At 44.3% G+C, this 144,179-nt stretch overlaps 6 protein-coding genes across 8 annotated transcripts in view; 3 read left to right on the top strand and 3 right to left on the bottom strand.

The window, feature by feature from the left end:
• Nucleotides 1-17,889, bottom strand: part of LOC307233066 (leucine-rich repeat transmembrane neuronal protein 4) — a gene marked incomplete at both ends in the record, with an annotated part of 27,368 nt that extends 9,479 nt beyond the window's left edge. The window contains 2 exons of the mRNA XM_080004278.1: nt 13,103-14,649; nt 17,742-17,889. Of these exons, the coding sequence (XP_079860404.1) occupies nt 13,103-14,649; nt 17,742-17,889 (1,695 nt within the window). The remainder of the gene's footprint in view (nt 1-13,102; nt 14,650-17,741) is intronic.
• An 11,320-nt stretch (nt 17,890-29,209) lies between these two features.
• On the top strand, nt 29,210-31,306 carry LOC307232532 (leucine-rich repeat transmembrane neuronal protein 4-like; the record flags this gene model as incomplete). The annotated part of the gene is made up of 2 exons (XM_080003573.1): nt 29,210-29,244; nt 29,703-31,306. Exons 1-2 carry the CDS (start codon nt 29,241-29,243, stop codon nt 31,304-31,306), a joined length of 1,608 nt encoding a protein of 535 aa, XP_079859699.1. The 5' UTR covers nt 29,210-29,240.
• A 21,292-nt stretch (nt 31,307-52,598) lies between these two features.
• On the top strand, nt 52,599-54,677 carry vsig8b (V-set and immunoglobulin domain containing 8b; the record flags this gene model as incomplete). Its single annotated transcript, XM_080003574.1, has 6 exons — nt 52,599-52,754; nt 52,956-53,157; nt 53,583-53,735; nt 53,813-53,935; nt 54,182-54,320; nt 54,406-54,677. 6 exons carry the CDS (start codon nt 52,599-52,601, stop codon nt 54,647-54,649), a joined length of 1,017 nt encoding a protein of 338 aa, XP_079859700.1. The 3' UTR covers nt 54,650-54,677.
• A 5,557-nt stretch (nt 54,678-60,234) lies between these two features.
• Nucleotides 60,235-88,278, bottom strand: dock5 (dedicator of cytokinesis 5). Of its 3 annotated transcripts, none has more exons than XM_080003569.1 (51): nt 88,142-88,278; nt 82,331-82,414; nt 82,079-82,119; nt 81,919-81,974; nt 81,532-81,628; nt 81,229-81,377; nt 80,845-80,980; nt 80,611-80,768; nt 80,237-80,318; nt 76,866-76,995; nt 76,098-76,170; nt 74,461-74,603; nt 74,159-74,284; nt 73,938-74,066; nt 73,737-73,831; nt 73,368-73,440; nt 73,135-73,238; nt 72,708-72,888; nt 72,291-72,388; nt 72,085-72,174; nt 71,837-71,937; nt 71,575-71,709; nt 71,385-71,496; nt 71,107-71,177; nt 70,699-70,805; nt 70,308-70,444; nt 70,075-70,170; nt 69,744-69,842; nt 69,173-69,343; nt 68,959-69,059; nt 68,800-68,858; nt 68,403-68,557; nt 68,205-68,290; nt 67,749-67,905; nt 67,580-67,620; nt 67,399-67,489; nt 67,168-67,287; nt 66,845-66,934; nt 66,208-66,312; nt 65,814-65,955; nt 65,587-65,668; nt 65,387-65,471; nt 65,113-65,199; nt 64,774-64,950; nt 63,989-64,072; nt 63,719-63,856; nt 63,341-63,501; nt 62,975-63,116; nt 62,221-62,362; nt 61,878-61,996; nt 60,235-61,662 (listed from the first exon to the last, which is right to left on the bottom strand). In XM_080003569.1, exons 1-51 carry the CDS (start codon nt 88,182-88,184, stop codon nt 61,561-61,563), a joined length of 5,583 nt encoding a protein of 1,860 aa, XP_079859695.1. In that variant the 5' UTR covers nt 88,185-88,278; the 3' UTR covers nt 60,235-61,560. The 3 variants fall into 3 exon arrangements, 2 of the variants coding, with proteins under 2 accessions (XP_079859695.1, XP_079859696.1); XM_080003570.1 differs by having other exon boundaries at nt 74,461-74,540; XR_013844240.1 differs by lacking the exons at nt 60,235-61,662; nt 61,878-61,996; nt 62,221-62,362; ... (1 more) ...; nt 63,341-63,501; nt 63,719-63,856 and having other exon boundaries at nt 63,994-64,072; nt 65,416-65,471.
• Nucleotides 88,279-94,618: 6,340 nt separating this feature from the next.
• LOC307233064 (neurofilament light polypeptide-like) lies at nt 94,619-96,763 on the bottom strand (the record flags this gene model as incomplete). Its single annotated transcript, XM_080004276.1, has 4 exons — nt 94,619-94,833; nt 94,945-95,288; nt 95,411-95,535; nt 95,702-96,763. The coding sequence occupies 4 exons, from the start codon at nt 96,761-96,763 to the stop codon at nt 94,619-94,621; spliced, it is 1,746 nt and encodes a 581-aa protein (XP_079860402.1).
• Nucleotides 96,764-99,013: 2,250 nt separating this feature from the next.
• Nucleotides 99,014-143,933, top strand: cabin1 (calcineurin binding protein 1). The gene is made up of 39 exons (XM_080004348.1): nt 99,014-99,136; nt 99,796-99,850; nt 99,963-100,055; nt 100,147-100,260; nt 100,396-100,530; nt 100,628-100,808; nt 101,959-102,088; nt 102,185-102,334; nt 102,623-102,933; nt 103,247-103,418; nt 103,493-103,629; nt 103,741-103,958; nt 104,151-104,223; nt 104,315-104,502; nt 105,220-105,357; nt 106,423-106,611; nt 106,699-106,941; nt 107,029-107,182; nt 107,292-107,407; nt 107,718-107,879; nt 110,012-110,218; nt 111,572-111,717; nt 112,133-112,394; nt 112,654-112,824; nt 114,264-114,353; nt 114,675-114,835; nt 114,930-115,138; nt 118,322-118,387; nt 119,264-119,443; nt 119,542-119,951; nt 121,557-121,670; nt 130,297-130,460; nt 130,559-130,655; nt 130,771-131,448; nt 134,169-134,243; nt 138,439-138,697; nt 140,934-141,089; nt 142,123-142,325; nt 142,611-143,933. The coding sequence occupies exons 2-39, from the start codon at nt 99,848-99,850 to the stop codon at nt 142,809-142,811; spliced, it is 6,756 nt and encodes a 2,251-aa protein (XP_079860474.1). The 5' UTR covers nt 99,014-99,136; nt 99,796-99,847; the 3' UTR covers nt 142,812-143,933.
• The last annotated feature ends 246 nt before the right edge of the window (nt 143,934-144,179 follow it).

Raw genomic sequence — 144,179 nt, 5'->3', positions numbered from 1 at the left:
TTGGTTTTCTTTGTCCTGTCGTGTCTCGTTTGATGAAAACAGTTTTTCCCGCTCTTTTGTGGAGTTCCGTGCGAAATGAAACGGGAATTTCACCTCGATTAACGCGGCCTTGCAAAATGCGCGATTATTTATCTTGAAGCGCATTTTGTCCTCGCGACAAATCGAGGCGGCGTGCAAACACTGCATTTTTAAATTGCGTCGCACAATATCTCCAGCCCGCCACATTGCATCCCTGTGAATACAATGAGAAACGCGACTAAATGTAATATAAAAGGAAGATAAATAGGAATATATCTGCAGAGGGATTAGACGAATCGACGCCTATACAGTACGTAGTCGCATTTTCAGCGCCGGCTGCAGAGTGACATAAAACAGCAGATAAATAGGAAGGAATAATCTTCCGACAAGGGATTATGTATACAGTACGTGCAGCGCGTGTACGGGGCTGGACTGAGAGGCTAAGTAAGGAGGCGTACGGGCCTATTGCACAGCACACGACTGAAAAGTGAATTTAGGACTTCCCGGCTGCCGAGCAACACGGCAGCCGGGAAGTTGAAGTTGTAAGGTCACGGCTGCATCATGCTCCAAACGGGAGACTCTATTTACCCGTCGTCAGAGGCGGCTGGCATTGGTATTCTGACGCACGTTCCCTTTCAGGCGCCGTTCGGTGCCAGCCACTTCCACGACACATAAAATAATTGAACCCCTTGCCCGCGGATGATCTCCGGCAGCCTCCGCAGCCTCCACGAGGTGGGGGGGGACCTTGGCGCAAATAAGGGCATAGATCTCATTTTATGAGCGCAACGAGACGAGAGTGCAAGCATGTACCCCCCCTTCCGCACGTGACGCAGATTTTCTTTGGTTTATTACGAGTCGTCAGAACTGCCGGTCAAGTCTAAGATCAAGGATTTGAGACGGACAAGGGAAAGAATAGAGAGAATAAGGAGCTAAGGAAGGAGTCGTGGTGTATTTCTGAACATTATTCACATCACTCAAATGCCAAAACGCTTGACCTTTGTGGACAGGGTGGGTGAATCACAGCCGAACAACGTGCCGTACGGACAAATCTGTGTTGCTTTTCGAGCAATTAACTAGTTATTTCAGCTCATATAACAGTCTTTTCATCTTCGCTTGAACCTTTCTGACCTTGCTTTTTACCACATTTGTGCCGAGGGTTTCCTACGCCTTTAGGGAACGCGGAGAGGAGCCGCTGTGTTTATGTGCTTTGCACCCAACAAGTAGGAGACAAGAAATCAACCGGTGTATGCCGAAATAAAATAAAAATGAGAAAATACGTAGGCGTCCATCGCTGACAAAATCGTAAATAGCTGCGTCTCTCTACTCCACTCTGGCAAGACATCTTTGATCTTTCAAGGCTTTCCCGTCACAGGAGTCACATTAACCGTCGCTTCTCATCTCAGGTTTTGATCATTCGGGATGTCTGTATTACTCCATATCAATCATTTGAGAGTGACTAATGAGGTCCATAGCCTCCTCCAATGGGGACCCGTCCACCTTTTGTTGAGTTACAAGACAAAAGGATCCCGGCTGGAGCCGTCCTCAATCAAAATTAAGAATAGAGTTAAATGAGATTTTGCACTCCGTTAGATATGTTGCACTGGGTGGCAGTGTGGGGGTGGTTATATCAAGCTGGCCTGGGTTGTGTGAGTAGAAAAAAAAAAACGCATTCATTTGTTTTCCTCATTGGGTGCATTCCTATCGGGAAGGTACCCTCTGGCATTTCCAAAGCCTTATTCGACCCCGACTCTCCCGGTCGAAACACCGGCGCTGAACACACTGCGGTCCATGGACAAAGGTCAAGGGTACACTACAGGTCTATGTACACAACGTCGTTAGGCAGGGTTTCTGGGGGTCCTTAAAAAGTCAAAAATTCCAATAATCTGAATTTTAGGCCTTAAAATGTTCAGGGAGTTCAGGGATGCAAACAACTCGCTTTTTTGGCGAATGTCACTTTTTCCACGTCAGTTTGGGTGCCTTGTGTGAATCGTCCAGATCCAAAGAGTTTTTCTTTGCATCTGGACGGGAGAGCTACACCATTCGCAGTCGATTAGACTAGTGGACTATTTTCTGGTATCACGTTAGAAGACCTGGACACAGCTCTCGGGTTCGCTCTGGCGCACTCCAAGGCAGGAAGTGGCGCTCCGTTCACGGGAACTCAAAAAAACTGCAATTTGTGTATAAAACACACAGTATATTTCAGACCTGTGCGACTGCCAATTTTCTAGGTCTTAAACTGCATTCATAATGTGGCGCAGTGGCGCAGTGCATTGCACTGCTGCCTCACAGCAAGAAGCTCCTGGGTTCGATTCCCGCCTGGGGCGCTGTTGGCACCGTGCTTCGGGCGGGAAATTGGAGCCCTTCTGTGTGGAGTTCGCATCTGGTGGGGTTTCCTCCACCTAACGTCAGTATGGACCCCCACCAAAAACATGCACACATCATTATCTGACCAGCACCATTGAATGCTGCCCAGAGGAAGGACAAGCCAGGATGGGTTAAATGCAGAGGCCTCATTTCACCGGCCACCATCCAAAAGCGTGTGTTGTGTGATAATTAAAGATTCTTCTCTGATAATGATCTTAAAAGGCTCTTAAAAAGTGTGAAATTTAACTTGTTGAAACCCCGGCGGAGAAAAGGTGATCTGAGTTCCAAAGAAGCGTTCAATCACCGAGCTCAAAATTCTGCTTTCCGCCCAGGTGAAAAGAGAGAGAGGGGCTGAGGCTGAGCCGTGCAGAGCTCTTTCAGAAAACGACCCAATTTAGGGACTCCGCCGCGGCGCTCGCCCCTGATTGCAGCCGTCAATCTGAAGTGCACGGATTGCATTCTGCACAAGTAGTGTATTTACAGCTTTCCAAATTTAATCATGATATGTGGATAAATGCAGTCGGATTTAACCGCGATGCTAGCTGAAACGACCCTCCCCCACCAACAAAAAAAAGTAAAAATGTTTGCATACACTTCACCTGTAATCGATAGAAATTATTTTCAGTCCCCGTGCAGTCGCTCAATCCGAAGCCCGGCTCAAATTATGCAGCCGTGGCATAAAAGTCGAGTCACAAAACCAACATCGTACGGCCGCTAAATTAGGATGGCTCAAGGCCAATTTGATACTCAAGTACGTAATAAGAAAAAAAAAAAAAAAAAAAAGGATCTAGCAATTGATTCTAATATTAGATACGGGACAGGATGGCTTGAGGCAGGACGCTCCTGGCCGGTCAGCGGGAATGACAGCCCCCTTGGCAGCCCCAGCCTGCGGGCTCTGAAACACGACGGATGAAGATGATTGAGCAGATTTTAAACCCTTAAACTAAGCTCTCATAACGAGTGTTTATGTGTGCGCATGTTTTTCACGTGTGTAAAAGCGGAGCGGTGCATCGAGGCATTTCCAATCTGTCCCATGATTTAAGACTTGCGGGTCCGTCCCCATCATTGTTTTCTGCCCGTTCCGTGCATTCAGCGCAGTGAAACGAAACGTGTCAGCAGCAGCAGCTCTTTAGCGTCCTGCAGCCCAGACAGAAGCGCTCATGTTGGTTATCAATTTTGCTTGCACTGGTAGCAGCTGTTGCCTTCAATGCAGATTCCCCCGGCCTAAAGGAGAAAGCATATGGCATACAAATACACTAACACCCCGGCTGGTAAATACCAGATTTGGGTTTTCTCCAGCATACTGGCAATTACTATACTTTTTTTTTTTACAGTTATTTATTCATCCAGACTGCCCCACTGTGCAATTATTTCTATCCCAGATTTCTCGGCTAAATAGCCTTACTCCACTTTCACTTGGGTTAACCGGGTGTCAGCCCTAAAACTCGGGGCTTACTTAAAGCTGACTCATACAAACCTTGACGCACGCCGTCGTGGAGCGGTTGAACGTGTCAAACCGTTGACATGTTCCCTGTTGAAAATAGCGCTTTCACAGAACAGGAGCAGTCTACGGAATCAGATAAGATATGACAACACTTTATTAATCACTGGAGGGGAAATTCAGGTAAGGAGGAATATTGCGTCCAATGTGAGGCCCAATGAACACCGTGGGCTGCTTCACTGTCATAAACAGAATATGTTTGTTTGTTGTTTTGTATTTTTTCTTTTTGCTATTTTTAGCAGAATATCTTTGGTGGCCAAACAATTCTTGCTTTCCGAATAATAAGGCAGTGCCAAAATGGTAACAAACTGATTTTAGAGACTAAACTCCGTTTGGAAAATGCCTTTACAGGAAGGCTAAATAGTAAATAAAAAAAAATCAAAAATAATTTATTTGTTATGCTATAAAGATATGGTTCTCGCAAAAACAGCAGTTCCAACCAATCGCGGTAGAGAACAACCTCTCGGCGAGGCAGATAGCAAGTTATTGCTCAAGGGTGGGTGTGGGTAAGTGTTTGTATAGTGAAGTAAAGAAGGGAAACCCTCATAGAGCCGAAGAACAAGAGGGCCTCGAGGAGGAGACGGGGATTGATTGTGGGGCCCCGGAGAGTCACCACAAACACGAAACAGGATTCGGCGATGTCAAACATGTATGAGCCGGGCGATCAATAGCGAGTCCTGATCGCCGATCGGCAAAACAACTCGCGCGCTCGCTCGGCCTCCTGAGGGACTATCTCGCCCCGGTGATTTATCGGCGTCGATGGCGCTTTGCAAAACGTGCCGAATCGACCACGTTCCACCTCCACCCGGTTTCCGTCCGCTGCACTTTCCTGCCGATCTCCATCTCGCACGTCACGAGACGTTTGGAGAGTGTTTGGGGGGGATTACAGAGGAAGATTCAATTCAGTTGGCGGCGCTAAAATACTTTAAACTGGGATTCCCTTTCCAGCAAACGAACTCCATGCACGCACGGCTGCAGTCCCCCGGTGCCTTCAGACCTCCCAAATACCCAGCAGACACCTTCCTTCTGAAAGTCAGGAAAACAAGGCAGCGATCCTCCGACGGATCCTACGAGGATCCCAGGGATCCCGCGAAAAAGGGTCCGATCGTCCCAAGCTCTTAGGAAACCGGGTTAATGGCGCGGCCGCTCTCGTGCCGCGATTAGAATCGACCTCCCCAAAGTGGATTCAACCGTTAAAGGGATTAAGTCGTCACTTCGTCTTGGTAACTGGGACGCCGACGGTCATGGAAAACCATTTCATTTTCGATTTGTCACATCATTTACAGCCTATAACATGTGCGTATTAGTTTAACGTCATATGCCCCTGTACTAATGACAAAATGTACTCCGGCGCCACGTCAAATGTGGTCAAGCTGAAGATGGAACTGCCAAACTGGACTGAAGTGGAGTTCTTGCTTTGAGAAATGAGCTGAGGGAGTCTGTAACTACTTGTTTGTTTAACGTAGATTTCAAAGGAAGCATTTCAAACATCCTAGAGGTAGGAAGCATTAGCGGAACCTTAACTGAGTGTTTTCCTGTGACTCAAATTAGATCAAGGGACTCAACATGGTGGTTGCCGGTCATTATCGCGGAAGGAACCCTCGGCAGTGTGATCGCTCTGAAAGGGGGGGGGGGGGGGGGGTCTCTTGCGGTAATGACCGGCCGGCCGGCTGCTTATTACACGCCTACTTCCTAAATGACTGAATAGATTGAGATGGAATATTGATCTGAAATTGCTTCACAACTACAAGTGGTGTAACAGAACAAAGATGATCCATGATCCTAACGGATCGCCCCCCACGGTTAAAATGTTACCATCATAGTGTAATACAGTTCTACCGCCACTATTACTTTTTAAAGTAATAATATCCCAAAAAAAGAAGATAGACAAGACAGATGCGTGCTGTGTTTTTACTGTGAAGCACAATGATTGGTTTACGGTACGTCGCGCTGTGTTGCTGCTACTTCACTACATGTGGTGAATGAGCTGCTGTACGTCGCTGCGATGCAGCTGCTCTTCCGCCATATTGGAGCCGTCAAGATCCGCTGGTAAACAAATACAATGTGTATTGAGAGATGCAGACTTCTCTACAAAACCGACTGTAACTGTTTCATTCTGAACTGATTTACATGAAATTTAGTTTGTTATAAACGAGAAAAATGGAACATGAAAGTGCTTTCTTATTGGAATTTAATTCAGTTACTGGAGGTGGATCGACTCATATTTTTTCATTCACTACCATGTTTAAAGGAAGAAGGTATCATGCGTGCCTCATATTGCACTTTAATGTAACAATTATGTTGTATTGATTATGAGTATTGATAATTTTATTTATCTTAAGATATTATTTAAACATTGGATACCTTCAATGTTGTTTTCATTTCAGACCATGGGAAAAAGTTCCTTACATTCAGTGTTTTACAGAATAAATGGAAAGCAAAGTTATATTTGTTTCCTTTTTTTCCTTTTTATGCTGATCTGAAAAATGATCCGATCCGTGACCCAAAACCGCGCGACAATCTGAACCGTGGGTTTTGTGATCCGTTGTGCCCCTAATAACTAGTCTGGCTAGTTTAAGAGCTTCCTGCTGAGAAAATAGTGCACAACAATGTAGCCGACACTGCAACAACCTAGCAAACTATTTGCCCTACAAAACAAACTTCTCCCTACATACGACTGACCTATTTACGGTTGTTAATGTGAAATTGGACACATCCGCACACATCTCTTCAACCCTTCCATTGTAGCCGCTATGTAGCGTCGCAAGATGTTGCCGCTAGCTAGTGTTAGCATTAGTAGTAGGCAGCATGAAATGTGGGTCATAAAACCCCACGGAAAAGAGGTTACAGACGTTATAGCGCTTAACGATTAACAGACAGCGGTGCATTACTAAATTTAGGCTACGGCAAGTACTGCGTGTCAGTTTGTTCGGTAAGAAGGAGGCATACGGGCGGCGAGGAGAAGAAAAAAGAAAAGCACGGGTGACTGCCTCCTCAGCCTCCACCTGTGCCCACTACAAGCCACAACAAATGACTTGCCAACAAGTTTACAAACGTGTCCATCTGTACAGTCCAATATTCACACCAGGCGTTGTGACAGTGACATTTCATTCCTCCAGTCAATTTGCGGCCCGCTGCGGAGGCGAGGGGCGCTCGTAGGAGTCGGGGAGCGCAGAGCGATGCGCTCGAGAAGGTGAACGCCGCGTGTTCCGGAATTGCCGTCAACCCCGTCCCACGCGCTCAGAAATTATTCCCACCAATGTAATTGTCGGCTTCTTCTCTTGAAAGTCTATTCCGGTGATATTCAACCCCATGCGGCTCTTTTATGACTGGTTGTGTCTCCTCAAAGTGTTATTTCAAATGAAATAAATAAACTCTAAAAGAGTATTTCAATACATTTTGAAGTACAACCTTTGACGGCTTGGAGAGCGGGCGTATCTATAGAGATCTGTTTCCTGGTCGTGATCAATGATCTGTTAACTGAGTGATCAATGTCTGATCACCTGATTTCCGCTGGTAATTTTATTATAAGTTAAATAATTATATTATTACCGTACATAAGTTACGGAGGCCCGGAGAGCTCAACGCACTGCAACTGAAGAAAATACATGAAAATAAACAAAACACAAACAAACCAAGAAAACGCACAAGTGTTGTCATCTCAATATGACAACACATGTGCAGCATTTAGAAAACACGCTGCAAATCCAGACGTGTCGAACGAACTGCATAGCAAAAGGCTTGCAAATCCCAAAAAAAACACAACCGCATTAATGGAGAACACAACCGCATTAATGGAAAAACGCAACCGCATTAACGGAAAACACAACCGCATTAGCAGAAAACACAACCGCATCAACGGAAAACATAACCGCATTAACGGACAACACGACCCCATTGACGGAAAACACAACCGCATTCACGGAAAACACCACCGAATTAACAGAAAACACAACCCCATTAACGGAAAACACAACCGCATTAATGGACAACACAACCGCATTAACGGAAAAACACAACCACATTACCGAAGTTAGCCACAACATTCGGTTAGCCACATCGGATCCCCGGATTTATCGGCAATAAAATACATTAAACAAAATTAATTTGTGTCTCTAATTATATTGAAGAATTTATAAGAGTTATAACCTGGAGCCACAACTAGCACAGACCCATCGCCAATCATGGTGAGACCACCATATCCAAGTCCTCCACCTGCTTCCTCCATGCAATTAATAAATAAAAATAACAACTTTCATATCAATCCACGTTTTTTATCGAAACCAGTTAACTTAATTTAAGTGCAATATTCGGGAGAACACGGCATCTACTGCTGTAGCCGCAGCAGACATGCACAGTGGAGTCAGCGCGTGGCCTTCTCCACGTAACTTCCAGTCTGCCGCTTACCGTAATCCATGTGAAGGCAGAGCAACCTGTTTTAGAGCTCCGTTTGCGGTGTGCGAGAAAATCTGTGACAGTGAGAAAACAATCTTAGCAAGAAGCTGGTCATAACAACATTTAAGTTATAATAATATGGTAACGGTCATAATAACAAATTGCAATGATTGCATACATCACGCTTTTTATTCCTTAATAAGATATTACTAACAGCCTTATTTTAAAATGCATAATTCTTTTGTAGGAGGAAAGGGACTTTTCCAGAAATGTGGCTCTCGCAAAAAAAAAAATGTTGTTAATGTGGCCCCTGAGCTGGGAAAGGTTGAGTACCACTGATCTGTTTCGTAGTTTTTTTTATTAATTTTTTTTATATAAAAGTGCAGATCTCAGGCGCCTCAGTTGCAGCCATGCCTCCCATCCTGCTCAGGGCAGGTGGAGCCGCTGAGGAGAAATGACTCACCGCTCCTTCTCATCAGATAGCAGCAGAACAGAGACTGACAAGTCAGACTCTGCGTGCTGAAGCCTAGGGGCTGGGATTACTGGGAGGCAATATCACAATGGGATTCTATGGCTAGAGCGTTATAAATCTATAAATAACACGTTCAAGCAAGTGATCTATTTTGTTTTTTCTTGTCAACTTTTACGGAAGCCTCATCATCTCTCCTACAAACTACATTGCTGCACCATTTCTTCTCGAAAATTGTTAAAATGAAAAATCTCTGCTGGTATCCACATATGCATTTCTGTGATTTCCAGTGGACAAAAAACCTCCAACACAGATTCGCAGAGATTAATTTTAGAAGAAGATAAACCTAATTATAAAGTGTTAATCTCCATGGGGGAATGACTCCTCTGCATTTAACCGACCTTGCTATTTAGGACCAGTGTGCAGCCACAGCGCCGGGACCAACTCCAGTTCCTGACCAATGCCTTGGTCAAGGGCATCTGCAGGAGTCTAACTCTGACATCTTTATGGCGGGAGGAACCCCACGTCAACACGGGGGAAAACATGCAAACTCCTAACAGAGGAGGTTTCAATCAGGCTCCAAACCCAGAACCTTCTCGCTGGGAGGCAATAGTGGTAACCACTGAGCCACCATGGCACCTGTGACACCTTTTAGATTGTTTTTTGTGAGAAATAATTGGATTTCAAGCAGGTGATTCCGCTTTAATCCGTAACTGAACTCACTTGTGGTGAGTCACAGGTGCCTGGAACGGAATAATTACTGAATCAACCGGGTTTCAAGGGAGAAACGTGCTCATTCTGCTGTATGGACAATCTCAAAGCTATAAATCCATCTCCAGAGACCTTGATGTTGCTGTGTCCGACATGCACAATGTTATCAAGAAAGGCCCAAGGCTCCGTATGTTTGTATGTACCTCCTTGGATGTGGCCCCGAATGAAGAGTGGATCAAAGAGTGATTGTTCAAATGGTGGAGAAAGAACAACTGCAAATAGATTCAAGCTGACCTTCAGACACAAGCTGCAATGGCTCAAAAGGAGCCCTGTCCCAAGAGCCGAACCTGAGGAGGTTCGGGGTTTTTTGGGTTTTTTTTTCGGGGTTGCTGCCTTGAATCTGTGAATTGCCTCATGGAATCAGGAGTATATCAAGGTATTTTGGCCAACACTGTTTTCAGGAGGCTTTGTCTCCATCGAATGACCCCTAAACACACTTCAAAAAGGCCCCCATGGATGTTTCAAAACAAATGTTGTTATCTTCACTGATCTTCACTTCACTGCACCCTTCACTGCCAGGAAGGAGTCCAGATCCAAATCTCATTGAACACCTGTGGAGAGATCTGAAAACAAGCGTTGGGAGAAAGCGCCGTTCAAATCGGGGAACTGAAGAAGTTTAGGAAGGAAGAATGGGCCAGACTGCCAGCAGCGAGGTGTAGGAATTTCATTAATGGACATCCGACCCAGATATTAAATCTAGTGTGGCAGTAATCCTGTCAATGCCGTTCTCTTAATTTTATTCTAAAAGGATTTAAAAGAAAGTCGCTTGCTTACGACCCTTAGAACTAGCTGAATAGTGGCTGAAATAAATGAACTTTGTGTACTCGGCTAGAACGCGAACTGCCAATGTGAAGCAACCCACCCGTCGGATGAGGTGGGTTCGTTTTCTTTCCTGGTGTAACCGTACGGCTGCTCCGTGGGAGGACGGCAGCCATAGCTGCTCCTATGGCCGGAGATGCAGCGCACAGGGTACAGAGTTCTTCCTATGGCATGTAGTTCCACAGTGGGTCCATGGAAACTGCACAATTCACAGTGCTCATCAAAATTGACATTCTATGGGTTTAGCTGGCAGCTTTGAACTAGTCGAGCTGAGCTGCGCCGGAGGAAATCTGGAAGATACAATTTAAGTCTGACTCTGGGTCTGGGCACGAGCCAGAGATAACAGGCTGCAGTTGCAAAGCTCATCCGCCTGATTGAAAATGAAGCTAATAGCTTAAGTGCCCACTATCTTATATACTGTAGTTAAAATAGTGTGCTGGAGGCAACGTGTCGGCTCAGTAAGCACATAATGTGTGCATGTTATGAGTAAATAAAAGTTGGGCATTTCAGTTATCGCCTCACTATATTCCCATGGTTCCTGGCAGTCTCCACTGTATACTATTCGGTGAAGGAAGAATAATTTAAGAGAGGAAAAGTGCAACGTGCACAGGACGCTTTGTGACGCCAGTAACCTTTCGGCAAATAGGTGTCGTTGTCTTTTGTAAATCAAAGTACAGTGTTTAAAAGCTACCACTACCATGGCTGCTGAAAAGATTTAGGTTATTGTGACTTTGGCCCAGCGCTCTGTTGCCATTGTCCGTCAAAATGAAAGTTTCCAAGTAAACAAATTGCGTGTTCTATGAAGAAATGCATTCTGTTCGGCGTGTGTCTTTTTTTGTTCTCTCTCTCTGGACTAAAGGATTTGCTGTGAAACTCACACACAAAAAAAACCCCGGTCCCATTTTGAAAAGCCTGAGCTGCTTCCTTCAGCCGTAGAGGGCAAGGAATAACAAAGCTGGGGAGTCTCAGCTCCTTTCCTCCGAACAGCTATTACTCATTCGGTCGAGCAGGAGGCCCCATTAGGTCCGCCATTTAATGCTCCCATGCCACATCCAAAGCTGCGAGATTGATAAACACGCCACCTCACCCCAAGCTTCCACTGCATTTGAGAAATGCTCGGCCGATGATATTTTGACAAAGCGCTGATTTAGCTGTACCTGAGAACTACATGGTGCAATACCAAACATTACCCGGAATACTCAGACTTATTTGTGAACGCCCCCTCCACTGGCCTGCAGATTCACCCACGTTACATGCATACGCATATAGGGATCACTGTGATAGAGTATGGCACTACATGGGCTGACATTGTCCGCAAACATATTCTAAAGAATGACACAAAGGACGTATCATCCCAAGTGTATTGTAAGGAATGCTCTGTGTGCCCGTATGAGAAAGAAAACAAAAAAAAAAAACACTCTCATCCCTGCCTTGACAGACCCAGTGGATGAAAAATGGGTCTGGAGGATGTACTACACAGTTTTCCGGTGTTTAGTACAACGGTACAGGGAAGACTCCGGTGACACTGCACCCTTCCCAGTATAGTGTGTCCTGTTAATCACAGTTAACCACACTGCCAAATGAAAGGGGGGGGAAAAAAAAGGAAAGAAAAGGGTTCCGACCAAGACAGAGGAAGACAGATGGATGGCATTAAGGGGGGGGGGGGTACACAGGCAAAAATAAAAAAGTGCTTAATTAAGCACGAGCGAAATTGGTTCCTTCTGTCTCAGTCCTCATGCCGTAAAGCAGCTCAGATTCGGTCGGAAAGTGCGGCTCTGCGGAGAGGACTTTCAATTTGCATACCCCGGCACGAGAAATTAAACATACATAGCTGTTGCTTTCCATCTCTGCGTTTACACTAAATGCAGTTGATCACATTGTGGCTATTACAGCTATTTATAAAAGCATTACACAAATCAAGGTCAGATGCATATTTTATGATTTTTCATCCTGGGGCTTTCTAAAACGAAATATATAAATATAAATAAATAAATAAATAAAGTCAGCATGCGCAGAGCTGCAAATTCCCTCTGTGCCGAGCAGCGGTAAAAGGCAGAGCGACATATATGATCAGCTAAGGAGGCAGTAATCATTGACACATTGATGAGACAGCATGACAAAAGGGACAAACATTTGAGGGTGATTTCTGTATTTGTCACAAACGAAGCACGCACCGCATGCTGTTGTAGCAAACACAAGGGATTGGAGGCGGTCACGGCCGCACAGGGACTTGATTGAGTAACTTTTTAACGATGCCACTTGGTAAAGCAAAGATGCTCCAATGGGCTCTTTGACTTAAAGACTAAAAGATGGTCCCACTCAATATTCATTTTTTTTTATATGAAATAAAGGTAATCACTATATGGTTGTGTTGGGAACCCAAAATGCAAAGATCTTCCAATGAGCTCTTCGATATTTTTACATGAAACGAATGTTAAGCATGGTATAGCTGTGTTTGTAACCCTAAACAATGTGCCGTCGCTGCAGATTAAGCTCATGAGAATCATATACTGTAATAATGATAATATGACAAAAACAATGTTATTTCAACCAGCAGAACCTGTGCGGTCATATGGAAGTGCACAAGCCCAACATCTAATAAAACAAGCCCCTGTGCACTGACCTTTTATTTCCTAATCCCAAAACGGGGGGGGGGGGGGGGGCAAGACCAGAGGAGAAAAGGGTATTTTTCTCCGCATATTGTTGAAACATTTACCTCTCGTGCCTCGCAGTGGAAATGGATTTTTGGAGGGCAACGGTCATACCTCACATTCCCTGGAGCCTGAGATGGTGTACGTGTAGGGTCCTGTCCCATTCACCAGCACATCCATAGTCTCTGAGTGTGCCGGCTTGTAGTCCACATAATACTCTTGCAGGGGTGAATTAAGGGAGCGCTCGGTTTCCCGGGCTTTTTTCTGACGCTTTTTAACCGTGGAGCGTTGCTGGAGCTGCTTGATACTGCTCGGGTAGCGCTTCCACGAGACGTAGATAACCAGGAGAATTATTGCCACAGATAAGAGGAGGGCCACACTGCCAGCTATAATCTTGTGGAAGGAGACATAATCAGTGTCTGGCAGAGGAATTGTGGGGGACACCTCTGTAGAAGTCGGGAAAGCTGTCCTGTTCCATCTCAGCTGGTCTTCCACCAAGGACCGCGTGGGAAGAGTTGGCAGCTTGGGTCGAGCGGGGGTTGCAGGGGTGGATTTGGTCGATGTGGCTGTAATCGGGGTGGTTGTTGCTCTGCAAGTGTTGAGAGACTCCACCACATCATCCACCTTCTCTCCTTGGGCTTCCTTAGGGCCGGCACAAATCATAATGGACTCCTTGTTGCCCTTAAAGGTCCGCAGCCAGGCCACCAGGGGACAAATGCTTGCATTGCAGTACCACAAATTACCCGCCAGACTGATGGCGGTGAGCGAGAACCATGCCTCCACTATCTGCTGTGACATGTTGCTGAGTTTGTTGGAATCCAAGTTCAGGCTCTGCAGATTGGGGAGGCACTGGAACGCGCTGGCGTCCAACGCTTGCAGTTCGTTCCCCGATAGGTCGAGCTTTTGCAAAGATGTCCACATCCACGGTAGACCCTGCGTAAGGGACTTGATACGATTCCATTGCAGGTAGAGCGCTCTCAAATTAGTCAGGCGGGGAAAGTGAGAAAAGTTTATCTTGGAGAACTGGTTGTGCTCCAAATGAAGCTCAATCAGTTTGAGGAGGCCGGCAAAGGCATTCCGTGTGAGACTCCGCAGCCTGTTGTAGCCGATATCAAGAAATTCCAGGTTGCGACAATCCAAGAAGACACGCATCGGAATAGTTTTCAAGGAATTCGACCTCAAGTGTAAGCTAAGTAGTTTCCGTAAACCCTGAAACTGACTCGGTTGGAGAACTTGCAACTTATTGTAGGAGAGATCGAGGTTGCGCAGATTTGGGACATCGTGGAAAGTGTTGTTTTTAAGCTGCGTGATCTTGTTAGAGCTGAGGATAAGCTCTTTGAGTCTCCGTATCCCATGGAAGGCTCGGCCGTCCACGGCATTAATGTAGTTGTGGTCAAGGTAGAGCCAAACCAGTTGGCTGAGGCCCGAAAACTGCAGAGCTCTGAGGTTCACCAGGCTGTTGTATCGCAGGGAGAGGCCCTGCGTTCCCACTGACACGTTGTTGGGCACGTCGCGGAAGGCATTGGACTCGCAGTATATTATTTTGCCATCACATCTACAGCTGTGGGGACAGGGACGCTCACGGATGCCGCTTGGAGCTGCGAGCAGCCAGCCGGGCACCAGGGCTGCAACAGCGAGCCATTTGAAAAGCAGGGGAAGTCCTGCAAACAAACAAGAAAGTAACAGGTGGGAAAGAGAAAAAGGGAAAAACAACTTGCATTGGCCTACAGTATGTGGACTAAGGATAGAATCGAACATAATAGAACAGAACAGAACAGAACGGAATAGAATGGATAGGAAAAAAAATGAACCAAATCAAAGCCTGTTCGGACATTAAGCCTACATTAAGCCTTTTAATTTGACCGTTTGTGCTCGGATTGAAAAACATGTTTAGATCCTTTATCACTGTCAAATGCGTATGCTCGGGCCACATCAGTGAGGAACGGTGATGGATAACCTAATGCATCACGCATGACCTAGTGAAATGCACCCCCCCCCCCCCCAGCGACTCTTTACCTGGCAATTATCAGTCATAAATCACATCTTGCATGTGGAAGCATGCGGATCTGCCTCTACAATGGATTGCATGGGATCCCCCCCCCCCTCCCCTCCCTTCCCTCCTTCTCCCCAGTGCGCAGCATTCCAATGAAGGGGAGGGGGGTGGGGTGCATGAGTTTAAATGCAGCTTGAATGTCGTGACAGGTGGATAGAAATGTGCGCAGCCTTCAGATGGTGCATGTGTGTATTACATACCCATATTTGCGCGATGCCGGCTCCTCCTCATGCTTGTGTGTTGGTGTCGCGTGCCTCCCAAGTGCGCATGGTAGACGCTCCAATGCAAACAGTGCAGAATGTTTGCAATCACCTGTTAAATGGCAACGGAGAGAGGCGCAAAACAGCCTAGACGCGCAGATCCATACGCAGCCAAACTAAGATTCATGCACGGAGCCAGTCTGCGGAAAGCTCCCGCAGCAGCATGCATCCAGTGGCTCTGCGGGACTGTTTGGTTGCAGTTTGCATATAGTTGGGATGCGCTCCCAGTCCCCAATTGTTGATTTTCACCTGTTTTCGAGAGGGGAAAATCGCCTGTTTCTGGACGGATCTGCTCCTGTTCTTTTGCTCCGTGCACCGGCTGTGCTGAAGGAAAAGCAGTTCAGCATCACCTAGACTCAATCTGTTGTCTTTTCTCAACAGGGACGACGTTGGTCCAAGATGCTGCTGCTCGTTTCAGGACCTGAGATGCCCTCTCCTGGTCACACTGCCTCAAAACCCTGCTTTCTGGAAGTCTAGTTCAACTGATGAATATGTATTCCACTTATACTTATAATAAGAATAAGATTATCATTAATTATTGTTATTATTATAATTCAAATAATAATAATAATAATAATAATAATAATAATAATAATAATAATTATTATTATTATTATTATTATTATTATTATTATTATTAATGAAACTCTCTCCCCGCTGTCTGTGTCCATCTTAAACCAGGCTCTTATGCCTCAGTGGTAGCTTAAGGAAGGCTCAGACTCATCGTGTCTGAAGGGTCACTCTGCAAAATGCCTCACATCAATCCACATTTAACTATTCTTTTTTTGTGGAGGGAAATGAATGAATGTATATCATAATTTAATGAAATGATGAAAGGAAAATATTGAGCAAATGTGACGACAGGTGAGACAGTTATTATTATTAATTATTATTATTATTATTATTATTATTATTATTATTATTATTATTATTATTATTATTATGACTATTATTATTATTATTATTATTATTATTATTATTATTATTATTATTATTATGTTGTTGTTGTTGTTGTTTTTGTTGTTGTTGTTGTTGTTGTATATTGTATGTTGTATATATATATTGTATGTTATTCACTACCATTTCAGAGGAGGATTTATGCAAATACATCTGCATTTTAATTGCCAAAATAGTTGCTTCACACATTTCTCCATCCATAAAACTGTACCTAACTTCATCAGTCAGTCACAGTCTTTACAATATACAAAACCGATCGGCCACAACGATAAAACCACTGACAGGTGAAGTGAATAACATTGATCATCTTGTTCCAATGGCACCTTTCCAGGGGTGGGATGTATTAGGCAACAAGTGAGTAGTCAGTTCTTGAAGTTGATGTGTTGGAAGCAGGAAACATGGGCAAGGGTAATGATCTGAGCGACTTTGACAAGGGCCAAATTGTGATGGCTAGACGACTGGGTCAGAGCATCTCCAAAACGACAGCTATTGTGGGGTGTTCCCGGTATGCAGTGGTTAATACCTACCAAAAGTGGTCCAAGGAAGGACAACCGGTGAACCCTCAGAAGGTTAATGGCTTCCCAAGGCTCATTGATGCGTGTGGGGAGTCTAGCCAGTCTGGTTCGATCCCACAGAAGAAGAGCAGAAGAGCTACTGTAGCACAAATTTGCTGAAAAAGTTAATAATATGATAGAAAGGTGTCATAACACACAGTGCATCACAGCTTGCTGCGTATGGGGCTGTGTAGACGCAGACCGGTCAGAGTGTCACCTTCAGAGGTCTTGTGGAGTCCATGACTCGAGGGGTCAGAGCTGTTTTGGCAGCATGAGGGGGACCTACACAATATAAGTTGTTATTAGTGATGGTTTTAGGGATACTATGATTCTCTATATGGATACTAAGATGGGATAAGAGATCACTGCCCCATTCACACCATACCTCTTCTCACCTCATCCATAAATGAAAGTGCTGTCATGGATTTAAATTATAAATTGATATTCAGTATGTGTGAATATTCTACAGAGACATATTCCCAGGAAGTTGCAGTACATGTAGAGAAATCTGATATCTCCATCTGTAATCCCAATCTTGACAATTCACACTAAGCCGCTGTTGTGTCATCATCCCATGTTAAATTTCATTTAATTCCCTGTGGTTGATGCAGGAATTCTGATTTATGACATTGAAGAAATCCATCATGACCCCTTATTTGCTGTAATAGGCAGCATATGCAGAAAATGTGGAGACACTTCACAAAGTTGTTTTTACATTTTTACAAAGAAAAAACAGTTCAGGTGCTCTTTACATTTCTAATTATGTATGTTTGTCAGTTTATCTAACTTTTATTGTATTTAGCCCGTTGTTTAAATATTACATTCCAGGTGAAATAAGGAAATGTGTGGTTAATGTTGCTTTTAATATCATGCTAATGATGAGTATAAATTACAAAAAAAATCACAATATGGTGTATCTGTTTTTGTACCGTTCTCTCCCAAGTCCATACAATTTTTCCCTAAAACAACCTCGTCACTGGGGGGCAGGCTGTGGTTGGGGGGCCGTCTGCTGTCGTCTGTTCTGTGGTCCACATGTGTGCCGGCTGGAGGCTGGTCAGGGGCCTGCTGGGAAGCCATGCATCCCCGCTGCGATGGGTTTATGCTCCTCGGGGGCCATGTGTGGGTGTTGCTCCACGGGCTCCCGGCTTCTCTGGGGGCTGGGGGGGTCTTCTGTGCCTGCATGGCATGTTGCTCGGGGGTTTCCCATGGTCGGCTGCAGGACTCAGTGGCCGTGGAGCCTTTTCACTTCTCGGAGGCACCACGATATAATTCTGACCTCATACAACAGAACTAATTGGGACTAGGGCCGTGCACTCACCGGTGGACACACACACACACACACTCATCACGGGCACGCACACACCACCAGCACCTGCTTCAAACACTCCCCCGTACACCCTCCAGATAACATCCATCTCCTTTTCTCCCTCCTTTACTGCCCTAGCTATCACAGGAAGAGGCGACGTGCAGAATTGCTGCTCCAATTTTCCTGGACTTAGTTAATTATGTTTTGTTCATCTGATGTTTGTATGTTTATGTTTTTCCAGGTACATGTTGTTTCTATGTTTGTTTATCTCACCCAAAGTGATTCTCCACCTCTTAGAGTAATAATGAGGATTTGTTGTTTAAAGACCAAAGCATGGTAAGATTCTTCTTCTCACGAGGGGTCTTGTATATCAAAATGTGTGCTCCTGTCATCCCACAGGTTGTCCACAGGACAGAACTATTGCAAGCAGTTCTTGATGATTAAAGAATGAATAGAAGAGTGGCATTGCAGGTTGTTTTGCAAGCTGAACTCCCATTGCAGATTATCTCTGTTCTAGATGTAATGGCATACAGATACTCTGTGTTGTATGCCAAACATACTGACAGCACAGGTGAAAAATAGAAATATATATATAAATAAATGTCTGTCCTCATGAATAACAATTAAAAATATCCCAAGACCGAGCTTACTGAAAAGATCTTACCAAGGGTGCCGCAAAGTTCAAAATAATGGGGGGAAAAAAAAGTATATTCAAATATAGGAACGCTGCCGATACAAGTCTAAAAGTATACAGACACTATATGCACACAACTCACTTCACAACACGCCCAGCTTCCAAATTGTAGCACATGAAACTTTAATAACTACCTGTGACTGACTGAGTCCTAAATAATGGAGTGAGGGAAAGACGGTAGGATAGAACTTGGGGTAAAAAGACAGTCTGCCTTTCCTCTGCTTCAAATTTTCCACTGCCAAATTTCAATCAGAGACCATTAAAACACAACTATATCATCCGAGCTTGTGAGAGATCAGGGAAATAATAATTGGAGAAAGAACTAAAAACAACATCTGATGTCCCCTGTTTTGTAAATTAAATACGACAGTAGTGCCGTCATGTCCCTTCTACTACGATCAATACTATTACTAATAAATCATGGTCTCTAATTGACGTAACCAGTCTTTGGAGGTGGGAAGAAACTGCAGCATCCTGAGAAAACCCACACAAACTTGGGAGAATTTGCAAACTCCATGCAGATAGAGCCTGTGACGAAATTCAAACCTCAATCTGAACCTCGGGTGGGCTTTAAGTGGGTCCAACCTGTTTTACTTCCCACATTGAGATATTGTCATTGGGGAACTGTTGTAGTCACCATAAACAAATTTACCTAGAATAGTCTATGATTTCTTTTGCATGAAATCGTCAATCATTTAAATTAAAAAACTCTCAGGTGTCCTTGGAAGGGCATGTTTTGAAGTGAAACTATCACTGTAGAAGTCTGTATTTTGTGAAATGACGTAGGTCATTTCTGTTGACATTTTTTGGAGGGATTACTGCTTTCCACTGTATTCTCGTGTCAAAGGCCACTGAGGATTACTTTAAGTCTTTCAGACTTATGAACAATGAAATGAATGAACAATGAAAGGCCATCTGCAGAAAAAAAAAAAAAGCATTGAAATAGAAAAGACAAGTCAAATGTTATTATTTGTGAAGCAATTTTTAAAACAAATGTGACAACATTTATCTGATTGATAATGACAATAACTGATATTTTGCAAATCTTCATTATCCTCCAAATAGCAGCCAGCCAAGCTAGATACCTAACAGACAACTGTGTTCAGGAAAAGGATTCTTAAATGCTTTCAGTGACCAAGTTGAAAGGAAACGAACATGTTCCACAGACATAAAAAAAAAAGCCCCAAAATAGTCCAGAGTTATACATTTCAATGATTTTAGTAAATATATGATGAGGTATATAATCAATCACATACATAACAACATCTAATGGTTTTGACCCAAATGGTCCCAGCAATGGTGACGCAACTCTGTCTTTAATGAAGGCCATTACTAAGCCCGTACACTGGTCTAAAAGCTACACCAGTTTTATTTATATATTTCAGTTTGGCCTTTAACTGTGAGACGAAACAGACTCAGACAAAGAGGCTCTTTGATAAAGGAGATCCTCGCTGTTCGGCCTCAGAGAGTCTTTAAATGGTACTGGTTCAGACCGGGCTGTTTTAAACACAGGAGAACCACAGGGCTGCCTGCTGGCTCCTGTAATGTTTTCAACATAATAAGATACAGATCAATGACTCAGAGAAGATGTATGCTAATAATAACCCTTTAGTCCTCCTATTGCAAGAAGCGGGCATGAATAGTGAGCACAACACGCAACATTTGGGGAAGGGCTTTTAAAGCTTGTTCAATTTATATGTAATTTAACATGATTGACATAGATTAAGATACAAAAATGAATACAGAAATGAATCGGGGCTTTAAGAATTAAGAAATACGGCTTGTGTATCTAAGTCAAGTTAAATACCTTGTTGCACACTTTGGAGTGTAGTCTTGAATCTGTTGACAACGTACTTACAGTAACTCCTCTCTATTCTGCATACATGAACCATACAGTATCGTCACAAAATGAGATGTCAGTATGATGTCAAATATGATTTGCTTTTAACTTCAACAATGGAGAACACAGGTTGCCAAAGAGACAGCAATTTATTTATTTTTTAATCATCTTTGGTTCCACATGAAACACATGTTGCTCTCAACAATGTGTCAACAGGATATTATAACATGAAAACAGGATATTGTTCACATAAAAGCCTTCAAGATTACTTTCAGAACAATAATTTCAATCAGATGAAATATTATATTAAATTCTATTCGTAAAAAAGTACTTTATTATGATCATTTGAGGGTAATGAAAATCAAAGTTGTTAAAAGTTAGTCAAATGTGCTAACTTTTTTGCTGTGTTGCCATAAAAGGTTGGGACAGAATAATGGTTAAATATGTGAATTATATCAAAGTGTGTAGCAGCATAAACTTTATGCCCTAAACGCACTTAAATCTATATTCTGTACGTATGAGAGGCTGTTGGCGAGATAATCATGATGCCTTCAACGCAACACAGACAGTCAGAGGTGGAGGTATGGAATCTCTTTTATCAGTTTTACCCAACTGGGCTTTCATTGAAAACAAATAGGATGAGGATGAAAATAGTGGAAAAGAATATCCACAGATTTTGAGATTCCACACAGGATGACATGATTGAAAACTGTAATCTGCAGTCAATAAAAATTGTATGCATAAATTTTGCAAAAGAGCCGCTCGTTCTTTCATCACTGTCAAACCGCAGGTTTTTTCACACACTATTTGTACTTTTCTTAAGTGACTTACGGCCTCTGGAGCATGTGCTAATGGCACTTGACACTCATGGCAAAATAATAATAATAAATATAGCTGCAGGTAGCAATAGTTTATTTGTTTTAGGCATGTGTTGCATTTTTAGTTTTTTGTGCAATGCAGCAAAATCTACTGAACTTATAAACATAATGTAGTTACGTACATGTTATTCCACGAATCACCCTGACATTACGTCAATAGCAATAAATTAATTTAGTTTTAGAAATATAATAAATACATGTATGGCCGTTTCGCCTACTACACGCCACCCAAGTGGCGTTTTCGGGGACCTCAGGGACGGGGTTGTAGACTCACAGTTTATTGTAGAGAGTGGGCCTGTTGGAATAAGCCCAGGAGCAGATGGACAGGTGTCATGGCAAGAGCTCCTCTCTCCCGAGTGTGTGTGGGGATGGAGGTTTTACCTGTTGCTCGTTAGACCAACCAACAAGCAACAGGTATGCAGCCACTCTGATCCTGGGTCCCCAACTATCTAGATCCAGGTCAGGTGTGGCTGCTCAAACCACACAATCCCCACACCACAACATTGTGTTAATTACTACTTAGTTGAATTTTTTCTGTTGATAATCTACAATTGGAAAATTCAGTTTAATGGATGACTTGTCTGTATTGTAATTCTGACAACATTTATTGAACTTTAACAATAATTTGTCGTTAGAAATAGTATGTAATAATTTGTCATTGCTACAAACACTTTCTGTCTCTTCATTAAAGTTTCTTAAGTTTAGGTGTAGGAAAATGTCAAAACTTTAAACTAAATATTTTCCTTGTTATAACTTACCTTGTTTTATGTAAGTACATCTGGAGTCTAGATCACGGTAGGGGACGTTGCGTCCCGTATACATCAATTATGACGTATTCACGTAGATTTACATATTAACTAAGTGACGTAAATGAAATTTGAACCATGAGATCCTAGATTCTGTCTTTATTTTGTTCCAGATAGTTTTAGCCGGGTTGGACATATTTCTGCGTGAAATGCATTGGACCGCATCTGTGATATTAATCAAATTTAGTGCGTTTTTTAATAATTTCTGCTCTGTATGTGGATCGATTTGGATGAAACTTAAACTATGAGGTGTTTGTGATATATCAGTTCAAACAAGTGTCCGTAGGTGTCCGTAGGTTCTGCCAATGATGTGTAGTAAGTTTTTTACCAAGAACCGGAACAATAAGGTGATTAGGTGATTGAACCAGCCTAATAATAATAATAATAATAATAATAATAATAATAATAATAATAATAATAATAATAATAATAATAATACAACCATTGTGTCATCTGTTTGGCCCAAAACATTTTAATTTCATGAAAATAATTTGCACCAATGAGAAGACAAGGTCTTGTTACTATGCAGAATGATTTTTGAAATGTGGACCATTGCAATAAGGGGACTGTTAAGTGAAATTTGTGAGTAAGACAATCCCAAATGGATGGGAGCTATCAAAATCATTATGCAGCCTTTCAGCTGAAGCCTCTGTAGATAATGTTCACAAATTTGTTTGGACGGTGTCAGCGCATTCTAGGAAGAGGTCCCAGAAAATTTATAGAGGAAATTGCGGCACATCCATTATCGAAATATTCAACATTTGAACCAGTGTGTGCAATGAACTCAGCATGACCCATAGAATCAGAGAAAAAAACAATCCTGCTTCCAGGTTCCAGGTGGACAGAGCATCTGTGATGTCACTTATTGGTTCTGAAGGGACACGCTATGTCTGAAATAGAATACTAGGATACAGTAATATTTAATATGCCAAATTAGTATGTAAAGGCTTTAGTATGTCCAAAACCATAGTATGCAGCAAATAGTACAAATCAACACTGCACATTAAGCTGGCAAGCGTATCACACAATGCACTTAGGGCAAGACGCCTTTTACACTTCCACAAATTAGCTTTTTTGGCTGCATCTGTGGTAACAGACTAGAAACAGGAGGTTGCACCGCTTCCTACTAACAACCGGCTGCAGAGGACATTATGCTTTATGTACTGCGGCAATGCAAAAAGTAGTTAAATAAAATAAAATGGGGCATTACTGTTCAAAATCTACACTGATACACAGACTATTATGACTTTTCTGTTTTGAAAAGATTGAAAAAAACGTGACTGCGTTTAAGCAACGTGAGGAGCTGCAGCAAAGCCGTATAATAAAGCATCCAGCGAGGTTTTGCTATGAACAGTTATAAATGATGGGCAGCAACATTTTGAAAAATAGCAAACCTATCCTTTAAGGCACTTCCGCCCTGCTTCAACACTTAGCAGGAATGGTTGCCAAAATTGGTAAAAGATTGTTTAGGACCACCCCCCAAAATCTCTAGCCAGATTTCATAAAAATACCATGGTTGCTATAGACTCCAGTCAGAAGTACAGTACAATTACAATAATAATACAACACATAATAACAATACATGTCAGCACTGGCTGCAAGAACATTTTCAATCTGGTGGCCTGGTTTCAAGTGATTATTTTGGTGTGGGACTTCAAATATGAATATAATATAGCTGTAGGCAGCAATACAGAGGGTCCAGGGTAGTCGGCTCTTCATCAAATTGTGACTGCAGAAGTTCATTTGTTCCGGCCTGGTGAGGTCTGAGCCACTGCACGTAGGGTTGCCACCTTCAATGTGGAAAAATCAGGGACACCTTGCCAGCAGCCCCATGCCTGGAGGACACAAATCAAGTCTCGGTCGGTCCTTTATGCACCAATTTGTGCTTTTTATGCATCAATTTCCCATTGATGATCCAATTTATCAAAGTCCCCTCTGCTGCTCTCAACATGGATGTAGAGTCAATAGAGTCAATAAGAGTAAAGCACAGACTGGGAAATAAACTGGGAAATAGCAAATGGCCTGTTAGACTACAGAGACCTCTATGGTGGATGACTGAGTAATACATATAAATTCTGACAGTGATGTTATTGGGTTTTTATTTTGTAGAACTTACACTCCCTAAGAAGTTAATATATTTTTGACGTTTATTACACTGCGCTTTGTTTGATTCAATTGTCTTCTTGTAATACTTTAACTAAATCTGTGCGTGGCACCATCTTGATAAGGTTGCGAACGTTGATCACAAACCTCTTCCAGAATACTGAACCGCCGATCTGGATGAAACTCAAACGATGCCATGTTGGAACTGCCCCACATACAAATCGTATTCACATTGTCTGTGAGTTCGTCAGATCCATGACATCCATGAAGTTCGGATGTCAGGCACGTGCCGCCACCTTGGTGAGGTCCCGATTGCTGACCAGTCACTAGACTGAAATGCTATAATGTGACACGGGCGAGCCGTCATATGCACATGCACGTTGCAGTGATGATAAAAAAGACAGTGTTTTGCTAAATTACTCCACAATAATGGACAGATCTGGATCAAACTTGGACGACTGGGTGTTGAAACTTCCCCAAATACACATTTTATTCATCTTGTCTGTGAGTGCGTCAGATCCATGACATCCATAGACTACTGAGGTCAGTTTTTCATTAAGAATAACAATAGTAGCTGCAGCAATACATGGGCTCCAGGCTAGTCGGTGTGATGTGTGTGAGTTAACGGTGTGCAAGGCCTATTTGCAATGCTGTAGATGACATACAACTTAATAAATTGTTTGTAATGGAATACACAAGTAGGTGATATTTGTTAACAAATCTGACGTTGTTGCTCATTCTCCCTCTCTCTCTGTCTTTTTTGGAGGTGTGTTTTTAATGAAGATTTAGTGCAGTGCTCAGTCTGTCACAATGCGCTCTGAGCCATTACAACTGACTTGATGTGGTGCAAATGTATAGGAGGAGTTATGGTCAAAGGGTAGGAGAGGAGTCAAAATGGAGGAAAAAGCATGACGAGCTGTATGTTTACGTCTAACATGCTGCGCTTTGTTTAATCCAATTGTCTTCTGGTAATACTTTAATCTAATTATTTTCAAACATAATAAAGGTTAATAGTAATAAAGTAATACCTGTCACCGTATCATTTTGTATGGTTTCTGTTACAACTTACTACAATTCAGGAACACTGTAAACGACATTATCCGCGTTCCAAACATAACACCTGCATTGTGTTTAATGGCTAGTATCTCAACGCTTCTGCATATGTTAATGTCTCTCAGAGTTTGTGTCTTATATCCCATTAGTTAAAGTCCAGTTGAATAGTCAAGTGAGCAGATTAAATATCTGGAGTGTTATGCTCACCCCCATTTTGCACATGCGTGAAGTGCATGTGACCATGCGAGGTCTACAGTGCTATCATGTGACCGTTGCAGAGATGAGAAACACAGCGTTTTTTACTAACTTCTCCGACAAAAATGGACCGATTTGGATCAGATACGAAAACCGCATGTATGTGTCGGAATTGCCCCGAATTCAAATTGGACTCATTAAGTCCGTTGGTTCGTCGGTTCCATGACATCCATCAACCACTGACGTCAATTTTTCATCAACAAAAACAATAAGGGTCTCTGCCCTCTTGCGGGCTGGACCCCTGAATATAATAATATAAGTAGGGTGGGCAGTAAATCAACATTAGTGTTCTGTGGGGGGGGTGGTCTCAATAACAATGATTGATAATGTCTGATTGATATCCAATATGATTTTGAGCTGTTCTTTTACAACCAACTTCAGCACTCATACAGCAGAGCTTTAAACATGGTGGAGAGTTCCTCTGTAAGCCCACTTTCCTTTGGGGCTCCAATCGGTGCCAGCACCGCTGTGCTTGGCCCCTAATAATACATCGAATTACCAAGGTCCCGGGTTGCCAGCAGTGCAAGGAGCAGAATGAGCCATGACTGGCTGCCAGATCACCAACACCAAGTCCTTCAAGAGACACATTAGGATGGCAAGACCTGCGTACATCTGGGATGAGCTGTTTTCTGGGCCTTGCCTTGGATGCATGAGCCTTGGAGTGTGAAAGAGGATGTGAAGGCACAGATTGCGCGGGACTTGGAAATCAAAACAGAGGGGTTTCCATCGGAATGGCCGAATATCATTTTAAATGAAAAGGAAAACAGGAGGCCAGTGATTATCTATGCAGTGATACCAGATGATAAGAAACTCACCAGCCAAAATGCAGGAGATGGTCGAGCAGGACCTGGTTGGACCTGGCTCGGGTCGTACCAGCTGTCACCGGAGCCATGGGGAGTTTACCACCAAAGTTAGATAAACAACCTGGAATGCCTGTCTACTACACATACTGTAGGGAAGAGTACCACGAAACTATCTGGAAGTGGCTACGGCATTCCAAGACTAGACATATAATAATAATATAAAATAGAATGTAAGAGTGACACCTTGAATATGGACAAATATAGTTTACATGGATTTGCTAAATCCATCATACATCCAATAGCGATGAATAGTTATGGATTAAACGTCTTGCCTCCTTCATGTGAAAGCTGATAATTCATATAAAGGAACCTGTCAATCAAAAAAATCTTCCCTTTTTCCCCAAGGGGTTTTTGTGGGAGTTTTTCCTTTCCCCGGGTGGGGGTTACGTCTTGTGGATGCTGTTGCTTTCTATGCAATTTTTTAGGAAGCTGTAAAGCCATTTGAGACTATACTGTGATCGAGGGCTATGAAAATAAACTTGACTTAACTTGCCAATTTCAAATTCAAATTCAATTTTGATATGAAATTGAATTGCTCTTTTTGTCCACCAGGGGCTGCTGTTACCACACGTCCGCTCCAACCTGGATGGCATACAGTCAAAGCTCTTTTCCCCCCTCCTGACTGTTTTGTTCCATATGATGAATATACGATGTACATCCAGCAAAGCATGACAAATAAGTGTTTAATAGTCATAGAAATGCAGGACTCCACATCCCCTCTACTTCAATGCCTTCCATGTTTCATCAGGACCGTTCATTTCAATACTCATATCTCAGTGTTATCACCCCTTCAAGCACTTCCTCCAGTCCCTGACAGGTTGGCTGCTTTATTTACATGCCTCTGCATTGTCTGAGAGCCTGATAAAATGTTGCACCGCAACGCCGCAACGCATAACACAGCAGCTGAATTTCAAAATAAACTTGCCTACTGAATGAATGAATGAATGAATGAATGAATGGATGGATGGATGGATGGATGAATGAATTCAATGATGTTTCATAGTTTACTATCCTCTGCTGAATAGCAGCTCGTCATCCTCCTCATAACCCTAAGACACATCGCTGTCAGCACAGCCACTAGGAAAAACAATTAGCATTCAAGGTCACCTAAACCTGCAGACCCCATTGGAGTGACAAGTTAATTCATACACCGAATCGTGTTCCACCACCTGCTCCCTTTACCGCCCTGCTTGGACCCCAGCATGCTGAGATAATAGGGCCAAAGCCAAGATTCTAAGATAATAGTGCCTAGACTTGCAAACTACATCTAAATATCCACAGCCTGCTATTTGTGCATGCAGGCGGTGTGGGCCTTTATCTCGCTTTTATAGAGACGGGCCATTGCATCACAGCTGATGACTTTTTTTTAACCCTATGCATATCAAAAAGCAAATCTTTTGGGTCCGGGTTGGCCCTGGGGTCAGGGGTGAAGGGGTAACCCTGACCCGCTTTCCCCTCAGACCTCTACTTATGGCACTCAGCTCTGTCAATTCCCATCAGGTTGTTCACTCGCCTTGGCAGCTCCTTATCTCATTGACCCTTCCTTATAAGCAGTATGTCTGACAGAAAACTTGGGTGTGGTGTATATGCACAAGAAGAACGAGTGGGATTCCACTTGTGCCGACATCTGAAAGGCTGGCTGGTGACATGAAATGGGACCTATAACCCAAACCCATCTATTTGATGTGCTTTGTTACGAGGCTTGGAGGCCATTCAGCGCCATGTTGAACAAACCAACACCTGAAGGAACTTCATAACAATAATGTTTGTGCCTTACAAAGGGTAAGATTGCCATTATGCCCACATGACTTTTGTTATGATAGTGACACTTTAGCAAGCATGACCTAAAGTGGAATGAAACCACATTGACCTGTTTTTATGTAGATCTGGGTATCTTTGAAAATAACATCGTTGTTCTTTTATGATTCAAATTCTGAAACATGTAGAAGCACGAGCACTACAGAGACGCATCGGAGTACATGAATATCATCTCCAAAGTGCACGTTCTCTGTGCGCCACAGCTTTGGGAACAGAAAGCACATGTGCTGTAGAGGGACAGGGGGGAGAGGGACATTGCACGAACTCGCATTTGTTTGCAAGATGTTCAAATTACATAGACACACTTGAATAATTAAACGGACTAAAAGATGTACCCCTGTCTGTAATCCCAGTCCTTGAGTGTGCAGAGAGAAGGGGGGGGAGACAGAGAGAGAGAGAGAGAGAGAGAGAGAGATGGAGAGAGTCAGATATAGATAGAGAAAGCGATGGGGAGAGAGAGGGGGGAGGGTTGCATGGAGTGATGAGGAGCGCAGTCTCTCCTCCTCCTCCTCCTCCTCTCACTTGCGCTCAAACTGATTATTGCGGCTGCAGCGGGCTGCAAAACTCCCCGCGTCTGGCGGTGAAGAAGGATGAAGTGCGGAGGTTTTGTTTTTTTTATCCTCTTTATCTCCCCCCCCCCGCCACTCGCTGTGTAAACTTGGATCGCATCGTCTCTGCTCCGCGATGACACACACAAGCGACGCTCATCGTCCGGATCGGGACGGTGCCTAAATTGCGACTTCGTCACGTAAAACAGTTGGATGTGTTGGACAGAAATTCATCCCACAGGATCTCTCTTTCCTTCACTGGCCATGGGTAAGTCGTTGGCTTCTGTCTTTTTTTTCTTCTTTCAAATCTTCGATTGATATGTGTCCTTCCACCTGGGGGCAAATCGTAGGCAAGGCAGCCTCTATTATGAGGTTATTTGAATTTCCAATTTCTATTTGCCACGGTTATTACCTTTCCTTTGGAAGTTTTTCTTTTTTTTTTTAATGAAAGTGTCTCTTAAACATTTGTTCACGCCATGCCCGTCTGTGATTCCAGCCCAAAGATTATTTTTTTCTTGTTCTTTAAATAAAGATGAAAAAAAAAAATCCAATTAATGATTTGCAACACTCAGACCCTACAGAATCCCTTTGTTGACGCCCCAGCTGAAGAACGAGATTCCTGCTTCTTAATTATTTATAGATTTTTGAGCATTTTAGATTTTCTTTTTTTTTTCTTTTATTAACCTAGACAGCATTTTGATTTCGCTTGCACTCTACCCCCCGCAGGTTCTCCTATCTGGGACTGGAGGTTATCCTGTCTTCTTCTTCAGGCGGCTGTTTTGCTCCTGCTCAGCAAGGGGGAGAGGCTGTGCCCTGCAAGTTGTCGCTGTGAAGGCAAGATTATTTATTGTGAGTCTGGCATTTTCCAAGACGTCCCCGAAAACATCTCCACCGGATGTCAAGGTCTGTCCCTGCGCTACAACAGCCTGCTGGTTCTCTTGCCATACCAATTTGCTCATCTCAATCAGCTCATTTGGCTTTACTTGGACCACAATTCCCTAAGTGCCATTGATGCTTTGGCTTTCCACGGTGTTCGTAGGCTGAAAGAACTAATACTCAGCTCCAACAAGATCACACATCTGCACAACCACACATTCAGCGCCATACCAAATCTGCGAAATCTGGACTTGTCCTACAATCACTTACAGGCACTGCAGCCGGGCCATTTCTATGGCCTGCGCAAGCTCCAAAACCTCCACCTTCGTTCCAATGGAGTGAAACAGATCCTCGTTCGCACATTTTTGGAATGCCGCGGCCTGGAGTTCCTAGACTTGGGCTATAACCGCTTGCGGAGCCTCACCCGCACCACATTCTTGGGGCTGTTCAAGTTGAAAGAGCTTCATTTAGAGCACAATCAATTCTCCAGGATTAATTTCTTTCTTTTCCCGCGCCTTACCAACCTCCAGGCCCTTTACTTGCAATGGAACCGCATACGAGCCATCAATCAAGGCTCGCCCTGGACCTGGCATAAACTGCAGAAATTAGATCTTTCAGGGAATGAAATCCAGATATTGGACCCCGCTGTTTTCCAGTGTATGCCAAATTTACAAATACTCAATCTTGAATCCAACAAGCTCAGCAGCGTGCCAGTGGAGGCAGTGGCGGCGTGGAGCTCCCTGACAACCGTCAGCCTGGCAGGTAATGCCTGGGACTGCAGGCCCAGTATCTGCCCGCTCATGGCCTGGCTCAAAACTCTCAGAGACCCAAAGGACATCAGCATGATTTGCAGCAGCCCCAAACTGTTTCAGGGCGACAGGGTGGTAGACGTGGTGAAGAACCAGTCAATATGTGTGGATGTATCCAACACGGCGCCGACCACTGCCGTGACCGGACAAGCCTTCAACCCAGCGGTGAACTCCACAGGGCTCTTGTCTCCCACCAACATGCTGTACAACCGGACCAGCCCGCCTGTCTCCCCTGGTACGACCGACAGGGAGGGGGCGCAGCCAGCAATCACTCTCCACACTCTCTCCACAGTGCCCATCCCCACGGAGGTCTCAGCGTCGTCCATCCCAGAGTTACAGTTTGAGCATATGGCCTTCCATAAAATCATTGCGGGCAGCGTAGCCCTGTTTCTGTCCGTGTCATTGATCCTCCTTGTCATTTATGTCTCGTGGAGGCGCTACCCCAACACCATGAGGCAGCTGCAGCAGCACTCAGTCAACCACAAGCGCAGGAAAAAGGCCCGAAAGCAGGAGCTGGACATGAACTCTCAGCTGCAAGAGTACTACCTGAGCTACCACTCAAACTCTGAGACTATGGACTCTCTAGTGAGCGAGACACGGCCGTGCACCTGTACCATATCGGGGTCCATCGAGTGTGAGGTCTGAGCTTCCGAATCCATGGAAAAGTGATTTTCTTTTTAAAAGTGCCATTGCAAGTTCGACGCCAATGGGTTTGTACAGTGTAAAAGAAATGCATGTGTACATCATACATCTTGAAATGGAGCGGTGTGTTTGAGGAGAGAGCTAACAACAATCCTGACTGGGTTCTACGTGGTCTTACAGAACAACAGTTTTGATCTTACAACATCTCCTCTGAAAAAAATAAAATAAAAAAATGTCTACAACGTAGAGATTGACCATGTCAAATGATAGCGCTGGAGAAATGGAAATGGAAAAATAACCTGCTTTACATGCTCTTGTTTTTTAAGACGTACCTTGTAAAGCAATTACAGAATTAAAGTGTGTGTGTGTGTGTGTGTATGTGTGCGTGTGTGTGTGTGCGTGCATGCACATGCGTAGACGTCTGTGTCTGTGTGCCTTTATATGGATGGCTGTGTGCGTGGGGGCGTGGGTTAGTTTGGGGAGTTGGAGTCGTGGAGCTCTGGCATCTTATTCTCACTGATGTGTCAATGAAAACGACTTAAAATTCACCCGATAATGCAGCTTTCAAAAGGAGCAGCGCTCCAGAAAGTGCAACAATGGGCTGGTGGGGAAGTCGACAGTGAGCAGACCGTCCTGAAATACCTTGCATGACCTTATTCTATTCGAATGGGATTTTATTCTGATATATTTACATAATTCATGAAAGCATTCTACTTCAGTTCCTCCAGGAGAAGTCTTCAGATGTGTTTTTTCGACTCTCGCACCCAATCTCAGGACAACCTTTTTTTGTATGTAAAAATTCCAAGTCGGGTCAATTTAAGACCTTATTCTGTCAAATGGAATATGTAAATTTTGCATACAGTACATACTTTTCAATTTATTATTCATCCCATTATGATTATGAATTGTTTGGGTAAAGTCATAACATGGGTACTAAGCATCTACGCAATCTGTGAAAACGAGTAATTAAATACAACTACAATGTCAAACGTTGATGTGTTGATGATATGGTATTGTGTAATTGATGTTATGAATTATTTTAATCTCTAAATATATATGTTTTATTATTGTAAAAAAAAAAAGAACAGGATTTGGCTACGGCTACGGCTTTGGCAGAATTAAGTCAGCACCCTCAACAGACATGAGCTATATCTTATATTTCCCTGTGTGTGCTCTGTGTCACCATTAAAACCGAGGGATTCATGTCAGACCTCAGACCTATTCTGGGTGATTATCTGGGAGAGATTTGAAACAACATGCTACGGCCGTTCCTGCGTCCCAAAAGATTAAGAAGCATTACATTTTTGCTCTGAAGGATTCATGCTGCTGGGGGCCATGTGGGCTACAGGTCAAGGTGTGTGTGGTATTTGGGAAATGTCAGCCACCTTGGCCTTGGCCAGTAAATTAAAGGGTTCAAGGAGACGTTTCAGCATGTTTTATTCAAGGAAAGGATTGAGGGTCTGGACCCCTTCATGTAAAATATGCTAATTCATATATCTACTATATGAATCACAGACAGTGCTATTATAATACTATTATAATAATACTGTTATAATAGTATTATAATTACTATTACTATTATTATTATCATTATGATTATTATGATTGTGATTATTATGCCTAAATAATAATACTAATAATAATAATAATACTACTACTACTACTAATAATAATAATAATAACGTGGACTATAAAATACTAAGTATAAAATGTCTGACTGCGGTAATAGGACAGATTTATGCTCCTGTGCTTTCTATAATTCACGTTCTTAATATGACTCAGGATTTCTTTAGCCCCAAGCCAGGCATAGCGGCCCAGAACCAACAGATTTTTCAGTATCCACATTATCTTCGCCCAGGATATTCCATTTTTAGAGGACCAATTGGAGGAACTGTGAGCTCAGGCAGCAATGTCTTGTTTACCTTATTTTTGGAAAATATTGTAATTACTGTTTGATTTGTCACATCGTGACCGGCGGAGGCAATTCTCTTCTTCTGTCTTTTGATTGTGACTGCATTTCAACAAGGGAGAGACTGCTGATGAGGTACGCCTCTCACTTTGGGCAGAAAGTGTGGAAAACACGCAGCATCTTGTCTGGTCGAAAATAACACAAGCGCATTTTCGGAGGCCTGTGACCTTCGATAAATGTGTTAAGGAGCATATGAAATTAAATATTTATACAAGGTGTCTCACTCCCAGGCACTCCTAGGAGAAGATACAGCCCCAAAAATACCTCGACCTGTGAGAGATTTCCGCTCCAAACGTTTAAAAGCAATTCTTCCTCAATTCTTTCTGTAAACACCCTGTGAAGGATAGATCTCTCAAACTGCACTGGCAGCCGTGACATTTTCATTTACATTTCTTATCGGGTTTAAGGTCCTCGGCTGGGGGGGCTTTCTTTTATTCTCTCTTTTTTTTCCCCTCGAGGTATCGGGTATACAAATTTGTGTTCCTTTCCACCACGGAATCCGCATACCGGCGATTCCCAGAAAGGCACAATAAGTTATAGCGGGGAAGGGTGATAAAAATCTCTTTAGCTCCAATCTCATTTCCTCACCACTGCTGTTTTTTTACTGTTACCTTTTCAAAATATGGTCATTTGCAGTGGGAGCGCCGCGTCCAAACCCGGCGAGCAGTGCCACTTCATCGCACAAATCACTCCCGCGCTCCTGCTCCTCATTACATTACCCAGACTCGCAGGAGTCAAGTGTTATTTCCTCTCAATTTAACCCTTTAAACCTATTGTAGTGTCTCTGCTATTACAATAAATCTAAACATCAAGGGTGGCAAGGATCTGCCGGAGCAAAAGTCTATCGGAGAATTCCGAACCCGCCATTTGTTTTTAGGAGGGATTCCTCCCGGCAAATTTAACTGGACGACAGCCACACCGGAGATGAGAAAACCAACTCTTGGCTCTTTTTTCTTTCCATTCTTTCTATCAATCTTTTCTTCCTTTCTTCGCCAACCCCACCAAAACACTATTAACCAAACTTCAATTAACGCCTTCTAAAAACAATCAACCAGTCTCAGATTGGTGTGTTCCACTCGGTCAGCTCCAAAACCATTCGGAGAAGTCGAGTCAGTGAAGTATGAACAAAAAAGGAGCTTTTAAAGAAAGAGTTTTCACGCTTTCAAAAGAGAGTTTCCCCCCCCCCCATTGTCCTCGTTGGCTCTTTTTATTATTTATAATTTTTTTACAAATCCTCTCGTGAACTGAGGTGTCTTTGAATGGAAAGTGTTAAACAGTACAGCGTACTCGAGTTGTAATTCCCCGACCACTTGCTTTTCCTCTTTGGACTCAAATTTCCTTAAAGACTTTGTGTAATATTGTTTATTACTGTGAAACAGATTTCCAGATGTTCATTTAAAAACGTACGTTTGAACTAAAGAAAAAAAAAAAAGGCTGAGGTCAACACCGCCTTTCAAATTTTGTCTCATTTCACGCTCCTCTTCCCCTCTCAGGGAGGTCATGCATATTCATATTTGAGCGAGTAAAAGAAAACACAAAGGACAAAAAAAGAATATTATTACATTTGCATTTCCCAAGAGAGGGACCTGGATGCAGGCATAATTGCGGCTCCTCCGCAAGAGGCACCTCCGCAGGGTGACAGGAAATCAGGTGACCTCAGCAGCGTGTTGGTCTTCTTGACGTTGTTTACCCGTGAAGTAGCACACAGATTAAAAAATATATAGGCTATATATACTACTATACTATAAGTTAATCAATCAGAAATACATTTTAAATGTCAAGTGACTTTCTTAAAGGCTTTATACGATATTTTAAATTTTAAGTTTGCAATTAGTACAGAAGAAAAAATGGGCCACCATAAAGTAAATTCAATAAGTCATTAAAAGGTCGCCCATTAGTTTAAATGTTTTATGTAATGTTTAGATGTAATTCATTTATTATTTATTAACTTTTTTTTATAAACAAACACCGCAAAGAGAAAGAGAGATGCTGCTGTTTCTGCTGTCAGGTGGAACAACGAACCTGAGTAAAGATTTGTCGGAGCCTGAGGGAGCGCATGGGGACTGTTGAACTAGAAAAAGAAACGAGTTGTTGAGAATACCAAATTGACAAAATATGGTCAACGAACATCTTATAGCTTTATATAAATTAATATATATTATTTAGGTTGATGTATTACCGATTTGACAAAAAATATAGCTGGCTCAGCTGGCATGGGATTGAGCTATTAAAACACAGTTAAAAATGAGTATAATTAACAACATTTCCTTATTTAACATTTCCTTATATTAATATTTAATATTAATATAAGCATATTCTTCGATACACATGTACATACCTAGATGGATGGATTGCAGGGTTCTCATGGGTGTTTTCCACATTTACCAAAGATGGTTATGTTTATTATTACTTATTATGTTTATTATTGCTTTTATAACTCTTTCCTATCTCACCTCAAAGAGGGTTCCCACTTTAATTCCTTGTGTTACTAATTCCATTTGGTATACCTAATACCTCAACCTTTTTTTACCTAATACCTCAATTTATTAATTTCTGGTGTTTTGGGGCCTCTCTCTCTCTCTCTCTCTCTCTCTCTCTCTCTCTCTCTCTCCTCCGCTGTGCATCCCCATGCCGCTCCATTTCCTAAACAAAACACAGTACATAATGGGAACACTCTTCCCCTTAATTGGAGCAAGGAGACGCACTGCGGAGCACAGTTCACGACGAGGGTGTCTCGTTGGCTCGCTGATGAGATGGGCACCTAGCAACTGTCCAGTTGACTGGAACAATGCTTAGTACAGTTGTTGACGCGTGAATTTGAATGTTTAATTCAAAAATAAATATGGATCATCCTCAACAAGAACAGGATCTTGAGCCTTGACACCTGTGGGGAAAGTAAGGAAACGTTCACAGAGTGCATGAAGATTCCAGAAAAGGCTTTTCTGCGCTGGTGCTGGTGACTCATCAGAAATAAAATAAAATAAAATAATAAATGTGGATCATTTATCTTTTATTTAGTTATTAATTAAAGTCATTGTGGAGGGGTGTTCAGCCCATATCAATAACATACCAAACTGCATACTGTACACTGCTATGAGATTCAGAAATGAGACAAATTTCAAGTTATAGTAGGCCTATGTTAAATGCATGTATGATACTTTAATGATGTGAAGTTTGCAAAAGTTATTTAATTATTCACATTATAAATTGTGTTCTAATCGGCTCCACCTCCTGCGATGTGAACAGGACACCCAGCTCGACCCACTCATTTTGGCCCCTTTACCGGTGCATAAATAGACAGCAATATCCGTACCTCATTCCATCATTTCATATCCCATTTAGAATCCAAAATCAAAATCAGAAGTTTGACTATATTCGCATGGTGGATCATGAAATGTTTTGAGTGTGGGGATCGCACCGCGGGCGGCACAGCGGAGATTCCGACCGCTCCCCACCGGGCTCCGAGCCACTCCTGCATCGCCCAAAGCTGGTCCCCGCTCCCCGCCGCTCAAGGACCGGTGTTCCATGCTGCTTGTACTGTAATGTTCTTTTGAACGGCTCAGAATCCTCCTTTTCAAGTTTTAAAGTTTTATGTCCTTGTTTGTTTAAATTGCTGTCTGCTCTACTGTTTTAGTCCCAATCACACTGGAACCATGACATGGCCCTTTTCTGACGTGTTCGTGACGTCAAACGTGAAAGCACCAGGAAAAAAAGGTCATTTCTCCTGGCAATAGGAAAGGTGTCAATCGCCCGGTTAAACCCGCTAATTTTGGTGTGAAAACGGTATAGGTTTTGCTTGTTTATTTGCTTAATAGTTGCTAAAATTGCTGCCTTGGTTTGCAAGGGGTCGTGGTGTTTTTTGTAGGGTCTGCAAGGCCACAGCTGGACCCTTCTCAAAAAAGCGGCTGAGGTCACATGATTTCCTGTCAACCTGCGGAGGTGCCTCTTGCCAAGGTCCGCCATTTTGTCTGCAGCTATGTACTCTTTGTTCCCAAAGGTAGTGTCTGAGTGACCGATGGTCTTTGTAAGCTTGTGCATCTTCTGAAAAACACACGGGGGGGGGGGGCTCTAGATATTACTGCTGCTTTCACTGAGTAAAAGAGTGACTGATAAGCGTCCCCTGTTATGCACGTTGTTTTGGTTTCATTCAATAAGTTAGGCACAGGGAGGCGCAGCGGATTCACCTATAGGAAGCGCTAGCCCTACATCCACACACACACACACACACACACACACACACACACCCCTGAAAGCACACAATTCCCAGCAAGCGAGTGGACGTGTAGATGACGACGGCCACTTCTCCGGTGGGATCTTATGGGACTCTCCTCATGCACACTCTCTTCTGCTTGCCTGTATACAGTATATAGTATATGTAAGTGCTGAAAACAAGTATAATACTAGTATTATTATTGTCATTGTGCTGAAAACAGGGACAATTTGGTAGTGAATGTTGAAAACCATTTTTGAGTGTTTTACAGATATCTGTTGGGACTCAGAACACACCGCTTGAAAACCGGGACAGTCCCGGACAAACCGGGACGTCTGGTGACTGTAGCCCAACACCTTCTCCAGATTGTCAAAGAAAGCCTTGACACTCCAAAATAGACATCAGCTGATCTCATAATATCTCATGTAGCGCTCAAGCTGCAGCTCCAGGTCTGGGCTAAAAACCTGCCGTGGAGATTTATACCCAACCACCATAGTTAGGATGACTGTCTGTCTTTCTATTTCAGCTGCGGTGTACGGTACTTAATGTTGTAACCCTTGGCTGTACTCTTGATTGATTTAATTGCCAACTTCACCTGCCTCACTGCCCTTAGCATCATGTCAGGCGTTGTGCTGACATTTTCTGTTTTTCTGCCATGGTTCCTGACTTCCTCTTCTCCCTTCCGTGAATTCTTTCTGTCTTTAAAAACACCCTCACAAAATTCAAAATGACATATGACAATGGTTGACAAGCAGACTATAATGGCAACTTGTCTCAGTGATTTTGGGGCAAGTTGTCACATGTAATAACTTACAGGACCCCAAAATCACTGAGACAAGTTGTCGCAAACTGCCATGTTTGCTTAAGTATATTGTAGCGTTGCGGGGTAACTGAACGGGTGGAGAAGAACGGCGAGGAGACGATGATGCATTCGATAGCTAAATGGAGCCCGGTTTTATTTCCTTGCCGCAGCAACAGCTAACCCGAGGTTGAGGTGTCCCCGGTGACAAAATGAAACAGGGTGGTTCTCCTTGTGTCCGGTCTCTACCTGACTCCCTCCCTCTCCTCTCTCTCCTTACACCCAGACACACTTCCATTTAACCCCAATTATCCCGCCCTGGAAGAATTTCCTGGCCAATTACCCACTATGGTGAACACCTCCCTCAATAAAACATTTCAAAACAACAAAAGATAAACAGGAACTTATACCCAGCGTTACACTGCCCCCCCTTTCCAAAATCCTCTCGTCCCGAGGGGCTAACTTCAGTCCAGATAACGCTGGGGAAGCCTATGCTGTCTTCTGGGTCGAGGAATCCCCCTCAATCTCACTTCCGCAAATTTCTGTGTTGGGACAACTGCTCCAAGCGGTGTGACCAGAGTGTCCGTTATCCGGTAATTACCGGTTTTTGACCAGGAAAATCTGTTCAAGTCCGACATATTTTAAGCTCTCATAATGTCCGGTGAAAATAATTGCCTCTAAGCACAATTCTAATTTGTACTGGGTGATGAAACGATAACGATGATTGTCACAATGTTTTTTTTCCTCTCTGTCGAAATAAAATAGACCCGATCATTTAGGTTAAAGAAATAAATCTGCAGATCTGTTCACTTCCGCGTTTGGCAAGTTGCAACGGAAAGTCAATCAGTTTGGATGATCTAAAGCTGACCTGTCATCTCTAACCAACCATGTTAGTCGACACAGAAAAAAGCCCCACCGCCTCCCACCTGAACAGGGTGCGCCTGTAAACACGCACACGGAGCAGCGACAGAGCACAGCGTCCAGAACTCGGAGAAGCCGAAAGATGATGTAATGTGACAAAAATGACACATACATCCATAGTTTGGAGGTTTTTTTTGGTTTTATTTACCTGACCCAATGCAGCGTTAAATATCCATTGTGTAAAATATGTCGACAAGATGTGCAACACCACAAACTTTAGGATTTATTTAGGTCTACTTGCCATGTTTATTTAGTTTTTACTTTTTATCAAAATTGTATTTGAGTAAAATGTTAATTAAAGCAGCTGCACTTGTTACTTATTGATCAAACGGTAATAATTTTATTTCAAATCGTAATATTTATTTAGTAATTTTTAATCTGCCGTTAACAGACGGGAATTCTTTTATTTTGAATATTCAAGAAAAAAATGCATTCATGATTTCATTCTTTGTATAGCCTGCTTCCCAATTGTTTTTAAACTCAATAGATACAGATAACATTTGAGTGGAATGTCTCCCATTTGTTCGGGAAATTGAAATCTTCCAGCACACCTTGACCTGCAGCAATTTTTTCTGACAGAAACTCTGGGTGTGACTTGAACCTCAATCTGCTGTCGGCCAGAAGAACGCCGTGGTCTCCCTGGCACTATTGGGCCCCCTCTACAGGAGACGTCCGAAAAGCCATAGTAGACCAGCGCCCCTGATTGTAGTTCGGATGGCTCGTTGCTTTGTAGGGGGCTTAGGGGTCACGTGTATTACACGGTGTGTGTCTGTGTGTGTGTGTGTTTGTGTGTTGTAGTTCTTCATTCATTCTTCTATGATCTGGCAGGGTCCAATTCAGTTTCGGTCACTTCCCCTTGGTGTGTTTAGGTGCATGGACCCACACTAAATCTTTTTCTCTTCCGTGCTCATCCCACTAACTTTGGTGCCCCGAAAGGTTAGTTCTCTTTACACAAGTCTGCATTTCTCAGGGTTCAATTTTAACCCTGCCTGCTGGATCTTAGAAAAAGCCATCCGCGGGACCCACGAGGTTGCGACGAAGTCTGCACCGTTGATCAGTACATCATCAAGATTGACTTGTTTACTGTATGTCGTGATGGAACATCTGTGAGCACTTTCTCCATGTGACCAGGGCATTGCATAGCCCAAACGGCATGACTGTGAATTGCCACAGTACACAGCCGGTTGCGCAGGCTGTCTTAGAAAGGGACTCTGTCGAAATGGCACCTATCATTGACTCGTGGCAGAGGATATCTTCTTTGACCATCTCATTCACTGGTCTGAAGTCGTTACAAAAACTGCCAATCTGTAGTATCTTTCTTTGGTACCATTACAACTGGTGACACCCGTGAGCCGCTTGACGGTTCAATCACCCCTGCAGCACTCATCTCCGCCACACACTGTTCAGCGGCACTTGCTTGTTCAGCGGCACACAACGTGGTCGCTGACGAGTGGGGTGAGCTGTGCCTGTATCAATCTCATCCTGGATTAGGTGGGTCCTGCCCAGGTCGGAAGGTGAAGTGGCAAAAACTGACCGGAACTCATACAGCAAATCCCATAGCTGCCGCTGCTGTTGTGTCTTGGACAACATCTCTATATTATTTTCCAGCACTGACTTGACCGTTTCCTCTTGGGTTGGCAGATTTTGTGAAGTACCACACATTGCATTATCTCTCACAGCCGCATTGTTAGTCGCGAGTTCTCCAATCAGGCAAGCTTGGAGGCCGAGCGGGATTTAGGTGTGTCCCGTTGTAGAGAGTAGGAGGCGTGAGGTTTGGGAAGCTTTTGTATTCCGACCCTCCATAAAGATCTGCTCCAATCCGTGTGCATGCTCCAGAGCCCCTTCCCAAGTTAGAGGGTTGCTAAGTCGGATCTGCTCCCGCAGTTTGTCAGGTGTCGGCCCACTGATGAAAGCCTCCTTTATTAGGATAAACCTCTGCTCCTCACTGAACTCTAGAAACGCTTTACAAGCTAGGTGGCGTAGTTGCTGCTTCGACCCCCAGTTTCTCTCCTTCCTTGCATGTTCTGTCGTTGAAGAGTCGCCTGGCAGTCAACTTACTGGTTGGCTCACCAAATTGGCTTTCTATGGCCCATGCTATATCTTGGGGATCCGTCATCTCCATCTTTGAAAGATCTAGGAAAACCCTTCTTGCCTCCCCTTCTAGAGCCGCAGCCAACTGAACTGCACTCTCAGTCTTGTTCCATTGGTTGGTTCTGGCTATCAGCTGAAATTGGGTCCAGTACATCTCCCATCATAACTTCCCCACCTTTACTTGGTCTTTTCTCTGATCGCCTGCAGCTGCAGGGGCTCGGGAGGTGCTAGCTATAGCTGCGGCGATGCCGTGTATGAAAGCAGTGATCAGCAGTGCAGTGGAGACTGGAGGGGGCAGGCGATTGGAGTAAGGGGAATCGTCGGGGGTCCCGCTAACCTGATGAGCCATGGGGTGGCAAAAACTCTCTTGTGCACTACAAACCCCATCCATGAGAAAGTCCCGACACTTGTGAGCTCATTGAATTAGCATGGTTGGTCGCTAAGTCAACATCAACTCTTGGAACCCTGGGCTGGGTTGCTTGAGTCATTGCAGTATGGCTCCACCCTGAAGGGCTCATAAAATTAGCTTGGTCAGCAGCTAAGTTAATAGTCTCTTTTCTGCAAAACCATAGCGTCCTGGTAGCTAGCTTCCTCAGACAATGGGCTGTGAAAAACTAGCTGTGGTACCCTAGCCCAGTTAGCATTAGCAGACAAGCAAGTTGATTAAACCAGGGATGTTGCAGCCCTGTTTCGATCTGGAGGTAGAACATTATCTACGTTGTGTCGAAAGGTTTGCTCGGCAAGAATTACAGTCTCACATTTTTGCTTGGCAGAACTTTTGCGCTGTTCAACCTTCTCAGTATAACTTGCCTTCGGCCACTGTCTAAACATTCCTCTCTCCATTTCCGGTGTGGATCCACTGGCTGATCTCTGATCCTGATAAGGAAATGAACCCTCCTCCACCTGGCTGCGATGAAGGTCTGCCTGGATTGAATGCACCCCTGTTTTCCTTTTTGGAACTTGACTTGAATGCATCTCCATTTCTCCCCAAGTTTGACCCGAACACACCTCGCTCACTTTCAGTTCTCGTAACGGAGGTGGGGTCAGGACTCCACTCGCATCCATAGTTGCCGTCCAGCTACCGGAGGTTCCAGGTACTCCAACACTTCCGACGCCATTGTAGCGTTGCAGGATAACTGAACGGATGGAGCCCAACTGCGAGGAGACGATGATGCATTCGATAGCTCAACCGAGTCCGGTTTTATTTCCTTGCCGCAGCAACAGCTAACCCGAGGTTGAGGTGTCCCCCGTAACAAAAGGAAACAGGGTGGTTCTCCTCGTGTCTCGTCTCTACCTGACTTCCTCCCTCTCAGCTCCCTCCTTCCGCCCAGACACACTTCCACTTAAGCCCATTTATCCCACCCCGGAAGAACTTCCTGGCCAATCACCTACTGCGGTGAACACCTCCCTAAATAAATCCTTGCAAGACAACAATAGATAAACAGGAGCTTACACCCAGCGTTACAATATATTAAGGTTAGCTTGAAGGTGAAGTGTGTAGAATTCAGCATACAGCAACATAGCGTATCGGCTCCCTACGTAGATAAAAACGTCTCCTTCTACGGTAACGCCAACACAACAATTCTTATTTACATGGGACTATACATTAATTAAAACATACTTGCGAATATTATATTCTATTTCTGCCAAGTCCATTCCGTAAATTCCGGAATTCTACACAGTGCACCTTTAAAGCAGGACCTAAGCAAAAGCATAACAACGTAATTTTTAACTAGAAGAAGATTATTACAAAAAAGGTCAAGTTACATTTGTTTTACTTTTGAGTGTGAAAAATGGTAAATCACTGCTCACCTCAGTTAACAGTGTTGTGCTTCCCAGAGGGGATATGACGTCAGACCAAATCGATGCACAAAACTAATGTTGGACTTTTAAGTAGCGCCCTCTGCTCGTGAAAATATTAACGACGTGACAACTTACCCATGTGACAACCTGTCTTTTGACAATTTTGTTTTTATTTGTTATTATTACACAATTTTTTTAAGGCTGATGAAACTCAATTTAAAATAACGACTTAAATCAAATGTATTTTTTAAACCTTTTCATTATAATATAATAAATCGTAAAGATAATAATAATAATAATAATAATAACAACATCATATAATTGAAGTTCCATAGAGAGTGTGGTTTGAGTGGAATATTTATTTTATTTATCTATTTTCCCCTTACTTGCAAAACAAACTATTCTGCGGAGTGACATCACGGCTGCTATCTTTCCTTTTTTTTCATAAATTCCACAAGCAAGGTAATTCCACTTTTACCCCAAAATGCCGGCGTCTTAGAGTTTTGTCATCAAATTGTACAAAGTTGGGTTTTTTTTGCCCGGTTCGTGGCTGGAAATGACTGCAGTCCTTAATAACTGTTATCCTTACAGATAAGGCATTGTTCATTTGAAGCGTTAAATTCACTTGGAAAAAAAACATGGTTAACCTGAGTTAAATCCGGTGGGAATCCAACCGTAAGATTATATGATCTTCACAGTCAGATCAGTTACATACAAGCTGTTTCCGAGACGCAACGGCGATTTTTATTTATTTAAAAAATAAAAATAAAGATAAAAAAACATTCTCAGTGGTTCACTTTTTTGTTTTTATTTACTTTATTGCCTCTGATTCGTCATCTTCTCCATCTTCCTCTCACTGGGGAAATAAACCGAGCACGAATCTGTTATAAATGATTTATAAGAGCTACATGTGGTCATATTGTTGTTCTATTATAAAAAAAAATGAAATATGACAAAAGCTCATATCAGAGCCTGTATTAAAAAAAAACAACAATTGCAGCCAATGCTCACAAAGGCAACATTTTGGAATTAAAACATAGATACACGAAACACAAACAGACAAATGTCACTTCTGACACCAAAAAAAGAGAATAATGCAACGCAGGCGACTGAGGATCCGACCTGAAAAAGACGGAAACATAAACAAACAGCCACGAATGCCTCAGCGTCAAACCTCGACAAGTGTTATCAACAAGCTGAGTGTCGACGGGAAGGTTTTTTCGTCGCGTTCTTTTATTTCCGTTATTATCGCTCAAATCAAGTGGCGCGTAGAATGTGAATGCCGGGTGTTTATCGGCTGATTGCCATGTTAGCGGGTAGCAGTGCAGTGCCAGAAGTGTTTGCCCCGGGACGACGGTCGTCATTGACGGAGGGCGGTCTCAAAAACCATGACTATCCCGCCTACTGGATGTCTTGAGTGCCTATTAAAAAGGAAAAGGGGAAGTTTGTCATCTCTCCCACAGCTCTCACACATCAAGCCCGTTCCGCGCCAGAAAATTAGTTGTCATTCATTTTATATTTTCTCCGTCCCATGGAATAAGGCTGATCCATCAAAAAGTAATGATTTGCGCGGTCACCTACAGCACTGATGAAAGCCATGATTAAAAGGGTATCGGTGGGAAAAATGGTCTTTTATTCTGCCCCCCTCGTCGATATTATTTGACCGGCTTTCCAGCCGCGGCCTGTACAGGAGCAAGCGGCTCCACATCATCGCGGCCTGAATTATTACTGTATCGCCTGCTGTGCTCACCTCGCGTCGGCCCATTTCCAAACCATTAGACAATAAATAACAGCCCGTCGTGGATTTCCCTTCACCTCCTTGCGCCTTAAAACTCCCAAACGTCCCCCAGTGTTTGAGGTAGAAGGTAAAGAAAGGAGTTCATTTCATATTACTCGTCGTAAAGTTCACCATTAAAAGAAACTGACTCGGTGGAACTGAGAATATTCGGCTCCTCCACTCTGCTTCCTTGGTGGCTATGATGGAAAGTTGTTGAAAAGACATGCATAGCAGAGCATTTATCTCACTGCTAAAGCGTTTGTTCCGCTGTTAATTAATGTGTCTAATTATGGAGAGAGGGACGCTCTGTTGAACCGGACTGTGAGACAAAGAGAAAGGAGAGAGAGAGAGGGGGGGGGGGGGGGATAGAGGGAGAGGGAGAGTGATATGGCTCAGCCCCCTAACACCAGAAATAAATAAATAGAAATGAACAGTTTACAAGGTATACCAAATGAATTAATAACACAATTAATAACACAATTGTTTTGCGTTGCTATCCAGCTCTCCGCCGCCGCCGCCGCCGCAAGCTGGGTTTACCGCTATTGGCTCGGCTTAGAGCAAATTGAAATATTACTTATTGTTACCTCTAACCAAAGAACAAAACAATGCAGAAAGCGGGCGAAAATCACCGCCGCCGACAAATTATTACAGCCTCGATGAAAATGCCTCCGCTATAATGAATTATTATGTTGCATTCAAGCATGACCAGGCACGTGAGGAGTCATTTCCGCTTGAAAACAAATTGCACACCCCCACCCACACACACACACACACACACACACACACGCACTACGAATGGTTTTATTTCCCTCGTTTTCTATTTTGCGTTTCTCGCGACAGTTGGCCGACTGATTCCCACTTCCCTGACGCTTGTGTCCCAGTAGAATGCGGAACCATTTGAGCTATCAAAGAGGTAGAGAAGGACGGACGGAGGGGAAATGACTGTCGAAGAGAACGGAGAGGGGGAAAAGATAGAGCGAGAGGGAGGATAGCGAGAGAGCGAGAGAGAGAGAGAGAGAGAGAGCATCTGAAGTTCTTTATCGCAGGGTACGGCCTCCCGGTGAGGCTCTGGGGGTCTGGGCGCTCTGTCCGTGCGCCAGGCAGACTCAGCTCCAGCACAAGAAGCAAAACTTATTGGATTAGTGGGGGGGTCCACATCCATGCTCAGTTTGCTGGAGGCGGAGGGTATGTATGTATGTGTGTGTGTGAGCGTGTGTGTTTGTGTGAGTGTGTGTGTGTGTGTGTGTGTGTGTGTGCGTGTGTGTGTGAGCATAAGTCTGGGCGCGCGGGGGCGGGTGTGTGTGTGTGGGTAGCCCGTGCTCGTGGGAGGGCCGGGGCCGCGGAGCCATAATAAATTTACATTTCAGTGATCCATATTTCACGCGGGATTTCTCGCGCAGCTTCGCCCTTTCATCTCCCCAGGTTAGAAGTGGAAGCGGGCCGTGGAAGGCATCGCATACGACGTTTTTTAAAAAACGTTTTGTACAATGGCTTGGCTCATTATGTGCGCATCCAAAAAGTGCATTCTTGCCGGTAGTTAGGATATCCTGTTGATTCGCGGTATAATTCCATGGACCTGTGGAAAAGCTCCATCACACAATGAAATATATGTTACATTTGAGGCTTTGTTTGCTCGCTTCTCCTCCTCCTACACCGTTCCCTCGCCTCGCAGTGCTTATGCCCGAATCTCGCCCACACCTCCCACGCTCATCGCCCAGTAGAGGCACAGTGCGTTTTCCAAACCAGCCCCATCACGCGCAATGTTTCACCCCTCGCCACCCCGTTTTTTTTTTGTTGTTTTTTTTCAAAGTACTAGCTGTTCAGTTTGGTGCACATAGCTTGACGGCCGGAAAGAACAGAACAGTGGGAAGAATGCAAGGGGATTTTGGTCGAATTTGGGGTGGGAAAAGTTTTTGTCATTTTGTTCGGAGGCCCTTTGAATCCAGGCAAAACTGTTTTCCACCCCAGCCACTGAGTCGAAGAAAACCAACAAGGCCGCGATCCCACACAGGGTAATTTGAGATGCACACAGGGATGCTTGTAATTTTGTGGAATATTGTTTATTCTTGATAAAACATTAAAAAATGTTGGTTTATAATCCATCATCATTGATATACAGTATAACCCATTTCGCGCTCCATACATAAGCGGTTTTACCATTAGGCATTTAGGCAATTGCTTGGGGCCTCGTCCGCCAAAGGGGCCTTGTGATTTTGTGTTTTGATTTTTTTTTTTTTATTATTATTATTATTAATTTTTTTGGATTGTCCCAACATCAACAGAACAGTGAAGACGTGCATCGCCTTCCCTTCACTGTGTGTGTGTCGGGGGAGCTGTCAGAAGGCTGTCTTTATAAGCTAAGAGCTTCCAAGATGCCACTCATCAATTATCCAATCTGTCTTTTTGCTTTTTGGTGTCGCTTTTCCAAACAGCATTTCAGGCTTTCCGCACCAGAACGGTTCCGCCAGGTTGTGCGCCTGGCGCACTGATATAGGTCTCCTATCCGGACTGCGCCCACCGTGCACGCCCGCAGCATGGGCTGCAAGAGGGAATTACTGAGAGGAGTCCGAAAATGTACAGGGGCAGCAGCGTAATATCATCGTTCCAACCGGGGCCCATCCCAGCGGCTCGCCAGCGACGGGGCGCCTCCCCTTGCCCCGTTCCTACAAATAACAGTGTGTTTTTTATTTGTTATTTTTTGTTTTAGATGTAGGCTATGTTATTTTACTCTGTTCCTCATTGAACGAAACAAAAGATGCACCATGCATAACAGGCCGGTCATGAAAGAACCAGAGGACTTTTACTTTGAAAAATGAAATATTGCTGAAACGCATATGAGCTATTAAAGTCCAGGGGTTCTTAAATTAATTAACGGGAGCAGCCGAAAGAAGAAGAAGATGAAGAAGAAGAAATGTATCATTGATGTGAACAGGTGCCACATGCACAGTTAAAGATGTTACTTCCCCAAACAAAAGAGGACGGAGGAGTACATCATGCCTATATGTGTGTTGACTCAGTAGGGGTAATATAAATGAGAAAGGTCTACAGGAGAATAAATATTTGAAAGCAATACATCCCCCCCCACGCCTACCAAACAACCTTGGTTGGCTGGACTCTCCGGCCATGAAATAACATTACTCTATTATTGTCTACTTCCCGGGGAGAGATTAGTTTATTCATTAGTTTATTCATAGACTCCAGCGGAGGTGAGGTTGGATTCCACAGAGGAGCTGAAGTTTAGCCGTCTTCCCCCTCAATGTCCTCCTCACGCTTCCTCCACACAGCCCGGTGCATATCTACAACAATACAACGCACACAGTGACCCAGATACACCGATAGGTTGCAAATGCCATTGTAAATCCCATAATAACTGCAGAGTCCCTCAGCAGCATTTCTTAACCTATCCATTCAGAACGGCATTGAGCTTATGGGATTGTTTTGCTTGCCGCCGAGTGCCGCATTATTCTGCTGTGCCCTTCACTTTGCTCCTGAGGTTGGTAAGGAGATGCAGCTCTCCTCTGGAAACCTCCCTACATGGAGAGTAGAGTCACACACGTTGAGGTGAATCCTTCCATTTGCTTGTTTGTTATTTATTCAGCAGCACATGGTACGCGGGCTGCATGCAAGGGTGGTGAGCTCCCAACGTGCTTTTCTTGGAGAGAATTGGGAGAGAGAAAGTTACCATTCAGCTCTCATTCATGCCGTGATTGACAGCCGACGCAAGCGGCCCCAGTGACGCCGCCCAAGCTGAATGCCACGGATGATGCGGCGGCCGCAGATAAACATCTGTAAAACAAAACGTGTTTAACCGCCCGAGCGGCAGTATCTTTTTAATGAATACATTTTTTTTATTTCCCAGCAATACGAACAGACGGTGCGGCGGAAACCGAGCAGGTTATAGTGTTTCTCTCTGAGGGGTATGTCCCTTGTCCCAGCGCTGCCCCTAATTAAGAGGGGGAAAAAAACAAAAATAAAAAAACTGATTATAGGCGACTAACCTGCTCTGTGACATTGACGCGCCGTGACTCACTTTGCCGTGCCGTTTGAGAGCCCCGGCTGCAGTGGAGCCTGCCGCCTCCCCGTCCCGGTCATTTGTTTGCCTCCCTCTGCTCGGCTGTTTACTTGTAATTTTGGACATCCGTCAAGGTGGTTTGTTTTGCTACCCCGCGGCGTGATTAGGGCCAACGTTTGCCAAATCCAGGAAGATAGATGGGGTTATCACAAATGTTGGCTGAAAGACAGGAGCCGGAGTCGGGGCCACACTCTCCTCGCTCGGACAATTAACAAAGTGTTAGAAGGTCCGAGCTTAATACCCACTTAATTCAATACGTTTGGGCCAACGAAGCCATATTTATATCACCACGCTTGTTTCTTTCTTTCGTTTCCCGAAGGTCTTAATAGCAGTTCTTCTACAGTTTGTCCTCATACTGTCACATCTCCTTCCCTTCCTCCTTCCCTTCGGGGCCGCAACCCCAGTCTTGCACCCGGGGTCGTACGAGGCAGTTTGGTTTGGCATGGTGGTTTGACCGCCATGGTGACCCAAAGTCGCCGTGTTCTATGTCATATGTCACCGAATAATATCCTTATAAAACGGGTGGGAGAGAGAGAGAGAGAGAGAGAGAGAGAGAGAGAGAGAGAGAGAGAGAGAGAGAGAGAGAGGGAGGGAGGGGGGCAGCCTGAGAGGGAATGAGCCCACGGAGGATTGGGAGAGCCATCTCCAGATCTCCATTCTGATCATGTTTCATCATAGGTGTTGCTAATTTGTCCGTCTCCTTACTCATCTTAATGAAAATTATTGGCAGCACTGCATTAAACCGGCACTCAAGGCTCCCGATGGCAAAAGTCATGTTTCAAGGGTATTATGTGACTGCCTACATACACTCTCCGCCAATCAATACGGAATAATTTAACCTACATGTAGGATTAAACTGCGTCTGAACTCTGCTCATTCCTCCATCTTCTCACTTGATTGAATTGAGAGTTTCGAGGTTTTTATCGTTTGAATATTGGAATGGGTATTAGGATATACTTCTACGCACATATACACATTTAAGACATGAGACGAATAAAAAAAAAATCGGATCTTCTGTGTAAACCCCCATTTGGGTAAATCATTTAACTCTGATAAGGGGTAGTGGACTTTGTGGACTGCATGGTTTAATCAGTGCCGACATAAACTTTAATTTGGAAACTGACCACTGTGGCGGAGAGATTGTGGTGCTTGTTGCACTACTTTAGCTCAGCAATCAAAGCGACATAGGTCTTCAAGTGGTAATCCATACGATTATTTTGTTAAAAAAGAAAAAAAAAAAAGAGGGGCGCTTCGAATTGAATCCTGGAACTTGCGACGCAATCCTTTCAATACAGGCAATCTCATGGATTGCTCCTTTAATGAAAATTGTGGTTGTTTTTTTTAATGAGTTGTCTTTAGGTGTGTCTGCAGATGTGGCAGGCAGGGCTAAAGGAATTCTGACGGATAACGATCTCCACCCAAAGCCAAAACCAGATATCAACACACATCTACTCTACGTCATCTACTTGGAGTCGTGGTGTGGTGGATTCCTCAGGCTGTTTTACAGTAAAATTTTAAATAATCAGGAAATGCCATGGCAAAAGGGGGAAATATATACATGTATATTTATCATCTTTCTAGTTTTAGTCAAAAAAAATAATAAACACAAACGGGAAAAAGGTACAGCTCCCTTTTCAGAGATTTCAAGAGCTCCTGACCATTTCTAAGATCTATTAATTTTAAATATAAATAAACAAATTCACCGGTTGTCTCGCGGACACATTGTGGCTCATCACCTTAGTTCTAAGAAGGAATCATATATTTAAATTTCACCAACTTTTTCGTGCATCTAACCATATTCACTAACTTGCAAATTAACCCAAATCACTGGACACGTTTCATAATCCAGGTCACGACTTAACTGAAGAAAAGTGCCTCTGTTTTGGTTAAAGCCAAGTTTGAAATGCTCCTGGTGTCACAGGATTGGACCCTAAAGTGACACTGTGGACGGAGGGTGTGGCCGACACTCACCTGCCAAGTTTCACCTGAGAGCAAATCAGGAAGGTAGATATAGGTTGTGCTGCTGAAAGGCTGCTCGGTGTTTAAAGAGACACGGGTGCATTTCCCGTATTTCTTCTTCAAAAAGGTACGTTTCCTTTTAAACATTTACTGCATATCTGGTCAATAGAACTCGCTGTGGAATTCTTGGTGTTTTGCTCTTCTGTCCATACCTTTTTTGTGGTCCTCATTTTCTTATCATTTTGCATGTTATGGTGACAGTTGGGAAAAAAAACCATTACAGTGCCGTACAGAGAAATGTCCCCTTGTCGTGAAGGTGTGCCAGAATCCTAAAAAAAATATATATATATATATATATATATATATATATATATATATATATATATATATATATATATATATATATTATTTTAATTATATTGAGAATTTTAAAAATATATTAAACTCAACAATCGCACCGGGGGGAAAAAAAAGCACAGCCGAGAAAAAAATAGAAAAAGTAATTTCTGTATTTCTGTCTTCTATCGTCTCGCAGAGTTATCGCGGGAAATATGTTCTCAAAAGTGGTGCTACTGTCGGCTGCGACGCTTCTTCTAGCGATTCATCTGGGGACGGGTGAGTGTGGCTCAGTGAACGCGCCGTACGTCGGAGGCTCTGTGTTTTCCTCTGGGCCATGGACAGAGACACGCACCCAAACACCGTGTCCTTCAATGAGCCTTGAATAATCCCTACGCCTATTTGCTGTACGTCCCGAACAAGGACACATGTCTGCACACCGTCACGGCCGCTGCTCCGCTGTTGCTGCCAGTAGGCTGCAAACGGGACTCTTTGTTCCAGGCCGGAGTGTGCGATGTGCGCAGAATGCCCCGTCTGCAGTGCACGCGGTTATTGATGTGACGGTAATGCACCTTCCCTGGTGTATCGCAGCTGTCCAATGGACCATGCCAACGTGAAGCAGTTGACAGGCTCCCCTTTTAACGTTCTCTCTCTATCGTACATGCGGCTTGGGCGCAGGGGGTCAGAATGTTGTGTATGTTGGGGGGCAGGGGGTGGTTACTCCTCAGCAGTGAGCGAATCCCAAATTTAAAATCTGCTCATACAGTACTGTCAGATTTCCACACCAGCCTACTTGCAGGAGGTTTTATTAGGGAAAATGTGTGAGCGGCTATTTCTGTATGTTTCATAAGACTCTTGGACGGTACCACCGCTGCTCTCTATGGAATCGACGGCTCGTCTTCACTAGAAATTGCAGGTTGAAAGCCATGATCATCACCACTCTCATTTTTTTTGTCATTATTTGTATGCACTTTAGTATTCCCCTAATCTCAAGAGGTTTCATTTCATATATCGATTATAATTGTTCCTACAAAATACCACATTTTTCTCTTTTTACGGCTCCGACTCTACTAAACATGCATATTTAGTTTGACTTCTCTTTAGCCGGAGAGACCAATTAGTCTCGGCTCAGCGCTCCAACTCGGCTACACAGATTGTTTATGAATATGGGCCCAGAGCTTAAATGTTGTTGCTGGAGGACGGAGGGTGGAGGGGGGTTCACAAAAATTTGAAGCTCTTTGGGCTGCGGCGGATGATGACCGCAGCCGTCCATTATCGGTAGGAAAGGACGCGGTTGATTGGACGAAAAAAAAACATGTTTGGTGACTTTCTCCGGACTGTGAAATGTTTCAGAGGCGATGCAGGTGACGTCCACGGGGAGCCAGACCATCCAGAGGGCCCAGGGGGAGAAAGTCACTCTGGGATGCACCTATACACTCGGTGCATTAGACATCGGAGATCTGGACATCGAGTGGTCCAACGTCAGTCCGGACATGACCCAGAAAGACAAATTAGTGAGGTTTTTTTTATTCACAAAAACCTGTCCAGGGGGTGGGGGTTGTGACTTCACTGAAGCATTTCAAGCATTCTGCATTAGATTGAGGTGTCTCTTTGGGATATGCATGCCAGTCTGGAGAAAGTGGAAGAACCTGCAGTCGCAGTCTCTAAACCGGATCTGTTTTTTTTTTTTTGGTTTTGTTTCGTTTGCCTCACAGATCTTGGCGTATTCGGGGGGAAAGACGCTGGAGTACGGTGACAGCAGTCTCCAGCAAAGGCTGAGCTTCATCATGGACCCCAAGATGGGAGACGCCTCCATCTCCATTTCCGACCTCAAGAGCTCGGACACGGCCACCTACCAGTGCAAAGTAAAGAAGGCGCCTGGCGTGGACATGCGCAAAGTCACCCTGGTCGTGATGGGTGAGGCGGAATTCCTTGAACGTCTGTCACTACTCCTCCTCCTCCCACAACTGGTTTCTGTTTTTCCTGTTGATTCTCACACTTGTCTCCTTTTGTTTTTTTTGATGCTGGCATCACTTCAATGGAATGTGAGAAATCCCTTTTGTATCTCCCACACTCATTTGGCAACACCCAAAGTTGCTTGGCTCTGTTCTTACTCAGGGAAACACATCCTGTGATGAGTCCTGTGAAGTATTGTAGTTTGATATATATATATATATATATATATATATATATATATATATATATATATATATATATATATATATATATATATATATATACACACACACACACACACACACACACACACACACACACACACACACACACACACACACACACACACACACACACACACACACAAATAACTGTTTTTCTCCTAGTCCGCCCTTCAGTGCCAAAGTGCTGGGTGGAGGGCAGCGAGGAGAAGGGAGGCACCGTCTCCCTCCGCTGTAAAGCATCTCTGGGATCCACTCCCCTGACTTATACGTGGAGGCGGGAGAGCGGAGGGGCCATCCCACCCACCGCGTCTCAAGGTACAGAAGCGACCCAATCAACTTCCTGTCCTCGCGTTCTAACGTGCGGGTACTGAGCGTTCCGTCCTTTCATTAAGACCCGCAGAGTGGGGAGCTGTTGATAAGGAATCACTCGGAGAGCTATGTGGGGAATTATGTGTGTGAAGTCAAAAACGCTGTCGGCAGAGAACAGTGCAAACATGCACTCTACGCAAACAACCGTAAGTCACATGCAACATTTATGACACGTTTTATTTTCGATTCATTTAAACTTCCCAAAACTCTTGGCAACCTGAAGTACTCCGGTTTGCTTGTTGCCTTTTTAAATAACTTCCGTATACTATTATATTATGATGATTATGATTATATTAAATCAATCGTGCTGGAGGCTTGTTTAAGCAGTTGAGTATGAAAGGGGCCTCCCCGGTATTTTAGGACCCGTTTGAGCCTCCGCTCCACTCCCGCAGCGACCAACAAAGTGGGCGTCATCGTGGGGGCGGTGATAGGTGCTCTGCTGCTGCTCCTGCTCCTCCTGCTCCTCATTTGGCTCCTGATTTGCTGCTGCCTCAAGCGTCGCTATCAGAAGGAGGTGGCCAATGAAATCAGGTGATCATTCCGAGTCCGTCACCCCCGCGTCCTGGAAGCGAAGCATGTCGTTTTGCTGATGGAGCTTTTCTGTTCCTCCCCGCAGAGAGGACGCCGCGGCGCCGGAAAGCCGCCCTTCCAGCAGGGCCTCCAGCTTCCACTCGGTGATGGGATACCGCACCCATCCCGGCGTGATGTACAACCCGGTGAGGGCGACTCCGCCCCGGAGGAGCGAGTCCGGCCGCAGCGCCGCCCACGCGCAGCGGAGCAACGGCGCTCTGCAGCCCTCCGCCCGCGACCAGAAATCCCCTCCTCTCAAATACGACAGCAAATACGGATACCCCGTCTAACTGCAGCCTAATGCTACCAAATAGACTTTAATCATCATATTTTAGTGTTTATACATGTGACTAATTGTGCAATAGCAAATGTTGGACTTGACTAGAAGGGTGGAAGTCCTGATTTGCCCCCTAATAGCCGAGTGTTGCAATAAGGCTATTTGGAAACTCATAACATGTTCTCCTGTAAAATAGATTTAAAAAAAAAACAAAACATGTTATGAGGTTCAGAGTGTCTTTTGACAAACTCGGCTGTTTATTACTGTAGAGGCAGGCCTAGAGAAACCTGTATGTAAAGTGTACATAGCAAATAACTTGTACCTCTATTCTGAGGCATCTGACATTTTTCCCTTGATGCAATAGTCATTGAAAATGTCATTTGTAGATTTTAATATTTGTCTAATAAAACTTTTGATACCGATATGAACATGCATGCACAAATACATTGAGTGGCTGTTTCTTATAAAGTGCATGGCAAAACATTAAAAAGAAAAACCTCGGTTACAAGTGAGAAGCCCGTATCAAATATACATGAAAGTTGTGCTCATGGGTTGAATTGTAAGCAATTTCCTCCTGCTCCTCGACATAGAAAAGGAGTCAGGATGAGGATGTTTAACATGGAATAAAGTAAACAATAGTAATAAGTAAATATGTCGTACCTAAAAATAATTCAACCAACAATGAAATCCAAGTGTCTAGAGGGAAGATTCTTGGAATATTCAGTATTGAGTGCACTGAAGATGTAAGACTGCCATTCACCATTCGCATAATGGGATCATTTGATTACTTAATGGCCTTCAAGAAAGGAAATCTATGGCGAGCAGCGGAGCGTGTCTCTCTCTTGAAATGCGTCATTGGCTTCTTGAAAAATCATAATTTCGGGGGCAAGGCTTCGTAATATTCTCCAATTGCGTATCTCTCCATAGTCTTAACTGGACGGCAATCACACACACACACACACGCACACGCACGCGCCCTTCATCTTGTTTAGCAACGTCAGCCTTATTTAGATCATCACCATCTCTTGCCATTCCTCGTAGGATTGTTCCAAAAAGCCTTGTGACTTGAAACATGACCTCCCAACAGACTAGGCTGCAAACACTCTTTCCAAATGCAATTACACCAAAACAAATGTCATCAATAATAGCAAATATAGTTCAATGAAACGTTGAAAACCGGGCTCATCTGGCATAGGACTTCAATGGAATCCCTTGATTCAATTTAATCGAAGACTGCTCTCTGAGTACAAATTTCAGCTTTTTTTTATTCCATCTAAACTGTGTAAAGGCTTCAGCTCAAAATATATATTCTTCTATTAAATAATAAAAAAAAACGTGATCTTGCCTCGAAATGAGCTTTTCTTTGGATACTGTAAATCTGCATTTCGACCGTTCAACTGGTTCAGACTAATGATCACTGATCGATTGTCCGATGCAGAATGGAAAAGCACGTGAGATCAAAACATGGGCAAAAAAAAGCAAGGCAAGCTCACAAATCAATTACAATGAGAGGAAGAATTACATGCAAAAAGAAAGCTGCTAAGGGTGACTCGAAGGTGATTGTCCCTTGTCTCATCGCTTAATATGGAAATGAAGTGTGTAACGTGGGGTTTTTTAATGTAAAAAATGTGGTCAAGCTCCAGGAATAGCCATTTGCATAGGGTATCTCCCGGGCTGTCATGCCGCTCTGGTTGCAGCACAGTAACTTGCCCGGATATACATAATGAGCACACATCCACCTTCTCCACGTCCATGCAAATGCTAAGCCACAGCTACAGTACTTTTTGTCCTTAGTCGTGCAAATAGTGTCTATTGCTTATGTATAAGTCCCTGACAGGCAACACTGCAATCTCTAGAATTGCAGTGCTATTCTTAGTCAATGTCTTTAGGCAAGCCCTTTGAAAGATGCGGCTAAAAAGATAACTTTCTCGTCATCTTCAAAAGCCGACAGTATTGGGGTGTGCCGACAGAGAGAGAGAGAGAGAGAGAGACAGAGAGAGAGAGAGCGAGACGGAGGAACAGAACTCGAAGGCCTTTGCGGTGGAGCGCCCCCATATGACCTGATGAGCACTCATCTTCTGGGGGGTAGTTACCGCACTTTTGAGTTTTGTACCCGTCTTTGCCTCTGACCTCAGCCGCCCCCTGAGTGCATTTTTATGTAAATCGTTCCGTCAATGTGAAGTGACGGGTGACTTGGTTCGGAGCAGATTTGTTTGTTTTCAAAGCTCAACCTGCGAGTCTTTTCCCGAGGCTAAGTGGCAAAGTTGGAGTTGATTTTAATCTGACAGGTTGTGTCTTAAATCTCATTTCTTAAATTTGTTTAATTTCATTTAGCTGCCAACGACGCCGTACTGTGTTCTGTGTCTAAAGATGTACGAAGACCGGACTGATCTGAAGGACGTCTCCCTTAGGACATCGTTGAGGCAGCTCGAAGAGCGCAATGCTGGGGACAAACAAGTTGGCCATCAGGGTAATAACGGGCCTGATGGCGGTCACCACAGTGTTCTTCAACCTCTACATCTTCCTGATGAGTCTTTGTAATTACCGGCAGAGGAAGCAGTGGACCTCCAGCGAGACCATCCTCACGCCGCTGTCGGTGTCCAGCTGGGCTCATCAGCTACTTCTGTATGACCACGGACGAGATCGACAAAGGAGCGCCTTCTACTACAGCGCTATAGAGCGCTTCTACTATAGAGCTGGTGACCACACCCCACCGCTGCTACGCCAAGGTCCAGGCCGCCTCCGTCAAACACGCGGGCGCCGTGGTCTGCCTCACTCCTTCGGCCAGTCTGGGCACCTGTACGCCGATGCTGGTGGTGCTCCGCCGGGAGAACCACACACCATCGACAACGGAGAATGCGGCATCATCATGCCCCACACTGTCTCCGGCCAGGTCTACGAGACCTTGTATCTGATGGCAGCCGACGTGCGGCCGAGGCTGCTGACGATTAAGTGCTGCGTCTCCATATCCGTACATCCGGCCATCCATCTGCGCAGCATGAAGGCCAAGTTGGGCGCCCAGACGAGGGTGATCCGGATGACCCTTCCGCTGGTGCTCGTCTTCCTGTGCTTCCTAGTGGTCGGCTGAGATAGCCGGCAATCACGAGAACGCCATCGCAAACTTTGGCACACAGCACAGTGTGTGCCATGGTGCTGGTCTAGAAAGCAAGGAAGGAAGGACGGAAGGAAGAAGACTTTTTGGAAAGCACCGGTTGAAGCTTTTAATACCTGTTTTGATGAATATCCACGTCTGGCCTGTCCGAAGGTGCCCTGAAGATAAAACCCTGCAATAGATCAAAAAAAAACAAACAAACCAACAAGCAAACACTTTAACGCTGTGCTCTGTTTGTAATTTCAACCGTCTTGTACATGCATTTCGCTCTGGAGGTTGGTGTGGTGTCAAAGTCAAACAACACCTGTCTGCCCCTTCAGAAACAACTTCCTTTTGTTGTCGTCCAGCACCGAAAACAGCCATGAATAATGCACCAGCGTGCCGACACGGGAAAGATCAGGGAGGTGTTCCGCTTTATTCTGCTCTGCTTTATATTTCACTGAGACAAGAGTCAGTGTACAAGGATTCACTATATTCAATATCAATATTTAGCTTCCCTCGAAAGTTGCATGCGGGCTGGTATTTTGGCAATTTCGCCAATTAAATGTCTATACCAGGCCACGAGACTTCAGCCTATATCACAATATCAGAATCCCGAATGTAGCGTACCTATTAGGATATAAATAATTCATGGTTACAAATAATTCCAGGGGCCTGTAAAAATATCTGGCAACAGGAACATGATGTAACGCATTTTCCATCTGGAACGTTGAAAAATACATGCGTCCCCGTTTGACAGTACGGACGGTATATATAAATAAAACAGCGCAACCTAAACTCCCTTTTTACTTTCTCGTCGTAAAAGTTTAAGAGTGTGTCTCGCCTGGTGGTATCGGAGATGGTTTACGGCGGTCGCCAGGGAGATTAGAGAGAGCGGCTGGCGGCTCGGGGTCAGCCAGTTTAAAACGTCTGTACTTGCTAGGAAAATCTGTTTAGGGAAGGGACTTCACCCCACAGTGCTTGTGTGGACCTGGTCCATTGTTGAAGATTGCGTTACAACCGGGCAGCGCCCGTGTGTACACGTGCGCAACCTGTGTGTGTGTGTGTGTGTGTGTGTGTGTTTATGGGTGGCTGGGGCGCTGCAGAAAAAAAAATAAAAAAGTGTGTGTGTGCGAGCATACCCGGCGTACCAACCCTGGGTAAATAATGGTTTTAAAGAATGTACTATAGCAGACCTCTTGCAATGCTCGATTTGCTAATACCCTCTGGCACCACCTAGCGAAGTTCAAAGTGGAGATACAGAGCATCTAATCCCGCTCCATTCAAGATGCCCGGAGGCTCCAGCAACTAAACGGACAAGAAAAAGGAAGAGGCAGCTTTTTCTTTGATGCAAGAGTTTCAGTCACCGCCTATCTTCAGGTTCAATCCCTCCCATCCATCAGTCTCCCTCTCTCCTTCTCTCAGGAGGAAGCAGACACGGGATTAAGATGATTACAGCGAAAACAACTGAACGACTAGAAGTGATGGCTGGCTTCCAATAAAATATGAATGAAGATTATTCTTGCAAAATGCCTTCATTACTGTCATCTGGGGAAACATTTTTTTTTTTATGGCAACATATTTTAGGATGATCACCGTTTGGGAGTATAGCACAATGAACGATAACATCGGCGCCGAAAATAGACCACAATTGCTTCATTTCGAAATGAATTTTGTCATCGGGTTCCGTTTGGCCTCATTAGATAATGGAAGCGATGCCGACGTGACCTTGTTATCTGCAAACAAACCGCCGTTTTACATGCTGTTGGTGCGACGCCAACTCAGTTTGCAAGGAGCTTAAAGGACAACAGACGATTATTAAACCTTAAACCGAGGCGTGTAACGAGAGGTTCCACGCAGAGCACAGCTGTGCGCACACGTTTTCCCACGATTAACAAACAGAATTTGTTTCATTGGGAGAGCAGGGTCGGAAGACGAGACTTGACGAGGCACTCGCAAAACTGCCCTTAATGGCCGGGCCGCGTGTCACAATTCAAATCGTGTAAAAGCTGGGACGCAAGCCGCTTGGTGTGGGGAGTCGCGTCCTGCTGCTCAGTATCTGCCAGGAAGGGACCGGCGCCATTAGCATTCCAGATTAGCTCAGCCAGCACCTATCACAGAGCCCCTTCTATAAACATCTCATGACTTCTTCCACAACTCACTACATGAGCACCAGCGAGAGAGAGAGAGAGAGAGAGAGAGAGAGAGAGAGAGAGAGAGAGAGAGAGAGAGAGAGAGAGAGAGAGAGAGAGAGAGAGAGAGAGAGAGAGAGAGAGAGAGAGAGAGAGGCTTTTAAGGTTCCTTTTTTTGCAGCAAGTCATGTCACAGCAGCAGAGAGAGAGAAGCTTTGATTGCGTGCTGTTATTTTGCACTCTTACTGAGAGTGTATAAGACAGGATGTTTTGGGCATGACGGTCATTTTACACGACACAAACACCAAAAGCCTGTTTGCCAAAAGCAGAGTCCCCGCTATCACACAGGACAAAACAAAAGAGTTACATGGGTTTTTCATCGAGTCTTTAATTTCCTGGCTTGTTCATAAAGAGATTGCGTTTGATCAAATACAAAAGCAAAGCAACGTGTCACATCAAAATAAACTATGATCTTTGTCCTAAAATGCATTGAATAGAAAATATTATCAGCATGTTGTCATTTTGAAAAGATAATATAAAAAAATTACTCAATGTTCTTCCATTAATTCATTTTGTTAAATCATTTCCAAAACATCTTGCATGCATAGATTTGGCATTTAGAAGGCGCACAAAAATATTTGATTGCTTTTATACATATGTTATTTGTCCATTCGCTCTTTAAGGCCCTTGAAGAGAAAATGTGCTAAGACATAGCAAGGCATTAAAAAATGAAACTCGCGTCAATCTGCTTAAAAGCCACACTGTGCAGCTTGGATGTGCAAAACCATTAAAAAAAACAGCAGATTCACAATAATTTAGTAGTTAATAATGAATCCATGAAATGAAAGAAAATGTACCAATACCTGAAATTTTAAATCAACACAATGGACTCTTGTACCGTACAGTGTTTGAAGTTCAGGAGGGAATATATTTCCACTCAAATGAACAACTTAATGCAGTCGGGGAAGATTTATACATTCTTCACATTCATGTCTGCCATCCAGTGTCGCTCAAATTGAGGAAAAACGATGAATTCCTCCTTTAATTCCCTGCCCTCGATCAATCTAGATAAAGTCTCGCCAAATGCGTGGATTAACCATCAGATGCAGTTATTTTCTGCCAGACTGATATGGAATGCCAGTGAACAAGTAGGAAATGAAATAATCCAGTGTCCATCCAAGAAATAAACAAAAACAAACAAAACAACAACAAAAAAAATGCAGCTTTGGTCGTTCCCTTTCTCATGAGGTGATCTAGAAAAATATACTTTATCGCTGTACACCATGTTGAATGTTTCATAAGCAAATTTTTTTTTGTTTGTCCTTGTTCTTATTTTTTTGAACATGTCAATGCAAGGCTTCACGCCTCCTCTACCAAAAAAAAATATATAAAAACAATATCCATCTCGATAGATAGATCTCCATCCTCCTCTCGTCGTACCCCGCTGGAAGAGATATGTCCAAACAGTCGTTTAGACGTTGCAAACAAAACAGCAGAAGGACTCATAGAATAGAGGGAAAGATATGGAAATATTAATAAGCTCACGCACTGGGGGGGGGGGGGAGGGGGGTATTTGCCCGCGTGGACGCCGATCGCATAACGCAGACAAGAGTCCGTTATCAATTTTGGCTTGTGGTCCGCCGTGCCTGCACACGTTTCATCACAGTTATCCGGGGGGGGGGGGGGGGGGTAGCTGTCTCCTCACTGGGGGCTGTGCTCGTACGAGGGGAACATGGACTTGCGCGTTTTCGGCGGCGGAGGCGGAGGCTTGCTCTCGATCTTCACCGGCAGGGGAGGCGTGAACTGCGGGGAGGGACGGGAGAGATAAGAGAGAGAGAGAGAGAGATCACGCAAAGGAAGTTTTTCTTCTTCTCCCAAGCCGCCACCATTTTCCCCTCCCCCCCTCTTCAAATTGAAAAACAGAAAAACTTTAAAGTTTACGCGTCATTAAAAATGTATCGCGGTGTGGGTTGCGGGATGTGAGTGAGTGTGGGGGGGTTGAACGGGATTTCTTATACCTCTGAAGAGGAGTGGTTGTTGTCAGACTCGTGTGGGTGTCTCTTCGGAGGCATGGGTGGGGGCGTCCCTGGAGTGTCAGCGGTATTGGCATCATTGTCACTAAGGAGAGATGAATAACCTGCGAAGAGCAGAGAGAGAGGAAATAAAAAGTGTGTGTGTGTGTGTTGTGTGTGTGTGTGTGACCCGATTAGGACTCTATACCACAGGATGTGCTTACACACGGCTCGTACAGTAGACAGGTTATTTTTCACTTTCTGTAAGCGATGCAGATTTGGCTTATTGAGTTATTTCTTTATTCAAAGTAGAGCGTTGACAAGTAGTGCAGCCGTGCGTGCTACATACTGGAGCTGCGTGGGGAGGCGGGCAGCGGGCTGAGCGGGTTGGAGAGACTCAGCTGGGAGGAAACGCCCTGGAACAGCGAGAGCGTCAGCCGCCGGTCGCCCAACTGCAAACTCTTGGGCCTCTGCTGCTTCTCGGGAGGTGTCTGCAGCGGTGGAAAGTCACAATTACATTTTCCAAGTATCTGTAGTTGGAAAATGTATATTCAATTTCAAAGACTTTCCACTTTTACTCCACTATGTTTCAAAGCAAATATCTCTACTACAGTTCATGTTACTTTATTATTGTTTTTTTTTTTTGATCTTTATATTTTTATACATTTCATTTTGAAAATATGGAATTATATCCACGTACCTTCTTTAAATTAAATTTAAATTCTTATCTATTAAAAGCAAGACACATCATGATATGATAAGCAGGAGTACTTATAGATTATAGCCGTATTATAGACTGATTATGACAATTTCTTGTAATATTTAAGAGCTAGTACTTATCTTTTACTTCAGTAGAAACGTCAACATGGTACTTTCACTAGAGTCATTTTGCGAGTGTGTATTTGTACTTTAACTTTAAGTAAAAGCTCTGAGTACTTCTTCTACACACTGGGCGTCTAGTATGGATGGAAGTAAAGAAAAAGCACAAAAGAAGCAAAGGTCTCTGTTTGGAGGTCAAGCCAACTTGCAGCTCACCACTGTGACAGGGGAAAGTTGCGGTGGGGGCAGTGAATTGCACATGGTTGAGGTTTCACTGGTCCTACCTCGTCTACGTCCTGCCTCTCCAGCAGGACCTGGGATTTGCTCACGCTCCACTCCTTGCGGTTTTTCCTGCTAATCCTGTTGTCCTCCTCGCCGCGGGACAGAACCGAGGTCCTGCGGTCGCTGGGGCGGGACAACAAGGAACTGCCGGTCAAGGTCAACGAGAGGGGGGGGGGGGGGGGGGGGGGGGCGAGAGAGAGAGAGAGAGGAAGGCGATGAGGTCGATAAAGCGGAAGACAAAAAGTCAATCTCGCTTTTTTGACAAGAGCAAGGGTTACATTGATGGAGACACATTAGAAAGGACATTAAGGGGGAGGGGAGGGGTTTAAGGAAGGAAGACAGCACGGCTGGGCGGAGGGCGGACTGACTCTTGAGAGCTGATGCGGGACGGGCTGTCCGAGGACGAGCCACTGGACAGGCCGGAGGAGGCGGTGGAGATGGTGGACATGCGACGCAGGGTGGAGGACAGGATGTAGGGCATCACCGCCGAGCCCACGCGGCTCTTCTTCCGGTCGGTGAGGGAGCAGGGCTGGGACACACACAAATTGGATTAAGCATCATCCTGGGGGTGGCGGTGGAGGGGAGCATAGCACGGCGGCTAAAGGAAGATTTATGCTCCTGCACCAATATAACACACGCTCTGCTTTGAATGAGGGGGGGGTTGATATGGAGTCGCGGGGGGGCAGCGGCGGCGTGAAGCTGGCACCCTCCAATACATTAAATTGAGTTTGCGGCTGGCGACTGACCAAGGTTATGACGCCATAATGCTTCTCCACTTTCTCCCGCAGGTCTTGGAAGCAAGTGACCAGGTGGTTGTGCAGCGGCTTCAGCTGCTCCGTCGACTTCTCCCCGTGGATGCGGATCCCATCCGCCAAGAGTGGGATCTAAAGCCGAGCGTCGAAAATAACGTACTGGGAAGTGTTTTTTTTTTTTTTTTTTTTCCCCCTTCTTCCTCTGAGGGAAGGCGGCAACAACATTCAAGTTGAAAGAAAAAAAAACAAAAAAACAGGACTGACCTGCAGGGCGATGAGCTGTTTAAGGACCTCGATGCGTTCCAGATCCTCCGGATGCTCGTGAATGTAGGAATCGATAAAGAATGCCTGCAGAGAGAGAGAGAGGACAAAAAAAAAGAAGGGTGGCGGAATTTCAGTCCTGTTGATTTGTACATTTATGAAGAATGAAAAGAGAGCTGCAAGCGCCAAGCTGGATACCGCTGCGTGACCGAGGAAGCGGAGAAACTTTCCACGGATAAAATTACGGAGCCAACATACTAGGAAAAAAACCACTCCAATCTATGGTTCCCCAGAAAGTGGATTTCTTTTGAAACCATTGTTGTGGTGACACTGTGCTATAAAGATTACTGGCTATGGGCCAATTTTCGCATAGCAGACTCATCTTTTAAAATAACTTCCCGAATCTGTCCTTTAATACGTCAAACCATCTTTTGGTGGCTTCGAGACCATTCTTAATGGTTTTCTACTGACAGCTTTGGGTGAAGACAGTTCAAATCTTGCAATTTATTTCAAGAGATTCTCTCCGGAGTCAATTTGAAGTGGAGTTCAAGGCCAGAAATCACAAGGCAAAGGCAGAGGCGCAGTTGTTTATGATGTTGCCATTCCAAAACGCTTCGACCTTGGCATCCGCGATAGCGGTAGTTACTATCTTCATATTTCTGACACAGCTTGAATCAACACGCCGTATTAATCAAAGAATACTCATAAAACCGGCACACTCTTAAAAAATGAATAAAAATGAATAAAAAGGCTGACTTAATACAGTGAAATCAAAACACGACTCGAACCTTCTCGTAGTTGGAGAAGCCGCCCATGACGGCGGGGTCCACGATGCCGTTGAGCATCATGGACAGCGGGTGCACGGGCTGCGACTGATCACAGGCCTGCTGCTGCACCAGGTTGCTCAGCTTTTCGTTGGCCATCTCCATGGTTTCTATGGCGTTCTCCAAAGGACTGATCTCTTCCTGCAAGAAAACACACGTGGAAATGCATTGTCGATAGTACACCAGTGACCGGAAATATAAATACAGCTACACATATAAATAACAAAATATAAATAAATAGAAAAATGGAAGGGGATTGATTGATCGTTTGTCGCCGAGTTTGTGGTGGCGGTTTTTACGTACCACCGAGACGGACTTGACCTCGAACCACTTGAGGATTCCTGGGAAGCGGTAGGCAGTGATATAGGTGGTTCTCTCGATCCACATCGTCTGCGGGGCAGGGCGTAAAAACACAAAGCGAGGTGTTAACGCTCATCATTCAGTGTGAGGTGAGGTGCAAGCACAGGCCTGTTTATAGAAGAAATGGAAATCTTTGCAGCTTGGTCCAAGTGTGCACAAGCCCATTTATTAAGAACCATGACGAAAGAACGTGATAATGAATAAATGCGGTACTAACTGCAAACTCATTGTCGGGGTCCTTTTCACCTTTCCTGAACGGCCTGGAATACTGGAACTGGTCTATTTCATTGGTTCGGTAATAGCTGGGAGACAATAGGGAAGAACGGATACGAGTTAGAGATTAAACCTGCCTTCGCACCATAAATCCACGGATCTTTATTACAGTATAAATCAGCTATCAAGTGTTATGTTCCGTACTTTAATATCTGCTCCGGAACCCCCTTGTCCTTAAACTGTGGCGGCACGGTAAGAACGGGCTTGACAGTAAAGCATTGGATGTCTGCAGGGCTCTGCTAAAGAAATCAACCTGAGGCAACTCCAAGACAGGCTGTGCAAAGGAATTATCTTTTTTGGGGGGGCGGACGGACCCAGACACACGCACACCAAAAAGAGACAAAGTGCAACATTGGTTTCTCTTAGGATACGCTGTCCTGTGGAGTTGCTGATGTTGTCCCCAGGGGGCGCTGTGCTGGTCATCCGGGCGGCGTTGGGGAACTGAGAGAGCAGCTTGAGGCTGAAGTCTTCCAGCCACTCGTACTCCTTGCCTCGGTAAATGAAGATCTTGTTCTGCATTGCGGAGCACATTCCCAAGGAAACGTGAAGCGTGGCACAAGGCGAAGCACAACAGAGCGCTGGCAGATATCCACTGAATGATTCAAAATGGTTCAGTGACACTCGGTGTATGCGAGTTATGCCGCCACGGCTGCACTAACATGACAACACTTGTCCTGACAATCGGGCTGATTGCGTAAGGAGACACTGGGGATATTATTATTATTCATAGTGGATATCCGCTGAAACAGGTAATAATTGTCTTACCCTGAGGAAAGAGGGAAATCCAAGGCCGTAGTATCCAACAGCAAAGTACTCAGGCTGAGGCCGCATGGCGTGCATTATATTTTCATAGAACTGAGCCTGCTTCTTCTGTGAAGACACAGATGCAGTGTGGAGAGAGGATGCAGGGCGCACACCAGCGAGTTAGGAGACATTCTGTGTACACCACTCACATATCTGGTAGAATTTTTTATATTATTCATTGTTTATTCATTGAAATAGCACTATTTTTAAAAACAGAAATACGGTAATCATGTCACTTTAGGCATGTCGGATGAGCGCAAAACCAGCTTGGGTGCACTGTAACCTGTTAAAGTATTAAGAGTAACAGCTTCATAAATAGATCATTTCCTGAAACAACTGTGTCAGTGGGCATGTTGTTTGTAAATGTGTTTGGCAAAGAGCTAGAACACAAATGGGAGGTTTCATCAATTGTTTCTCTCCCAAAACTAACTTTATGCTGACTGGTAACAGTTGGCATTCCTTCCTAAACCACACAGAATGGTCTCAGCTGTCAGACTAACAGGCTATCGAAAGGCAATTCGAAAATTATTGATCAGTTTTGCTTTGTTAATGATATAGTACAGCTGTAGTGCTAATAACTATTGATAAATCCTCTTACCAGCAGCTGGCTGAGTTCCATGAAGTCAAACATGTGGCTCTCATGCATCTTGGCCAGCTGTTTCCCCAACTCGATGGCCTTCTCCCACATCTGAGAAGATGGGAAGGCACTCCGTTAGAGAGGAGTGACTCCCAACACCGAAAGACAAAAGCTCACTCCAGACATCACCATCTGTCTGACACTAAGACGACTTTCAAGCGCTGTCCTCAGTCAAACCTCTGCAGCCAAACGATATATCTAATAGCAGCTCACCTGTAGATCGACATACTTTCATAGCAAATAAACGGTGTTGCGCTGTTGAAAGACAAAGCCCCGATGCTCACCTTGCCCTTATCCAGGTAACAGATGATCTCATGGAAGAGCCTCTCTTTCAGCTCCTGCTGGGTCCATACGTGATGTCTGTCCCGGGGCACCAGATGGGGAGCACAGGGTTTGTCGGACCACTGTGTAAGTACAGTTAAAATCAACATGAATTCATATGATAATATCTGATGAGGTCAAACAGACTGTAGCGCTGTAATATTTAAATAAGAACAGACGACAAACTAGATGACCTCCAGCAGCTCGGCATGGAGCAGCAGAGTGAAGGAAGCTTCGGTGTAATTTTCACAGTCCAGGTGCAAATCCCGCAGCTTGTACAAGTACCTGGATATAGAGACACGATGTCAGATTGGTATTTGGCACAGTGGTCCAGTTGTTGGTGCATAGTGGGCACGCCTTCCAGAAGCCACTCACCGAATATAAATGTCCTCCCTCTTCTTTTCTTTGTAGAAGTTCTGTAGAACACAAGTTTTGCAAGTTTATTTACCAAGATGTTTTGCCGCAGCCATTTTGCACTGATGGAAGGACCGATTTGTCACTCTTGGAAGACTAAAGTGGTCCGGGCTCTGAGCGCGGGCCGTACCAAGACGTTGACGGTGCAGCTCATGCGGTACTCGGGGCTCTCGTCGACCGTTATGGTGCGGTACATCAGTAAATTCTCCAGCAGGCTGCTGAGCAGCAGCGCTAGCTCCTCTCCTGACTGCGACAGGAACCTGTGGCGCCGGCAGTGCTCCAGTAACCTGTGTGCACAAACAGCATACTCCATGAGCTGGGCGCCGAACGGAAAATAAAGTTAATTCTTCACCCAGAACGCCACAAAAACGACATCTCAGGAATCAAATGGAACCCACGCTGGGTTTGGGTCTTCTGCGATTGAGAACAAAATTAGGAGTACCAGTCGGGGCATCGAGAATGGACTGGATACGGACATTCTTGGATAATAGCTGGAGGTTTAGATTATGTACTGAAAATTTTAAATACTGTATGGATCAAGTGACTCAAATAAATAATAAATGAATGAGCTTGAAGCAGCGCTTACGTTTTCTCGAGCAGGACTTTGTACTGTTCATCCCCCTGGCCGCCTTCGACTTCCTGGTCCAATTTCGTTATCAGCTCATTCTCAAACTGCACAGATAAGAGGAACATCACATGTTGCCAGCAGTGGCATCGACAGGAACACTAGCTATTCACCAGTTCTGGACTCAAATTAACATTGTTTTTTTTTGTTGTCCCTTACCGTTTCAAATGTATGTCCCCGGCTAAAGTTGTGCTCACACTGCATCATATCGAAAAATATGGGGATGGTGGCTTTCCGAAGGTCTGGCTCAGGCACCAGCGTGGCCTGCAGAATGGGCCCCACCATGGCTGGAATGAACCTAATTTTGTGGGGGCCTGAGGGATAAAGACGATGCTATCATCCCGAAATATCACGGTGTGATTCAAAAAAGGCAATAAGCTGCATCTCCATTTCTCAACACACAGAAAAACAAATCTAATAAAGTGGCAAACAGAAGGCGAGGGACCTGCGAAACTGGACAATAAGACAATAACACTCCCTTGTTATTCCCTTTGCATTGCTTCAAGCTGCCCAACATACCATTCTGCAAACAACCCTGGCTCTGAGAAATACCTACCGAGATTATACCACATATCTCTCATCTTAAAGCCCAGGGTCTTTCGCATGTCGCCGTATCTGTAGAAAATTACACAGAAGCAGAGAATATAAGAACGACTCAAATCAAGAAACGGTTATAAATTATCAGAAAAAAACACGTATTTCCTGAAATACGTACTTGTTGAGTATCTTATTCCGTTTTTCCTGAGAGAAGGACTCCAACTGCATGGACTTGTGTGTGAGGACTGCCACGGTCAAATGAAAGTAGTTATTCCAGAGCTGTGAGAAGAAGGATTCATTTAAATATTAATGGCGTAATAACTTTCTCGAGGCACTTTGCTTTTAATTTCTGTTTAAGAAAAAAAAGAAACCTAATCGGAGGAGAGACACACCTGGAGTTCAAAATGCGCCAGGTCCAGGAAGTACATGTTGAGCACCTTGGAGTACTGGTTGATGGCCCTGAGGAAGACCTGCATCTGAAGCAGGTTCATCACCATCCAGTCGGCGGGGAACACGTTCCCCATTAGGTCCTTGAACATGATGAATGTCTCCATCAGGAAGTCCTGGGGGTTAAGGAGGAGAACAATCAGCGAACTGCAGAGGGAAGCACAATTTAGGGTTTTAAAGACCCGTACGATACAAGAAAAAAAGACTAAAGCCTGACATGATGGTGTCCATCTAACTGGTGTCCATCTAACTTAAGCATGTCTGTCACCACCGCTGTATATGTATATATATACAGTATATATATATATATGTAGTCGAACAGAATGGCCAAATAGCTTGCCGGAGACTCTGGTGACATCCTCATCCTGCGTGTCCAAGCCGTTGCGTGAAATGTCTATAATCGATAGTCACTTAACAAACGCTAAGTAGCCTGGCCTGGATCAGTGGCTTTTTATTGATGAGGAGTTTCGAGGAAGTGGGCGGGGGGGGGTGCAGGCGAGGAATCAGGACACTTACAATGATGTCCTGTCTGGTCTTGAAGGTGCTGATGTAGTGGGCGTAATGCATGTCATCCATCTGCTTAAGAATGGCTGTCATGCAGGCGAGGTAATGCCCCTGCCACGGAACAGTCACACCATTACTCAGATCATTTCTTGCTCGAGCAGTCATCCGAAAACAGATGTAGAAGACAGCATTTACTTTTTTTTTGGGTGACCTGTACTGTTTACCATGAATCAACAATGAGGAAATAAATAATGATGGATGAACATTGTGAATAATTAGTCATGTCTATATTAAAACCTAGACATTCATATGTCAAATCTACGACATTTTCGAGAGAGTTTACAATGAGGGGGGACGATCTGTCCATGCTGATGACCGTGCGATTAACCCTGCGAAGCAGCCGTTCTATTATGAGCTGGACGTGGCCTCTGGTTGGACCCTGCGCGGAAAAAAACAAACAAACAAACAAACAACAAGCTCAGGTAAATTCACCCCTATAAGTGGATATGTTGAACATAGGAATACGGTGTGTGTGTGTGTGTGTTAAGTAAATGTGTATAAATGTAAAGGCCTCACCACATCCTTGCGGTCCAGGTTGTCCAGCACTGTGCTCAGCAGCTGAACACAGGCCTCATGGTCGGGCTTACTAGAGTGGTCATCCAATTGCCCACTCAGCTGGTCGGTGACAAGCGGCAAGAGGACATCTCGACAATCTAAAAAGGACCAAACAGAATGAGAAAAAATAAAAAAATAAAAAAGAACTTTAAAATAAAACACAGAACAGCCATCATGCAGATTATTGTGCCCACACAAATGCACATTCAGTAGTTGAAGCTAGACTGAGGAGGAAAAAAAATAAATGACACGTAGGTGTAATTCGCTGCTGGAGCCCAGGTTTCTTCCCTCCCTTCTGTTCATCTGCTTCAAAATGTCATTACAGAAGTTGTTGGAGTTTGAGAACTCCTACCTGGCTGCCTGAAAAGGTCACTCTCCACCATTTTGCACATGCAGCCGAGCTTCTGACGCACAAGCTGAGAGTCGGGGATGCTTTCAATAAACTTAGATAGAAGAACGCTGTGGGAAGTGGGAAATGGAGAGAGAGAGAGAGAGAGAGAGAGAGAGAGAGAGAGAGAGAGTAAAGCAAAGAATAACAGAAGAGCAACAGGGATTTCTATATCCAATCAAATGTCATGCATAATACGTTTGACAAGTTCTAATTATTGTCATTTGTGACAAATGAGCGGGGCATGCCGTACATTGATTTTGCGGCGGCAGATGCCAAGGATGCTGCCGGGGAGTAAACATGAGAAACGGCAATGAGATGTGACGAGCAATTATCTTTTCCCGTTTTTGTGCAAAGCCTGGGGACAGCTACCTGAGCTCCACGGGATCAAAGACGCTCTGGATGTCATTAATGATGCTGGGGAGGTATTTCAGTATTGCCCCCTGAAACAGACAAAGAGTGGGTCCTGTCAGTATGAGGCACGAGTGAAAAATCAGCCGCATCCCTTTCATAAAAGAGAAAGAAAAAGCTGTGTGGGTGTGGTACGGTGAAGCTGCCTCGGATGAAGGCTGGGATGGCCTCCTTACGATCGTCTCGACCCGAGGGGTCAACCGGCGAGACGGGATCGAGCCAAAACTCCGGAGCCGTACCTTTATTTTGACCCCCTCGTCCAAGGGTCTGTCCATCAGAGTGTTGAAGGAGAGGAAGAGGCTGCGGATGGAGTTGAAGAAGGCGTCCCCATCCTCGCTGTTCCCGTAGAACCTGAGGACCCACGCGGACAAGTCAGCGTGCGTCACCCGATGACGTCGCCGCAGTTGCGGTGCGCACGAGCACTAATACCTGTGATAGAGAACCCGGGACTGCACGATGAACCTGAACAGGTATTTCAGAGCCTTGAGAGCCACGTAGAGCCCCTCGGTCAGGACGGGCTCCTCGGCGTGGCCCACGTAGAAGTTCAGTACCTTTGTCAGCTTCCTGGGAATGTGAGTAAGCACAGGCGCCCAGATCTGCTCTTAATTTGGTGTGGGCGGAGGAGAACGGTGAGGCAATAAAAATAAACAAGACTGAGGGGGAGTAATGTAGAGCGAGATGTCAGACTCACATGTAAGCCAGAGTGGCACTGAAGTGCTTGGTGATGTAGGTTTCCAGGACCGGATTAAAGTGCTGAAACTTGATGTCGCCGATCAGTGTGATAATGAAGACCTATTTTGAAAACACAAACAAAAAGAAAAACATGTAGCTGCTTCTCCTCTTTCTATCCTTTTATCAATCTGTACACTCTGGAACCTCCATCCATCCTGCCCAGTGACTGTGAACGTCATCGGCAAAGAGGCAGTTTTGAGAACTGACCAGTGCATTAAACACCAAGGTGTCATAGGTGTCTTTTTCAGAGGTCTCCATCATGATGCTGAAGAGCGCATCCAGAGTGTCCTGGAGAAACTGAGCAAAGTAAAAAAAAAGAAAAAAAGGGGGGGGGGGGAAGAACAAAGATACCAGTCATTCGGGCAGGTTATGCACACGGTCATTGTGTGCACCGTGATTAGGGATGACTTTACTTTGACGATCTCGCTTCCCTCGACCTCCATCAGCCGCTGCAGACTCTGGCCCAGCTCCTCGGGATTGGACCTCCAGTTCAACAGGCCGAGTAGATCCACTGCGCGTCATGAAGACATTACAAGAATAGCCAAAAAATGATAAATAATTGTAATACGTTTAAAAGCTTGAGAATCATTTTTTATTGAAAACCTAATTGCATCCGCATAAATCAACATCGACACATCAGCAGAAAAGAAAGTTAATAAACAAACACAAAAATTGATCTGAATACAAATGCAGACAATCTGGTAGAGGTGGAAATACAGTGTCTGCAGAATCAAACGCATTTCTGAAAACTTAGCTCTTTCTAATCATCATAGGACGTATCGCTCAGAGATTTGAAAACAAACCCGATAAAAATGGTGGCTTGCGGTTACCGTTCTGAGTGAGCTTGGTGGAGCAGGTGAGTGTGGCAATCTGGAAGTTATCTTTAGTCACGGGGATCACTCCTGAATGGTGGAACTGCTTCCCCGTCTGCCTCTCCTTCTCCCCCACCTCCGCCCAGGTCCCTGGCAAGCCGAGGTACGTCTTCGCATCCTCCACCTTTTTCACGTCGACCTGAAGAATTCAGAAACCAGGAAATTGATGGTGAAGCGCAATGATCAATAGAGATGTGATTTGATATTCATCGACCGGGGGGAAATTCATGCATAATACATCTAGCCACTGTCAGCTATTCAAAAGCACCGTTTTGGATGTAATTGCATGAGAGCAATGAACAATCTTCTGCCCGCTGTGAGAGAAGCTGTACTTTTTTTTTCCCGCCAAAGCACAATGAAGAGTAATACGATTCTGTGGTCAAACCTTATAGACGATAAGGTCATGCCTGCCATCTCTCAGCGTGGTGCCATCTCCCTTCATGAGACGGACAAAGGCCATCCCGAAGGGCTTCTCCGACTTGTCTCTCGCTGGAGGGAATCACAGGCACATCGGATCAGAACAGATCCCGCAGAAGGACGGCGTCGTACTAAGGTTTACCGTGTTCGCGCGCTACAAAGGGGTTTCATTTCTGGTTTGTAGACAAACGAGACACTCACAGTCCTGGGATGATCTGTGCCGGAACATGACCCTGAGGTGAGAGCGACACACGTCTTCAATGGGAATTGTCACCTTGCAAGGAGGGGGGAAGCAGAGGAGGGGAAAAAAAAAAAAAAAAAGTTAAAGGGGATTGAGAGTGTGAATACAGGATTTTAAACATTAGAAGAGATCAGACTAGTCTTGTTTTGGATTTGTATGAGCAGCACGTTCTATGGCAATACCCCCCCCCCCCCGGCAAGAAGATTATTTCATTATATTGAGCCAAATCCATTTGACCAAGTAATTGGAGAAGTATAGACATTGTGTTCAAAGTACAGCGCTGCTCTCGTCTGGACACCAAAGCATGGGAGCCCTGTACGTGAACATACCTTGACGGTTTCATTCCAGCAAGGCTGTTTGACCTGGTAGTAAATGACCGACTTATACTCTGTGATTCCGTCATAACCAGCCCCTGGAAATATAGCTTTCTGCAAGGAAAGAAAAAAAAAAAAGGTGTGTGAAAAGGGTGAAAAACACCAACTCAGAAAGAGACAAGTATCAGCCCCCCTCTCTCCCTCCCTCCGCCAAACTTGCCTCCATGGGGTTGCCTTCATTGTCATGCACACTCAATATGACCTCAACGTTTTTGGGCGTTTTCTTTTTGCCGCGGTCAAACTCGCCCTGCAGAAGGGTCACGTAGATATCGTTCCTCACGTTTCCTGAAAAAAGAAGCATCAGATCAACTCATTGCCAAGGTCGCTGGCGACGGATGGACGATTTGCGGCGTGTGTGGCGACAGTAGCAAAGGCACCTGGGAGGATGATTTCTGGAAAGCCCATCTTCCGGACGATGGCCGTGGCGCGGTCCACGAAGTGGGGGTAGTCCTTCCGGACCTGGGCGAGGTCCCCGGGCAGGAGCTTCAGGGTCACAAACAGCCCTGCCGGGACACGTACATAAAGGGGAAGCTCAGTGAGGCAGACACCCAAACGAATAAACCCCGGTCATGCTCCATTTACCTTCCTCAAAAGAAAACCCCCCAAAAAAAGGGACAATTTAGAGAGAGGCACTCTGTTATCACAGAGGCACACAGTGTCTGCGGATGTCTCATTTTACCCTGGCCTTTGTGATTGACCTCCCGAGTGGCTATGACTTTGTTGAAGATGGCAGTGACCGGCTCGTTCTCCCCGATGACTCTAGAGGGGATGAGCGGAGACATGATGAGCTGCCTCTGACGGATGTAGGTTTCCATAGCTATCCTGGGAGTGGTGGAGCGAGATGAAAGGAAAGAAATTTCATCCATCAACATCTCTGGCAAGTGACAAAGCAAACGGACGGACATGCAACCGCTGTCAAACCGCATCCTTCGACCAAGTTTCCCCAGACGAAGGGGGAACACTGCACGTCTTAGGAAGAGGATTGGCAGGTAAACAATGAAGGACGGGAGGAGCCGATGTAAAGTGCAAGAAATATTAATACGTTCTAGAATCTTGAGTACGATGTGTGTGGCTGGATTGGCAGTTGAATTGAACAGAAATATCACGGCATGGGGAAAATATATGTATTTGATGGATATTTCATTCTTCAAAACCTCTACTGTTTATAGTTCATTGCAATATATTTTGGCATGACCTTGCAGTTATTATCTGAAATATTCATGGTGTGATTTACCAGAAAGAAAAAAAGAAAGAATGAAAGAAATAGAAAATGAGCAATGAATATGCATGCATTTGGCCCCGGCAGTTTAACAAGGTGTGGTAGTTTGATCTGGAGTCTGTCCTAATGAGCATTTTTTTTTAATCTTAGCAATGGATAGTTAGAACATGGCTAAAGAGATATAGCGAAGCAATTTCTAATTCTGTGATTCATTTACTCAACGTATTATATGTGCAAGCCCTTGCCGTGCAAATGCACTGGGATACAGAAATGTCCAACATCCGCAGCAGAATTCTTCAATTCGAGTAGAAATAATGGGTCGCAGATGTGGTCAATAATGTCTCAAATAATAACAAACTCGACACAATCCTAATTGAGTTCTGTGATTTATGACCACTGTTGCTTTAAATTCTTTATAAGTCATTTTGTTTGGAAATTAAAAGGGTGACGTAACTTAGGAAGTTTACACATCTCGGTGCGGTACAAAAAAGGGATCCTATAATATCCTTGAGCTAATAGTCATTTATTATCTTTCCCCGAGTCTAGGACAAAGTAGAAAGAACTATTTAATTGAACTACTAATTAGTGTGTGAACAACATTTGATCTCCATCATACGAACATGATAACCTGAGGCAGAAAAAAACAAAAAAAAAAACAGGATGATTTTGACCCAAAGGTTGTCACAACCGTCATCGTACCGACACCCAACACATGCACAGGGGAGGTTCATACAGGCCCTTATATTTGGGTTACATTTGCTTGAGGTGTTGACAATACACATCAAGATATTTTGCAGTTCCTTCCTCCAGCCGCCCTGTATTCCACTGCCATCGCCCACTGTGCATTTTGGCAGAGAGGCACATGCCTCTGAGGTCTGTCTTTGAGTGAGAAGCAGCAACATAAAGCATTGCAAAGATGTCACAGTTGCCATTGGAACACAATATAAACTTCACATCCGCTTAAACGATATTCAAATATGCACCAATGTCACCCAAATCCGCTTTAATTTCCTTTGCATTATTTGCCGTGCTGCGTCGAGACAAGGTCGAGCCGGTTAACAGCATGAGCGGTGGGTGAAAATATCGAAATGACTCACTGCTGAAAGGGGATGAAATGCTGCTTGTCCTCATCATCCGTTTTCCCATGGGCGATATCAGTTATGTCCATCACTGCAATGACAAACACATTGGGAGCGTCACGGGAGAGCAGCAGGCCTCTGTGAAGGATACGCTCATTTGCCCATTTCATCCTTTTTATAGCTCGTGTCTGCTGCGATGGAGAAAGTGCAGAGTTTTTTATCATCCCAGAAATATGATTTTCCTCACAACTGTGCAGACGGTGGCGGGTCCAGTTTCAGGATCTTATTTCACCTGTTACCCAGCACAAGACAGATTGAGGCTGCCTGATCTCCGAGCAGCAGTGGATGAAGCCTCTACATTGTGCATTGCCTTACCCGGCGTGTGTGTGTGGGTTTTTTTTTTTTTTCTGGCTAAGAATAATGTAACTCCTGAGTTGCTCATTCCTACTTACTCTGGTTTCAGTCCATTTACTGCGACATCAGAGGAAACCGCTTCTCATCCAACCCACTAATCATCTGGGCAACAGCAGGAAAAAAAAGGCCTTGCTAAACCAGTTTCCACTGTCTGCTCTGCCAAAGTAGAGTTGAGGTATTTTAGAGGTCGGGGAAGGAAGCAGGTGGTTGAAATTCCAACCAAGCACACGGTTCCTTTGTTTTTCAAGGCAAAATCCAACTCTAAATGCCCCTGCTTTATGTAGTTAGTTTTGTTTGGCTGTTGTGTCGCTTTTCGAAGAAATGGCAGATAAAATAGATAAATAATAATAAATAAATAAATAAACGTCTTACCAGCCACACCAAATGGTCTCCGGAGGCCTCCGGTGTGCTTCTTGCCCTCCTTCAGCTCCATGCTGCCCACTCTGATGATCTGGCAAACCAGGAACAGCCGCTGTCTGATCAGGTCACTGCTGCTCAGGTCCTGCACAAGAGGAAGGACAGGAGAGATGAAGATGGTGATGATGATGATGATTACAAAGAAAATCACATAGAATCCAACAGCATAAGCAATTATCCATCAACAAGACGCGTATTAAGACAGCAAATTGTAAGCAAATTACAAATTCAACCATACTGCCAGTGTCAACTTATAATTCATAAAATACAATACCAACATATAACATAGCATTATTGGGACTGTAAGACAAATAAGCCTAAAAACGAAAGGCTTCATAATTATTCATTTTTGAATTATTAGGCTTCATAATCACAAAAACAAGCATAACCGAGCATTTCGACTTATCAGTTTATTTTAACAGAAAGAGGCAACATCAATTTTGATGAGAACAAAATGGATGCTCCAGCCGTATAAATAACATATACAAGAAAAAATATGACTCAAACACTTTTTTTGCTCTAAGTATACTTCATTAATCCTTTTCCGGGAAATTAGTTCACACGGAACAATCCTGGGGACTCCCTGAGGGGAACTAGGAACTGGGGAGGTCCCCCGAGAACTTGATACCTTCAAGGGATTTTTTTCTGGTTGCGTTCGCACCGCACTGAAAGAAATTTGAGGCGAGAAATAAACAACCCAGTTTCTGAATCTTCACTCACATTATATCTACAAGATGTAATTAAAAAATTTCCGAGGGACCAGTGAGGGACCGTGGACTTCCGTCTGGACCGAACACCGTGCACTTACGTCACTGAAGGTTCCTCATGTGCCGGTAAGTCCCTGCCCTGGAGTAGGAGCTAAAATGAAAAAGTCCCTCAAAATGAAGTTCTAAGGACTATGACCGTTCCTAGTTCCTGCAGTGTGGACATTAAAAAAAAAAAAGGGACGGCTCCACCAAAAGTTCTTAGAACTATTAAACACGAAATGCGAAAACATCGAAAACTTTGAAAGTACAATCTGATTATTTTAGCAACATTATCAAAACATAATTCCTCCAAGGTTTCACCTTGCACCGTGTTAATATGGCCTGTAGCCTTGGGGTTACAGGTTCTCATGAGAGGTGGATATGCATGATCGACACAGTCGAACAATCAGGAGATGAAAATCACCAATATTGGCGCCACACATATCACTATCAACATCCATAGAAATAATAGATTAATAGATAATAGATAATAGATAGATAATAGATTTATCTGCCTCATTATAGAAATGTTGTAACTATTGCCATTTTGCTCCAAACCATCATTATCAACACCATGTGCACAGTTACAATAGAATGCCACAGACATGCTTCCTGTGCATTAAAAGTAAAGCATATGAGTTGACATAACCAAAAATAATCAAATATTGTTTATCAGTTATAAATAAGGTTTCATCACATTAAGTCATGTAATATTTTTGTTGGTCAATGTAAAAAATACCCATTGTTAGTCTTTGCGCATTATGTATTGATCTACAGTGTTGCAAAGTTGAAATTAAACCAAATATGTGCTCAGACAGACTAATACTGTAGTGGGGAGGTTCCCAGCCTCTGGACCCAAACACTCTTGTACTGTATGTCTCCACTGGTCCAGGACTGATCCCTGCCAGAGACATCTCTCTCTCGAGTCCTCTCTAATAGCTCTCTCTCTATTGACTCAAGAAACACCACGGAGAAAATATAGTTGTGGATGAAAATATTGGCACCCTCAGATAATGCACCATTTCTTACAGAAAATAGCTGAAATTAAAACACCGAATGGTATCCACATAACAGTATGTATTTCTTTGGCGTGCAGTGGAAGAAATGAACAAAAACAGAAAAATCTTATTCCACAAATAAAAATCCTAAAGTGGCCTGGACAATATTATTGACACCTTTGAGAAGTTGCCAGAAATAATTGCATCTAAAGTGAGTCCCGTTTATTTAGTAATTTATGTCACCTAGTAGATGCCTGCAGTGGAATAAATACTCATTCAGAGAATTTGAATAGAGAGAAGCACACATTCTGCTGTTTTGTGTTCGTACACATACCACACTGAGCATGGACAAAAGAAAGTAGCCAGTAGGCAACCATGACAATCTCAAGGCTACAAGTCCATCTCCAGAGACCTTGAGGTTCCGATGTCCACTGTGTGCAATATTCTCAAGAGGTTTAAAGCCCAGGGCTCTGCAGCAAACCTCCCTGGATGCAACCGCCAAAGTAAGGTTGAATCAAAGATTGCAGCAAAGGATTGTTCAAAAGGCGGAGAAAGTGCTACAAAACAGATTAAAGCGGAACTTCAGAAGCCGACACGGTACAAAAGTTCACGATTCGCCGAATCCAGCGACAACTCAATGAAAGCGTTTGTGGTAGGAGACCCAGGTGGAACCGCCGCTGAGGGGGTACACGAGAAAGCCCGGGCTGGAGTTTTTCCAGAACACACCTGAAGGAGCCACTGTACAGATGAGGCCAAATCATAGCCTTACACTGAATCGCATCAAGTCGATGTTTACAGAAAACAAAATGAAGCCGTGGAAGAAAACACCCCATGTCCCAAGGGTCAGACATGGAGGAGGTTCAGTGATGTTTTGCTGCCTTGAAGCTGTCGATGGCATTATGAAATCAGGGATTAACAAGGTGTTTTGGAGCGCAATGTGAACCCAGTGTCCGAAAGCTGTGTCTCCCGTCAAAGGTCATGGAGAGGACAACCCGACACACATTTCAGAAAGCACTCCTGGATGGTCCAAAACAAAAAAGCGTGAACTGTTCAGAAATGGCCGGCGAAGAGATCCAGATCTAAATCCCACTGAAACACCTGCGGAGAGATTTAACAGATTTCTCAAATCTGAGGAAATACATCCCAACTGTTGTTTTCCCAAACTGGAGCGGTTTGGTCAAAAAAAAAAGAGCGGGTCAAACCATGAGTGTAGATGTGCCAGCCAAAAGCTGTGCTACCAAATACAAAATCTCTGGAGTCAATGTCTTGTTCATTTAATGACTTTATATTTAATGTTAAAAAAAATTCTGAATGTCAAGTTTCTCTACTGTGAACAGTGGAAAAATAATGGTGGAGACTACTTTTGTCAATTTGTTTTAGAGAGAATTATGAGGGTTTTTTTACGATACCAGAGCATGTACATAATTCTCACTCACATGCAGCGAGAATAATGTTACGCGTGTGAAGTTTACTGTGTTATTTTGATTAGGGTCATGCAACGGTTTCAAACAGTCGAGTAAAAAGTTTTTGGATTCAACAGAAGCAGAGGTCGTAGAAGCAGAATGGGTAGAGATTCAGTTACCGTGAAAAGTGCCGGCAGATTGTTGAGTTTTTCGATTTCTTTAGGCATGCCCATACTGTCCCACCGGACCAGGAAGTTCTCGCTGTATGAATTTGAATCAGAATCACTGTCAGGAATCAAGATTTTTTCGAATGCATAGCGTGAAAAAACAGGATTTTACTAATACTACTACTTTTATCAGGCAGAGAAAATGGAATACGGTACATGGGGGATTTCAATAGAATGTGACTTTTCTTTGACTTCTATTCAATGTTTGCTTAAAAAAAAAAAAAAAAAAAAAAAAAAAAAAGAAAAGAAAGAAACTTGCAGACTAAACCAGTTACTTAGAGCTTAACAGAAACAAACTCATCCCAATGGTGGAACAACGTGCTAACCTGATGAATTCCGAGTGGTCCGGATCATAGAGAGACATGAGCAGCTCCGCGTCCTCTCCGATGTTGCACACAAAGTTTTTAAGATTCATGAGCAGACTGTAGGTGTGCACCGTGCTGAACAGAGTCTGCCGCCGCATCTCCAGGTTTTGGAGCCGAGTCTGAAGAACAGAGAGACACGCAACGCCGTGACCGAGAGCCGACGCAAGGCGGCGCGAGGTGGGAGCGCGGTCGTACCTTTTCCTCCTGTATCCGGTCGTCGATGCTGCGGGACGCCGTCTCGTGGGCGCGGAACAGGCTGACCGTGCTTGTGTAGTCTGGATCCAACGTGTTCCCGGCTTCATCCCGCACCACCAGGTCCAAGCCGAGAATACTGAGCGACAGAGTAGGGCAGATCGCCGCCAATGAGTTGACGGCGGCAACATCGTGACCGAAGCCCTTAAAAGTCAAGTTCTATGAATTACGGCCTCTTAGACTCCTCCGAGCCCTTTTGAGACTGTAACTGTGATAAAGGGCCAAACAAATAAACTTCACTTGACAGACTTGGCTTGGCTGACGATAGATTTTGTTTTGGTTTTCATTCATATCAGTGCCGTGCAGAGATCCGAGTGCGATTCCTACCGGTTGCCATAATCAATTTTAGCTGTGACTTTCTTCTTGAGCTCGACAAGGTCATCCTTGGGCAACGTTCCCGACACTATCTGAGATCGATACTCGATGAGGCTGTAAGCCATCTGCTGAACACTCCTGAAGAGAGTAGTCTCGTTGGTCTGCAAGATAAACCATTACACCCCGACATTATCAACAAAACATTTTTCTTTTCAGGCTATCTGTATATTATATTTAATGTCAAAGTAGGGAAGTGTTGGACGGGATCTGTAATAGAGGCAGAGAGGCCGATAAAAGAGGAGTCTACACACATACCACGTAGAGCTTGTGCCATATCTGTGCCCATTCCCTCAGAGTGGCCCCCAGCTCCAGCACCAGAGGTAAATCTGCTGGAATAATTATTTCCTCCTGGCTACCAGCCAGGAGAGGATAATAAGGTGTTGAAAAGTGGCACATTACTCTCATAGAATATCATATCATTTGGGTAGATTCAAGTGCATTTCTATACCTGATGAATAGTTGTTAATTTTCCCCTACAAAAGCCAAGGAAGGCATTACCAAGTCTTGGCTGATTATAATTACAAGTGTGCCTTTATGTTATTGGCAAGTGACAAGGTGTGGCAGTAAACCAAAAGCAAAATGGATTATCATCAGGCCCCTTTTTTTTTTTTTCTTTTTGTTTTATGGGATTCATGATCTCACCCTATCCCCTCAACTGTGGCCTCTTTAAGGTGGATGTAGGAAGCCGGGAAGATGCCCTGGGGAAAGAGAGAATTGTATAAATAAATTGTATAGATACATTTGCGCAAAACAGGCCTTTAATATTGCTTACGCGGTGACATAGGTCTGATGCTGCACATACCCTCTGTGATTTGTGCCGTAGTGTATAGCCCCTGTACCAGCCTGGGGGGGGGGGGGGTAAAGATAGAGGGAGAGATCACAATGTTACAGAAGGAAAGAGGTGGTGAATGAGATGAGGGATGTAGGTGGGGCCACCTTGTAAATTACAGGCTCGTTTTTATGAGGTGTAATATATCGATCACCCACATGTCATCTGTAATTCCTGTGGCAGCTTTTAAGGAGCAGGAAGCTACTTTTGGCTCATGCCACTTACCTTCAAATGTCTCGAGGATGTGCACAGTGTCCCCCACTTGGAGACACAGCTCCTGCTCACCTCTGTGATCATAGTTGTAGATTGCTGTGAGAGAGTGAGTGAGTGAGTGAGTGAAAGTGGGAGAGAGGGAGAAAGAGAGAGAAAAGCACAGTCCAATTATTGAGAATACACATTCCATACAGTAAATAAGTTCCGAGTGTGAAAGGGATATTGGACAAATCCCTTCTGTTACTGCAGTGCGTAGATAAAAATGTGTGGGGTGTTTCTGAAGCTGTGGATCAAATGTTTATGCTCACTCAGTTGAAATGGATAAATAAACAAATAAATAAATCCATTATTCTGTCATCCCCCCCAGAAAGCCAGAGTCTTATTCTTATTAAAAACCATTAAGAGGGTGTTTTCACACCATGTGTGTGCCTGTGTGACTCAAGCTTCAAAATAGTTGTAATGATTGTGGATTGCGACTCGTGCCCTAAGGCCACGTTCTGCAGTTTCGAAAATTGACTGCTTTGCAGCAACTCATTTCCAGGCCGGTCGCAATATCCACAGCGAGACCGATAGAAGTTGAAGGGAACCAACATAGTTTGAGTTTGACTTCAGAGTAAATGACTCATTGAGTCAATGAGGGCGCTGATCAACAGCGAGGTTGTAGCCAGCCTGTTGCTTGCAGATTGGATCATCACTGAACCCTGCCCCCTCCCAGAGTGATCGTCCGGCATTTGCTATATCCCGGGATCTTTCCCGGAGGCGGCTCCATCTCTTGTCTATTTGTGTGGGAGTGATCTTGCGGAAAAAGATAATATGCCTGCGTAAGCAGACAGGCAGACGCACAAGGCCAGGATGGCATTGCAAAAGAGAGGCAGAAAAACCTTCCCAAACAACACTGTAGCTCAGGTCTTTGTCATGACTTGAAGGGAGTTGCAATATGGCACAGGCGCACATTCCTCAGTGCTTGAGACAGTAGAACTACAAGTGGAGCGCTGCCTTGACTTGCATGGTGATAATCCTTGTTGCTGGAGGCTAGATTTCACAGCACGCTCCAACGGGCTCAGCTTATCACACCTCAGTCTGAATACCAAATATGACTGACAAAAAAAAAAAGAACGCGACTCCCCTCCTCTCTCACAACAACCGCTCATTGATAGAACTTCCAACTTTCTTCAACACATATTCTGCATCAGAAAGACTAAGCACTGATTATGTTTTAGGTCAAGCACTAAGCGTGCTTCGTCTTTGCTTCGTCGGCCCTTGGGCTCTGAAAATATTAGGCTCGGCCCATCCCAGGCTTTCAATGTTGTTGGAAATATCCACGGCACAGATTACTCGAAATAGCACCTAACTCTGAAATCCTCCATGCACATACAGTACCAGGATTTTAGAGCTTTCTTTTTCAATGTTGTGACACTAGGAGATTCCTTTGTATTTATTGATCAAACAAACTACATTGTACACATCAATTGGAGGCTCTTCGGGCTAAAATAACACAAATGATTTTCTTAAAATTTTATTGACACCCTGTGCAAAAATATTTTTCATTTTCTTTTGGACACCCGTGTGGAGGCGCAAAGAATGCCCTTACAAAACGGGCACTAAAGAAATGACATCTGCCTCCGGTCAGGGCAAAGAGTGACAATGGTCCATTCACAAGGCCGACACGGCGCGCGGGCCAAGCTACGGCAGGACGATGTGCCAGTGGATATAATGCGCTCGAGAGGACCGGGATGCCACACCGTCACAACTAATAGCAACAGCTTGGGCCCCAGCTGAACAGCTCAATGGTGCAATGCCATGACATACGATTTTTGCAGTTCCGTGTAAACACCCAAAAATATTGGAACTACAGCTGCTCTTGTGAGATTACGATAAGGCAGAGAGTCTCTGAATTAATGTGTGCACTACTGTTCTGGTGGCTTTTTATTCTCATTCAAATAAAACACAAATGAAAATCACAATTTACTGTTTGGATCATAAATAAATATATGAATTCATATTTGCAGGCTAAAAAGCTCAAACAATATCCAGACGCAAGTCCAATCAAGGCTCGTAATAATAGGTTACTGTGATAACAAATAATCAAGCAGACACCCAAAATTGGACAACCAATGTTATAAAATACACAATCAGATGACGCATTTGAAGGGTCTAAGAAAATCAACTGAGTGAATGAAGCCATTGACACCTGGGAACGCATGGTTTCTGCCAAATTAGTTCTGCTTCAATCAACAGATGGTTTATTTCACAACAAAAGTAATGATGACATAAATAATGAATGAATTATTGTCAGAACATTTTCATATGCCACATTTAAAGTAAGATCAATTGGAACTGACAGCCCTTCACCCTGAACTACAGAATTTTCTTCAGTCTACAAGTGGTGAATGAAACAATAGAGAGCCAATTAAATGCACTTGTTTACAGCATTATCAATTTTTAATGTATTCATGCATTACCGACGTGAGTAAAGGCATCTGTGCAAGAATCATTAGGTAAATGCAAGTGTATTAAGGTTTGTTTTTTGAGCCAAATCTCTTCAGGCAGGTCATTTCAAAACATTAAGCTCCTGCTGGAAAAGCCTTTTCCCCCTCAATCTACCAACTAGACAGCCAAAAAGGTTCTGTCCAAAGATCTTAAACTACGCTTCAGATGACGAGGCCTCAAAAGTCATCAATGAATCATGAAGTGTCTTCTGAAAGTTCAAAGTCAAGGATTCTACCTCAAGTGGAGGTAGAATAAAATTACAATAATGTGATATCCTGCTTCTAAAATGGTTGTACTATGCAATACTCAATTCAGCCAATTAAATTTAGAATAGAATGGCGAGGAAATCGTAACAGCATTATCATTAAATAGCAAAGGCTTGAAATCATATCTCAAATATTAAAGAATTTGACCAGCTCATTAACTCCTGAAACAGGGTCTGTAGACAGTGCTCGGGCTATTTCTGGCACCAATTAAGCTTGACATTGAAGGACAAAAATATCAAAATTTATTGATTGCGATCTGCGGAGCAGGGGCTGCTCAGCTATTTTTCAGATTTGTTTTCATTAAACAGGGACAGCTTGTCAGACGGTAATAGCGACGAGACAAGAAGGACCGAGCTGCTGGGGTTTGCCATTTGCGTGTTAAAACATGACTATAACCGGATTTGGGTTTATTGGGCATTAAATAAAAATATTTTGAAATCCAGATTCCTTCCCTCAATAGGATAAATCATGACCCACCAAGAATACAAAGTTGTTTAAGCCATAGAATTTCTTCCGTACGATTTAGGGATGGGAGAGGGACAAGTAGTACTAACTCCTCAATTAAAATTTACTTGTTACTGGTGCGAGTCATTTGTTGACACATCATTGTCAACAAAGAAAATACAATGCATTTATTTTATTGTCAGCGTCTCTGTATCTATAATGACTGACTTGACTCATACTGTGCGTTAATCTAGAGAAGTATGAGTTAAGATGGGTGCCTTCACTTTGGGGTAAAGATGGGTTTTCATAGTGTTAAAAAGTAAACAGTAAATAATTGCAGGATCAAAGTAGGCACCCAAGAATCACGGTGGCATCAATTCAGGACACCTCTGCCTATTTCCCTCTTTAATACTATTGTACTGTTATACCATTAACCCACAAGATATAATAATGTTCATTATGAGATTAAATATGTAACAAGACATACAGCATCAACGCCTTTGGGGTTGACGATTATTCTGCATGTATAGAGCTACCAATAAAAAAAAAAAAAACAGTGACATAACGGCTCCCTTGACCTTCTACATCAACAACTCAGAGTAACGGCCGGGGCTCAGTTGAAAGGTAATGAGGGAATACTCTCAGCGAGGGCGGAGTTTAAATCTAAATACAGTGCATCACCCTGCCTTGTCCTCAAATTAATTGTTATGCCACCGTACCCAAGTCATCCTTCACATAATTTCTACATTTTTTACACCCCGTACTCGATCCATCACCGCCAAGGACGGCGGCACGGTGGACTTTGAGGAACTCCTCGCAAAGCAGGGAGCCGGGCCAAAAAAAAGAAAAGAAAAAAAAAAATCCAGCAAAGTCACATAATCAGTATGCGATCACGAATAATCTGATAAGGATGTGCAACGGTGGACGGGAACCGCAGCGTGCTCCCTCTCCGCTGTTGAAGCCCGGTAAAAAATGACTTTCCTCTGCGGGCAACTTCCCTCGCCTTCATCAGCCTGAACATCCTCCATCTCACGCGGGCCACGCACGCCCCTTCCTCCGACCACGCCCGCACCTTATTTGACAGCGTTCAGACGTCATGTGTCCCCCGGTAGTCAAACTCTAAGAGGTTGAGCCGTTCTGGTTTTAGTGGCGCCGTAAATCCACCTTTATAAATCAGGATATGTTAACGCTTTAGCATAAACTTTTCCCTCCCCCTGTGAGGTGTATATTTTCGGAAACCTTTAGACCCCTGTTTGCTTTTTAAACCCTGTTCGTCATGCACGTGAACACCGGGTCGCTGTGTTGGTATGATTTCGGGAAAAAAAAGATAATAATGAAAAAAATCAAACAGATTCCTTACAGGGTTGGGGTTGAGTTTAAAGGATTAAGTGCTTGGTTAGCGACACCAGGCCCATTTCTCTAGTAAATTGCATAGTCAATGGGATTAAGTCCAAGAAAAGAAAGAACATTTTCTAAAGTATATATCCAGCATTTTTTGGGGGGGGGGGGGGGAGAAAGTGAGGGGGTCAGCTAAACGCCAGAGGGATTAAGAGTCCTGTAAACTGGGGTGGAATTCCTTTCCTGAAACAATGTTTACTCCCAACATCTGAGTAGTTCTGCATTAGTTCTTGAGAGCCCCGGTAAGGGCAGCGGCAGCGCGGTTAGACTTTTAGAAAACAAATGTATGTGCCCAGAGGACGATGTGGACAATGAGTGTATTCTCTATCCCCAGCTCCAAAGCCTTCGATGCAGGGATGGCTCCGGGCCGCCGTCGCATGCAGCGTTCAGCCGGCTCTAAATGGGAGCTTTGAGCCCAGGGAGTCTGCGGCTCGGTTTGTCAGACACATTTTTTTAACGGGACTTCAGACTTGATTTCTTGGGACAAATGGCCTCTCGGTGGGTTCGGTGGTAGACTCGGGGGGGGGGGGGGGTCTCTATAACGTCCGAGACGTTGCTTCTGGTGCCGCAGAAAGTGACTGGTTTTGACCCAAAAAGAGACGCAACGCTCCCAACAAATCGGACGCAATGTTTACGTTGAGGCGATTCGAAATGTAAAACTATTCAATTCGTTTGAAGGCCCTTAATATTCGGAAAAAAACAGGCAGACTTGTAGCCATTTTTAATTCTTTTTAAGGAGCTGCACACACCCTGGTGTAAACACATTGACAGCAACGGATTTACCTTGAGGGCGTGTGGAGGCCTACCTGGCGCACGCACACACACACACACACACACACACACGCACACACACGGTACCGGGACGGTAACGTTACTCGCGTCCAGCCTCCGCGACCAGAAACCGCTTTGTTTTCTCGAACGGATAAGAGCGACAAAAAAAGAAACAAACAAACACCAACACAAGTTTCACATCTCATTAAACGCTGAATAATAGTACATTTTTAAAACCCCGCCACGGAACGCGGCGTTTAAGGAGCGAACGCGCGTCTGCCGCTGACACGGCGCTGCTATTTATTCGCGTTTAGCAACAACGGGACGGCAAAACACACATAAATAATACCCAGTGGAACGATCCCTAGTAGCTGGAGCTACGTCCGCCACACGGCGAGCTTCCCAGCCGCAACAAACGTACAACTTTCATTTTATTTTTTTTAAAGAAACTTACCGACGCCATATTTCTCTTTTTTAGTCGGTATCCAGCGGGTCATTGCGCATGTGGGAAAATATACATATATAAATCTATATTTGAGTGAATAAATACATAAATAATTTGAGCTGGTGGTTCACTTCACTCGTCCCGAAGTTTTTACAGTTCCGCCATCATGCCTTGGAGCAGGGGGAGGGGAGGACTGGAGCCTGGGACCGACTGGGATTGGGGGAGAGGCGTAGCCACACCGTCTCCAGGGAAAAATCGTAAATATTTCCTTTAAACTCATGGTTTAACTCCAAAATCCGGACTAAACAAAACAGTATTGCCGCAATTGTTGAATGTGCTCCAATAAGAACATTATCAGTCGCGTTTGGCTAAAATATGGGTTGATTATTGCTCTACTTAAAGTGGTAATCCGTGAGATCTTTTATTTTGTTAAAATAAAAGATCTGTTATACTTTTTTTTTTTTTAAGCCGGCAGTTCATAAGAAACAGCAATTCTATGTATTTGCATTGTATCCTCAATGCAATGCAAATACATCCAATTGTTTCCTATGCTGTTTTACATTGTTGGTGGTTGGGTCCACCAGCAACGGTTGTTGAAAGGCGGCCACAGGAATTTGATCAACCGGAATGGCTAGCTGTCGTTATGCTGCGTTCTGTGTGAAGTCTGATTTTCCAGGTTCCCAGTGGGAAATTTCAACTGGAACCCCCGTCCCAAAGTCGGATATCCGACTCGGAAAGTCGGAAGAGCCTCACCAACCCCCGACCTCGAAATCAAAATTGGCTGCTCCACGCGTGTGGAAGGAGTTCTTGGGCTAGTAGTGTCATCCGGCCAACTCAGACATTCATAAGGACTTAAAGGCCACCGCTTGGGACAAAATCATTTTCGGAACTCATCCACGTTTAATTGTCCAAGGTTATCATTAACTTTATGTGCGATTGTTCTGGATGTCTAGTCGATATATCATCAACACCCACACCGCCCCCTGACTAATAAAGTAATTTACAGCTGCTGGCTGGCCCTGGTGTTCCACATGACCTCCCCCATCATTCCTGGTGCCACTGGTCAGCCAAATGGTGCTGTCAGTAACATCCAGCCACCCTGCAGTGTCTTTGTTGTTTGCAAAAAAAAAAAAAAAAAGCTATGACTTTGCCCCATCAGAAATGATGAGGATTTGGAGGAATTCAGTTTGGGCGCAAAATATACAGTGACCTACTTTAAGCACGTGGTTGGTCAGTCAGTTTAAAGGGTTTGATTTTGGCAAACTTTGACAAATAAATGTTCCATCCAAACTTCCGACAGCCCTCTTATTTTTATTTTTTTCAAAGTGCAAAAGAAAAAACAACGATCATTTGTTGCTGTTGACACAGGCTTTGCTTTGAGTCGTGCTGTGGTTTGCGTGTGCCAGAGAGAAGGGGAGAGCTGTCTCCATTTTTTTTTTTTTTTTTTCTCCAGTAATTGGTGTTTATTGGAGCTTAAACGATTATCAAACCGTTTAAATCAGAATTTTCCGTTTGACCCCTGGTTACTGCACGGATGGAAGGGTGGCTTCCACATTTGGTTTTAGGTAGAACTCAAATAGCATAACTCACATTATTATCAAAATGCAGATAAGGGAAAAGCGATAGCCGTGTAAAAAGGAATATTACACTGCCACCCCCTGACTGTTTTGTGTAACTGACATGCATTGCCGGCTCGGGAGGAATATTTAAAGTCATGTTTTGCGTTGGGAAAGAAACATAGAAATGGCATTTCCCTACAAAAAAAAAAAACAACCTAAAAGAAAGTGACATCGTACGTTCCATGACCTCTCAAATATAAATTGAAGTCAGCGCTCTATCCGTTGCAGTTGCCCCGTGTCTATGGTTGTTTTTGTATTTGAAACGGAGCCAGGTACGAATAAATAAGCCAACAATGAAAAAATGTTATGAGCTGTTGAACACGTCTACAAGGCTCAGACTCAGGGAGCCATTATATTAAGACCAAGGCATTTTTCATGATTCATTTGTGTGTCCTCTGACAGAGACCAAATGGAAATTAGCCATTTCCCTGAGCAAGGACGGACAAGCAGAATCAGCAATTAGACAGACGGTATTAATAATGATGTGAATGTCAGCGTTGACCACATTTGGGGGGGGGGGGGGGGGGGCATGTATTCATTTGATTTTATATTTTGTTTATTGTCATTTCCTGGCATGGGAAAGTGAACCGGACCAGCGTCAGACCGGTGGGTTCCGTCGCTGTAAATACTGCGCTAAGCCAAACGACGGCGGCAGACAGTGCCACTCGAACGGAATCCGGGGTTAAATGCCCTAACTGGGTGGTGTCAAAACAATTTGAGACGGTGCATGCGAAGTGAAAGCCCCCCAAACAAACTACCAAGTTTTACAGAGTGCCACACACACACACACACACACACACACACACGCACGACAAGATGACGTGTTGTTTCTTTTCATTTGCAAATGAAACCAACCCTCCTCTCGTCCGAGTTTACGGCGTCTTCGTCTGCGTGTCTTGCAGTGCGTCTGGGCTCCGCTGCGGTGCCTTCCTCAAAGTTATTGATATAGTCCCCTGCACAGATGCCGTGCTTTTATAATGCTCGATAGTACGATGTAGACAGTGCTGCAAACACCCTTTCGACGATCGTTCCACATCGATCTCTTTGTGTCTCCTCATAATCGTTATCTACTGTGCGGCCGGTCGGCCTTGGGAGGATGTGTGAGTAAATCCAAACTAAATATCCCTTCGTGGAAAAGAAAGCCAAAAAGAAACGTGCTTTCTGATGCTGGTGTCGGGTTCAGTTTTTCCTGCCTCACACGCCTCTCCGTTGACTTTGATCTTTCCAAGTGCACCTCCTCTCCGACAGTTTTAGGGACATCGCGTCGCCGCACAGGCTTTGTGGCTTGATTCCGTTTGATGAGTTCGGTGGCCACCCCGGGGAGTTTGATGGTAGATGAAAAGTCAGTCTGAGTCATAAAAAAACAACACCATATGCTTGTGGAATACTATATATATATATATATATATATATATAAATATTTTTTTAAATTAGGCCGCAGATTGTGGTGCTTTTTTTATTTTCTGGACAACCTGAGGTCTCGTAGCCTCATTAGGTTCTCTGCGGTGGATGTGAGGCAGTCAGCAGAGGGAGCTGCGACTCCCACTTAACACCGCCTCACCACGGAAGTCGAATACTGGTACCTCGACTTACGACTGCGTCTACTTACGACTAGTCCAAGATGCGAGGAGCTATGGTCGCGAAAAATTTGTATCGACTTGCGACCGACTGCTCCAAGATACGAGCGTGGAAATTGGCAGTTGGCGCGTCGGCGGCCGTAGCAGTCAGTCAGCGGGCGACCTACATCGGTGTGCGCACGTAGTTCGTGGCTTATCCATATTTTTTTCGTTTGTGCTGTGTATTTTGTTTATTTTCACCCTTCATGATTTCATCATTTAAATGTGAAAAACTGCTTCGACATACGACTGTTTTAACATACGACCGTTATTCTAGAACGAATTACAGTCGTAAATCGAGGTACCACTGAATTACACGAATGCACTGAATGTATGTTTTTTTTTTTGTTTGTCTTTTTTGTGTGTATTTGGAACATGGCTGGTGCCTACGACCCCCTGTGAGAGGAGCAGATGCGCACCCACGCGCATAAACCCGTTATCAGGACGATCACCGCTCTTCCAAAGGGGAAAGCGTCTTTCGCTTCGACGGATACGTCAGTGCTTTGTGATCACGTTTTCCTGATTCCGCCGCGGTTTCTAATGTTAGTGCATATTCATCCTGCGCGTATAGCGGATGACCAGGATGGGTGGCGAGGCTGTAATGGACAGAAAATCGATTTCACTGCTATCGCAGGGGCCTTAAACTCTGCAACTTGCCGCATAAATCTGATTACTGCACCAGATGACCCCTCCGTCAGGTGGGCGAAAAATACCAAGGCAACCATCATTCCAAGTAGTGTATGCTATGATTGATATGCTGCTCGTCTGACAGCAGGCCCGCGGCCAAACAGCGTGCGGACCCTGCGAATCTTAAATCCCCCAGCTTTTCCGTTTCCTTGCCACAAAAACACGGCAATGCTAACCCCGCCGCCGTGCTGCTGTTCCCCCCGGTTTCAAATGCAAGTCGTCATCCCTCACAGCCTTCTCGTCACATAAAATAATAAAAACATTCAATGTAATGTAATGCGCGCCTGTTATGACTATACTCTGAGGAAATGTAGATGCTCTCAACGTCTCACGCCGTAATCAGTCATACATCGCGGGTGGGATGATAACTGCGGTGTTGGCAGGGCAGTAGCGCAGCCGCGGCCCCTCCTGGCGCATTGTATTCCATCAAGATGGTGGGAGATTCCGGCACAGCGCCGACAGGAATAATATGCAACAGATACTTTCTGCGGGGTACAGCCTGTGGGGTAACCCATACTTCACCACCGTCACTGCCGCCCTGACCCCCCGGAGCTTCGAAAGGAAAAGCCGCGATGCAGCCCGTGAAGCACATCACACGGCGTCTTATATAACTCGGGTCTTTTTCTTCTTCGATGCTGCCTCCATCCGTCTTTCCGCCAGCCTCTCTCCCTCTCCCTCCCTCCCTCTCTCTCTCTCTCTCTCTCTCTCTCTCCCTCCCCCAGTCAGCCTTTACATCGAAATAAAGGATATAGCGGCGCTTTAGTACACACAACAGCGTAGCCGTCCCCTTCCAACGGCACGCCGGTTGAAGTGGAGCCTAAATCATTTCACATCAGGAATAATAATGATTATATTAAGTGGACTAGAATCCCCCGGGAGATTACGGTCTGGCTCGGAGAGGGGCTAACCGAGGACAGGGAGGGAGAATAGACGAGGAAGCGGGGGGGAAGACCATTCCGGGCGGTGGTGTTTCTGCACACATTTTGGCGTTTCTGCACACTTTTTTTTGTGTGCGTGCGCGGAAACGTTAAGATATTCCAGTGCAACCGTCGGAAAAACCTCCGACTCCTGCAAGCCGAGTGTTTGCGTGGGCGTGGGTCGGGGGGGTTGGGGGGGGTTCGTTTGCGTGCTATAGGGATTGTGTCTCTGCAGATGCCTGAAGGTACGCCCCCGGTCTCACTACCTATTTGCAGGGTAAAAAGTCTGTCCTCAGCCAAGGTTTATTGCGGAGAGATATTTTCCAACCCCCCCTCTCCCGCTGTTGCGTCGTTTTTCCCTTCTTCTCACCCCCCCCTCCGCCCTCAACCACCCCCCGCTGTCTCCCTTTCCCTCACTCTAATGAAATTGCTCTCTCCCTCTGTCCTCCATCAATTGACACCCAGCCAGTTTCTTTGGTGCAGCGGTCTGAGCTGAGTCATACAGACTTTCAGTGGGACCCTGATTTACGGCCGATGATGTGGCCCGAGGATGAGGAGGCAGGAGGAGATAAAAAACAAAACAAAATAAAAAAAAACAAAAAGAAAACAGCGGCGTCAGCTCAGTATACACACACTGACTACGGACACCGCGGGACAGAGAGAACCGGCGGCACACCGGAGCGATTTTATTTCTTATATTTGTACGTGTGGCATGAATGGGAGTGCTGCGTTACTGATTTAATTGCCGAGGACAGGTGGGAGAACACTTTGCCTCACACAGAATATTGTGATTTGTTCTATAAGTCTGGTTTGGAAACCCTATCACCCGACAGGGAGAGGCCAGAAATGACTCACGCTTGCCAATTTTTCAACCGTGCTGCAGCACATAAGCGCCTTCCTCGCGCATTTAGGCCGGCGTGTACCTTGCATAACTCGACCATCAACTTTCATTAAAATTGCAGCCGGTGAGGGCCGTTATGCTGCAAGCATGATTGAAATATAAGAAACAAGCTAATAAGGTTCTAGGGGTTTCTTTGCATTATAGTCATGTAAAACAGATTTATATTCCTGCATTTCGAAACTTCAGACTTGGATCAAGGAGTCGGATTAATTCATGGTTAAGATTTTACCGTCACATCATTCCTCGTGGTATTTGCTGCAAAGCAATATGAATTAATCAAACTCAAACCAGTGTTGGGGTTCATTTTTCTGAGGCTTTATTGCAGGTAAACGCAGCATATACAGTATTTGATACCCGTTTGGGTGAGAATTCAGATAAGGCGCTTCAAACTTTGAATTTCGACATTTAGGCATATTGTGGTGTCAGTAAAGCACACAGGTATTTGCAAGCACAGTGCCACACAGCAGAGCTTCATTTTTCTTTTTATTACTCTAAACACTTTTCACATATTGTCTTTCAAATGAGCCAGTTCCATTGAATGACTTTTGAATTGCTTCATTTCTTTGCTGGTAGATTATGCGTGCATGTGGACATGCTCTGCCTCACTTATAATTCATATCAACTTAAGGCCTTCTGATTTCTAGAGATTTCCATTTCCTTTTTGTATTGCACCGACTGAACATCTCTGTATATAGAGCACCACAGAAGACATCCCCTCAGAATCAGGCATCATTCGGAATGTTCATTTAAACATTTTTATCTTGGGGTTTTCCATTTATCTCTTGAGTTGCCTTCCCCGCTACTTCACCATCTCCGCCCTCCACTTTAGCGTCTCCGGCGTCGCCCCCTTCCTCTTTTTCATCGGGTTCTGTCTCTCCTTCAGGTTGGCTCCCCTCTCCCGCCTCCTGCTCGACACCATCTTCTGCTCCTTCTTCTCCCTCGGCCTCTTCCTCTGCGTCATCTGGGAGAAGTCGAGGGAGGCATTTCTCGATTTATTCCTGTGGCTAAATAATATCAAAAACAACATACTATCAACACCAATGTATACATGAAGTGGAATGGGAACACAAACCTTCTCCATCTCCCTCTCTCTCTTCTTCTTCTTCTTCTTCTTCTTCTTCTTCTCCTCCCTGTTTCTCCTCCTGTTTCTCTTCCTCTACCTCCTCTTCTGCCTCCTCCTCCTCCTCCTCCTCCGCCTCCTCCTCTCGAGTAGGGCTGGCCTCAGCCCGACGTGCATGGCTCGCAGATATCACCTCCTCTGTGGAAAACGAGGAACCCTGCAGGCGGAAGCTGAGCAGAGAGGGGCTTGCAAAGCTCAGCTGAGATTGCAGAGGATACCCATAGGATGTGGAAGTATAGAGGGTGGGCACCGGTCCTCCCACGCTCAATCGATTCTCCTCCCCTTCGAGCAGCTTCCTGAGAGAGGGAGGGATAACAGAGTGGTTAATGTAATACATTCGAAACAAACACCCTCAACGCACGTATTGAATTATTATCTTTTCATTCATGGAATTCCCTTTTTCTTTCATCAAACCGACCTGTATGCCGCAATCTCAATATCCAGAGCCATCTTCACGTTCAGGAGGTCCTGATATTCCTTCAAGTAACGAGCCATATCATTCTTGTTTTTACTCAGTTCTTCCTCCAGTTGAACAGTTGCAAGCTGAAAAAAGAGAAGTAAATGTGATTGAACCCAATGTTAGGTATGTACTGTAAGCTGTTGAAAACAGATGGATTTGCCTAAATTATTAAGAAGAAATAGAGATCAATTCAAAGCAAAATGCGAAAGTGGAGACCTTAATCTTTGTTGAGTGCCTTTCAGCTCATACCTGCAGTTCTGAGATCTCAGCACTTTGATCCTGCTGCATGTTCTGCAGTTGGCCCTCCAGGGCGTGGTTCATCTCACGGCAGGCTTCAATCTCCAGATCCCTGGCTTTGAGCTGCCTGCGGTACTCTTGGACCTCATCTTTGGCAGCGCGGGCATTGTCTGTGTTCCGAGCCGTGTCAACTGTCATCACATTCACCTTACTGCTGAACCACTCCTCGACTGACTGTTGGTTGTGTTGGGACAATTTCTCATATTGGACTCGAATGTCCCGGAGAGCGGTGGACAGGTCGGGCTTGGCAACTTCCATCTCAACTGACACATGGGCACTATACTGTACCTGGGCCTGAAGTTCTGCTATCTCGCTCTCATGGAGGCCCTTCAGGAACGCTAGCTCATCTAACAGGGTCCCGATTCTTTTCTCAAGCTCAGCCTGACCCAGCACGACCTTGTCTGACCCCTTCCTGGCATCCATGAATCTGCCCTCCGCCTCTTCCCTGGCAAGCACTTGCTCTTCGTAGCGGCCTTGCAGGTTTCCCAGTACCGCTTCCATCTGGTCCCTGTGACTCTGGGCAGCCTGCTTCTCCTGACAGGCCTCCTCCACAGCTGCCCTGAGCTGCCGTATTTCGTGTTCGTAGAGAGCCCGGAGGTTGGAAGGCTCTGCGTGCTTCTGCCTGAGGACCAGGAGCTCTGTCTCCAGCACTTTTCTCTGTTGCTCCAGCTCATGGACCCGATCGATGAAGTTGGCAAAGCGATCATTCAGGTCCTGCAGCTGGGCTTTCTCCTTGGTCCTCAGGGTCTTGAACTCGGTGCTGACCTGTGCCGCCTGGTTCAGGTTGAGTTCGGTGCGAGTCGCGGAGAGCGGCACGAAGGCAGAGCCGGAGACGGTTCGGCTGTGCGTCGGATATATTCTGCGTGCCGAGCCATAGGAAGAGAGAGGTGCGGAAACGCTAGAATACATGAACTTGGATCCTATTCCTCCACTCTTTCCATATCCTCCTTTGTGCACCATCTCTTTCCTCTTATAAGAGGAAGGGAAGTAAGGGTCGTAACCAAGATGACTCATGAGTCGTGGGGCAGGCTGCTCTACTCCTGAGAATGTAGCCATGCTGACTGCACAGGGGAATCTGCATTACCCCAGCTTTTATAGCGCCCGTAATGACTGTGACGTAAGCCCTTTTTTGTTGGTGTGCTGACGAAAGGAATCGATGATAGCGCCGACCAGCCAGTCTCAGCACTGAGAGAGATGGGGTGGGGTGGGGTGGGGTGAGGATGTGGTGGAGCAACAAGACACTGCAATGGACAGGGTCAGTGAGGACAAAGAAAAACGGTTTCACCGATCATTCTCCTTGAAAATAATGTGATTACATATTTCACCTTCGGTGAGGACAAATGGTGATATTTCTCAGATCAATGATAATCACAATTAAAAAAAAGAATCCCAAGAAATGAAAGATTGCGACACTGCTGCACGATTGAAACCCAATGCAGAAGACTTGTGTAAAGCAATTTAGTTGAGTGTCGGTTAAATAGGCTGCAGTTTATTGACTATGCAGTTTTCTGGATTACGATGAGCTCTTGCCCCCTAGTGGCGCTACCATGCCGAGAATACGAGTCACCGTGCAGCAAGTAATACTACACTGCAGCCAAGCCAGCCTTCAGTCGAAAAACACGGTCAAACAGCCCCCACGTTGTTTTGCGGCACGTGTTTATACTAAGGCATTACGGTAAGAGCGCGTAAGAGCTGATTTCAAAGTAAAAGCGACGTTTCAGTGAACGAGATTTCACATTGATTCAGTCAGTCACTCAATAATGAATGAATGAATACATAAACAAACAAACAAAAACACACAAATAACTACATAAAAAAAAAAAAAAGAATAACTATAAAATAATAAATACAATTAATAGTAGAAAAACAACTGCAAATTGTAACTTTCTGTTTCCGAAGACCAATTTAACTTCAGAATAATGGTACCATACCATAGTATAATATACAAACTCATAATGTCAGACAATATCAGCACATTCTGATGTTGATTTTCAAATTGAAAGCCCTCTAAAGTGTCAAATATGGGCGGTGTTCCCTCCGATTTCAGAGACCAAAGACCAATTGAGCTTCAGAATGAGCAGCAGACCCCCTCAACGTGTCGCGGCAGACAGCATCAAGAAACTCAGATTCAAAGTTGAAGGCGGGCGACTCGTCATCCCACTGCATGCAAGTATTCCCGTATGCACTGTCTATGGACGTGAGAAATAAACACCTTCGACCTTGAACTTCCCTCCCTCTTATAAGAGGAGAGTAGTGGTGCCCAAAGACGGATATGGAAACGGTGGCGGAATCTGAGTGACCTATGAGGTCGTCGGCCGTCATTCTGAAAAGGAATCGGTCTGTGGAAGCAGAGCGTTTTCCTTTTAATTCTAATCTGAAATACAACCCTCGGGCCATAGTTATTATTTCTCCGCTATTATTCGTTTTACTTATTATTTAATAATTATTCATTTTGTTGTATGGAGTTATTTATGCACTTTTATGTATTTGTGTATTTACATCTTTGTTTATGTGTTCCTTTGATTTATTTATTATTTCATGTATTTATTTCCCTGTGTTCATCCATTCATTATGGACTGACTAAATGAAGGCGAACTGTCGTTCCCGGGACGTCGCTTTTATTTTGAAATCCGTTAGTCTATAAACGTATCACAAAACAACGTGGGGACTAGGGCTAAATTGTTCGGGAGACAAATCATTTTGACCCGCATGCAACCCACCGGTGTATAAAATAAACTTGAATCAACCATATAGCTCGATTCATTATGCACATATTGAGGCCATCTATGTACGAGACCGGCCTGACTCTTATTCGAATATATCTTTTTCCTATTTGTTATAATATATTAAGAAAAATGCAATATCATAAACATAATATTTGACAGGCGGACAGGCGGACAGTGAAGCCCTGTATCAACAATTCACACTGTCAAAAACACACCGGGGCCTAACAATATTACGTGAATACATCACGATAAATTAAAACAGTGTTGCGATACAAAAAGGTAGGTAATAGGTAACACCGGGAAGTACGCATCCACGGGAAAGGACGAAAAAGAGCGAAACATCGTGTCCAGCGTGCTTCGTGCGAGGTGTGGGGCTTCGCCAAATATCACCGTTTCTTATTGGCGATTTGAATCCCATCGCAAAAGTATTGGCCAATAAGGTACGCTCTTACTTTACAGTGGGAGTAAGGTCGGGCGGCACTGGCTGCTGCGGTAAGACCGGTGACGTGAAGCGCTGCCGGTGACAACAACAAAAGGACGGAGATGGCAGATGAAGTTTTGAACTTGCGTTTTGCAAAACCACGTCTCAACTAAAAGACAATGTCCGCACCGTCTTCCGAGTCCCATCGCGCACGCAGCGACAATGTGGGCAATGCGGCCGGTAAGTGGCGTGAGCTTGGTGGCGGTCTCCCGGCGAGGCTAGCGGTAAGTTAGCCGCTTAGCCGAGTCGCCGCTGCCGGCCAGGCTTGCAAACAGCGTCCATTTCAACCGACGAGAGTTGCTTCAGATGCACCGGGCATCGTCAGTGGTTTCAGCCGCTTAGAGCGGTTGTGCCGCTGCTTGCTCGGGGCCGGTTAGCCTCAGTGCTGCGGTAGCTTCGTTCCAGACCACATTAGATGGGTTAAACCATCAAGGTATCCAAGAGCCGGTCGACTTTCATTGTGTACACTACACACATTTGAATATTGCCATTTTCCCCCCTTTTTGTGTGATTTGTATATTATTTTTCGAAAACTGATTGAAAAGTGATTATTTTTGGCTCTATGCGTTTTGATATATATATATATATATATATATATATATATATATATATATATATATATATATATATATAAATAATGCTTATTGTTTTGATGGGTGGTGCTGTGACGCAATTCCCCTCCGGAGATGAATGACGTGCCTATCTAATGTAGATATCTATTGACGTTGCTCATCAATTGCAGGTTAGTTGAGGTCAGCCTGGTTGGTCTCAATAAAAAATGACGCGTACAATTTAAGCCTCGTTCTCTGACCATCTGTCGTCTCCTAACACTTCTGTAGCTCCTTCCGAAAGCCACTGTGATTAAAGTTGGGAGATCGACTTCATATTAAAATGGTAAGGCCTTGCACGACTACTATCTCAGTGTCTGATGCACACACATCAGATCAGTCACTAGCTCGGTTTACCACAACTTACTTGTGTCAATTTCTTTTTCCTGTCTCTGTAGATCCGGATAGCTGCGTTGAACGCGGCTTCAACAGCTGCCGATGAGTCTCAAGACCCCCTGAGAAGTCGAAAGAGTCAGACTAAGGAGGCTCAGGTATAAACAGAAGCGCGTTGCCTGACTAAAGCACTGCCCTGTGTACTCATACTCTTTTAACGTTGCTGACTTGCATTATAATTTTCTGCAGGAGGCTGAGGCTTTTGCGTTATATCACAAAGCTTTAGATCTTCAAAAACATGACAAGTTTGAGGAGTCAGCCAAGGCCTATCATGAACTCCTTAAGACTCCTCTGCTCAAAGAGGTATTCCATTCTTAAGCATGCCGGGTGGTGACAGGCGTGTGAATTTGTTACATTCATCTATGTCCTTCATCTCTGTACATTGTAAAATTGTGTCACACTTTGGAACCAGATGGAATGTGTTCTTTAATGTTATAGGCCATGCTGTCAGAGGATCAGAGCGTGGGTCTCAAACATCCTGGGCTGATGCTAAAATACTCCACTTTTAAAAACCTGGCCAGTTTAGCTGCATTACGAGATGACTTGGAGACAGCTATGGAGTTTTACTTGGAGGTAAAATAAAATTACAATGGTACATTTATTGTGTCTCATTCTGTGTTATGAAAGTCCATCACGGTGTGACATATTTCTTGATATGTTCTCTTTCCAGGCGGTCATGTTGGACTCCACGGATGTAAACATGTGGTACAAGATTGGGCAGGTGGCCGTGCGCCTGGTGCGCATCCCCCTGGCGCGGCACGCCTTCGAGGAGGGCTTGCACTGTAACCCGGACCACTGGCCCTGTCTGGACAACCTCATAACTGTTCTCTACACCCTCACTGACTACAGCTGTAAGTCTTACCGAGAACCGGACCCAATTTGGTGTCAGTTCCTGACTTGTTAGAATCAAACTATGGATAGGCTGATGGACAAACTCTGCTGCTATCCGTGTTTGACAGTCAAATTTATTGGCAATTTAATGTCAACAATTGTATGTGTTTCAAAACTTGCCTAGGATAAGAAAGCATGTTCCAATCTGGTGCCTATTTACCATTATATTAAACAAGATTTCTAAGAAACAAATTACAGAACAGATGTCAAAAGAACAGAACAAAAGAACAGACTCTGGTCTGATGCTACATTTGTTCTGAGAGAGCTGATATACTTGCACTATTATGAAAATTAGTTTTTTACAGAGCTGACTGGTTGGCTGTCTGTCAATTTGTTTTTTTGGTTTGTTTTTGAGTGCAATGTCTTCTGTGTGCAATCTCAAACATTTATTTCAAGACACGGAAAAACATTGTTAGTGGTGTTTTTTTTTAACATTCTTCATACAGATAAGTGAATGTGAATCACACTTATTAATCTCTTACTCACTGAATTTGAATCATGTCGATGAAAATCTTTCCCCATGGTGTGCTGTTCTGAGCTCTCCCCTTGAAAACAAAAACTAAACATATGGTCATTATAAACAGTCATAACCATTCCAAGTTAAATTTTTGTTTTTCATTCGAAACCAAGGTAACGTTAATTATTTGATCTTAAACCGCAGCAGTGTTTTATCGTCAACTTTACATGGCAAGGTCACTGTGTGTAATTATCATAATAATGATGTGAGGTTATTTTTGGCTTGAAATTATGTTGTTTATATTATCATTAAGAGAGCGAATAGTTCAGTTGGCATGACAGAGTTTAATATGTGAACAATATCTCTGTTAAGTCTATTAGTTATTAATGTCCAGGAAGAACATGATTAGCCTCAGTTTGACAAATTAACTATGGAAAGGAGTAAGACATGATCGATAAGAATTGGTATTGATAGACAGTGGTCATTTCAAAATTTGAAATACCTATCCATAGCTCCCTTATATGTATGGTGTAGAACATATCAGTAAGCGGTAATTATTTTATTTTATTGAAGAGTTTCCTCTTAACTTTCAGTTAATGAAGTTAATTCAGGTGTTAAATGCAGGCCATGACTGTCTGTGTGTGTTTGTCCAGGCTGTCTGTGTTTCATCTCCAAAGCCCTGGAGAAGGATCACTGTTACACCAAAGGGCTGGTGTTAAAGGAGAAGATCTTCGAGGAGCAGCCCTGCCTGAAGAGGGACACCATGCAGATGTTCACAAAATGGTGAAGCCCTGGCCGCTCGGCTCAGCATTTCAGAAATGCTGCAGTCGCCCCACGCACTTCATTGAACAAATCTTTCTCTGCTGTGTCTGTGTGCAGCGACGTGTCTATTCACTATGTGGATGTGGAAGAGGAGGAGAGCCTGGCCATCGTGCAGGAGGCGCTAGAGTTGCGGAAGCGCAGACAGGCTCTTTCTCGCCATGAACCGAAGCCCGACCTGGTCTTGGTTCAGCCCATACGCTGTTTCTCGTAAGTGCCATTTGGCCATTGTTCCTCTCCGCTGTCCAAACAGTTATAACACTAACATTTCTATTAATTAGAGGAACCCAATCTATTTCTGAGGTTAAATCCATGAATACTTCTTCACATGATCAACGCCTGCCTAAGACAACTTGCAAGACTGCCTTTACAAGCCTTTACCCAATCACAAGCCTCTTTTTGTACGATTTTCCTCACCATCCCAGCAGGGCATATTCTGTCATACTGGAGAAATATTTTTCCTTTAATGAAATATCACTCGTTTGTATTCTTCCTTAGGTGGAAGCACGTGGGCGAGAGCCTCCTTGCCATGTATAGACACCAGACCACATGTGAACCACCGTGTCCGAGCCTCGGCCACAGGATCGACTTGTCAGAGTACCGCGACCCCAACTGCCTTCAGAACTTTCCCCAGCCCAGCAGCCCAGTCAGCGCCAGCCAGACCACCATACCCAGTAGCAGCAGCCCCAGCTCGTCGCTGCCCCCTGTGGTCCTTCCTGAGCCGCCAGCCTTGCCCCAGCCCAGTACTATGGCCGAAATCGCTACCAGCCAGACAACTGTAGAGGTCACCACCGCCGTTGCTCCCCTCGGTTTGTGCTTTTCTTTGGCCTTTTTCAATGGCTTTATTTTATTATTATTTTTGCCATTGTATGTATTTTTTTTTTTCTATCTAACAGATATTGTGGTAAATTGGCAAAATAAATTACTACAGGTCTGCCTGTAGGTGTATAGAACGTCATGGCTGCAGTGCTTATATCACATTGTAAATGAACACTGCAATATTGAAAGGAAGGTGACACAAAGTATATTTAACAAAAAAAAAAATATATCAAATCGCCAGTAATGACAAGAGTTCCATTAATATTGCCACAAACTGATGCTCTCTGTGCTTCATTCTCACAGCTATGGAAGCTTCGCTAAACGATAAGTCGAAGAAAGGCCCAAAGAGGAAACGCACGATGGAAGACAGCTGCGAGACAGCCAAGAGACGATCAGCACGCGTCCGAAATACCAAATGCAAGAAGGAAGAGAAGATAGATTTTCAGGAGCTGCTGTTCAAATATCTGCCTTCCAGGTAGGTGTCACCAAATCTGAAATCAAAACGTAGCTTGGATTGTATTTGTCAACCATTTGTGTGGTTTTGCTTAGATTGAGGAAGTTTGACCCAGAGGACGATGACGACGAGAGCCTCAGTAATCTTGAGACGCAGTGCGAAGTCAAGGCTGACGCTCAGCTTCTCCACGGCAGCTGCCTGCCTGTTGAGCTGATCCAGTACATGGAATCTGGTACATGGTGCCGTCATCGATATCTGACTGAATCTAAGAGTCTACTGCCGTGAATTAATTTCTGTCATTATAACAATAAAAAAAAAACCTCTTTTAATGTTAACCCAACAGAACAACAGGATGTCCACAACTTCTTGCTCAGTAATATGACCAACGGGGGTATTCTGGATCTGATGATGCGCTATCTGAAAGCAGTGGGTCAGAAGTTCATGGTGGATTGGCCTCGTGGCCTCTCTGCGGTGATACTGGAGCTTTATCAGATGTGGAGAAAGCACAGCTGTGGTCTTCCAAACCCTTTGCTTCGGGACTGCAGCAACCAGCACATTCGGGTAAAGGGCAAATGCAAATTTGGCAAGCGCTTCATCCCGTTTTTCAGCAAGTCGAATGCCAGTGTGGACTGTCTGAATCATAGAAATATGTCTTGGGTAAAATTCTGGGTTCTGCTGTAATGGTTTTCAGCATTGAATGCACCACTTATCGTCCAGTGACATCTAACAGCAGGTAATTACTCTCACATCCAGGAAATGTTGGAGATGAGCGTAGGTTGCATGGAGCTGCAATTGGAGCAATGGTCACATAGCAAAGGCAAGACTGGTAAGCATCAAAGAGCTTGCCTTGAAAATGATGCATCTATATGGTGATGATGGCCTCAATCTTTTGGGATTCCCTATTTTGTCTTTGATAGTGTCTCCAAGAAGGAACAGCATGGGTCAGTGTGGAGACACATCTGACAAGGAGTTCCCTGGACAGCACTTCCAGGGAGATCTGTTGATGTTGGCCTTGGGCGCTTCTCAGATGGATATCTTTGAGGATGCCTGGCTGGACATCATGGTGCGTGTCTATTGGCTCAAGGCACGATACCTGGCCCTGCAGGTAAGATTTCTGCATTTTGTTTTTGCTTGACTAGGTATTCTACTGTAGCTTAACTCTTAAAGGAGCAATGGACACCTTTTAGATTGGTTCCCTATAAGCCTCGATATCACTATTCAATTCGGCCTGCCACCGGGTATGAACTCCCGGGAAAATGATCGATTTACGGCAGTGCGTCATGGAAAGTGCTGCAACCATTAGCAGACATGGGGAGCGGTGGAGCAATCTACTCCATGTAGATCATAACCCCTTGAATATAAAAAGACACATTGAAATCGGTTGAGAAATGTAAATGTTATAGTGCTTTTTATACAAAAAAAAAACGCAGCTCCCCGGTTTACTTGTATATGTCTTCAGGCTACTCTTGCCCATTCCAATATGGTGGTGACATTTGACGTATTGCAGCAACAGGCCGAAGCAGTCAATGCGCCGTCTATGGTTGCGCAACCAAAATAAATACAATTTAACTAAAATTATGACAATTTCAGTTTACCTCTTCAGCGGACATCCTTCTTTCTTCTCTCTTATTTCCAAAGTTGTGTTTATCATTTCCACAGAGCGCTCTGAGGAAAACCTCAAGTGATCCGGTTTTCTTTGCGACAGCGGTGCAGACAATAATACCACTTTGAAACGCGAGGGAGGGGGGTGTTGAAAAGTTGTCCATTGCCCCTTTGAGGAAATAAAACTATCCGCCTCCTGTTTCTCCTTGTCCTCTTCCAGGGCGACATGGACCAGGCCCTGGAGAGCTATGATGTTTGCACAGGTCTGCTGCAGAACAAACAGAGGAGTCTAGAAGGGAAGCATTACACAGTCAACCTGCCCAACCTGCGCACAGATGCAGTAATCTCTGTGGAGGAGGTTGGTGTACTGGCACAGTTGGGAATTACTGATGTCTTAAGTTCGAAATCTTAAACTTAAAAATTGTGTCTGGCTAAAAAAAAATTGCACTTGCAGCTAACTGTTCTCTAGTACAGTGGTTCTCAAAATGGGGTCCAGGGAACCCCAGAGGTCCCTCAAGAGGTTCTCGGAGGTCCCCAGCATGAAAGAAGTTGAGACTCACTGCTCTAGTACAGCATCTAAAGCCTCTCTCCTACTTGCACTGAAAGCTGTATATCTACTGGCAATGTTCCCTATTGGTGTCGTGGGAACAGGAGCCGGTGTAAATGTTCTGTAAAAGTCGTTCCGTAAATTTCCCCACTCTCAATCTAGTATGACTTCTAGGAAAACAGTTGTTTAGTTGTTTTTTACAAATATTTTTTTCATACAAATATTTCAAAAGTTATTTGTTTTCGGGAAGAAAAAAAGAAAAACATACCGGGAAAGGAAGCGAGTCCAAACTGTGGCGCTTGGCTGCAAAGACGAAAAACCGAAACACGTCCAGTATCTAGGGACACAGGTCTTTATATTCTTAAATTTTCTTTATTCTTTTAAAAATGCCACTCAGACCCAAGACATGTCTTTTAGAGTTAGGGGTGCGGTGCGGGGACATCAGGCACCAGCGCTTCACTTGCCCCCTGGCTGCACCCGAGCTGGAGAGGGAACAAGCGGACAGGGAGAGGTAGAACAGGGAGGGAGAGGTAGAAGGAAAATGTTCCTTCTCTGGAGGCAGATTGTAGGACAGGTTGAAAATTACCGAAACTGAGTCGGGGCGAGGAGACGGGAAGCGTATCCAGCAATGTTATGGATTCCATGTGGGAAGGGGCTTAAGGCACAAGCAGCTGTGGAGTTAATAAAAGGCCTTAGCAGGCACAATGACAAAAAAAAAGTTAAACCCTTCATCCAATTAAAATATATTAGCCACATGACTGCACTTTCACTAAAAATCTTGTTTGCCAAGTCAAACAAGGCAGCAAATTGTTTTGAGGGGATCTTTCATGTGGTGTTTTTTTTCCATTTTAAAAGTCTTTCTTTCCAAATGGACAGATTGAAAAGAGGCTCAAGTCTCTGGAGCGCTGTCAGTCTCTGGAGGAGATCCAGCGGCTCTTTGAGTCTGGGGATTACGAGTCTGTCGTGCGCCTACTGCAGCCCACCCTCAACTACGGTGGCAGGAGCAAACCCCTGGAGTTTGTGAGCTTGGCGCCTGAAAGGCCCGCTCAGCTGATGCTGCTACAGGTTAGAAATGCGTCCCAACCTCCGATACCGCTGATAGAGGAGTGCACGCTGCTTAAAAGCTCAGCAACTTGTCACTCTTTGCCATAGAACTCCCTGTTGCAGCAGCGAGACTACCAGCAGTGTCTGGAGTGCACTGAGCTGGCACTGAACGAAGCCCTGCAGCAGCTCAACTCCGCCCCAGAGAGCCCCACCTCCGCCAAGGAGGAGTGGATCAACACTATTGCACAGCAGCTGGACACCATTGAGGTCTGCTTCACCGAGGAAATCAATCTCCTCGGCAACTTCCCCCGCTTCTCTAGCCTGGCCCGGCTGGCCAACAACCTCATACAGGTCTGTGCCTCGTTCCAAACGGCAGTTACGTAGACTTTTATCTCCACGTGACCTGAACAGTTTGGTTGCTCTTTTCCGAATCTCCAGCTGATTGATCTCAGCATGGCCGTCTCTGATGATCCCAAGGAGCCCTTCTTGTCCTCCGTTCTGCCGTGGATAATCCTGCACCGCATCATCAAACACGAGGAGGCTGCCTTCAACTGCATGCTGCGGCAGCACTTGTCTGTAGGGGACGACGAAGGTTCGTGAAGCACGACGAGCCACGAGCCCCTGGCGCTTTCACTGCAATGTTTTTGCCCTGTGATGGTCGCTACATCTGCTGCTTGTGTGTGTGTGTGTTTGATCCTCAGAAGACTCCGACACTCCCATGATGCCTTCCTCTCTGATGCTGCTCAACACGGCCCACGAATACTTAGGCAGACGCTCCTGGTGCTGCAACTCCGATGGCAAGCTCCTCAAGTTTTACGTAAGTTTGCACTTTAGGGTAAGCTTTAAATATGAATGATGATATTTGCATTATGTGGAAAATTGTCTCCATGCCACTGGATATTTTTTATCTTTTTTTTTTTTCCAAAACTTCCGTAATCTCCTATGTTTGGTTGTTAATGAAATGCAAGTAGAACATCACTTCAAGGCAGTTAACGGTAATGATGCCAGAACTAGTTTCAAGATCATGAAGTAAAAATAAACCTTTTTAATGAGATTTTATTAAAATATGCCTTCCAAAATCCAAAATAAATCCTGATAAACCCATCTGGATATTATGTTTGACCCAGGTTGGTGTTCTGGAAAAGGAGCTTGCAACCTCATCCAAGGAAGAGTCCCATCCCTACAAAGAAGAACTGGAGATGGCCTTGGAGCAGTGCTTCTTCTGCCTTTACGCCTACCCCAGCAAGAAGAGCAAGTCCCGCTACTTGGAGGACCACTCCTCGCCACAGGTGGAACACACACCCACACTTATGCAAGCACACACCATCAACATCAAATGTATATATTGTAGGCAAATATGAAAATACACAAAAACTCTTGGTTTTTCAGTTTCCCTCGAGTGTAGAAATTGAAAGACCACGTTATGGGCTCCTGTTTGTTTTTGTGATGTCTTCATGATGTCACTAGAGGGCAGTCAGTCCCAGAGTTTACTGTAAAAGCCCTATTTTCCATTAATGTTTTATTATTATTATTAGTAATGATGATGGTGATAATAATTTAAAAGTAAGTAAAGGTTGGTCTCCAAAACAAGTCTTTGACCTATTATGCTCCTTTTTACACAAGTTAATATAGGTCTCTGAGAACCCCCAAAAATGTTTTTGACATTTTTTGCTTAAAATACCATTCAGATTATGCATTCTAAACATACCTCCAAATCCATTGTGTTCCTGACCCTCTGTTTAAGTGGGAGGAGCCACCTTCCCAGGGCTATGGGTTCTGTGAGCCAATTGGATTTGAGCAAAGTTCCAGGCTCTGTGAACTGATGGGGTTTGAGCTTTACTCTGGGACTCGTTGTTTTTAGTCTGTATAATTTCACTGATTTCACCCTCTCCACCAAAATCTGTTTCTTAACAAATTTGAGGCGAGAAATAAGCAATCCAGTTGCTGAATCTCCACTCATATTTGATCTGCAAGGCCTCAGTTAAAAGTTAGTTCCGACTTTCACCGCCATGTCCAGAGTAGCCCGGAGTTTTGAGCAGACCGGGATACGGTGGGCCCTGGGGGCTTTTATCTTATATTCAATTACGGAAACGTCTGAAAATAAAATGAATACATCTACCGATTGTGCGCCGCAGCCTACAATACAGTCAAACCACTGCGGATACACACACAGAAAGAAACGCATAGAAAATACTTAATTTTCCATCGTCTGCAGTTTTGCCACAGACAGTTGGTATTAATTCCTTGTGGCAGTTTGGCCTACCTCTTGGCTGTTGCTGGGGCTGCTTGAAAGGATGGCTAGCAATGCAAGTAGGTCCGGTCGCTTAAGCCATGTGGAGTTACAGATGGGGGCCGGTTCTAATTCTACTGAAATGACGTTTATTACTGAGATGACATATTAGGGTAGCAAAGCTGAATGGCTCATTTTGCCACATGTTTTCTGAAACAGGCAGCAGGCTTTGGCGATATCCAAAACTTAATATCGGGATGCAGTCCCGCCCAAATATTGCGATATACGATATTATTGCTGTTGTTGACGTTGTTGTTCAATTACAATTAATGAATCTACAATCAAAACACTATTTGATGTAACGTGAGTACTGAAAGGATCTCCTGTTCACCATGCGGACAGTGACGGGCACCAAGCAAGTGCGAGTGAGGACAAATATACGTAGAATATATCTTTTTTTTATTCAGCTTATTTTGGGATTCTCAAGAAATGTGTGGTATGTGAGCGCGTGAACTGGTTGATGTGCATATGAGTCTCACGGTCAAAGCATGAGACTTGGCGGCTCTGTGTAACAATTAACAATTAACAATTAAGCTGGAGCTGCAACTTAATCACCGGACCATCTGCTTCACGCATACCACCATGTCCAAATGCTCTATCTGCTTCCTTGCTGTTGCGCGCATACTTCCACATACATCCTCTCCGTGCGTGCAATAAAAGGAGTTTGTGTGCTCTGCTGCTCACAATATTGAAATATCAGGCCCCCCACCCGTCCGCTGGCGAAAATATCACATATGGTGGCAAACATCGCGATATTCAATGTTATCGGATATCAGTCCAAGCCGTAAGTAACAGACAGCCCACAAAAAATTCACGGTTTGTTTGTCGTAGGCCGATCAGAGACCCTAATGTATGTGCACAAGCACTGAAAATGTGAGTGTGGTTATAGGTCCCCTTTAACAAATGATTGTACTTTACCATATTTACTGTACCATTGGGTTACTTTTAAAAAATATCCCTGTGAAGTTCTTAGTCACGAGAGTCTCTTAGACACCTGAATAAAAGTCTTAATTACATGAGTCGGAATTCCGTCGGCTACCGTTCCGGGCTACTTTTACATGTTTTGTTGGGCGTTGATGTTTGAATGTTTTTGATTAGGTATTTTCGAATGGTTCTGTGTTTGAACTGCAGGTCGAGCTGCTGTGGAGCAACGCGCTCTTCATGTTCCAGTATTTCAAGCCCAAGACGCTTCCTGAGTTTGACAGCTACAAGACCAGCACCGTGTCCGCAGACCTGGCCAATCTGCTGCGTCGCTTCTCTGGAATCGCCCCCCCCAGCGACACTCCAACCCTCACCATGGATGAAGTGGCAGCCTACATCGAGGGCACAACTACAAAGGTCAGTCTGTGGGCTGCCGCTGTGAGTCAGCATGGTGAACGGGTTTATGCAGTTTAATATGCTCGCTGTGTAAACTTTTTTTTTTGTTGTTTTTTGATTTTTTTGGGTCATGCTCATTCATCAAACACCCTTAATTACTTGGCACTTGACACAGTGTTTCTGCTGGTTCATAATGCACCGGCAGGATACTGAAAGGACTTCTTGGGTCTATTCCACTTGCTTGCGTAATTTCAAGATTGGTACCAGATGTAGGAAATATGCCCACATAGGACCTCAGGCACCTAGGATATATGGCAGAGATGAGGACTCGAGTCTGCGACTCGGACTCGATTCGGAACGACTTCAGATTTGGGACTCTTGAACCTAGTTTTCCGCGGACAATGATATGCATAGCTCTCTGTGTCATTTACTTCCTGGTGAAATCACATGTGCTGTTTTTTGCTTTATGGCAAACCACATGGCTTTGTTGTCACAATGAGTGATGTCACACTCAGCCAATCAGAAACTTGACTCACTATCCACCACAGTCCACCAATCAGAGGAGATATTCTCGTACAGATCCAATCAGCTTCAAGCGATGTGCAGCTTTTGGATTGTGTTGACGCTGGTCCAAAGTAACACAAGTTTTGCCAGTTTTTTCTGCATGATGGTTGCAAAGAGTTGTTCAAGGCCAAGTGGAGATGGAGATTGGAGACTTTCTGCAGAGTGTTGGAAATGATTTTAGCAGACAGAGCGGCGAGGAGCAGGAGATTGATCTGCAGCCAATTAGTAAGAATGGTTCGCAAAACAAACTTGGCATATATTCGTAAACCGTAGAGACTTGAAGTAACTTGTGTTATTTAATAAGCGTTGAATGTTATCATTCCATGTCTTTTGATCGGTTTGTTCTTGTAGTTTTTTCAATTAAATTGTCATTCCGTCCATTATTTTCATCCATTATATTGTATAGGTTCAATTTTTTAATTAGAGAATTGACTTGGACTCCAGCTCACACTTGAGATTTGACTTGGACTTGCAAGAAATTACTTGTAAGCATCTCTGATATATGGCATCTAGAATTAGAGAATCGGAGGCATGGGGTACGTCCAAGTTGCTTTCCTTGATTTGGCATTGATTTGAAACCCCTTTGTGATAAGTGTACCTGTGTATAAGGAGGTTTGTTATTGGATCAATGTTGCTCAATGTTGCTCAATGTTGCTCAATGTTGATCAAGGGTAATGGGAGCAACTGTTAGAAACTGATTGTTTGACAATTATCTGCAGCAAGTTAAGGGTCATTCTCAAATGGGTACTTAAGTGATGGAGTATCCTTGCACAGGAGACAAAGCTCTTGTTTTATGTCGTTTTTTTTCAGGCGCCGGGTCTCCCTGAGGGCGGTGCCCCAGCTCCTCCGATCATCAACGAGATCTTCTACCTCCTGGCTGATTACCACTTCAAGAACAAAGAGCAATCCAAGGCAGTCAAGTTCTACATGCATGACATCTGCGTATGCCCCAACAGGTTGGCAGTGTTGATTTTTCAGTTTTACAATAGCGGACTATCGCACTCAACATATTATCCTGTTAGTCGCCCATTTAAAATGTTCTGTTACTGAATGGCTATATCAGTCCCCCGAGATTTCAGAGTTTTTTTTTTATTTAATTGAACATACAATGCGTTGAGTTGGCTTTGTCTTCTCAGGGAAAGGGCAACAAGTTTAAGTGATGTGTTTTAGTGATTTGGTCATTTCATGAGGAAAATTCGTGTCAATTTTGCAAAATTGCAAGCTCTCGCAAATATTGCAGCAATTTGTCGGATTTTCATTAATTATTGCGGTCATAAAATTGTGATTACCTGGAGCGGTGGCTATATCACAAGTAAAGTTGATATACAGGAAAAGTCTTTGCGTCACTGGCCAGCATGTGTCTCCCAACAGGTTCGACTCGTGGGCCGGCATGGCTCTAGCGCGGGCCAGCCGCATCCAGGACAAGCTCAACTCAAACGAGCTGAAGAGCGACGGACCCATCTGGAAGCACTCGCAGGCCGTGCTAAACTGCTTCAAGAGGGCGCTGGAGATCGACGCCTCCAACTTGTCGCTGTGGATAGAGTACGGCACCATATCTTACGCCCTGCACTCCTTCGCCTCACGGCAGCTGAAGCAGTGGCAGAGTGAGCTGCCCCAGGAAGTGGTTAAGCAGGTGATGAAGCACAACAAAAAGCATCAGGCAGTTCTCCGCGGCAGCTCCAGCGAGTCCCTCCGCTGTCACTCTCTTTTTTTATTATTTTTTGTCTGACAGTAGGAGGCAGCGACCTAAACCGATTTCATGTCCTGTCACTTCTGGCTGTGCGACATGTGAATTTGCGGTCCTCTAAATTGAGTCGTCTTCTCATGGGTGATCACTCGTAACAGCTCCATCCTCTTTGTGTGTGTGTGTGTATAATGGCATTCTCTCTCAGATGGAGGAAAGGAGGGACACCATGCTGGAGACGGCCTTCCAGTGTTTCCAGGGTGCCTCCCGCTGTGAGGTGGACAGCGATGAGGAAGAGTGGCTCATTCACTACATGTTGGCCAAGATAGCGGAGAAACGCAAGCAGCCTCCCAGGGAATACGTGCAGCTCTATAAAAAGGTACACGCTACACCCGCTCATTACGAAGCGCCACCAGATTCCCTCACTAACAAGCTGCTTCCTCACAAATTGGTCTTTTGCAGATTTGTTTTTTACTCACATTAGCACCAGTTCAAAAGATGCAGGCCAACAAACATTAGAATCCAGTAGGGCTGGTGTAAAGAGAAATTGATCCACCGGTACAATTCAGTTCTAATGTTGCAATTTCTGTTTTCTGAAACTGATAACAAAATTGTAATATTGATACATTAATTGGAAGCTATGTAAACATTTATCGTTTAAATGAAATGCTGCCATTGTCACAAATGAATTTAAGTATTTAATTACTGTATTAAACTGAATTTGTTCCATGAAATATTTATATGATGCAGGTCAGATGGTATACTGAAAAGTTAGCAATAATAGCAATTCAAGCATTATGTTAAAAAAAAGAGTCAGTATTCTGATACAGTATAGAATCATGAGCCATGTCATTGTGAGATCCTGCCCTGTGAATTTGCAGTCCAATAGTGTGTGATAACAGGAGCTCCCGTCAGTATTGAGGTGGTTGCAGACATTTTCCAAGCTCCTCCTTATATGCGTTGGATCAGGGGTTCCCAACATTTTTATTATCACGGACCGGACTGCACCGCAGCGCACAATATGTTCACGGACCGGGGGGGGCTGAGTGTCTCCCCGTTACGCACGAAGGAAAACAATTACATTAAATACATCTACAATAAAAGAGTATTAGGGCCACGCAAAAATAAAGTACATCTGTGTTGCTAGAATAAACTCTGAATTCTGTCCCTGACTTCAGTAGCAGTGAGAAGAGCGAGGCACACTGTGCCCCCCGCCGCCCCCCCCCCCCCCCCCCCCCACCACCACCACCACGGCACCCCCACCCGCTGACGCCACCATTAAACAGTGTATACAGCCTGGGAAGGGAAAATAAATAATAGATAAATTGATAATAGATAAATACGTCCACAACAAAACACACTGTTTGCTCGCTTGTTTTCGATTTGAGATGCTCTGATCGGGCTTCGCATTAAAAAAAATAAAATAAAATAAAGCACAGGCTAAACAGGGCACCCCGCCCACCTTCTCACAGCCTGGTGGCAAATGCCCTGCGGCCCGGCACAGGTCCGCGGCCCAGTGGTTGGGAACCCCTCTGTTAGATAACCCACCTACAAAAGAAAAACAAATAAAATCGCTGACCCCCGCCCCCGCAGGCTGTTCTCCAAGGTAGAACAACGTCTGGAGTTAGTCATAGGTCTGTCGATTTGATATCAGTGGGGGCCGGTGAACTTATAAGGAATGCAGGGGTCTTGGGAGTCAGTGGAACAGAGCCTGTGGTGCAAACAATGCAGACTCCAGTGTGTATCTGTAGGGGAAAAACCCCCAGTGTTATTTTGATATATCTGAATTTGATTTCATATTTCTGATTTAATGTGCAGGCAGCACACTATCTACACGAGGAAGCTGCCAGGTACCCCCGGAAAATCCACTACCACAACCCCCCAGACCTTGCTATGGAAGCCCTTGAGGTAAACTACCCCCAACCTCACATACGTCTTCAGGACTAGGGGTGCACGATGCAAGACTGAGCTTATGAGCTAGAACTGAGCACTCACACTTGGGTGTTTGGCATAACTCCCTCACTGTAATAGTCACAACAGAAATTGTTTTATTTGATTGTTTGTGTGAATAAATGACATATAATATGAAGCTGTGTCCGAGATGAAAAAATTTAGTTCCCAAAATGGGAAATCAACATAGCCTGTGTTGCATGAAGTTGCCTTTTTGCAGGTACACGAGCACAGTGTCGGCCCCAATACCCACCGGTCTCTCTAATGTCTCCCTCGCAGCTATATTTCCGTCTGAGTGCCTCTATCCTCAAACTCCTGGAGGCGGAGGAGCCCGACCTGGAGTACGACTTATTTTTTAACATGTTGGTGGAGGCAGCCACCGGGCCGTTCGCCCGGGGGGAGGAGAAGAGCATGCCCAGCATGCCCCGGTCCCTCGAAAAGTGAGCCACGACGCTACAGTGCGGCAGGAACGCGAATTACAAATTGGTTTCATCCATGCTGACCCTCAGTACTTTTTTTCTCCGCTCTCGTCAGGGAAAAGCCTCTCTCTGCTCTGGATGAGGACTCCCGCTGCTCGTCAACGTGCACACCCACCGTCTTGGGCGGCTCCCTTCCATCCGGCGCCGTCCCAGGTCTGACATCTCCTCCTTACATGGCCACACCAGTCGACCACGATTACGCCAAGCGTAAAACTCAGCGGCGGCAGCAGTGGCAGCAGCAGCATGAGGAGCGGCAGGCCGATGGTACAGTCCCAGACTTAGACACGGCCTCTGGGCCCCTCTGCACAGGGGACAAGAAGTCCGGCGGGGAGTGCTGAAAAGGCTATTCACCATGCTAACGGCTTTTGGTTTCAATAACAACGACGCCCCATGTGCACCGGGTGATTGGGATGTGGTGAAATGGGCAATATGGCTACTGGTTTATTTCTCCATTCACACTAACGGAGGTCTGAAGGCTGAATTAAGCAGAAGGTATCTGGGCCTGTGTGTATCTGTCTTGTTCTTTTGCTTGACTTTTATCACCCAATTCCGTCTCTTCCTCTTCCCTCATTTCTCCCAACATTAAGCATTGTCATTTCCTTTCAGTATTGATCAACTATTGTTCCGTTACTGTGCAGGGCTTTCAGTGTAATACTGCTCGTCTGTCCTAACTTTTCTACAGTTCTGATATTTGGGGATATAATCATATTCTTCTCATATCAATAGCAACACTAGTTGCACATAATGTCAATGAGTTAAAGCCAGTTTTGATTGTAACTGGCCGGTTTCATTGTAACATTTTACCTAACCCATTACCTATTATGGAAGTATACTTTATCATTTTACAAATTATTTCGAGTTTTAACAAGATTTTCCGCTTAATACAGCCGTGTTCATGAAGTAAAGGTGATTGTGAAACAAAAATATGAATGTTTTGGCAAAATAATAACCATTTCCATGGAATGAATCTTCATCATACCACCCACCTTGTCTCCCTAACAGACATTTTTCTCCAGTTTGTGAATATTGCAGCCATATTGCCCATGTTGCCAGTTTTGTCACCCTTTCCAGATTCCTTCCTACCTACCTGCCTGCTACCTCTCTGCCTGCTTGCTTCTACCACCTGCTTTGCTGTTTTTATATATCTATACATTGATCAGCCACAACATTAAAACCACCTGCTTTATATTGTGTAGGTCCCCCTCGTGCTGCCGAAACATCTCTTACCTGTCGAGGAATGGACAAGACCTCTGAAGGTGTCCTGTGGTATCTGGCACCAAGATATTAGCAGCAGATTGCGAGGTTGGGCCTCCATGGATCGGGCTTGTTGTTCCAGCAAATCCCCAAATGCTCAATCGGATTGAGCATCTGTGAATTTGGAGGCCAAGTAAACACCTTGAACTGTTTGTTATGTTCCTCAAACCATTCCTGAACATTTTTTTGCAGTGTGGCAGGGCACATTATCCTGCTGAAAGAGGCCACTGCCACCAGGGAATACCGTTGCCATGAAGGGGTGTACTTGGTCTGCAACAATGTTGAGGTAGTTTCTACATGTAAATGTAACATCCACATGAATGCCTGACCATCACGCTGCCTTTGCTGGAGTGCCTTTTTCCCATAGTGCATCCTGGTGCCATGGCTTTCCCAGGTAAATGACACACACACACCCGGCCATCCACATGATGTAAAATAAAACTTGATTCAACAGACAAGGCCACCTTCTTCCTTTGATCCATGGTCCAATTCTGATGCTCACATACCCATTTTAGGCACTTTTGGCGGTGGACAGGGGTCAACATTGGCACTCTGACCGGTCTGCGGCTTGGCAGCCCCATACTCTGCAAGCTGCGATGCACTGTGTGTTCTGACACCTTTCTGTCATAGCAGCATCAACTTTTTCAACAGTTTATGCTACAGTAGCTTCTTTGGGATCGGACCAGACGGACTAGACTTCGCTCACGCGCATCAGTGAGCCTTGGGCACCAACGGCCCTTGGGCACCAATGACTCTGTTGCCGGGTCACTGGTTGTCCTTCCTTGGACCACTTTTGTTAGGTTTTAACTACTACATACCGGGAACACCCCACAATACCTGTCGTTTTGGAGATGCTCAGACCCAGTCGTCTAACCATCACAATTTGGCCCTTGTCAAAGTCGTTCAGATCCTTACGCTTGCCCATTTTTTCTACTTCCAACACACCAACTTCAAGAACTGACTGTTCACTTGCTGCCTAATATATCCCACACCTTGACAGGTGCCATTGGAAGCAGATGATCAATGTTATTCACTTCACCTGTCGGTGGTTTTAATGTTGTGGCCGATCGGTGTATATCTACAGTATACGCATGTAGATCCAATGGGGTGAATGTCTCCACTGTTGAACAGATTCTGTCTTTAATCACAGTCACACCGAAGGGTTTGATGTTCACCTTCTGTTTGGGTTTGGTGGCGGCTTCAATCGGCGAAACCAGGAAAGGCTTCGACATGTTTGGTTCATGCTGAATTCTCATGTCGTTCCTGTTCGCCGTTGCAATTATGTTCAATTAATGTGAGAGTGCCATGTCAGGAAGAATGTGGCTGGCCCATTAATGCCACGCATCTCTGAGACTAAAGTCATAAATCAGATTTCCATCTGCAGGCTTGCCAGTGGCTGTTTACCGTTCTGGTTTGAGGCCTGCATCATGGTGACAAAAGACTTGCAGGGCCTAATTCAGACTCAAAACACTTAGAAACTACACCTTTCTCCAGTTATTGTTATTATTATTATTATTATTATTATTATTACTATTGAGTCGATGCGATTCACTTCCACAGCAGTGTGTGGGCTGCATGTCTTAAGTGCTTTTGGAGCTTTCGGCTTGGCACTTTATGATAACTGGAGGAATCCCCACAAGAGTGTCATATTTATAGATCAACCACTTCACAGAGAAGTACAAGAAGGATATGCATCAAAAAGTGGACTCAAAGCAACGAAGAAGAGGGATGAGATTTCCGTGTTGTGTCATAATGTTACAAATCAGCAGACACACTTCGGCTGGCAAATTTTTCTGGCCAAGTCAACTTTAGCCAGATGGAATAGTTTCTCGGGGAGTAAACTGCACGCTTTCCAGCTTCTTTGTTGCTTAGAAATAAACATTGCACTTTTAGCTTGCTCATTATAAAATGAGCAGCTGTATTTCTTCTTTGCCTGCAGATGACATTACAAATTGCATCCCTGGTTCTTCAGCTGCTGTCACTTTGTTTACGCTCAAAAATGCTCATCTAGAACAGGGGGTGGGTGTGGTAGGAGTCTGAATCAGGGTCTTGCTTATCACTGGGAGTAGTTTGAGAGCAGTGCCGCTGCACTCAAATTCAAATGGGATGAAATTTATGAACAAACGTTTGATAAATATCAATTGAGGGATCCACCCCAAATGGCTTGATTACATTGTAAAATATCTTCAACAGCCTCCCCAGAGTTTGATCATGATTACTGCCTGCCCAGGTCTCCAATGTGGCTGGCCTCCCTGAATGGTACTGCTCCACTGCCTTCACAGTTTCTCTGAACATAGTTCCTCAAGAATGCTGGTGTTTTCCAATAGGACGTTAATAAAAAAATTTTTAAAAAAATGAAAAAAAACACCTTTGAGGGATATTATAAATTACACTATGCCAGATAACAAACTTCTAGTCACTACCTGTGTGTACAATTATGTGGTGTTGCCATCTATTTTCCACTGGCCTTTATTTTTTTGATTGTCTCATTTTAACAAATTATTTTGAAGCTCTTGAAAACTCCCTGGAGCACATTCTCCTCTGAAATTACAAATGGTTCTTGGCTTTCTGCTAATTCTGTTACGTAAAGTCCCTGCCAAGGACTTTTATCACATTTACACAATTGTAATTAAGAGGAATGTTGGCATTTCTGTTTGAGCCCTTTTCCAAAAAGCACCTTTACTACATTACCCGATTTGATTTGATCATTAGTCACGCAGAGTCTGACGCGCTGGTTTAAATTTTTATTTTTTTTCCCCCTTAGGAATCTCTAATTGTGTTTTTCAGTGTTTGTATTTTAGACGAGTCATTAATCTGCATTTTGGACAAGGCCCAAACAGCATGTCACTAAATTAGCATGTGCATATTGTATCATTTTGTCGACTCTCCAGAGGTGATCCAGTTATATTTTTTGTTGCCTTGTATTATTTCGGCTGCAGAAATATTGAGCATTGCTTTAAAAAGACAACAACAAAAACACATATTTAACACTTTAGCAAAAAAGGTAACATTTAAAATAGCAACTTGACCATACAGTTCCTTCACACGCAAGTCTTAAATCTAGTTGTCTGGTCCTTTTGAGCGAGGCAGCCAGTGGCATGACTCTTATTGTGTTTGTGTCGCCTCCCTCGCCAGAGCGCAGTCAGGACAGTGAAATGGTGATGCTCTCTGACTCCAACTCCACTCAGGACGCCTTCACGGATCCCACAAGCTCACAGGACAGCAGTCACAAGATGGCTTGTGGGAAGGTCAGCTCCTCTTCCTCGGAAAACACGACACCCATGAAGGAAGGGCGGCCCGGAGCCGAGGACACAGGTGCGATACCGGGGGCGCACAGCGGTCTTCATTTTGAAACTTTGTCGAGTAAAATTTGGTCGGTTTTTGAAACAACTTTGATTTGAATCCACTGTTAGTGTTGCATGGAGAAAAAAACAATGAGGAAGGACCAGCGGGGGGTGAGCTGCAGAGCAAATGTGTGGAGGAAGTGGTCGGGCCCATGTCCGTGCTGTCGGAAGCTCTGCCCCCCAAGGTTTCCACGGAAGCCTGTCCTCACCCTCTGCCCGTCCCAACCACCCCTCCCAAGCCGGGCCCCTCGCAGCTGGCCGCACCGCAGACCCCGGCCAGCGAGGGCAAGAGGAAGCCAGATCCTCCACCCGAAGTGGTGGAGGTGCCAAAGGCCCTCCCAGCGGAGCGCACCGATCAGCGCCAGCTGCTGGTGCAGATGTGTATCCGCGCTCTCTTCCTCTGCCTGGGCCGCTTCCCCCAGCACTACAAGAGCCTCTACCGCCTAGCTTTCTTCTACACCAACGGCAAGACCCACCGGGTAGGTACTAAAATCCCTTCTACACATGTCAGGCCCTTAAAGGTGTGAAAGAGTCCCAGTTGAGTCAAGTTCTTCTGCATCAGTCAACAATTCAGATGTTACTTGTCTGACATTCTGTGGAGGAAAACCAAAAAGTAATAAGTTGCTTTATTCTAATACCTTATCTGGTTATCTGACCCAAAGGAAACTACTCTAGTAACATTCCATAGAATCATCTAGTTCATAGTCTGCCCTGTACCAAATATATTTTGCCTACCTGCAATACTTTATTAAATAGAAGAGGATGATTTATCCAAAAATGTCTTAAAAACATGAATTTTAACTGTCTGATAGCTGCAGACAGGTTACTTGATGCTTTATGCTCTGTCATCAGTGTCTCCCGTGAAGTTCACAGGAAGTGAGATATTACTTTTCTCCAACTGCTACACTTTCCCAACACTGAATTACCCTTTTCATTATTTGTGTCAGAACATCGAAACTAGGCCTATTTAAACTGAACGTGCTGCCTGGGGGCTCTCTGCGGTGCTACAGGAACTGCTGAAGCGGCGTGCGATTTGGCCACAAGGCGCCGTGGGCAGAGGTGTGCGTGGGCGGCAGCACCGTGCGCACACAGCCGGCTTGGCACAGGGAGACCGCGTTGAGCTTTACTGCCGTGGCATCCTTCTGTCGGCATTCTGTTTGTCTAAACCACCCCATTGCAGCCTTGATCCCGAGTCGATAAGGACAAGAAGTATGAGGAACAATTCGATATCAACACTGTGCTGGTACTTAATGTTTGTGTTACTAAAAAATAATTGGATGTTTCACTTTATGATTGGTTAATATGGGGAAGACTCATTACTCGTTCATTCAATTTTGCGTTTCGTCTTACGTTTTATCTTTTTCTTAATACTTGTTCCAGCATCCATGAGCACGTCTGTAATTATTTTTAATTAGGTTGATATCATTGCTAGGGACTGGCCTTGCTTAGAAAATTGCAATTTGGTGAGCCACCCATCCCCATTTCTTTCTTAAGTGTTTTGGGGGATTGAGGGGGTTCCCTGCGGGCTGGATGAAGGTAAATGTGTCCAAGTCATGCTTGCAGTGACTTGATGACAAACTCCCTTGATGTGATGCAGCTGATCTCATAGGTTTGCCACTCAAAAAGCCCACTGCGGGTCGTGTTAAAAGCCTTTGCACCCCTGTTTTGTGCTCTGGCTGCAGTGACTGGCTGTGAATGGCTCCATTAGGAGGATGAGAGAACCGAGCCTTTAATCTCATGTTATCTACCGTCAGGTTCTCCCAGGTACAAATGTAATGTGGCGTCTGCCTACTATCTTTCCAGGCGGAGCACCGGGGTAGACATGGATATGTGAGTCATACCGTGCTGCAAATAGATGTCTGCATTTTCCAGATTGCAAATGAGCCCTTTTTTTTCTCGTTCTGTCCTTCTTTCCTATCTGGCAGCCGAGTGCAAATTATACACCACAAGACATTTTGTCTTTGGCGCAACATGTCATTTGTTCAGTCTTATTCAGGTGGCGAGAGCTATTCACTGTTATTATAATCATAAATGTCCGTATATGTTTTATATTTATTTTCCTTTTTCCCCCCTCCTCTCCTCAGAATCTACAGTGGGCCAGGGATGTGTTGCTAGGAAGCAGTGTCCCATGGCAACAGCTGAAACACATGCCAGCACAAGGACTTTTCTGCGAGAGGAACAAGACAAACCTGTTTAATGTAAGGCACAAAGTTCAGCTCGGCAGACACTCACAATGTCATAATATCGCCACATGTGTTTAGGAGGGTGTTTAGGCCACATGTGTCACAGGCACGTTTAGCTGTCGTGCTGTCCCCAGAGAGACGTTCTACTACCCCGTTCATTTGACAAGGAACCCGTGGAGTCTTAAAAGTATTAAAGCATTGAATTTTATATTCTAAATAAGGCCTTAAAAGTATTTGTATTTTGTTTACAAAGTTCTTACTTTTTTTATTTTTTATTTTTTTTGTCCTTTTGTAGGATTAAATAAACACTGTAACGTCATCACTAACTGTTCTGGTCGCACACCTGGTAATATGCAAATTCCCCTGTTGTGTTCTGTCCGCGTTGCCACCACGGCGCAGCAGAGATGACATCAAGTGGCGTCGCAACTTATACTCTCAAAGGGACAGTGCAGGCTTATCTGGGTATAGATTATTAAAATAAAAAATAATATGATTTCACATTTATCTGGATTTTGGTGACATTGCAAACAAAAATAGGCGGTGAGCTGTGAAATGTTCTCAAGAGTTTGAGGTGAACATATTATTTGGCGCTAAGTGAAGCCATGGAGAGGGGTGGGGGCTTTAAATGCGACAAACTTATTTTTCATTTTATGTTATTAGAGTACACACACCTCAAAAAGCTATTGTGTATTTAATGTAAATGTGAGTATTATAATGAAATGTTTTAATACATTCAAGTACTTGGTAATTAATTACTTTCTTGGGCTTAAAAGCGATACTGATTTTCCATTATACTCTTCAGGCCGTGAAGATGGCATTACAGTTCATGGTGGTATTAAAAGGTCTTAAATGTAACTTGGAGAACCCTGGGGCTACCCTGTTTGAATAGGATTAATAGTAGGGATCTTCACTTAGCTCCAAAAAGTTGAGGGAAATTAATTATCTTTGTTTTGAAGAGCAGGTTAACTGTTACAGGGTTAGAGGAATGTCATGAAAGTCTCCACCAGGTTTGTTTACATTTTGGTGACTGTTTTCATGTCTAATGTGTTACGTGTTACTTTGGCCATTCGTGGCCATTTGGGCATGCTTGAAGAAATCCCGCGCTGTCCACCAGTATGCTCCCTTGGTTTAAGTCCTGTTTCATGAGGAATTTATTTGGATTTACATGTGGGTTATTGGCAGGTCATTTCATGCCTGTTGATTTAACCGTGTATTCATTTTTTTCTTTTTTTTTCTTTTTTTTTTTCCAAACGCATTATTCACAGAAATCCATTCAGTGCACCTAAATCAGCTCCATTTGTGGCTCACTCAATGAGAGCTGCTCTGTTGAAAGACACATGGGGTGTGGTGGGTATTGAAGTCTGCCTTCCCGAATGACAAGACCTTTAGAGGGTTCCTACGACGAGATCAGCGTGTTGATCTGGCAGGTGTTTCACACAAAATTGATCTCTTCATGTGAAATCCCCAGGGAGGGGGATGTCAGCTATTGATGCATGTTAGAAATCTTAAAAAATATAAAGGAATTTAGATTAAGTCTTCTTCCTTGTATATTATCAGAGGCTAGTTAACGCTGCCTTTTCTCATTGAAGGCATAGAATTACCTGTGGAATTATATAATCGACAGCATTAGTTTGATGGTATTCAACAGTATTGAGACACAGTTTGGTCTTCATGTGAGCTGTGGAATGTTTCATCCTTACATTGTGGGGCAGGTCACAGCTGAAGGATATTGACAAATCAAATCATGATTTTTAATGATATTATTTCAATATAAATAATTTCACTATTGATAATTTCACAATATTTTGGGGATAACTGTTGGTTGGTTGACTATTGCTTTCAGAAACTATTTACACACAAGGGACAATCAATAGTAATGTGAACATTGCCTTACTTTAGTGTATGCCGCCTTAAATGCAACATTTACCTATATCACAACATTACCATAACCCAAATCCTGGATGATATCAAATCCTGTATCACGACGATATAAATATTATGCTGATATATGGGTAAATATTCATAAATCCATGTAATAATTGGGCAGGTGCATGCATGTGGGGGATGTAGGCGAAATCCTAGGCTGCGTAGTCCAAAAGCCAGCTCCAGGAGACTTGTGGAAGCAGAATGTGGGTGGGGTGCAGAGCAGCGAGGCTAAGCTAAGGTAGAGCTGGGCCGAGCTCTGGCTCCCACTGGGTACTCACAGAGCCCCCTTCTGGAGCCAAACCTGCTGCCTTGAAACGCCAACTGTTGGAGCTTTCCATCGGAGCTACTCCTGAGCACATCAAAGCCCCCCGAGCGTTAATGAAACGGGCTTAGATGCATCCAGTGCCGCTTCCAAGTTATTGTTTGCAAAGCGCACAGCACACATGGGAGAGTTGGATATTTCCGTTTTATTAAATCTTGTTAATCTGGAGAAATTGAATTGAGCTCTTTGTCTGGAAATTGCGCTGAAGCTTCCCCAGGAGAACCACGGTGCTCATTTGACCGCTGAGAAACTTGATGACAGCAAGGTCATCTTAGGTTTACCTACCCGGCACAATGATGCCCAAACCACCAGAAAATGATTAACATTTTGTTTAACACTAACGGTATGGGTCTGGCGGGTGCTCGTGGCTCCTGAATCTAATGGGAGTTTAACGTAGTGTGGCTGATTGAAGGTACCCAGTGAATACTCCCTCTTATGTAGGTCATGATGTCCTACTTTTCCCACTCAATGAACTGGGCCTGCATAAAATAACCCATATACTGGTGTTTCCAAACACCCAAGATCAGTTGGAGCCATGTTGCATAATTTATTTAGTTGGCATTTAATAAGTCTGCCTTGTTTTGGGGGCAAGTAAACTTCCCCTTTTTTTTTTTTTTTTTTATCTAGTCATCAACTTAAATGATTAGCTTCGAGGGCAAAATATTGGGCAGGATCTCCCTATACTATTCGATTCAAAGGGTCACGATTCAATTCAATATTAATTCAATTTAATATTGTTGAGATAACAATATTCTAAATCAATATATTTATGTTTTATACATAGGGAGAATCACTGCCAACTTTTCACTTTACCATTTGACGGGCATTACAAAAATATTTCAGTGTAATACAAATATTGCATATTTCAATTAATAAATGACCACTGTATGGCAACATTTGATTTAATCGGAAAGTGCATAGCTTCCAAGTAAGGTATTGATTTTACAATTTTCAAAAACGACACAGTATTGCTTTTTTTTTTTTTTTTTTTTTTTTTTTTTACACTTTACTTAGCCCTATTGGCTTTTAAGCTTATCTTCTCCATCTGTAATGCTGTAACAAACACGTTGGGAACAATGTTAGGGTCAGGTTAATATTTACAATCTAATAACACAGTCTACAATAAGTCTACAATGTAATATGGCTTTGTCTAGTGATATTAATTAATTTGGTCATACTGCTGTTGAATCATGCAGCTTAGCACTTGTCATGGCAGGAAATAAAAAATTAAAACAGCAGTTCCTAGCTGTGGACCCTATGGCTGCACAGGATTTCTCTTGTCTGATCCTGCAGAGTCACCGTGTGCTCACCCAGGCATCGTTTCTCTATCTCTCTCTCTCTCACACACACACACACACACACACACACACACACACACACACACACACACACACACACACACACACATTCACGCAGGCTCACTCACACATGCACACCCACGTGCTCGCATATTCCTCCCCTCACACATGCATTGGCTCTCCCCAAGCTCTGGAGAAAATGGATGCCCTTGACGCTCCATCTCACATCCCAAACTGTATTCTATCCCAACGTCAAACTTTTTTGCAGAGCGTGGAGTAACTGAGACTAACTGTTTCCTTGGTCTTTCACTTTTGGCTCCTGCTTCTTTCTAGTTTATTTTTTTAATTATTATTTTTCCTCCTCTCGATTGTTCATTGGTTTTAATCTCATTATTAAACCTGACACTCCCACAACCTGATGCTGCAGCGCTACCTAGGAGCAAGGTGCAGTCTACGAACATTAAAGTCACATGACAGAAATGTTTTGAGCGGCAATGTAATGCACTTTTTGCTCTGCTTACTGCAGTCTTATGGGTTTTTTTTATGTGGTGGAGGAAGCAATATGCCAGATGAACAGTGTGTGTGGAAGGAGTTAATGTTTTTGATTTGCATCTCAGAGGCCAGCTCTGTTTGCAGCTGTGTTCCTCTCTGTTCAGCTCTGCTGGGTTCAGCTTGTTTACGCTGTTTTTTTGTTTTGTTGTTGTTGTTATTGATTTTATTTTATTTTTTATTTTTTTTGCATCCTCTCACTGCAGCAACAGGCAACAGGAAAAACAAGGTTTGTTTGCCAAGCGTGTTTATTTTGACCAGCTGGAGGAACGCAGCAAATGATGAAAGCCAAAGGGCTCAAAGCAAGGGCTGTCCACCGCACTCGGCAGTAGCAGCGTGCCGCCACTCGGCTTGAGGTATCACTTTGTGCAGCGCTATCACGTCTGCACAGGCAGCTCCTTTGTTGTCTCAGTTTTTTTTCTGTTGTGTTTCTTTTGCCAGAAGGGGTATGTACGTGTAGTTGCATCGCCCCCATCCTCCCCCGTTGTTTACTTTGTCTTAACTCTCTATTTTGCAACACCTCTATCTCTACGCTTTGACTCAATTTATCCACTCAGTTTGTGCTCTCTGTTCAGCCCCTGTTATTCTCCCGTTACTCTCACCGTTTCCTCATTACTCCCTCTCCCTCTCCCTTTCTCTCTCACTCACAAACTCCTCTGTTTGTGTTGGCTTGTGTGGGCGTGCTCTAATAGGCGGGAGTTAGTCAGCTCTCCCCCGATTGGCTGACGGGGACCTGAAGGGATTGGCTCAGTCCTACGCTGTGTGTAGTGAGAGGGAAAAGAAGAGGAGAGGGGGGAGGGGGAGCGAACTCCTCCGGCAGGCTGGGGTCAGGGGAGAGCGGCGATAGAGAGGGAGCGTGGGCGTTGTGTTGTTAGATGGCAGGGTTTGAACGAGGGAGAGGAGCGAGCGAGCCTGTCTGCCAGTGGCGTCCAGAGCTCCCGGGCCCCGTCACCACCGCCGTCGCTCTTCCACTCGGGGCTCGTGCTTTCCAGCTCTCCTCCGGCTCGCCTCGCGTCCGTGCTTCCTGCCGTCTCTCCCCAGTGGCTCTCGCAGCCCCAGTTCCCAGATGCAGCCGCCCCCTCTCTATGTGAGCGCGAGCTGCTTTCAGGGTGGAGGCACTGCCAGGGCTGCGGGTGTGCATACAGCCAGCTGGAAAGTATCCAAAAGAATACAAACCTAGGCGCCAGCGTGTAGCTTTCCTCTGTGATGGTGAGTTGCCTTTTCTGCCTTCTCTATCCCCGAGGACTTCCACCGAGAACAAGCGCGAGAGTGTTTCAGATCGGTTTGCATGTGAGGAGTTCCCATGCCGTCTGACGAGTTAGAGGTTTCTTCCCGCGGCCCAGAGATGAGAGGCTTTGCAGAACAGAACCCTGGGTTATTGCTCTGGTGGTGGCATTTGCACGTTTGATCTACTGGCCAGACGCATGGAACTTAATGTCAGAACTGAAGTTCCTTCCTGTTTTTGTGTGTTGTTGTTGTTGTTGTTTTGAGTGGCGTTCCGCGGGGTGCTCAATAGGAACTGACATGAAATGCGTATGCCCGTGATGTGAGTATGTTATATACTTACATGGTGAGGTCAACATGTGGAAAGGCTTTACGAGTGAGGATCAGTGTGAGTGAGGCGTGGGGCTGTTCTGCCAGTGTTGCTGCTCAAAAGGCAGGGTTATTTTCTTTGTTTTTACATTTGTACTATTGATTATTTTATTAAAAAATGTAATAGTGTAGAAATGTCAGTGTCTCTATATCTCAACTCTAACTCGTCTGTTTAAATGATAAAGTTAGTTGATTAATTCAGGGATTTACCAACCTCTGTGCCACTCACATTCTAATAGCAATCAAATCTCAGCCTTGATTTATTTTGCCAACTCTTAGTAAGGTCTCCATTGCGGACATCATGCAACAAAGCAAGGCAATTAATTTCTACATAACAAAACTGCATTTGCATAAACCAGCCATTAGGGCAACGCTTCAACTTACTACTGCATGAGTTCCTGCTTGCATCATGAGGCAACACTTTCTCACATTTGACTGTTGTTCATCATGGAAGAGGCTTTGTGCTGTTCCTCTTCCTGTCACTGAGGGCATTCCAAGTAGAGATTGTGGGTGAAATAGTCCAGACAGAGTGGCCAGGATTTCCCCGTGAAACCCGGTTTGGGAGCACGTCCAGCACTCGTCGTGGGTTTTTACCCGCAGGGAAGCAGTGGGAGTATCCCTCCTCTGTCCCTCTGTGTGTTTCATGCTCTTGTTTTCCCTGTTTTTCACCCTTTGTTGTTGTTTGTTTCCTTTTTATATAAGATTGCAAGAGCTTGAGTAGAGCAATTGCCTCATTAAACTGCAACAGCGAGCCCACGTTGCCACTTGCAACGCTTGATTTGGTTTCCAATTGGATACAGTTTATAATGTGATTTGTGCATAGTCCACAATTTGACTCTTGTCTTTCGCTCCCAAAGCCAAAGATTTAACACAAATTCTTAATTGTTCAGAGAAGCAGATGTGTTTTTATTTTTTTATTATTATTTATTATTTCCCTTTTCAAGCTATTTCTCCCTAGTTCTACCCATCAGTCATTGATATTTTATTTCTCCTGTAATTTTTCAAACCACACTTTTTCTCTTTATCAACCGATATTCATATTTAAATATTTTGTCCTGTATGAAATGCTTGAAAATCATTGCTGGTGAAGTCTTACAAATCTGCTTTATCTGCTGCGCTACATCATAATCTGTGTAAAGCCACAATTCTGCTCTCCCTAAACAGATTTGTGTGGACAGCTCTGTGCTGAGGAGCCTCCATTAGAGCTGTTGATCCAAGTGAGCGTAGCCCACCCCCCTTTACCATACATGTCCCTGGCCTGTATGAGGAATCTGGTAATCTGTCCATTGAAAGGTTAAAACCTTTCCAAGCCGCTGGTCACATCATCTGTACTGTGATGCTATTGATCCATCCAGCCACAAAGCCTATTTGTTGCTCAGTATTTGTATCCGTCTTGTAGTTCACAATGAAGAATATTTAATTATTTATTTAATTTCTGTATGATGGTATACTGGAAAGCTGACAATGCATAAAATGTCAATACATCTATATGGAATCGTACTGTAAGTAAGCCACCTCCATTAATATATGATTGAATTGAATCATGACTCTTTGTATTGAAATCCAATCTTGTGATCCTGCCCAATATAACAAGTGCAAGAAGGGTAGAAGTGGAGAGAACTTTTTTTTATTTTTTTATTTTTAAATTTTTTTTAAGACCCCAGATAGATGTTAAAATGGTTAAAAGTTGCAAGTTCGACACCTTTTTTCCCCTCATTGATCAGTTCTAACCTTTTGAATGTGAGTTGCTTTGACAGATTTGCTTATCCTTCCCTTTCTTCTTGGCACTTTTCCAGTGGCTTCAGAAATGTCATCTGACAATCTGGAGCCGTTGGCCAAGGAGAGCCGGGCCCCAGCGCCTGCGAGAAACGATTGAGCCATCTTGCTTGTTTTTTCCATCCTGATGCAAAATGATTTTTTTTTTTTTTTTTTTTTTTTTTTTTTGGCCTTTTCCCTCATAAGCACTTCTGAGGCCAGAAGCTCTTCCCTGTGCCAAATGCTTAACAACAGCAGAAAGCTCAGAATGCTATCCGCACCCTCGATCGATCGCCTCGTTCCGAACTTGGTGCGGCACACCCGCTGTGAGGACACGTGCTCTCTTGACAGGTTGCTTCATCCGTCTCAGCTACACTGCATTTTTCCTTTTGCAAATTAGGTCCATCTCTGTCGACGACTAGCCTGTGTTGCTGTCCATAACTTTGCCTGACTGGAAATAAGTCGTGGGCCCACTGGCTTTTTCTTCCGATTTATTTGCTTAGTTATTCCTAATGGTTTGAAGTAGCCAGACAGAACAGTGCGCTAATGAGGCTGCCTGCGGTGTCTGCCCGGAGAAACCCCCACCCCACCCCACTCAGCCACACCACACACGCACACTCAAGGCCAGGCAGGCCAAAGGATCTGTCCTGCAGGAAGCCTTTCCATCCCCTCATTAAGGCTCTTGTCATTGAATGCCATGTTGCTAGCTTGAATTATTGCTCTCCTTCGGTTTCCTTTCCTTCCCTTTTTTTTTTATTTTATTTTTTTTTTAATTTCTCTGTTAATTGTTTCCTTGTGTCACCCACACAACAAGCTCCTCAGCACTTCCTCTTTAGTAGTCTTATTGTGAGGTACAGCACACAGGTTACAAAGTGGTGACAGATGCTAATTTGTGGCTCTGTCGGGATGGACAGGACCTATTGCATCGAGCCAATGGCAGCTCAGCCCCCTTTCCCACAGCGGGCAGATTTGTTATTGTTGGAAGACACTCTGATAGCGAGCTATGTTTTGAAATAGAGCGCCAGCTGTTAGTAAAAGTCAAGGCCTCAGGAAAGCGTGTGTCAGTGCCATGCAGTCGTCTGTTGTCTGCTCGCAAACGTTTTGTTGTGGCTTATTACATTTTGGCACCAAGACTAAAACTGATGATTTACTCCTCTTCCTGTGTCTCCTCCTGCCACCCCCCTCCCTAAACTTCCAGGGCATCTGGCGTATTCCAGTGGATGAGATTGATCGCCCGGGCAGTTTTGCATCTCATATGAACCGATCCATCGTCCTCTTGCTAGAGGTGCTGTCTCAGCTCAAGGACCACGACACGCTGCTCAAAGTGTCTTTCATGCTCCAGAGAACACCTGACCAGGGAAAGTAAGGAGCAACTTCTTTCACATGCGTATTTCATATCCTGATTTGTTCTTCATCTTATGCTTATCATTCTCTCTCGTTCTCTAATTTTTGCCTTGAAGGAAGTATTTACGAGATGTGGATCGCCAGGTTTTGGCCAAGAGTGCATTTTTCCTAACTGTAAAAGTCTTGGAGGACAATCTTAATAGTCTCACAGGGGTAAGAAAGCAGAGCTCACTTGTGCTGTATACACTTTCGGAGCTGACTGCGGCTCTTTGTTTAGGACTTTTGGCGCTCCCCGCTGTCTGTCCTGACAAGCTCTGTTCTCTCTCAGGTGTCGGAGCCGCCTTCCAAAGCGCCTGCTCCCTCCATGGGGGAAATGACCACAACGGACACATCCAGCAGACCCAGCGCAGAGGACAGCAAGCATGCTCTGCCTAAGAAGCCTGGGCTCGCAGAGGGTCCCTCCGACACAGGGCCCGCCGAGGCCCCCCAGCCGCAGCTTGCTCCACTCTCACGGACGACAGACAACGCGGAGAAGCCCGCAGAGTTCCAGCCTGTGAAGGTGGAAGCAGCTGCAAGCGAAGGGCCCAGGGCAGTACCGGAGGAGCCCATGGAGCTAGACTCTGGCCTTTGGAGGAAACCCTCTAACACTGCAGATTCTCAGGGCAGCCAAGTGGCTCCCGAGGCGCCTAGGACCATAATGGAGCCAGGGGAGAAAGCAGCAGAGAACAGCCGGACAGCAGAGCTGTCTCTGGAGGAGCTGAGCATCAGCTCCAGGCAGCAGCAGCTCCAGGCTCCCATAGCCAAGGGCACAGTGGCAGCCAGCGGGACTGAACAGGGGCCACTGCGACGGCCCAACAGGAAGCGGAAGCTACTGGAGGATGTGGAGTCGGGCAAAACGCTGCTGCTGGATGCCTACAGGGTGTGGCAGCAAGGCCAAAAGGTCATGACCTACGATCTGGCACGCATTGAAAAGATCATGTCGGAGACATACATGCTCATTAAACAGGTACTGTACCTCTTCTGTCACTCAAATGCATGCAGCAAAACAAGAATATGCACAGACAAATGACAGAATCTTAACTGGCATGGTTTGGGAACATAAACTCCAACATTGCACATTCCAAATTCATGAACTGTATGACAATGTATTCGATGTAACCTCTCATCCTATACTTAAAGAGAAGTACCCCTAAAATTGCTCGATAATAATGTACTATCTTATCTTATCTTATATTAGATAAATGTAGTGCATTGTAAAGTATTATATTTGCTTTGCTGAAATATTGTAGAGTAAAACGACAAAGTTTTCCTTCAGAACAGTGCTGAAGTAAAAGTACCCAGTTACCAACCACCACTGCTAAAAGTCAACATATTGCAACCTCATCACCAGACTAAATTAGTAACACAGCTCTGAGCTTGGGCAGGGGCCTCCCCTCCCTTATCAAAGGCTTCTGTAAAGCACCTTTTATGAGGTGTACCATGTTATTACTCATCACGTAGTAAAACGTTGCTGTCTCTTAACTAATACTCCATTCTGTTGTTAGTGGGATAGGTTGGGTAGTTAGATTAATGTAGCTTTTGCAAGTAAAAACAAAACTTCTTTCTGAAATTCTGCAAGATTTTAACAGGCAACTAGTGGTAACTATTTAATGGAATTTCATAACTTGTCTTTAGATGCTGATTGCAAATTATTATTTTTTTTTTTTTGTGGTTCCCATAGCCAGAAGGGTCTATGAAATATTAATTTCTTGTTTTCTCCAACACAAAAAAAAATGTCCTAAGGGGCAATGGTGGGAATCAATTTTTAGTTTGAGTAGTGTTTGAAGGGCCGGCTGCTGGGAGGAACGCCACACTCTGTAATGTTGATTTATCATTGTTCAGCCCGGGCCGCCAGTCCAATGATGCCTGGTGGTGGGGAAATTAGGTTCTTTGTGGACCGAGTACAGTGAAGCAAATGAGATTCAGCAAGATCACACCAAGTCACAGTGCCAGTAGGGTGAGAAAAGTCTGACCTTATGTATAGTTCATAATTTATATGCAGGTAGCTGATGTGTACTGCTTGATAGGCTGTAGGTAGTATAGATTTATTGATATTCTCTTTCAATGAGTAATATACACTTAGAACTTCTCAAGTAAACAAAGGTTAACTTTAGCGAGGATTTAGCATTTTTTGTTGTTTTTTTATTCCCCCCTGCCAAAGTGGAAATTATGCAACCCGCCATGAATTTAGTTGTGACAGCCTCCAGAGCCTTCCCAGCCACAGTGAGCTGCTGATCGATCCCTCAGGAAGTTGCTGCGCTATTGGCTGCTGTTCCATGGAGCTAGGAGGCTGCAGCTGGAGTGGGAGTGAACAGGAAGGGCAGTAGGCTGAGGGGAGGAGAATAAAGTGGAGGAGACGGCTCTGCAACTTCAGCTTTTGTCCTATTTTGGTTCTTTTGTAGGGTCGCTATCCCCCCCGCACACACACACACACACACACACTTTCACTTGAAGATATAATAATAGCAGAACATTTTCCCAGACACACCCTGGAGAATGATCAGCTTTAACGTTGCCTTCGGTATTTCCCAAAAGGTATATGGTTTGGAACATTTACTCATTTGGTTAAGTAAAGCATCTTCGGTTGGATAGAAAAGGATAAAGAATGCACTTATCTTACAGCATTGCTTCAGAATGGCTTCAGCAGATCTTGGGTGTTGTCGAATAGTCCTGCCAGCGACAGTGCAGCAGCTGCTCCACCATTTCTGTCCCAACTCTTCACAAAAGCAGCTCTGGCTTCAGCCTGTTGCTCTGTTATGTACGAACAGGAGACCCAAGCTGGATTTGATGAGCACTCAACTTCTGTGATATCACCAGATAGATATGAGAGTTTAGTAAGCCTAGCTGCATGGTACCAATTTAATTTGTTCCATTTAAAATGTGCCATATTTAATCGTAAAATAAAGTTATGTGATATAAATATCAGAGCCGCTAAATGGGTTGGTTTGACATGGGGGTTGACCTTGCATCATAAAATATCCTACATCAGTTTTTAAGGCTTAAAGGACATAAAATGTATTTTTTTGTTACATGGAAATTATTATATTTTGTGATGGTTATTGATGCTGGGTATCAAGAACTAGCCAAAATTGTCTAACTGTGTACACTATGACAAAATGAATATCAACTCCATCATCAAATTCAACTTGAGTTACAAAAATAACTTAAATGTACATAAAATCTATTTCCTTCAAGTATTTAAGCACATCTACCCCAATGAAGCTAAATGCACTGTTTTCATTGAGGGGGGGGGGGGAAGTTTTTCTTATGTGAAAAGATAAAAACAAGACAACATAACATAAGAATCAAGCACAATAAAAGATAAAAACAAGACAACATAACATAACAAGAATCAAACACAATGTTCACCATGGTAAAGGATACTCTTGTTAAAAAAAAAAAAAAAAAAACCAATTAATTAAATTTCTTATTCATTGTCAATATACTCATATACTGCCAGCGGATAATAGTTGATACCACTCCACATTGATTATTAATGCTGACACACATTAACTGATGTGAATATGCAGGAATGTTGCCGCTACCCCATGTTCTCGTGGGATCGTTTGATATATGCATTGATTACCTGAGTAATATAGAGCCTAGGCAAAATAGTTTGTTGGATTATTGTTCTGCTTCAGTCCTGAGTCCTAAACCCTGCTCGCCGCTTGTTCTCCTGCTGCTCAGGTCGATGAGGATGTTGCTTTGGACCAAGCTGTGAAGTTCTGCCAGATTCAGTTGGCCACATCTGCCCAAAGACAGGTAAATAACAACGAAACAACTCAAAATGCTCTAATCCCACACCTGTGTCCTCTCCCCACAACTCAATCCTTATATTTGAACGCACACTGTGTAGAACAATAGAGATCTGACATATGCAGGTAAAACTGCCGTTCGTTAATTTAGGAGCAGTTTGGAAGAAGCCTAGTCGAACCAAGGTGACACCCAGCTTGCCGTGTCTGTGCCTCCATCTTACTGGAGAGCTCTACCAAAGCCAAGAATTTCCATTAGAAAAGCTTTGACAAAATCCACAACAAATGGCTTTGCTCAAGTTGCCGATTGGCAAAGCAAAGCTACATTTCAACAAAGTTTGGACCGTGTGCCTGAAGTAACCCGAGAAAATACCTCCATTTCACTTTGCTGTCCGTTATGTTAGTATTTCCCCTGTCCGCTTGGACAGTATTTAGATGTCTAACTTGTGACAAAAGCAAGATCTTATTTATTTAATTATTAATTTATCTTATTTATCTTATTTATCTTATCTACCTATCTATCTATCTATCTATCTATCTATTTATTGATCAATCAATCAATCATTTATATATGTATTTATTTATTTATTTGGACAACCTACAGATGTTTAGAGATTTGACTGCGTTTATTTTTTTGGAGGGGAGCCTGGAATTGACTACAAGGTCTAAAACAGGGTCTCTTGTTTGCAATTGGGGAGACAAAAACACAAGTATTGCTCCATCTGCAGAAGTGTCCTCAGCAAATCCTTAACAGAATAAACTGGGTAAAATTATTTTTTATTGCCCCCCCCCAGTAACTAGATTTTGCCTCAACACATTCGTCCTACCAGATGGATGTGGTTTGATTCCAGGGAGCTTTAGCCCCATCAGCAAGAAATACTGCATGGAATTCACAACTTACCTGGCACAATCTCCCAAGCCCTGATATGATAAGCCCCGCCCATCAGGCATTCCCGAAGACGTAAAAACAAACAATTGTTGTTGTCAACTCAGGTTTGCCGTTTATCTTTTGGGAATGGTACTGTTTGTGGAATGAATGCACTTACTGTTATATCGTAAAAGGATGTGCATTTTGGAGTAAAATGTACCAACTTGGAGAGGCTTGGCTATTGCTTCTGCCTTTATTCCTTCTCCAGCTCCAACCTGCCAGTGCTAAAAATAGTCCAAAGCGTGGCGTGAATTGGTCCTCTCTGGACTCGCTTAGTAGTTGCCAAACTTGTTCTTGTTTTCAACTGAGCATTGACATGTTCACTTGTTCTAGGCATTTGTTTGTTTGCCCTTGGCAGGCAAGTGATTTTGCAGGCTGGAGTCCATTGAATGAGTGGCGATTAAGCGATTACTTCTAATGATGAGAACAAGTCTTCCCTGATAGAGGCAAGCCCTGACTGGTTATCGCCGGCACGGAGAAATGTCTTTACGTGCTCATATTTCATATTGAGTCATTATTGCTTCTGCCTGCTGACAGCCCTGCACAGACACACACACACACACACACACACACACGCGCGCGCACACACACACACACACACACACACACACACACACACACACACACACACACACACACATATATCAAGGATCTTTCTGCCCACATCCTGTTGTCACGGTGATGCAGCCTGAACCTCAGGCGAGTGCAAAGTAGCTGTGGGCAAAATGAACACACCTTTTTTCTTTCAGCGCACCGTTCCCAACGCAAGGTTTTATGACATGGCTATGAGATGCCAACAACAAGCATTAGAAGCCCCTCTAAAAGCAGCATTTCTTTTTTTCCCAACTTATCTTTTTTTTTTTTTTTATTGTTGGTCCAACATGGGGGGAAAAAAAAAAAAAAAAGCAATTTGTACTTATTGTGTTTGTTTGAATCGTCATCTGGTGTCTGCGCCGTGGATGTGATGTGAGGTGTAAATCTGTGACTCTGGGAGCCTGGAAAAGTCCAAGCAGAGCCCCCTCTCGAGTGTGTTTACACTTGCATTTTAAGTGTGGTGTGGAGCCCTCCCTCGACAAACTCCAGATGCGTCACATGACTTGCATCCAAAATTTATCGCCAGGTGCAGCTGTGCGTTGACTTCACATTATGCTTTGGCAGTTTGCACACACACTCATCCTGCGTTCTGTTCCGCCCTCGTGGGCCTCAAGGCGCCAGGCAAGATTGTTTTGAAGACCATCGAATGGCTGTTTTTGTGTGATATTCCACCTACTCGTGTGTTCGTTTTTTATATCTGGTGTTATTATGAAGTGGAATAAGCGAGTGAATCACCCTGGAGTTCACAGCTATGAGATTTGAGAAAGTCTTTTCATCCAGATTCACACATTCCTTCGAGCCTCTGCAAGTTCAGACTTCTGACTTGATGTGGAAGGCGCAGAGCCTCCAAATTAGTGACTCGCTCTTCCCTCCATGTTTAGTACCATCAATCCCTCCCCCCTTTCTTCCTCACTCAAAGTCTTGGTGGGAAACACAACAGGTTTATATGATTTGCATTCTTCACCGCCACCCGTCACCATGTGCATTTTAGGGTGTTTTTTCTGTTGTATTTATTTTTTCACCCCATTTTTGACGAGGCTACACAGCCCTAATGATGCTTCTCGGGAGGAGTTCACAGAGTTCTCCTCGCTGCAGCTTGGTGTCGCCCACTGTGATGGGGAGCATATGAGGTCTCACTTATTGAGGAGAATTATTGACATCTAGTTTTGCCAAAAGGGCTGTGTTATCAATCTTATTTGGGCAGGCAATTTAATTAAAATGTCCAGCCTTTTCTATTGTGATTGAAAGATGACCAAAACTACAGCGGCGCTAAGCTGATTTAAAGCCCCATCTCGCTAATTGCGAGGAACCGCTGTTCCATTGAAATTTCTCTGGACCTCAGTCGGACGACCACAAGCCTACTTTTACCGTGCCATGAGCGCTGGAGGAATCTCCTGACCGACTGCAGGAAATTTGGCGCAATGGTTTCAGGTACTGCTTTCCTAGTACACGCATTTGTAGCCGACTTGTACCTGCTTCTGTCGACCATGTTTAATTCATGAGCTGGGAATCCTCAAAGGTGTGTGTGTGTGTGTGTGTGTGTGTGTGTGTGTGTGTGTGTGTGTGTGTGTGTGTGTGTGTGTGTGTGTGTGTGTGTGTGTGTGTGTGTGTGTGTGTGTGTGTGTGTGTGTGTGTGTGTGTGTGTGTGTGTGCGCGCTAGCTTCTGTGCCGGGTATTTGTAGAGTTGAGCTGTCTTGAGTTTTTGGGTGCGTCGGTGGCTCCTCTGTGGGAGCGTATTTGCTCTGCAGCGGGAAATGCCTCAGAGCGTCTTCATCACACATGGCTTTGACTGGTAGAGCACAATCCTGTTAGTGGGATTTGGTTGGTTTTAGCCATATTAGCTGATTCTGATTCTATTAATGTTCAAGCTTATTTGACAATGATGGGTGACAGCCCTTTTGGAAACTTTTAAAACGTACTGCATTTTGTCATAGGCATCTGCATATACAACACTGTTTTGCACCTCACTTATGCGCTTGAATTAGTCTACATCAGGATTTTGGCACCATACTTCCGCACACAGCACTGCCTATTGGGCATATAGGCTTGAATTTAGATTTCAAGTTTCCCTCTGAGCTAACCTGCACATTGGCCAGTTATGTCATTATTTTTAATAACCAGAAAGTAGGGTAGAAGACTAGCTTAAAATCCATCAATTTTAAAGGGAAAGCCGTACCAAAATTGCAGGCTTATTCATCTCTCTTTTGACTGTGCTCCTCTACGTTGCCATGACAGCGGCTGTGGGAGCAAGGCGGCTGTTGTCACGGGTTGTTTGTGCAACTCGCGTGTTTACGAGTGGTCTTATAAAGACACAGGGAAAGTGTAAAGGAGGGACGTGCGCTCTAGAGTTTCTCTCCTCAGCATCACCGCATGTAGTTGCAGACTCCAGTGTGCAAGTAAGTCTCCGAACCTCTCTGTGAATAATCGGGGATGTCATTATTTCTCTGACTGAATATTTCTGTCCGCCAAGGCTTTTATTGGTGATGCGTAATGTGTGAAAAGTGCCGTGGCGTCGACTGTCTCTCATCCCCAAGTCCTGCACAGGTTTCAGCCTCCGGGGAAAGCCCAGAGATGTGTAGTTCTCCGTGTTCTACCTGAAGGAGGAGAGGTCGGCACCCCCAGGTGCACGCCCACGTCCACTTCACCCAATCAATGCTCTTTTCTCCCAAACCCCCTTTTCCAGTCTGCCGGCGATGCTCCGACCACTCCTAAGTTCACGAAGGATCACCGTGACATCTTCTTCCCTGCCTCGCTGCCTACGCCTGTCCTCCTCAGCCACGCCGCCTGCCACCCCCTATCTACCCCAGAGAACCAGACCAAGGCGCTGTACGAGCCGCTGGGCAAAGTGCCCAGGCCCCCCTCGTCGGGCTTCCACGACCACACCCAGCACAGGAGAGCAGCCAGCCACCCGGCGGCAGCCATGGCCTTCCTACCGCACACAGGTACGCATCTCCGGCCAACGTTCCCTCGGTGGGGATCTTGTTTTTAGGTTCTAATTTACCACCAAGTCTTGGATTGTTTATCAATATGGCAAATTTGTTGTTGTTGTCGATTGAAAATACAGAGTTGAGTAGAGTAGCAGTATAAACAAACATATTGGGTTCAATCTGCGGACCATTTGGGTCTCAGATCCTGGTGGTCAACATACAGTACGTTTTGCAGCACACCTGTGAAAGTAATCTCAAAATAAACTGCTTCTTTCAATCTTCTTTTGAAATACTCCTGCAAACTCAGCCACAAGATACAGCGACATATGTGCGACTCTGACTTACCATGCAGCATTTATATACGTAGAGGGCATTTTTTTAATGAGCATTAATCTGACATTTGCCTAAGTTTAAGCTGTTATTCTTTCCGTCTATCAGGTGATGATGGGCTACTGTCTATATAATCACCCAAATCCCCTTGCAATGCATGGCAGGTGCACAAAATAATGCATTCTGTTATTTCGATTTGCCAGTAGTAGTTGGCATCTCCAAATATCTGCACAGTTCATCTCATTATTATCCATCATAACAAACCAATAGGTACTTAAAAGGATAAGTAATTTTTTATTGCTCCATCCAAGCCTTAATTTACCCAAACTAATGAGCCGACCTTATGATATGAAGGCAATGATGCATAATATTTCAGGTCAAAGCACATAAAAATGCAGGCTACACTACATTTGTAAATAACAACATTTTGTCTATTAAAAGTGACCCCTTTTCTCATTAAAAATACATATTTTCTCAGAATGATGGCATCTTTTGGCATTATTACGGCATACCCGACAGCAAATAATATTTGGGAAGTGAAGCGACACTTTACTTAAGGTCATTGCAATTATGCTTATTTGTACTCACACAACACTTTCTATGGATGGATGACACGGAGCGGATATATGTATATGCAGGAGATGTAGTCTTTTCTTCACGAACAATTCTTAAATCTATTAAGTTTTTATGCTTACACATTAGTTAAAAAATACTGCAAGGAGCAGACTTATTATCCCTTATAAAGATAGGTCATTTAATTCAAACAATTTAACAACCATATAAAGGTTGAGAACGTCAGTGCAGCCTCAGACAGGCTGTTGTTCTCTGGACGTCCAGCAGGGGGCGCATGTTGTTCTTCCGCAGCCCAGTTACATAAATTTTACACCCTGACCTGTTTGTTAGGTGTGTGAAAACACTGGTTTGTCAAGATGGTTCACTCACCTTTTTTTTTTTTTTTTTTTTTTTCCTGCTCGTGGCAATTATTCTGGCATATGAAAATGAAACGTTTGTGTCTCATTCCGTATTCATCACTGTGGGGTATACAGCCCCGAGAGCCAGCCGAAACATTTTGAGGGAGAGAGATGGAACTGACTCCTTGAGTTTAGAGGTCTGATGTACTATACATTACATTACATCTTACATTACATGTATTATTAACCGTTTCCTAAGAATGCCAGTGGGTGTTGTGCAGATTATTGTGGAAAAGCCCTCATCAGTAGACACAAGTGATTCATCCTAAGATCCTCCGTGCCGTGGGTGATGTGGCGGGGGGTGGGGGCTGTCTTTATTCTGAAAAGTTTTGAAATGGCCATGGTTTCACAGTCCCCGCTCAGTCTACTATTTCATTTTTTTTTTAAATTTGTTCCTAAGGGAACCACTGAAAGTACTAATCCACATCAGCATCCTCTCTGCAGCTTTGTGCTGATTTCAACCAGTAGGTAGTGTTCTGAGCCACATTTAATACTTTATCACATTTCTGACCAAATGTTCATAAATTTTACAGGATTGATGCTTTTAATTAATATAATTCAGTAATATATTTCAGTTTATAGCTCAAAAAGACAAGTTCTGGATTGCGGTGCCTCTATATTATTTTTTATGCGTCCTTACATTTAAATAGATTCAAGTTGTGATATAGTGATAGTTCTATATTTTATAAGCTAAAGAGCTCTTCAAGGGCTTTCATCTTTTTTTTTTAATTTGTATTTTATCGATATTTTTATTATGTTGTTTTTATTATTTTCTTTTTTCTTTTTTATTCAACTTTTGTGGAACTTATTTTTTAATGCCAATTGTCTGTAGAGCAATGCACCAATCCTCACCACGAATAATAATAATAAATAATGTGCTTAATTTAAAAAAAATTAAGTACATACATGACTCTGATTGTGACACTTGTTTGGTGGCCGTGTGTCCTCAGAGGAGCGCGAGGAGCCGGCGGAGGGCCTGTCCTACCGCCAGCAGGAGTCCCACCTCTGTCAGCAGATGAAGCTGGCGACCGTCTCACCGGGGCAGGACGCAGCCAGCAGCTGGTTCCAGGAGGAGCCGGCCACATGTAGCACACAGCCCGGCCCAGGTCAGAGCCTCCGCACCGCCAAACCCCTCATTTGGGAGGATCCGGGCAGAGCATTTGTTCCTACGCTATAATTTACACAGGAGGGGGGGGGGGGGCGGGGGCGGGATTTTGCACTGCGATGGCATTTGAGCCGTTTCATTGCTTCTTATGTCTGTTATTGAAACTTTGTAGAGATTGCAGCTTTTGGTTTGGTCTCATTTAGTCCTTAGTTCATTTAGAAGGGATTTTATATTTTTGTTTTTTTATTTATTTATTTTCATCGCACCAACAAATTGATTCATTAACATTTAAAATTGCCCTGCGTCCTAAATCGCATTGTAGAATAATATCTAATATGCAGTATTAATACATAATGCATAGTATTCAGTGCCAGGATGACATACTGTACTACATATATCCCACAATGCATTGTGATCAAGACACCAGTAAAGTTTCTATGCAAGTGGAGAGGCTATATGACCATGTGTAGGGTTCTTACCAGGTCATTGAGTTGCTTCATTTTCGTCCTCAGAAATTTAAGTACTGGAATGCCTTGAAAATATCCCTCTTTTGTGCTGAAGTTCTTGAAAAATCCTTGAAAAACCCCTGGTTTTGTTTCTCAAATCGGAACTTAATAACAATTTCCAAACTCGCTTTTGTAAAGGTAAATAAAATGCAGCATGGTTGGAAATGGAGACCTAGAAGAGTAGACAACAATGAGGTGTGTGTGTGTGTGTGTGTGTGTGTGTGTGTGTGTGTGTGTGTGTGTGTGTGTGTGTGTGTGTGTGTGTGTGTGTGTGTGTGTGTGTGTCTGTGTGTGTGTGTGTGTGTGTGTGTGTGTGTGTGTGTGTGTGTGTACTAAGCACTAATATATTACATTTGTTTTGCACATCCTTGAAAATGAAAAAACTGCTTAAAAAAAAGGTACTTGAATTTCATTTTGTAACGCCAGAATGGAGCCCACCTTGTATTATACCTGAGAAGCCTTTGTTCTTTTTACTCGTACACTAAAAAATATTTGACCTCTGACCTCCTGTGCCCTGTCCCCCATCAGATCAGCAGCAGTACGCCGGCAGCGATCAGTCCAAACTCTCGGACCCCAGCCGCATCCGCTCGCGGATCCCCCCCAACATGCCAAAGCTCTTCATCCCCTCCACGGTGACCAAGTTCCCCCCGGAGATCACGGTCACGCCGCCCACGCCCACGCTGCTCTCCCCCAAAGGCAGCATCTCCGAGGAAACCAAACAGAGGCTCAAGGTACGCGACAAGACACACCGGCATTTTTCCGATTAAAAACTGCTTTCACTATTAGTTTCTTCGTCGTCTTAATTTTGATCTTAAAAAGGCAATAAATAGTCACGTTAGTTGGTCACCCGGTGTCTACCGTGTGTGTGTGTGTGTGTGTGTGTGTGTGTGTGTGTGTGTGTGTGTGTGTGCGTGTGCGTGCGCGTGCGCGAGATCCTTGCGCGCGTCCTCCCGCCCCTCTTGCTGTTTCCGAGGCTCACCGCCGCCCCCTGCTGTGCGCCCTCCCTCCCTGCACAGAACGTCATCCTGTCCTCGCAGTCGGCCGCCACCGTCAAGAAGGACACGCTGAGCCAGCCGGCGCTGGAGGTGCAGGAGACGTCCAGCCAGGAGTCGTCCCTGGAGAGCGAGTCGGAAGAGGAGGAGGAAGAGGAGGAGGAGGAAGAGGAGGAGGAGGAGGAGGAGGAGGAGGAGGAGGAGGACGATTACATGGACATCTGAACCTCCGGAAAACGCGCACACACCCGCGCACAAACACACACACCCCTGACTTCGCCAAACCCCTCCCCTCCCGTGTGCCCTGTCTCCGGTCGCTGCGGTTGCCTTGTCCATGTAGATGGCGTTCTTTGTTTTGTTCAAAAGCGTGCGTTTCACAATTCTCTTGGAAAATGGCACTCCTGAAGTCATGTAATGCAGTATTTTGTTTGTTTGTTTGTTTGTTTTTTGGCGTGCGATATCCTTAGTTCTCACAGCATGGCTCACGGTTAGCCTCTCGCTAAGCGGAACGATCCGTGCGACACCCGGTCCCTGGATCTTGCTATGCAGAACCTCAGGTGTGTCAGTCTGAACCTCTCTGTTTTCTGCCGTTTTCCTCCACTTTGACCACATTAACACATCAGCATGGAAACTATTGATATTCATACACAACGTATTTCCAACCGGGACACAGAGTAGACCCCAGGTTGGCAGATTGGAAATGTTTACACTCAACATGTGGGATGTCTTTCATTTTGTCACTTATTTCTGTGCTATTATTGTTGTAATAATTTTGGTGCGTGTGTGCGTGTGTGCGTGTGTGCGTGTGTGTGTGTGTGTGTGTGTGTGTGTGTGTGTGCGGGTGAGATTTTTATTTTCGTTTTTGTTTGTGTATCTGTAGCCCGGAGGAACAGCTCTTAGCCAAGAAGCCGTCCTGCCACCAGCATTGCTCTAAATGAGTAGAAAAAGGTAGTCTGATTGTTAGAAATGAGCTTCTTGTACATATCCTTATCCAAAAATCTTTCTGACACAAAGGCTTTAATGGTGAAGAGCATCGCTCCGCGCTGCAGACAGCGGTCTGCTTGCGGGAGCGTTCGTAGGTCAGTTTCCGTTCCATTCGACTCAGAAAAAAAACAACAAACAAAAAAAACACGTATTTTTTCACATTTCCTGAGTGGGATGGAAGTGAAACGCAGGTGGAGGTGAAAACACCTTGCGGTACAGATGCCTTTTTCAAATGGATCCAATTTGATAAATTTGTTAAATTCTTGCCAAACTCAGAGAAAGACGATAGAATGTTTTTGTACAGATTTGTTTTCTATAAAAAAAAAAAAAAAAACAACGAAAAAGGATGTTTACAAATTATTTCTTGAAGGCTATTTGAGAACTTTTTAAGGAAAAAAAAAAAGGGGGGGGGGGGGGGGGGGGGACAACGGTAAACAGCACCCTGGATGAGACGATGGTTGGAGTTTTGTGTGCATGCGTATGGGATTGTTTTTTTCTGTGTTTTCTGGGAATGTACTATGGCGCAAACAAGTGGAAGTATCTCGCTACGGGGACTTTTTGTTTTCTTTGCAGTTTGGACTGAATGCATTGACGGTGTAACAAAACCAA

Source organism: Zeus faber (genome assembly GCF_960531495.2).
Source record: "Zeus faber genome assembly, chromosome: 7".
In the NCBI taxonomy this organism is placed as follows: domain Eukaryota; kingdom Metazoa; phylum Chordata; class Actinopteri; order Zeiformes; family Zeidae; genus Zeus; species Zeus faber.
Note: the sequence above shows the minus strand (reverse complement) of the source record. Positions and strands in the feature narration are given on the sequence as shown.

What these genes read in the sequence shown, in the direction of transcription:
- dock5 (XM_080003569.1), bottom strand. Translation starts at nt 88,184, where the DNA reads ATGACCCGCTGGATACCGACTAAAAAAGAGAAATATGGCGTCG. An exon ending in CATCCTCGAGACATTTGAAG is followed by an intron (nt 82,120 to 82,330) that starts GTAAGTGGCATG and finishes CCCCCCCCCCAG; the next exon opens with GCTGGTACAGGGGCTATACA. An exon ending in CATTTCATCCCCTTTCAGCA is followed by an intron (nt 74,604 to 76,097) that starts GTGAGTCATTTC and finishes CACCACTCCCAG; the next exon opens with GATAGCTATGGAAACCTACA.
- cabin1 (XM_080004348.1), top strand. An exon ending in CTCAGCTGATGCTGCTACAG is followed by an intron (nt 106,612 to 106,698) that starts GTTAGAAATGCG and finishes TCTTTGCCATAG; the next exon opens with AACTCCCTGTTGCAGCAGCG. An exon ending in ATGCCCCGGTCCCTCGAAAA is followed by an intron (nt 114,836 to 114,929) that starts GTGAGCCACGAC and finishes CGCTCTCGTCAG; the next exon opens with GGAAAAGCCTCTCTCTGCTC.